Raw genomic sequence first — 144,179 nt, forward strand, 5'->3', positions numbered from 1 at the left:
AACACCATCAGCAGGCACGGGGATCCCCTCCTTTTCCTGGAGCACCTCCGAGCATGCGGTGCTGACTGCAGGGCTGGCAGGCAGCCCCCCAAGTGTCCTACAGCCACTCAGCTCCTTGAGGCCTGGGGCTCTGCCTTTGGTGCAGGTAGAGTAGCAGAAACCCTCAGTGCTGCTTCTCTTGCGTTTGATAAAGTTGGGGGCCAGCCCTGGGGTGTCTCCCCTCAGGCCAGTGGCGTTCCTCAAAGCCATGGCCACTGATCCCGTGCATGACAGCTGAGGTCTGACACAGGGCTTGGCTCCCTAGAACACGGCAGTTGCCCTCACAAGGGGCCTGAGCTGCGCTGAGCCGGCTGCTCTCCATCCCTGGTCACTGCTAGCTGAAGGAGCTTCTCCTTCGGGACCCATTTCCCCACCACAGCTCTGACTGTCCCTCTCCCACTGGGGCAGTGCAGGGTGGGGGAGGCTGCAGAGCTGCTGGCCAAAACGAGAGGTTTCCTGAAAGCCCTGACTCCGGTGCAGGGTATCAGATGGTTCCCACTGGCTGGCTGTTGTCCTCTTTTCAGAACCAGGAGCACAGCCGGGCGCTTCTGCCCGCTTCCCAACACACCGCTCGTGTGGAGCACAAGCCCAGCCCACGGGCGCAGTGCCGACTGTGCTGCTGGCTGCACAGGAGCCCAGCGGGGCCCATCATGGCCTCATGTTCATTGCTCTTGGCCTCTGCTTTCAGCCGGACACATCCCCGGGATACTGCTGGCCGTTCCAAGGCTCTCGGAGTGAGGTGCTAATCCGCTTGCCCACACAAATACAACCAACAGCTGTGGTCATACAACACACCTCAAAGGCAGCCTCTCCACCGGGGACTGTCAGCAGTGCCCCCCGAGATTTCACCGTCTCTGTAAGTCTCTGCCGGGCACTGGGAGCTGGGACTGGGCACGGGGAAAAGCTGTAATGGAGACTTGGTGCTCTCTGCGCGTTAGCCAAGATTGCTGTGCTCCCAAGCTCTGCTGTTCCCTGAGGGGACATTGCAAGGGACACATGGGGCAGTGACCCCCCTAAGATTTGCTCAGCGTGTTTTGGCCCAGCACCTCCAGGACCCTGAGCACGAGACAAGGAGGAGACTCAGCCCCACCGCATCCTGTGCCAGACTGTGCTGGAGCCGCAGGAATGCAGTTCGGATCACGGGCCTGGGTCTGGCACGAGCCTTTTCTCGTGGTTGGGTGGAGTGTGACCTGCTCCCCTGTGCTTTATCTCCAAGGGCTTGGATGAGGAAGGCGAGGAGGAAACTGTGCTGGGGAGGTTCACCTACACTGTGAAGAAAGACCCGCCGCAGACCTTCCCTCTGCAGGTGCAGTGAGCGCGTGTGGGCAAGAGGCCAGGGCAGAAACACTGGTTGGCAGCAAAGTCGCAATGCACAAGGAGTGTGGACGGTCCCTGGTGGGGCAAGGGCCTGACCCCAGGCCAGAGAAGCATTGGCTGGATCTGGAGGGAGAGTGGCATCCAGTAGGGCTGCAAAACCAGAGCAAGGGCCACGTTGGCCCCCCAGCCATCGGGGTCCCCGGAGCTGCCTGGCTGCACCCACCGGGCAGGTGGTGGCAGGGAGGACACCCAGCACCTCACTCCGGCAGCAGGACCTTCCCCAGGAAAGGCCCCAGCACCAGCGAGCCTCAGGTTTCCAGAGCTGCCCACCACGCTCCCTGCGGCCCAGAGTTTGCTCTGCAGGCACAGGGTCCTTTGCCGCCCGCGTGGGAGAAGGGAAGGAGGGAGTTTCACCATCCTTGCATCCTTGCCAGCATGGGTCTATGCTTTGGCGGTTGTGTCCACCAGTGCCTGTCACAAACCCAAGCTAACTTATTTATTCGGGGAATTTCTCCCATCTAATTAACTTGCCTGGGAGGACCCTATTAAATAGCATTCCTCGTATTGAAGGAAAAGCCAATCAAGAAAATTCTTTAGGACAGACAGACCTGTCCCTGTGGGGACATCTCCCCCCACAGCCTGCTCCACTACAGCCATTTTCCTTTCCTCTTTCCACCCAGACATGTCTGCTCCCCACCCTGAGCCCACTCCGCCCCTTTGGAAAGGCGTTTGCTTCAGAGCCACACCACCCCTCCTAATTGGTTCTGTTCTGCACACAGTGGGCAGGGCTGGTCCTGCCTCTTGCCTGGCTGAGTGGAACCGGCTGGGACTGGCTCAGAGCAGTGACAGATGTCTTCTTGCATGGGCTGGTTTTTCAGCAGCTCAGAGCGGTGTGACCCATCAGCTCCGGGCTGGAAGGAGTCTGCCGTGTGCTGCTGGTGGTGTGCCCAGGGATCCTGTGTGCTAGATCATTCCTCCTGCTGACAGCAGGGTCCACACAGCTCCTAGGAAACTTGTGCAAGGGCTTGTTCCTCATTGGGGCGTCAGCTGGCAGGTGGGACACCTGGAGCCTAAAGGCAGGCAGTGGGGACAGTATGGAGAAGCCGGCAAGGGCTGTGGCAGAGCTTGAGAAACCCGCTGTGAGTAGGGAAGAGGCTCAGCTGAAAGCGCCTCTACCCCCAGTGCCAAACCCCACGGTCCTGCTGTGCAGGGTCCCACCAGGAGACTCACAAGCTCCTGCTGTTCTCCAACACAACTGTTCTGGGCAGCTGGAGCAACCACCGTGCGGTGTGTCTGGGCAGCCGCTGGCAGAGCTGTGGGAGAGCTCAGCCTTTGCCCTGCCAGGCCTCCCTGCCAAAGCGCTCCTGCAGCTGGGAAGTCCTGATGGGTCTCTGCTGAGGCAGGGAAGCCTTGAGGGTGTTTTGGAGATGGCTCTGGTCCTCCTGCTGCAGAAGCTCAGGGAAGAGGTGCAGACTTGGGAGGAGGGAGCTGTTTCCCGCTGGCCATATACCGCCAGGCTTCTGAGCGGCCTCCCCAGCGGCATGCTGGTGCCATGGGACTGGGGGGCAGTCAGGGTGAGAAGCGGTTGCGCTGCCCTGCTGTTGCTGCTGCTGCTGCTCTTGTGTCTTTTTCTGTTGCTTCTGCTTCTTCTGCCCTGTCTCACCACAGTAGGGACATCTCCTGGAAGGCTTCCCAAAGCCTGTCTTCTGGCCAGGTTCTTGGCTTATGTGGCACAGAGCTGATGCAGAGATTGGCCCCATCTTTTCCCTTCCATAGGCACATCCCGTCTGAGGAGCACCTGGGCACCAGCTGGAAAGGGCCACCACGCTGCAGTGGGGGAGAAAATGAGCGAGTGGCCACCGAGCCCAGCCCCACATCACTGTGAGCCACTGTCTCCCACCTGGAAGAGACTTGTGGTATCCTGGTGGGTGTTTGCTTGTCGCAGGTGTTTCCTTGGTACCAGATTCAGGGCTCTTGCTGAGTGTGCCCCCCTGGGCAGGCAGCATTCCTGCAGCAGAAAAAACAGGTCATAAGCTTGGAGCAGAGCTTCGTTTCTTCCCAAGATGAAGAGGAGAAAAGCTTCTCCAAGAGCACATGGGCCATTAACAGCCCTCTGAAGAAGGGGAGCTGGCAACAACCTGGCAAGATATGCAGCTGGGCCCACTCAGGTCCTAGAGAGTGTATCTGAGGGTTTGTCCCTCTGCTGGGGACATCAGCTAGTGGGTGAGACACACAAAGCCTAATGTGGGGCTGGGTTTTCAGGATGGGAGGCTGTCAAGGGCTGTAGGCAAAGTAGGAGCTATGAGGCCTGGAAACCTGCCATGAGTGTGGAAGAGTCTTATCTCTGCACGAGTTCTGCCTGAGCTCAGCCAGAGAAAATGAGCATAAGTTCAGTGCTGCCTTTCACCTTATGATTGTACCAAGCCTGCCTGTCTCGGCCCAGACCCGTGGCCGTACAGAACGAGCATCACCCTGCCCCAAGGGAGATGTGGAGCCACTTGTGTGACCACAGGGAGCCAGCTACCATGTCCATGTATTTGTGGGATACTGTAGTAACCATGGGGTATCCTCGTATGGTAGAGTCTGAGAGGCCAAAGCCTCATCCACCCTCTCTCCCCAGCCATGCCATCGGTGCCCTGCCTGCGAGGACATCCTGCCTGACCCTTTGTCCCCCACTCCCAGGGTGCAACCAGCATCCCCACCATACAGGGCATAACCCTGGCCCTGCTCCAGGGAGGAAGGACCAGCAACCATCACCTTTCAGGGATCTCACATATGCTGGACCAGTGTCCTCAAGAAGGGTCCTTGGGCTTTTTCTGGTTTATTTGCCCAGGGCTGGTCTCAGTCTGTCAGTGGCTGTGTTCTCCTTCCAGAAATCCTCAGCCCAGGCATCTCCACTCTGTGAGTACAGCACGTGTCCAGTGCTCACACGGAGGTGACGGGTGCTGGTGGCTCAGGGCAAGCAGGGGGAGGCTGGCAGTGTTCCCATGGGGAGACCCTGAATCCTGCAAAACTGCTGCTCCTAGCTTGTAAGAGAAAACCGTGCATGTGCTCGGCTCTGCCCTTGAGCACTACTAACCCCATGACTCTTTTGGGAAAGAGGTGGTTGCCTTGAAAAAGAAGAGGGTCTTCAGGATCCTCACCTTGGTGAGGCTAGGTGCTCTCCATGAGGACTGGCCCGCTGCCAGCAGAGGCACAGAGTGCAAGCTGGAGTAAGGGGAAGTGTAGGTGGGGGGGCCTTTTTGCCTGCCATGTCTGCAGCTCAGGGAGCTCGCAACATGCTCTCTACATGAAGAGCAAGGAGCGGAAATGGGGTGTAGCTATGAGGCATCAAGTTTTTCCTGAAACCAGGGCTGTACAGAGGCCTGAGGCCCAGGGAGATGGTCCCTGCATGGAACCGCTGCCTCTCTCTGCACCCCTTCCCCATGTCCTCATCCAGCCTCTGGCCAGCATGGTGTAGAAGGAGACTCTGTGACTACAGGAATTGTTAGAAAGCCTGGGTAAAACAACTCTCTTGGAGATGTGAATTGCAGCTGGTGCTTTCTGTGGCACCTTGATGCTGATGTGGAGGCTGTGGACACAGGATGTGCAGTGTGTCAGTGACTGGTGTTGTGGGACAGGGAAGGCCAGCTGAGGAGCACTGCTGGTGATGGGTGGGTGGGTAGATTGTCCCATTCTCTGGCTCCAGGCAGTGACCCACAAAATCAGCACCAGCTTCTGCCATGCCTCCTAGAGCCGCTGGCTCTGGAAAGTCCCGGCAGCTCTGGGACTCAGACGAGGGCCTTTCCCTTTCAGATGCTGCTGAGGCTGCCTGCAGCCGAGCTGAGGTCCCTGCGGTAAGAGCCCTCTCCTCTCTCCTGACCTGCAGCAGCTTTGCTGGGTACCGGCAGATGAGCCCACGCTCTTGCGCTCACCCGCACAGCGCCCAGGGCTCGTGCCTTTCGCTGCTGCCTGGGCCTTTTGCTAAACCTGGAGGGGGAAGGAAGCACTTGCAAACTGGGGAAAGAAGAGGGAGCTGGAGCACCTCTGTCTCTGCTGCTGCCCGACCTGGAGCCTCTGGGCTGGGCCAGGCAGCTCTCTGACAAGATCTGCTTTCCTGCTGACTGCAGGAACACGCTCGTTCTGTGGAGGGAACAAGCCCAAGAGCTGCAAGAACTGAGGGATGAGACGGCACGGCTGGCTGCAGAGATCAGTACTATGATGAAGGTGATCCTGCACTTTGGGCAGGAGGGCTGGGATGAGCAGGGCTCCACACAAGGCCCTTCCTGGGCCAGCGTGTGGTCTTTTCCTGCTCAGCCCACACACCCGTCCCTTGCCAGGGGCTGCTGGTTGAGCTGCTCCACTGTAAAGCCCCTTCTCCTGGCCAGGTCTGACGTGGTCATTTCCCTGTTCCTTTCTGTCTTTCCCAGGCATTTCAGCAAATGAGAGACGCAAAGTCTGCAAACACGGGGATGTCTGACTGGGCTCTGAAAACCCCAGGTGCGGATGGGCGCAGGCAGGCAGGGCTCTCATCACACTGAGCTCGTCGTGCTTAGCGCTCCCAAACGCAGGCTGTGCTGCAGACTCTGCTCTCTGGGGCACACGGAGGTGGCACGAAACCACAGGGGCCAAGAGCACGACTCCCACGTGCTCAGCCCAGCCCTGCCGTCAGAGCGCCCACTGGAGCCCCGGCCATGCCCTGGACAGCATTTCTGCCCTCTGCCTTTGCACTGAGCCTCCCTGGGGAACAAGAGGGAGTGGATGGGTCATTCTTTGCTGTCCACACAGCGAGGCCTTGCCTTGGGTCTGCTGCCCTTCCCGTGGGGCTTGCTGCCTCCCAGCACCCACAGCCCTTCTCACTGTGCTGCTGGGAGAGAAACACCATCAGCAGGCACGGGGATCCCCTCCTTTTCCTGGAGCACCTCCGAGCATGCGGTGCTGACTGCAGGGCTGGCAGGCAGCCCCCCAAGTGTCCTACAGCCACCCAGCTCCTTGAGGCCTGGGGCTCTGCCTTTGGTGCAGGTAGAGTAGCAGAAACCCTCAGTGCTGCTTCTCTTGTGTTTTATAGAGTTGGGGGTCAGCCCTGGAGCATCTCACCTCAGGCCAGTGGCGTTCCTCAAAGCCAATTCCAGTGGTCCCGTGCATGACAGCTGAGGTCTGACACAGGGCTTGGCTCCCTAGAACACGGCAGTTGCCCTCACAAGGGGCCTGAGCTGCGCTGAGCCGGCTGCTCTCCATCCCTGGTCACTGCTGGCTGAAGGAGCTTCTCCTTCGGGACCCATTTCCCCACCACAGCTCTGACTGTCCCTCTCCCACTGGGGCAGTGCAGGGTGGGGGAGGCTGCAGAGCTGCTGGCCAAAACGAGAGGTTTCCTGAAAGCCCTGACTCCGGTGCAGGGTATCAGATGGTTCCCACTGGCTGGCTGTTGTCCTCTTTTCAGAACCAGGAGCACAGCCGGGCGCTTCTGCCCGCTTCCCAACACACCGCTCGTGTGGAGCACAAGCCCAGCCCATGGGCGCGGTGCCGACTGTGCTTCTGGCTGCACAGGAGCCCAGCGGGGCCCATCACGGCCTCATGTTCATTGCTCTTGGCCTCTGCTTTCAGCCGGACACATCCCCGGGATACTGCTGGCCGTTCCAAGGCTCTCGGAGTGAGGTGCTAATCCGCTTGCCCACACAAATACAACCAACAGCTGTGGTCATACAACACACCTCAAAGGCAGCCTCTCCGCCGGGGACTGTCAGCAGTGCCCCCCGAGATTTCACCGTCTCTGTAAGTCTCTGCCGGGCACTGGGAGCTGGGACCGGGCACGGGGAAAAGCTGTAATGGGGACTTGGTGCTCTCTGCGCGTTAGCCAAGATTGCTGTGCTCCCAAGCTCTGCTGTTCCCTGAGGGGACATTGCAAGGGACACATGGGGCAGTGACCCCCCTAAGATTTGCTCAGCGTGTTTTGGCCCAGCACCTCCAGGACCCTGAGCACGAGACAAGGAGGAGACTCAGCCCCACCGCATCCTGTGCCAGACTGTGCTGGAGCCGCAGGAACGGAGTTCAGATCATTGCACAAGGAGTGTGGACGGTTCCTGCCAGGGCAAGGGCCTGACCCCAGGCCAGAGAAGCATTGGCTGGATCGGGAGGGAGAGTGTGATCTGGCAGAGCCGCAAAAGCAAAGCAAGGGCCACGTTGGCCCCACAGCCATCGAGGTCCCCGGAGCTGCCTGGCTGCACCCACCGGGCAGGTGGTGGCAGGGAGGACACCCAGCACCTCGCCCCAGCAGCAGGACTTTCCCCAGGAAAGCCCCCAGCACCAGCGAGCCTCAGGTTTCCAGAGCTGCCCACCACGCTCCCTGCGGCCCAGAGTTTGCTCTGCAGGCACAGGGTCCTTTGCCGCCCGCGTGGGAGAAGGGAAGGAGGAGAAGCTGCCGCCTCAGCCAGGGCGGGAGCTGGTCCTGGAGCAGGGGACGGGCTGGCACAGGCAGACGTGTGGATTCTGCTCTCGCTCGGTACACCCCAGGAGTGACACTGATTTTTGCTGTGGTTTCTTTGCAGAATGGGATCCCCAGAGCCTTTCTGTTTCTGAAACTTGTCATACAGAGCAACTGGGAAAACCAAGATACACCTGCATTTATCGAGTGCAGGTGCATGGGAAGATTGTGGAAGCGAATGACACCAGCCAGACAGAGGCGGAGACCTTGCCCCAATGACGATTAAAAGGCAAATGGAGAAACAGACCAGATGACGTGGCTGTTAGTCTGGTGCACAGCAGTGTTGTATCACAGGCCCTCTCAAAGCTGCCACCTTCTGCCCTTTGCAGGCTGAGGCCTTCCTCCGGCTTTCCGCCTTCCCTCCACCATGGAGATGTTTCCTAGCTGAGCAAAAGGAGACGATGCTCCCGTAGCCTTTCCTTGCCACAGTTCCCTGACAAAATCCTTTGGCACAAGGACTGTTCCCCATCTTGCCCCAAGGGGCAGTTTGAGGAGCCTGGCAGCGTTTGGGGATCATGATCCTCAAGGCACTGGGCTGTTTCATTCAGGGGACACCTTGGCTCTGGGGACTGGGCCCAGTGGGTGCCCTCATGGGGTGCAGCCATGTCTGTGACCCATGAAGAGTGTCTGAGGTGCATGAGGAGGCCTGAGGAGCCCAACAGCTGAGGAGGAGGGATCCTGGCTCAGCTCCCTGTGTCCGCTTGGCAGCCCGCTGCTGACAAAAACTGTTGCTTGGACTCCCCAGGCCATTCCGGTGGCCAGGAGCTCCACTCGGAGCACACAACCAGCCCTGGTGCTCCACCACAGCAGAGCAGCACATGTTTCTGCAGGGGACTCACACTGAGCGCTGTCCCCCTGCAGCTCCTGGGCTGATGCTTCAGCAGCGCTGCCCATGGGCACAGGCCAGGCTCCTGGTCACTGGGACAGCAGCCTGAAGCAGGACCCATCTCAGTTCTTCCCCTCCAGCCAGAGTGCTCTGGGCTCTCCTCTGGCTCTCTGCTGTCAGCCTCTGCAAGAAAACCTGCTGGTTATTGCCAGGGCACCAGGATTCTTGGCTGTTGCACTTCAAGCCCTTATTCCCCTGCTGCTCATCAAGAGAGACAGTGCTCCCCTGCCCAGGAACTCCAACACACAGTCAGCTCCCAGCTGAATGCTGCACACACAAACATCCGTCTGTGTCACAGGGAGATTGGCCCAGTCCAGCTCTGCATCTTCAACAGCTGGTATACAAAGGGTGTGGACCTACCCATTCATCGCAGACTGATGTCAGCTCTGAAGCCCATCACCCCATTACTCTGCTAAGTGTAGCAATAGGTGGCCTGAAGACCAGTGCACTGTCCCTCCCGCTCCAGTAGGTGCAGCTTTGTGGGGAAAGCTGTGGCACCTCTACTCTCCTTCCACCTCACTTTCTTCATTTCCTTTGGAGTGTAATATGGGAATAGGCAAGTTCAGGTGCAGAATTACATTGTCGTCAAGCTAATTCACAGGACAGTGGGGGAGGTTGGTGGGGTGCTGCCCAAGAATTCCACTGCCTCGATGAGATCCAGAGCTTTTAGCATGGCAGTTGATGGCTCTTTAGCACCTTTTTTGCCCCACCTGTGCATGTCCTCACATCTAAGTTGCTGCCGCGTGCCCTGGGGCATGGCGATGCCTCAGGATCGCCTCCTCTTGGCTGGGGGAGCAGGAGGGGAGGGACTCTCTGTCAGTAGACAGAGTCCTCAACAAAGGAGGTGGAAACGGAAGCTAAGAAGCTTCTGAACCATGCTTGTAATGACCACAGCCAGATCTGACCAGGCTATAGCATGGTGGCCCTGCCCAAGACCCCCTTGGAGTTGTCTTCTAGGAGTAGTGGGTCTGTGAGCAGAGCCCTCCCTTTATATTGGGATGCCATCTAAGGAGGCTTCTGGGATTGAGTGCCCTCACCTCTTCTTTGATGAGTGATTTTCTGTCTTGATGTATCTTTGATTAAACCCTTGCCCACCCTGGGGAAACTATTATTTTCTGCTGGGTACCCTTGAGCGAAAGAGGCCTCCAATTCTGGTTTTTGTGCATGAACACATGTTGTGGATCCTTATTATTCATATGTGATCATACAATAATAATAATATCCTCAATTGGTATCCAAAACTGTGTTTTATAATGTTGTTTGAGTGCTAAACTATTTGGATAAACCCTGTTTCTAGGTTTTTTCTTGGCTAAACCGTTCTGGTTAGAATAAAGTCTGTTTGGAGTTTGTTGCCTGCCTAAATTGACTTTTGGGGTGCCTCCAAGACATTTTAATTGGCATAGTCAGCAGGACGTCAGAAATGGAGGAATTGTTATCAGGGTGTGTCTCTAATCCTTCTGCACTTGCCTGCACACGTCAGTTGGGAGAGAGATGGTTCAGTCCTGGAGTGGCCACGGCCATGTCTGCTGTTACTGTTTGTGCTGTTCCGTGCGCCTGCTTAAAGCAAGCACGGGACCACCACAAATGCTATAACCAATTGGTGTGGCATGACTCTGAAAAACAACTGGAAACAGATTGTTTGAAAGTAGACTTAAGGCAAAAGAGCAAGTGGACATGTTCATTAGAACAAAACATTGAGCTCATGTTGACCCAAGTGCAACCTCCCCAATAGCACTGCCCAAATTAGGAAATTGATTGTGGGCACAGACCCTGAGGACTGGGATGGGGGAATCTGGGAGGATTCTGATGAAAACAGTGTTGATGAAGTGGAAGAGGTAGAGCTTTTCAGTCACACTTAAAGGACAAAATAATAGGAGTAAGCTTTAGGCAACGTGCAAATAATCTCCACAGACCTGGAGAGTCCCAAGCGTTGGAACTAAATACCAGTGTCTTATACCAAAGCTTTTCCTTCTGCATTCCATCAGCTGGGCAGGAAAGGCAGGAGCATGCTGATGGGAGACAATAAGCTCTGCAATGCAGGCAGACCCACTAGAAACAGGCATTTCATATAACCCTTACAGTCCACAAGTGAGTTCCTAGGTCATCTCTGACCTTTCATGCCACTCCTTTCATTTCAGAAATCACAGCCTACTTATTTCAGGTTGGGTGAACACTTTTAATACCGGGATTCCCCAAGGAAATGGAATGGAAATAGGATACTAGTCTCTGAGGTTGTACATCATTAAGTGACAGTACAGCATTTTGTTATAAGCATGAGACAAAGCACATTTTTCTTATGTGTATCAAGTTTTTATGAAATTATACTCAAAGACAGACCAGTTGTATAATATAATGAACCTTTTCAAAGAAACAACTCTAAACAAGAACTGGGTTTTCCCAGCCCTCATGCACCGTGTTTTTTATTGGTGTGACATCACACACAGAGCTAAAAAAAACCAAACCACACCAAACCAAACCAAACCAAACCAAACCAAACCACACCACACCAAACCAAACTAAACCAAACCAAGCCAAACCAAACCAAATCAAACCACTCCAAACCACACCAAACCACACCAAACCAAACCAAACCAAACCAAACAATATGTCAGGCCATGAAGTCAAGCCTTCAAAAGCCAGGAAATAACTAAATTGAGGCTGGTAGCATTGGCAGCCATTTCTGGAAAACAGCGATGAAAATTTTGAGGGCAGGTGTTCAGCTGATGCCAGGCTGCTTGTACGCAGCCTCCCACAGTGACGAGTAACTTTGCATTGAGCCAAACAGGCTTCTCATGCCCTCTGATTATCTTTCCCATCATGGTCTGGCCACATGCAGAGTTAAATCATACAGATTTTTTTTAATCATACATGAGAAAATATGGCAGTATTGTAATCTGGAAGGTTGTATATTGCAACATGAAGTGTGGATATTGTGGATAAACAGTTCTGGAGTACAGAATTCATGACTGAGGGCTTTGCTGTTGCACTGATTTTGTGATAGTCAGCACAAAGAGAAGGAATTAGAGTAAACTCTCATGTTCCAGACAGTTTTATACTACAATCACTGATAAAGATGGAACTACAAAGTTATTGATATGAATATCTAAAAGCAGTATTAGTGGTGGTGCTGTGTTGCTATTCTGTTCTGTTCCCTTTCTAAAGGTGGTTCCATCATGTCTTTTTGTAGTACTGATGTGACATTAGGACCAGTTCAGCCACTGAACAGAATGCCACAATGCAGAAAACAAAACCAAACCAAACCTTACATCAGAAGAGTTTTAAGATATAAATCTCAAGCACTCAGAAGTCAGGAAATGCCCTGATTATATCATAGTTACCTGTATGACCTGATTCCCTTCACTGTTGGTGTCCACACTACCAAAAAGCAAAACATCTACACTGTGATTGAAAGCACAAAAATACCGATCCTTTCTCCCATGACTGCACCCTCCTTTAAAACCCCATACACTCCTCCAGGAATGTGGGTGTGGAAGTGGCCAAATATGTTATGCATTTTTCTGTGTGCTGTGTGCAATGATCCACAATGAACAACTTCAACAAATAAGCAAACCTTAACAGTGTCACCTCTCTCTTATTTTTCCATTAGCTTTGTAGATATTCTGAGAGCTGTCACTATAACATATGAACAGTTACTCAATGTATAAAATTACAGTATACCATTGGCTTTATGGCTCCCTGTGAAGATGGCTTTCAGTTTTTGCTGAATTTTGTGGACTCACTGTTTAATTTCCTTCTTTCACACTGGACAGCACACAAACCATCCTAGTGTTAGAAAGTTGAATAGTCTCCAGACCCATGCATACCTTTGGTGCAAAGGTTTGGAAGAATTTTCAGCCCCTCTGTTGTTTCCTGTTCCCAGAACTGACAGTGATGCATGAGAACGCCTTTCCAGTTCTCTTCAGCAATCATAACTCTTCCTATTTTCATATCTGGTTTGCATAACAGTGCAGGAGGGGCTGATTAGCCAAAATGACATTGCAAATGTAGGCTTCATATGAAGACTCTCCATTCGCAGCCATCTCAAAAGAATTGCAATACCATCAAATTTGCTCTTTGCATTGCCAAACTATAATGGAAGGCTACTTTCTAATGCATCTTGTGACAGCAGGAGGTGATGACAAAGCTATATATAATGAGTGGAGTTTGCTTTCAAATAATAATAGTGCTTGATTGTTGTCTACTGCAGAAGAAACTGGGAAGAGCAAAGCAGGATTCCTCACATCTTAATGCCTTCCTAGGTCGGATTCCTCACATCTTAGTGCCTTCCATGTGCAGTGCAGCTAGTCTGGAGGTGTCACAGACCACAGGGCTGACAGGGAGCTCAGAAGGTCACACAGTTCCCTCTCCTGCCCAAAGCCAGGATCTGCAATGCCTAAACCACAGATGCCTATCTTGAAAATCTTGAGAACAGGTTCAAAAATGAGCTATGATAAAGGGATGATCTGCCAGAGGCTCAGTGGTACTAATTTACAAGCTTGGGTGTTTCCTCAAAATATGCAACTAAACCCAAGAGGCTATGGAATAAATGCTGGCTGAGAAGCTACCCTTTTACAATAGACACCTGGATGCTTAACACTGCAAGGAAGGTAACATTACACTTGGAATTAGCACACTTGGAATTCACGTCCCTGCCATGACTGAAGGTATACCTTAATCTTCTCATTCAGCATGTTACTGTAACTTAGACAGCTAAGAAGAGCCAATCACTTACTGAATTTTGCACAGAATAATACAGTCTTTCTTGTCTGCAGATCTGGCAGGGTATGATGAATCAGTGGAATGGGCAGGAGCACTCACTTTTGGAACAATTTCACTGATAGGGGAAGGGAGGAGGCAGACAGACAGACTGCAAGAAGTACAGAATCATAGATCATTGAATCATTTAGGTGGGAAAAGACCTTTAAGATCACCAAGCCCAAGAATGAACCTAACACTGCCAAGCCCACGTCTAAACCATGTACCTAAGAACCTAATCCATGCATCTTTTAAGCACCTCCAGGGATGGTGACTCAACCACTTCCCTGAGCAGCCCATTCCAGTGATTCGCCACCCTTTCAGTGAAGAACTTCTCCTAATGTCCAATCTAACCCCTCCTGCAACTTAAGGCTGTTTCCTCTCATCCTATGACTTGTTACTTGAGAGAAAAGACCAACACCCACCTTGCTAGAACCTTCTTTCAGGTAGTTGTAGACAGCGATAAGGTCTCCCCTCAGCCTCATTTTCTTAAGGCTGAACAGCCCCGGTTCCCTCAGCTGCTCCATGTAAGGCTTATTCTTTAGACCTTTCATCAGCTTCGTTGTTCTTCTTTGGGCATGATTCATCACCTCAATGTCTTTCTTGTAGTGAGAGGCCCAACACTGAACACAGGATTCAAGGTGCAGCCTCACCAGTGCTGAGTACAGTGGCACAATCACTGCCCTGGTCCTGCTGGCCACACTATTTCTGATACAAGCCAGGATGCCGTTGGCCTTTTTGGCCACCTGGGTACACTGCAGGCTCATATTCAGCCAGCTGTTGACCAATACTCCCACCCAACTTGACATCATCCACAAATTACTGAGGGTGCACTCAATCCCCTCATCCAGATCATTGATAAAGAGATTAAACAGAACCGGCCGCAATACTGATCCCTGGGGAACACCACTTGTGACCAGCTGCCAACTGGATTTGACTCCATTCACCACAACTCTTTGAGTCCAGCCATCCAGTCTGTTGTGGGGTTTGGTTGTTTGGGTTTGGTTTTTTTATTGTTTTTTTATCAGAAAGAGAAATATTTTGCCCTTGCCTGCAGTCAAAATAGCTGTGTTGTTTTGTTGTGTTTTCCAAAGTCAGAAACTCTGCCCTTTTTAAATTTGAGTACACAGTCTTAAACTGCTTGTTGGCACAGCAGGCTGAAGGTTTACACTGGGGAAAAATGTGACATTGTAAACCAGCTACACAGTAGAGATCAGAAAAACCATCTGCCTAGGTTCTTGCACTACATTCATCTGAGCTCCCACGCTGCTACAACACCAGTACATTTCAGGGCATGGAGTAACTTGCCTTTGCTAGGTTGATGCAGCACTGAAGCAAACTTGGATGGTTTTGGGGCTTTGTGATGTATCCAGGTGCAGACATTTTACATGACTGTCTGTGTGTCATAGAATCATAGAAAAGTTTGGGTTGGAAAGGACCTTCAAAGGTCATCTAGTCCAACATCCTTGCAATAAGCAGGGACATCTTCAACTAGATCGTGTTGCTCATCCAGCAACATCCAGAGAGCCTTGTTCAGCCTGGTCTTAAGTGTCTCCAGGGATGGGGCATCCACCACCTCTCTGGGCAACCTGGGCCAGTGTTTCACCATGCTCATTGTAAAAAATTTCTTCCTCATGTCTAGCCACTAGGTCTTTAATGTTTTACGGCAGATCTGTACAGAGGTGCATTTGTGACGCTCAGCCCTGCGTCTCACATACTTCTGGTACTCAAGCTCATCTCAATAGACAGCAATGTCTGCTTAGACTCCAGCTTCTGTCCTGCAGCACCCAGCAGCCACTGAACCAGAGAGGCATCTCCTCAGCCTGTGAGCGAGCAGCAGACCACGCTGAGCTGCTGGGACATGGGCCAACCGGAGAGTATGGCACACACAAGGGGTCACAGGTGTCAGGACCCAGGACCCTTAAGTCCAATTCCCTTCAGGCTTCCTATCAAAACAGGGACATTCAGGTTAATGTTGGTTTGAATTGAGACAAAGTATTTGCTTACTTAAAAAAAAAAAAAAAAAAAGAATTCCTTGATCTGTATTTTTGGGGCATAAAATTAACGCTTGGAAACACTTTTACTTTGTAGAAACTGTTATGATAATAAAAGCATTCAGAAGTAAGAACACCGTGAGAGATCTCTTTCCATACCTGAGTTTCTTTTCACTTACAGAGGCATGTTAGACATTGACTTCAGATAAAATCAATAGAGTAATCTTTAAAGGAAAGAAACAGGGCTGGCTCTATAATGTTGTTCTGTGGCTTGAAAAGCTAAAAAGTATTAAAAAAACAAACCACATTTTCAAATATCAGCTAGTTTTGATGGACTTGAACTATCAAAATATCACCTGCCATTGTATTTTTTTTTGCATTTCTGAGCATGCTGGAACTAAATGCTTCTAAGTTGAATGATACTGTTCGGAGAAGCAAAGCTGGAAGCTAGGATACTTCTGTTTTTCTTAAGAATGATAAACACATTCCTAGAAAAAAATTAAATAAAAATCTTGTGACATCAATATCACAAACAGAAATGAAAATAGACTTCAGTGGGACAGAGCTAAATCTGGATGCAAAAATCAACACCATGCTTTATAATCACCTGCAGTCAAAAGAATAATTTGCAGTTCTATTGTGTTTGTTAACTGCCAGGTAATTGACAATATTTTTCTAGATCAAAAAATTTTGGATCTGGGACCTTTATATCTTTTGAGAAATTTACAGGGGTCAGCCCTTCATAGATTCAAAACAAAGAACCAGCAATGTGGTCCTGGAACAAGGAGAAAAGAAACCCCTTTCCTCCCTGCTTCCTCTCCTCTGTGTTCAAGCAGCGCTAAAAAACCTTGAACACTGAATCATTTGGTCAGCTATGTTAACTGCAAAGATTTTCTCCCTTCAAACTGGGTATAACTGGAGAGGCCTAAGTCTGGCCCTACTTACAACATTGTTTAAGCACTGGATGTATTTGCTGCTGCTGAGCATACATATCTCAGAAGTTTAAGCTTATTATGCAAACACTTTTGCATGCTATTCTGCATTGGGGAAGGGTAAGCTTATTATTATCTTGAAAATGTTTCATTATTTTGATCTGGAGTTTATAACTTCTGACATAACTTACATTTCAATGAAGGGTTAAATATTTGTGGAATAGTTTCTTCCTATATGGGTAACTACCTTAAAATAATTAATTAGACTTTGAAGAGTTCTTGGTAGTCTTACATTCACCATGATGGAACTTTATTTAATGGAAACATCAGAAGAATCCGCATAGGATTTCTGAATTGGTTTCCTTCGCAAGTCAGCTAAAATGCTTTCTGTGTGATACTGCGTGAAGCAGTAAACATGCAGACAAGTGTACCCTTGGAAGAGAGGAGACATAAGGGGAAAACTTATTTTCAAAACTTGTAGTTTCCATGCTGAAAATACTCTCAGTCTATGCATTCAATTTGTTCTCAGAACACCTGAGCCAGCAACAGGCAAGAGAATATATTTGTCACTACTGAATTGTGCACTGCTACCCTTTGCTTCTTTTTTCCTTCTGCTGAAGCACAGAGACTTTCAAATGCAGAGCCTCACTGACTAGTCCTGATTCAGCTGGTTTGGTAACAGAAGCCACAAGATGCAGTGCAGGAGGTGGCAGGCAAAGAATATGTACTCAGGTCTGCTTTTCCACAGAAAAGTAAGATGACTTGGCTGTGCATTATTTTCCCTTCCTGCTGTTCCCTCTTCAACATCTTCCTAAAAGACTGAAAACCTTTCCCACACCATAATTTACCATTCGGCTGGGTTAAGGGGATCAGGGATTCCAGCTAGGGAACTTGTACCTCCCTTGTCTCATAGATTAAATTACAGCCTCCAGAAAAAGCAGCATGTTGCATGGTGATACCTCCTTCTAGATGCTCCAGTGCAGAATAAGCCACTCTGAGCCATTATAGATGGCAGGTAACACCCAAACATCCTCAAGGCAGTATCCACTATTTTCCCACAAGAACTACAGTTGATGTTTAAAATCCACCCAAAGGCAGATGAAGGACGCAGAAAGGATGTTGCAGACTCCCCTTTTCTTCCACACTACACACCTACCTCTGGTGTAGAAACAAACAGACTGAAGTTTACCAAGTACTGACCTTTTCTCCTGCTCTCCCATCCATGGAATTTTGATTGGTGCCTATAAATATGAGAAAAGTTTACCTCAAATAAATGCCTCTGTAGTTGCAAAAGCAATATTAATTTATGTCAGCATGAGCCAAAGTCAGCCATGCACACCACTCTCTGGTACAGTGTTTTCTTACTAGATTAAGAATAATTGGTGTAAAGCACTGAGCAGAAGCCACTGCAGAGCCAGGGGGAAAAATGGATGTGCATTGTGTAACCTTCAGAAAATGTCATAGTAAAGTGCAACACATCTGCCTCCAGCTTTCTTTAAGTAGCTTTGGCCCAGTATTGTTTTCTGTCAAATCATCAGCTCTTTAAAAAAGAGCACAACTCTCACCTGCTGTTCCTTGCATTTAAAGCACTTTACAACTAAGCTAATAAGTTCATTCTTGCCACATACTTGTTCCATAAAATATGTTTTTTAAATGCTGTAAAGACATTAAGCAAAATAATAGTGGCCAAAGCTATGTACTGGGGACTGGTAACGCTTGCTAAATTAGCGTGCCTTTTTCCATTCAGCTCACCTGACTTTCAGCTTTTCTAGTTTTATTTAAATTTAATCACTCAAGCTGAAACTACATATAGCAGCTGTCTGTCATGGACTGATAATTTCTCTTAATTTTAATGACAAAATTTTATCAGAAGTATTCAAGAATACATTGCTTTGCTAAAGTTAGAAATGCTGGCAACACATCCATGAGGAACTTCAAAGTCCCCTTTAAACCAGGTAGAAGATATGTTGTGTTAGAAAAGCATCAGAAGAGAGGCCAGATCACAAAATGACTATCAGTCTGTTTCCCAGTCCTGATAGCACACAATGGTGAGGCAAGAACTTCTCACACCTGCTGCTGAAGGGCTTAACCAAGCTGTAGAGACAGCAATTAGACTGGTACTCCAGTGAGGAAAGTAACTGTCCCCACTCCATCCAGTGTCACCAAGGTTCCTCTTCCACCCCGAGAGACAGGTATGTCTCCCTTTCACACCAGGTAGAAGACAGACAACAAAAAGAAAAAGCAATAAATACAACTGATAAAATTAAAGCTTTTCTTAACACTTACCAGTGCTTCCATGATACCTTCTCTGCTTTTTATGAATCATTAATGCAAATTTTAAAAAAGCTGTTGATTTGGAGCAGGCCGGTGCTTCTAATGCAGGTCTGAACGTTTGACTGGAAATGCTGTGCAGAGATAGCATCATGTTATTGTCTGTGCCTTTCCAAGTCTGATTATTTCTTTGAAATCAATGCTCCAATCCTGTGTAAGGAAATATCTGGTGGCATTGTCATTAAAAACTATGTAACAATACATATATATGTAGGAAAGCAAGGAATCAAAGTCCCGTGGAAACTAACTCTGGAACCTACTGGCTTTTGATTATGCAACTCTAATAAAACACTTTTTGGGTTTGATTATAATTGACAATTTTGGAAGTACAGTGTTTTCTATATTTGGAGATACATATATATAAGCTGGTCTATTGTAGCAATTGAATTTGCAGAAACTATGTTTTTTCTTGTTAGTGATAAGTGTGCATACGCACATACCCGTGCTTCCTTCATTAGCCCACTTAAACACTTCAATACCAATAAAATAGATCCCTTATCCCAGGTGCATCCCTGAAATCCATATGCTTTGCGACACCATGGTCTTCCAATTAATTGTAATTCCTGTGCCTTATCTACTCAGCGCCTGAATTCATCCCTGGATAAGCTCATTGAACTATATCTTGTTTGTGAGGAATCCTCTCCACAATAACCAGCTGTTTCCTGGTGTCCTACAACAGGATTTGGATTTGTGGATTTCTGACTGCATCACAATTACATGCTAAACACTGCCTACGATTATGGCTTTTTCTCCATAGCACAAAAATGCGTACAGCTCTGTGAAGTCAATTCCTTACAAGATCATAGTATTCATTAGATGGTTAGATTGTAATTTACTCACAGTTAATTGAGAATTTATATGTTTTGGTGCCTTCTGTCGCATCTGCTTAGCAATATGTTTTGCTATTATTTAGTAACCAATTTACTGTGTCCTTCATATATCTTTATTTAAAAATCCCTCATTCTTTTCCTTTATGAAATTAGACTTTGCTATGATGATGAGTAAAAAAAAGAATAATTATTACTTGTTTCCAGCATGGGCAAAGCAATTTAGAGAAGTGCTAATATAATTGTCAAACAAACAGTTCATTTTCTCCACAACGAGCATTTGATGTAGTCAGAAAATGACATAGATCACAGTTCATTTATACTATTAGAAAGCATGAAGAAAACTCTGTCAAAAGCCTCTTTAATGATTGTTTGCTTCTGTTTCCCTTCCCACCATCTTTACCAAATAACATTGTCCAGATGCTTTAACATCTGTCAATGTGGGTCTGCATTCAATGCCCAAGAGAAAACAGAACACACACAGAATAAAGAGAACTCTCTTAAACATAACCTACCTTTCATTATTGCTCTTTCACACTTGTTTTCAGAGCATCTGTTGGTTTCTCTAAGCAACAAATAGCAAGTCTGTGATAATTTTGAAAAGGAATATAAACAGTTAGTGACAGTGTACTCAGGAATTTATAATACTTTTCTTCTTTTCTACTTGGATCTCAACAAAGAGACATATCAATATAAAAATATAGATGTAGTGTGTTTCAGCTAAGCCACAGAAGGGAGCTGGTGAACAGGCTGACAACAACAATAAAACATCTTTTTCACTGCTTTTGCAAGAATGTGCTTACCTGTGCTGCTTGCACACACACACACAAATCAGCCATCTTTTCAGGGAAATTGCCTAGAATTCCACGGAAATTTGGAGAGCAATGACTGCCTAACTGCTCACAACCTCCAGCTCACTCTGAGCACGTGGATCATGCTCTCTGAGCACACCTTCAGGATCACTCTCTCTGAACAGAACTTCAGGGGAAAATGTAGTATAAGACAGCACAGGATAACTTGCACTTGGTTGGATAATAACCAGCGTAGACTGAACCTGATGTGTTCTCTCTGTGTGGCGGAATGTAGGAAGGAAAACCTCTATGAGAGAAAGAACATAGTTTTTTTTCCCAAGTTTGCACTGTGTATTTCTACAAAGAGATCTATTTCTGAAACGTGCCAACATTCCCATATATGGAAAATAGGGATATAGGTTTCTTATCACAGTATGTTTGGGATGGTATATCCAGGATTGTGCAATGAGCACATTTGAAACACATACAGAAATGACTTTGCAGTTAATGTCAGCCACATTTCAAGGTATCATAAGATTGTTGACAGTTCATATATTTGTTAACAGTAGCATGAGTGACTCGTTAGTCTCAACAGTATTCTCCCTTATTCATCCTTCTCTTTCAAGTCCGGAGCACGTGCAGAGGATACCAGGTGTTCCACCAAAATCAGATGCCAGTTTCAAGTACTTTGTAACTGAACCCACAGATTATCCACAATCAGATTCTCTCTCTTTCCAAAACCACGTGGAACTAAAGTCAATAAAAAGAAGCAAGCATTCTGTGAAAATAAACTCATGTAATTCAATTTCTCTGTAAGGTTCCTACCTTGCCAAATGCAAGCTGCACATATCATCTTAAATAAATTTAGATATGGTTTATAATACAGAGGAATGGAAGACATCCTTCTTGAGTCTCCCTGAATAAAGAATATTGCACTATAAGCAAGGAAGGTTTTTCTAGGCCTTCCAGATAAAATCTCTCAGTCAGGCACATGAGATCAGAATAACACTAGCAGTAGAGCACAATCCAGCTTGCTGAAGTCAGACACTGCAAAGGGTCCGTGGCTAAATTGTAGGATTGCTTTGTCTCAAAGACATTCAGAAGAAAAAATCTCTTTCTTACTTTTTTTTTTTTTAATAGAATGCCTCTGCATTTATTAATTATTGCTTGTGTAAGCTCTGTTGCGATGCAGCGAGGTGAAACAAGTGCTTGATGGTACAAGGACAGTTTCACTGAGCATAAAGAGAGAGTGAGACAGACAAATCCATCATGCTTAGCCTGCAGATCCAAGTGCACAAAGCAGAGCATGCTGAAAACCTACCTCATGCACGCAAATAAAGGCAACAAATGATAGCACAAGGGATATACATGACAGGATAAAATGAGGAAAATACAGCATTGAAGATCATCCTTACTGCTCTCAGGAATGAGTCAAGGTGCAATGATCAGAGGAGTATTTTCAAAGCAAGAAGTGATGTGGAGCATCCAGTTGGAGATACTGAAGCTTAGTTTCCTAAGTGCTGAAGATGAGCAATCAAAGGCAGGCATAGCATGTCAGAAAACAAGCTAATCTATCTACTGCTGAGAACACAAAACCTAAGCAATTTTGAACTATTTCCAGTGCAGTTTCTACTTTCCAACTACTTAAAATCGCAAAGAACTGAATTGTTAGACTCCCACTCAGCAATATGGAATCTATTAACGTAATCAATCAGAGTAATGTAATCAATCAGAAGCAGTCACCTTATTTTAGCATGCCAGCTCCTATAAAAAATAAAACAAATCTTATTCTTGCATAAAAGCATTGGAATTATTTTACTAGTTATGATTATGCTTATCATACTACAATTTCAGCAAAATAAATGATACAAACAAAATAATGCTATGTAGAGAATAAGAAATTAATTAGCATGTGGAAAACAACTATTTAAGGGCTTTTCATATTATTGTTGTCTTTTGTTGTGAAGCGTTAAATTTGAACTAAAAAAAAAAAATAGTGCCTAATATATACACATAGAAGTTTCTCAAGTACAATTCCAGTAATCTCACTGACTGCAATAAGATCAGTTCTGTGATAAAATGTGAAATTAGATGAATAGGACTGGTCCATAAGAACACACAAATAAAATCTAAGAAAACAGAACAAAATAAGATAGAACAAAATATATATTAATATACCTATTGTAATAATACGTTATAAAAATGTGAAGTAATTGATTTCAATAAATGTGCATACATTCAGTGAGTCTGTCCTCTTTCCAAGAAAACAATAAAGGAAAAAACAATATCAGTTTGCCTCCAATGAGGGAGCCAAGGGAAAATATTTTTCTGCCTTCTAGTCTTGTTCAAGCTTTGTATTTCTTTAGTTTTCTCTTCCTTGGAAAATTCCCTATCAGCTTTTACTGCCACCTCATTAGGGACCACACTGCTTTGCTGCAGCCTGTTAGATGCATAAAGGGGTGAATGTGAAAGAGGCATTGAGATCTTGACCCATGCGATGGCAGAATGCCAGCTGAACCCACAGACTAGAGAAACAGGAGGGCTGCCAACTCACAGGCACCATGCTGATAGCTGTACACGGACGTAACTCTGAAATTGGCTTGTCAGTCTGCAGCAGACCTGCAAAGCTCATAAAACATTTACTGATAACGTAGTATGCAGACTTCTCATAATGCCAGCACTGTTTTTATTACCCAGAAGGCCTCTTCAAACAAAAAAAAAAATGTGTTTGATTACACACAACAGCTTCACAAGAAAAACAGTGACCCTGGCATATTTTTAGATTTCAAATTTGCTACACTGGGCCATCCAAAGCATTTGCTCTTTACCCTAGGGAAAATAGTAAATTTCAAATAAGAGAAATGGGAAATTTCTGCAGTGTTAAAATGAGCAGATCTGGAAAAGTTCTCTTCACAGAAGGTCTTCTAGTACTGTTATGTCTATGTCATGATGATTCCCCTTGTGATTCAGGTGTGATTTCCCCAAGAAAATCAGGACCATGTAGTCTAACTTGACTTCATTTGTAATGATGTCAACCCTAGATCATCTACCCTATTTACAGTTATAAGTTATAGCAAGAATTGGTAGGAACTTACCGTTTTATTCTGGCTACAGAGTTTATCATGTCACACCAGAGAAGATTCCATTTCCTATCTTTTTGTTGACTTACTCCCACACAGAACGTTTATCGCACTTTCTACATGTATTAAGGGAATAGCATAGCCTGTCTTATAGCAGAGTTGGGGACAAAAAGGGTTCAGTATAATTGATCAAGCTGCTATGGACTAATCTTCCTGTGTCTTGGATGACACATCCAGACTGTGTGTGCCCAAGTCCAGAATGCCCCTCTGGTTGTTTAATTCACAAGGAATGCCTTAGTTTGCATCAACTCCCTGTGTTTTATGTTCAGGCCCTTCTCTTCCAGAATTCAGAAAAACTGCAATAACAAGCTTCCAGCATCACACTCACAGCTAAAGTAACATATAATAGTAATTGGAAAAATACTTTAAACAGTGAATTGCAGACCTCCTTGCCAAATATGGTCTCTGCTGAATATTTATGTTTTATTTTTCAAACTGAGAAAAAAAATAGTCAATGGGGGTGGGGAAGGCAAGCAGTAGACATTTCATTAAAAGGTCTTCTATTGCAAATTGCCCAATTGCCTAGATAGGATAATTTCCCTAGTAATATTGGCATATGGATCACTTGAATTATTCTTTTAGTCCATTCTGCCAATTTTTTTCTCTCAGCACATACACTCATAAATCCCCTGTTCTGAGATTTTCTGCCTCGTTCTGTCCAGGTTTTGCTGTTTCTTGCAATTTGTGGTCAATTGTATTGCCACTGGATCTCAAAACTAGGTGACCAACCCACCACTGAAATTCATTTTACTGAACAAACATCTCTACATACGTATCAGAATGTTCTCCTTACCTTCCTGTAAAGATGACATTAACAAGCCCATAAGAAGGAATATCAGCCCCAAATTATCCACATATTCATTCACCATGAAGTAAGAAATTGTTAGATGGTTATTTTCAACATACGGCCTCTTCCAAACAAATTTATACACATTTCATTGGCTTGTCCTTGAGGTGGTGTCACAGTAGACCTGATGATAAGCTCTGTTTCAAGATCCTGCCCTCACATTCACAGAATTTGAGACTGAGCAATTTGAGACTACAACAGTCTCTATCCCCGTCATTAAATTGTCATTTGCAAGGCAGACTGTACTTTTATTTTCAAGAAAACAGGTGGTCTCAATCCAAAAATAACAGCATTTAAGGTTAATCAGTTTTACTTTAGACCAATGCAACTGGAACACCTCACAGGCATCTTAAATAAAAAGGAGTACCCCCATATCAGCTGACCTTGTGAGGAATATACAACAACATGAATCCTGTGATACGAGTCCTACTTTGACAAGGAAGATGTTTTACTCCTTCCTGCTGGCCGATTGCATGAGAATATTGCATGACTACTGCCATGGTCATGTCTTTATGTGGTCACAAGATCCAGAAAACCTGGAGAGCTGGAGACACCTCTGTGAAAACTCTGAAGCAAATCCGCAATTGAATCTATTAGCTTGAAAGATAATATTCTGCTACACACCTGAACCCAGGTCCTCTTCCATTCTTTAGCAGGTGAAAAGAGGGCATAAGTAGGGGGACATGCTGGCATGGAGGTCTCCTCACCAGCTGGGCCATGGTGGGGAGAGGCGGACAGAGTTCAACATTCACTGTGGTGTACACACACACATATGTGTATATATGAATTTATATACACAGAAAGGAAAACCTGCAAAGAGCTTCTTGAGTACAGTGTGCTGCTGCCATGGGAAGGGGTTGCCGTCTGCAGCCTTCTGAAGTAGCCACGCTGACACTGAGCGGCACTGGGGGCTCAGTCACTTTCATGCAGTTATTTTGCTAGCACAGGATAAAATAAGCTGCTCACTTGTTAAAATACATTTGTATTTCAGTTAGTTGAAAACCTCACCGTGCGAATTTGTGGTACTGCAGTTAAGTCCTGATGCATGGAGGAAACTCGTGTCCTGTTGGATGACAGAGTTTCCACTGCTACTACTCAAAAACGTTTTGCTTCTCTGAAGGCTATTTTCAGAAAGATTTATTTGTACTCACAGGACATTTCTGTCAGAACTGTGAAAATGTACTGCCATGGATAAACTGTAAAGCTTGCTAAAAGCCTGGGTTGAAGTCCTACTTGCTGCTCGTGACTACAAGTTTCTGGCTGACTGGACAAGTCAGCAGCTTCAAGCCCGTGAGCATTTCCATGACAACATGGTGTTAAAACCTCATATTTTAACACTTAAAATGCATATATATGATTTCTTATGTTTTTCTTTCTATTTCCTACTTTGTAGTTTACTGATCTCTAGCTTAAGGATTTCTTAGAAGCTAATTACCAGGTAGAATAAAGCCCTAAGGCAAAGTCTGAAGACTTCTCCTTTGGTGACTGTTTAGTAATAAACTAGAAATCCTTACCTCCTGTACAGCATTGTTCCCTTACAGTGTTACATGGGCCTTTGGTGAGAAGCAAGCACTATCATCCTCATTTAACAGGCCTCAGAACTGAAGCACTAGAAGGCATAAAGAGGACTGAAATAGTTACAGGGTAGAAAAGAAGACACTAAGAATGACAGTAAGTCCCGTGTGTCCTGTGAGCTACTATCAACAATACCGCTCACGTGATATACTGAAACAATGACCATACCACTGTACAAACTGCTTGCATAATTTGCACTAAAATATAGTCTCTTGTATACTAACAGCTGTGTGTTAGATTTACTTACCACACCGGCAGAGCATTCACCTGGCTCCTCTGCACCACACTGCATTAATTTATCCTCTTTGCTCCTAGCAGGCTTTTTCTGCAGCTAATGCACTGAGACAGATGCTCGGCTGTTAAAGGCTTTCCTACAACCATGAAAATTTGGCCTATGACTTCCAGTGCAGCTGAACCGAAGCCCAATGGACAAACTTCAAGTCTCAAAATAATATTGCCTCCAAACCATGGGAAATTTTCAAATATTAGCTATTTTCTTACAGCTATAGCTGCTGGTGTTCATTTCACTGCCATTCAGGGAGGGCTGTAATTTGTCAGCCGTCCCTTCATCTAAGTTTGTGGAGAAATGCTGGCACATGGTGGTCATCGTGTTCCTCCTGGGGTGATACGTCCTTTGCTGGCTTTTGTCCCCCAGATCTTGAAGAAATTTTGTCATTCTCAGAAGTAGTTTCAAAGCATGGAGAAAGGATACACAGGATGACAGATGTAAGGGTGAGGTTTATCTTTCATCAGCAATCTTTCACAGTTACAGGAGGGTGAATGGAAAGGACCCCCTCTTATGTTTCAGAATTCTTTAGAGGAGGGCAGACATCTTTTTTTTTTTTTTTAAGACAGAAAAGCTGATTTGCTGCTGCTTCTTGTCCACCTCCTCTCTTTTTGACATGCATGGTTCCCTGCCACTTCCAGAGTCACAGTCATATCCTGCAGCCCATGGTATGGATGGAAAGAGTCATACTTGTGAATATCAACCATCAGATAAGGTAGGGTCACAACAATATTTTTAATGAGGAAATGTCAAAGGAAAAATCTGCTTCAGATCTCACAGAATCACAGAATGTTAGGGATTGGAAGGGACCTCGAAAGATCATCTAGTCCAATCCCCTATACATTTGCCCCAGTAACAAAAGGAAATGGCATCTTTGTTTTCTACTAGTCCTATTAGATAGGGACACTGTTTGTAATTCCTATGTTACCCTAACTGCCAGCTAACATTTGAACTTTTGCGCTGTTTAGATACACTTTGTTTCACAGTCTTTCTGAAAATGTAAACATGTTTGACTTAATGGTACAGCTCCAATGCAACATCTTATACTCCACCTAAGTTTATCCTAAATTTAGAAGATCCATACTAACCCCAGCATCAAGCACAATACTGACTATGCTGCAGAAGTTAATTGCCAGAACCTAATTACACAATTTTTCCCAAATCTCCTAATTTTCTGACAGTTGTATATAGACCATTATAGGTACATACTGTCCCAGACAACAAAAGTAACTATGTACACTGAATTGCAACAAGATTTTGCAAGTACAAGCTGGAATCCCAGTACTCCAAATCAATTCATCATCATTTTCCTTCTGCTGGCCTCTATTTTTTTAGCTCCAAATCCACCTTTGAGTTCTGATTTCCTGATCTCTGCCATTAGTCAGTCCTTGTCTATCCCAAGAACACTACAAGTTGCATATTTTCCTCCATACTGCAGCCCAAAGTGCCCATTAGAAAATAATGTTGTCATCACTTTCAAAGACAAATAATATCTGCTAAATAATTTCAGGAATTACGGTTTCTTATCTTCCCGTCCAATTTCATACTCTGAAAATACTGAATAGGTAAGGTATTTAGGGCATAAAGGCCACTGCAAATGGTCTTCCTCTGATTATTAGAGGTTGCTGTTATTACCATATAGGTTCTGAAAGTGCCCCAAGGCTCAGTTGTGGAGCAGGATTTTATTAGGAAAAACAATACTTAAATACGGATTGAAGTGACGTTTCTGTCACAAAGACTCCACAGTCTACAAAATAAGACTGCCAAAAATAATTACAATTCTCCAGATATGCACACAACAGACGGCCAACAAAAAGTGTTAAAAAATGGAGTCATTCCCTAGAAAATGATGAGGCTGGCTTAAACATCATGATATTTTTAAAAATTTGAAACTATGAGTTCTGCTAGCATTTGGAGTGTTTATAGTGCATTACCATTATGTTTTTTGACTTTTTCTTGACACTCTTTTGGGATAGAATTTGAGTTTACAGCTGGATGTTAATATTTGAATGTGCTCAGGCAACTAAAAAATATGAGGCTTAGACACAGCCCACTAATACTCTGAGTCTTGAGATAAATGTCTTCATTAAAATAAGTCTCCAGTGTGTGGGTGAACACAGCTCTCCAATTCCATTTGTGCTATTTGTGAAGAGTGGTAAGGAGCAACTGTCTGCAAGAATCAATAATTTCATAATTACATATGTGTTAGAGTAGCTACATCTATTTTATATATATATATATATGATATATCACATAATGAGTCATTCTGCAAAATTGCTGGGGCAGCAGTAGAATATTATCCAAAACTTTTCCCACTATTATCCTAAACTTTGTTCACTGTCACCATATATTAATGCATATGCACTTTGCACACTATGGAGATAAAACAATGTTACTTCAACGTGGCAAGGCTACATCATCATCTACACTTGAGCAACAATTTTATTCTACTAAAAGATGGTATTTGTTTAACATACTTTAACCTCTCAGTTTTTCAAGACAAGAGCTGATTGCCAGTACAGTGAGGATCCAGCCTTATCACACAGTCCTGGAAGTCTGAGGCCAGTGCTACTGTGAAATAACTCTTGCTCTGAGGTGGAAGTGCCTTGTAGGTATTGGTGTGTCAAAGAGCATATTAAATACCCTTCTTCCTTTGCAACAGCCACTAACAAGTCACATCTGCAAGTAATGATGCCTGATCTGCAGCCCCAAAATCTTGGAAACCTATATCAGGTCCAGTTCAAATTCCTGTGACTCGTTTGCCTTAAGCAGTGTGCATTTCTGAGTCAGCAGGTGGCTAGCTATTGCAGAAATCAGAAGGTCAGCCTCCACTCCAGACTGCAGATGTATTGGTCTTCTCTATCTCATCCTGTCTTACTCACACGTGGGCCTAGCCCCCAGTTGAGGACAGCACCCTTATGAATTTATATGAATGCTTAAAAATCATAGAATCATAGAATCATTTTGGTTGGAAGGGACCCTCAAGATCATCAAGTCCAAACATAACCTAAATTCTAGCACCAAACCATCTCCCTAAGAACCTCATCTATGTGTCTTTTAAACACCTCCAGGGATGGTGACTCCACCACTTTCCTGGGCAGCCTGTTCCGATGCCTGACAGCCCTTTCTGGGAAGAAGTTTCTCCTAATATCCAATCTGAACCCTCCCTGGTGCAACCTGAAGCCATTTCCTCTCATCCTATCACTTGCTACTGGGGAGAAGAGACCAACACCCTCCATGCTACAACCTCCTTTCTGGTAGTTGTAGGCAGGGATTAGTTACTGAATACAAGTTTGCCCATGAAGAGATCATCTTTCCACACAAACCTCATCCCTGCCATTCTGATATTATCTGCCAGGCCTTTTTAAACACTTTACAGAAACTTGGAAATTTTGAATGATTATCCAAAATTAATTCATTTATTATTACTACTAGAACTCCTTCACACATGTGGCTAAAGAAGAATCTTCATCCTTGACATTGTGTGTAGTTAGGAAGTAAAACTGTTTGCAGTCATGTTGGTCTAGCTATTTTCATGGACATCTAATTGGCTGAATAATTAGGAGAAAGGAAGGAGCATTTTTAAAACTGTTACCACAATATGCACCTGGATTTACACCGCTGCTGGCACACGATCGCTCCACAGCTATGTCATCAGACTTTCTAGGCAAATGAGAACTGCTGGACTTCATAAAACGTACCTTCCCTTGATGACTTTTAGAAAATGGCTTTCCTTCAACCCTCTGTAAATAGCACATAGGTACCATTTAGATCTCCATTTGTGAAACACATTTTCATGCTGTCTTCCCAGTCTGCTTTACAGCCTTCTGACAACATAAGAAGTCTGCAGCCAGAAAAACCTACAAGCATTGTAAGAAATGTTTACACAACTGAAAACACGAAAGAAAAAAAAAATTCAAAGCATTTCTTACTGATAGGAATTCCTTTAACTATCACATGGGCATGGTCTCTTCCAGCTTTTATAAAAATGTGTAACAATATTCACAATATTCTTATTGGGACCAGGAACACAACTTAGGAAAAAACAGAAGTGATTTAGAACACAGTGCTCCAGATCCAAGGTTTTAAAAGTATAGCAGGGCACAACTATCAAGGAATTCTAGTATGTTTTCATCATTACTCTTTTATGTTAATTGGACAAGAGTTCTTCTGATCTCACAGTGAAAAATTGCTGATAAAACACTAGTGTTTAGTTGAGAGGGAATAAAACTGGGTTTTGGTAGAAAAAAGATAGCATTAGAAAGCTATAAACTAGCACAAAAACCCCATCTTCAGCTGTCTTCCTCCCAGCTGTGATCCCATTGGCTTCAACAAAGTTAAAAAAATCCCATTGATCTGGCACAGGATTTCATTTAATGAAAAAAAACCAAAAAACAAAAAACAAAGCAAAAAAGCCAACCAACTACACACAAAAACCCACCCCCTCAAACATCAAACAAACAAACAACAAAATGAAACAAAGAAAAACCCAAACCAAACACAACAACAACAAAAAAACCTCACTCTTATCTCTTTGTTGATTTAAGGCCAAATCCTGACCATTTAACCTACAAGGAATATATTTTGACTGATAACACAACAATTCTGAAAAATAAACTGCTGATGAAAATACAGAGAAGAATGACTAATTTGATAAGGTCTACAGTGTCATTGGTAAGACTGAAAAAAATACTATGCAAACAGAAGATAAGGCAGCTACTGGCAATCTTACTGGAAGTTGTAAGTAGGGAGCAAGGATCACTCTATGTATTTGGAACCAGCTACTGGAATAGAAATAGATATGCGTTTAAAACTAGAAGAGTGGGTTGGATTAGTTAAATACACCATAAGTGGTCTGGCAGTTTAAATTTAACCTATATTGGATTAAACTGCATCTTTGTGTGCAAAGACATTACTGTCATGAAACCAATAACCCCGTAAAAAATAAAACCCAGCACCCATCAGCTCTGTCCAAGGGGACAGTCAGAGCATGTCAAAGAGGTCTTGTTTATTTATTTTTCAGGCTGACTCAGCACCAGATTTTTTTTGTTGTTTGGTTTTGGTTTGTTTTGTTTATCCAGCAGTATTACATAATGTATATGGCAGTTAAAGTTGGAGGTCAGATGTCAGGAGACACAGGTAAGGAAAAATCCTGCAGTTTTGGGGTGTTTAGTTACAGTAAAGTATTCTTATAAGCATAAGACATAGCTTTGTGCATTTCCTTGAGTTTCATTTGGCTCTTCACTGAACTGCATCCAGAATCACACTTTTCATTTCCGTCTGTAATTTTAGCCTTCATATTTGGCTAGAAAGCTGAAGAGTGGAACCAAAGCAAGGCGACTTTGCTAACAGCCTAATTCTGGAATTCAGAGATAAAAGCATTGTGCTTGATGGTTCATGCTTGGTTAACAGCAAAAAGATTTTACTCTTCAACTTACTGTATTCCAAAGACAAAATAATTTCAGTCACTTTAATAATAAAAGAAGCCAGTGCAGCAACACGGTCTAGTGCCAAAGGATGACAACTGGAAATGTTCGCAGTACTTAGAAATACTAGACTTTTTATTGGATTATTTTCTCATTAAGATGAGATATATCAGACAGGAATTGATTGTGTTTTGAAATTTCATATGTGCTCCCTGGCTTTATGGTCTGAAAAAATAATTGCAAACTTCCTATCTGATGGGCTGGCTTCTAATAAAAAAAGCAAACTCAGTTATTCTAACTGCATTCTAGGTAGATTATTAGCACCTGTTTTTTGAAATCTTTGCTAAATACTGTTGTTTTACCAAAGCATTTTTTTAAAATGTAATACAATTTCAGCAATTCCCTTTGATGCAAATTCTAACCTATGGTCACCATAAACTATGAGGAAAAGGAACTTCATTAGTTTTCTATGGATCAAATTAACAGCCACCGAATCTTTAACAAATTATAATAATAGGCTGAACTAGGTAGAAAACATTGAAGGACATTGAAGAAATAAGTAAAACTCAGTTGCTTTTTTCCCCCCTCTCAGCTACGATCTCTGAAAATAATTTTAAGGTAATATGAAGTGGAAAGCTTCCACCTGCTACACTGTGCACTACCCTGTACTGCACATGTTCCTGTAGGACCTCTCCCAGCACTGAAACACTTGGATGCCTGAAAGAGTTGAAAATCTTCCCAGTCTGTGAAATTACATCCAAGTAATTAGCTTAAAATGTCATTTAGACGGTTTTACAGATTGGAAATGAATGTTGATACACAGGGCTACATGCATACCAAGTTACCATGTAGTAATAACTTGTAAATGTAATAGTTATTTATGTGTTTATGTATGGTCCTAAGTCTACAACAAAGTGAACTAGGTTAGCTTAGCCTTGAAGAGAAAAATCATACATGTAAATGCATGGCACTTTTTCCCAGACAAACACTGAGATTTTCAAGACTGCTTCCTCTGTATGTTTCATCAACACTCAAAAAAAATTTAAAAATAAAAACATATTGCCATGCATGCAGTCTTACCCATGAGCTACTCTGAGAACTTTGTAAGCAATATAGCTAAAGAATGTATTCCTATCATCTGTACACATGAAGTGTATTGACATTTTTTCACACGTGCATCTTATTCATTTCATAGTTATCTCAGGATGTCTTGAAATGATGCAAAGCTAAAACCAGTTTAAATAGAATTTAGATTTTTGTTTGCTCAGCAGCTGTGCTTGGTATCTGCGCAGGCAGTTAGTTTCCCAAAGTAGTAGTTCTTCTGGTCTTTTACCATAGCTAAGTTAATTTTTAAAATAACTTCAACATTTCAAAAATTATCCATGGGCTTGGGCTACCTTTACTTCTTTTCCATTTAATTGGGACACTTCTATTAAGTTGTTGTTTTGGTTTGGTTTGGTTTTTTTAATATATATAGCTCCCCATACAGAAACTGCCAGCTTGATTCTATATCTAGGATCAAAGCCAATGTCTGTCATTCTATAAGAAGATCAAATTAAAACCAGCTTGCTCATCAGGATGTATAAAACATCTCTATTTCACCTGCCTAAGTATTTTTAAAATGCTTCTTCAAGTTTCTATGGATGCCATGAATTATCAACTTATTTTTTCAAGGTCATGTCCATGGAATTACAATTAGTTAAGTGGAAAAAAAAAAAAAAAAGACATAATGTTCCGAAAAAAAGACCATCATTTTGGCATGCTTTTTTTCTTAAATATTTCAGGGTATGAAACACTAGCAGAAAAGAATAGAAACGTTGTACTTTGACAGAAAACAAGAAGCATGTAAAGGTCTTCAATACAATTCAATAGATATTGTTCTACTGTTGCAGAACATGGAAATAAGATATGTCTCTAGCCTTCATCAGTTATATAGCGTAATTGTATTATGTTTTTTCTAAGGTTACACAACTCCTTCCAGATATTGCAAGCTCCAGAAGGACATATATAATCTACAACCACATTGCTTTATACTAGTAGGAGGGCATTTTTTGTGCTAGGAGTAATGCAGACAATTGTAGCTCTCCCCAAAAGGTACTATGAAATACTTAGTGTGAAAAAGGATACTTAAAGCATTAGGAGAAACACACAAACCATGGAAACTCCTGTGGATGAAGAAGTAAACTCTATTTTAGCTGTTTTTCAGTAATGTTGTATTTCAGTTATTTCCTCTAGCTCACCAAAACAGCTTGAAAGAAAAGCAGAGTATGTTGTAAGAAGGGATACATGAGAAAATGAATAGACAGAAAGTTAAAGGAAGGCTTAAACTCTGAATTTGTCTTGCAACTAGTTTTGTTGCTACTGTCCAGAGGGGCACCACGTCCTTGCCTCCTGGGACAAATCTGACCTTCTACTTACTGAAAGCAATATCTGAGGTTCCCAGTATATGTGTGAGGAAATAAAAAATTAAAATTACTCTCCGTGGCAGTGAGAACCAAGGCCAGAGAACCAACGCTTCTGCACAAGATAAGCCTGATCCTGCCCACCTTGAAGACTCATGTGCCTTTTTCTTCCTATACCTCTTCAATGCCACTGATATTTTGCCACCTTTCTGTACCAAAGCCTGCAATGATCATGGTGTTTCTTAATGTTTCTTTGCATTAGTTATTTTTGGTTTGCTTTTTCTGTGGCTTTGTAACATGGTAGTATGCCAGCTTTCTTTTTAAGTGGCCTAGAACCTTTTCTGATTTAATTAAATTAATGTGATACTTACTCATCTCCTTCCTTTCTACCACAAGGCTTACTTTTATTTTTTAATTAAATTTTCCTGATGATGACAGATGCAGACAAATTACTGCAGTTGCTCAACACATTTGAAAAATAAGGCCACTTTTTTAGGAGTCTCTACCTAAATTTATGCAGCTGGCTCCAGGTTTTAGCATTTGGAACAGATGACAGCTCCTGCATCTCATCCAGGGGGGTTTCAGTGCTCTTCGCTGCCTCAGCGAGGTATTTGTCACTGTCACCTAGAACAGTCACATCCATGTGAAAAGGAAATGTCACAAGCTATCAATTGCAGTTTTTGTTGATCTACCCCGGCCTTCATTACCTGGTCATCACAGACAGAAATAATGCAAACTTCACTAGGGTATGTTTTGGAATAGATAAATGGATAAATTAAACTTTCATTCTGCACTCACCTTCATGTCATTCAGCAAGACAACAGCACTTTTTATTCTGCTTACATTTACTAATCGATCTCCAAGTTTGAAAATCGTAATCAACAAGTTGATAAACAGCTATTGAAAATCCTACCATAATTCCACACAGAATTAGGCCCCAACATTACACAGACTTTAATTATGCATATGGACAGGCAACGGGAAGGAGACCATGGTCAAGCAGTTGCACGGAAAAATAAATGCTTCTTCACAATTTTGGTATTTGAACATACCATGATAGAAACCCAGTGGGAAATCCTATAAGACGTTGCTGTACTCCATACCCCAAATTTTCCAACTAGGAGCACAGGGCAGAATATTTCTCCTTAATATTTAACCTGACATCACCCCCAGCGCAACCACTGGTGGCTTTCCAGGGGTGACACACACCCAGGGCCACCTCACCTGCCTGGGGCCCTGGGCCTCCCACACCGCCCTGCAGAGCATGGAGGTTGCTGGCGGGCAGTTTGGCGGCACAGGCCTCGCTGTGAGACAACCTCCCCTCGGCCACAGAATCACAGAATGTCAGGGACTGGAAGGGACCCCAAAAGCTCATCCAGTCCAATCCCCCTGCCGGAGCAGGGACACCCAGATGAGGTTACACAGGAAGGTGTCCAGGCGTGTTTTGAATGTCTCCAGAGGAGGAGACTCCACAGCCTCCAGTGTCTGTCACCCTCACTAAGAAGTTTCTTCTGATATTCAAGTGGAACCTCCTGTGTTCCAGCTTGTACCTATTGCCCCTTGTCCTACCATTGGTTGTCACCGAGAAGAGCCTGGCTCCATCCTCGTGACACTCACCCTTCACATATTTATAAACATTAATGAGGCCACGGGGGCTGTCAGGCATGGTGGGGGCTGGCTCACATGTCTCTGGCACAAAACCCATCAGCTCAAACCAGACCGGGACATAAAGCCTGAGGGAGCAGGGATGCAGGCCAGGGCAGCGCGTTTCGGGCACGGCACCTCCCCGCAGTGCTGCAGGCTGCCAGCCTTCGGCAGGGCCCACCGGCCACCTTCGCTCCTTCTCGCCCTCGCCTTGTCCTGCGGCCCGGGGCTGCTGGCGGCCGAGAGGTGAAGCGCTCCGGGCAGCGGTCCTGGGGGAAGGCGGGTCTGGGAGGGGGAAGGCGGGTCCGGGAGGGTGCTGCCCTCTCCCCTGCCCGGGCCGCGCCCCGGGAGGACGCGGTGAGAGCCCGACGAGCAGCGAGCGGACCGGCAGCCGGGGCTCACCCCGCGGGCCGGCTGCGGGCACAGCGGGGCAGGGGAGGTGGGAACGTTCCGCGGCGTGGGCAGCGGGGCGGGCAGGCCGAGGGGCGGGCGGAGGCGGGGCTCTCCCGTTGCCAGGTGAGGTGCAACGTCTCCGCTTCCCCGCTGTAAGCGCGCAGCAGCGCGGAGCGCACGCACGGAGGCAGGCGGCTCGGCTCGGCTCGGCTCGGCTCGGCTCGGCTCTGCACGGCGTGGAGCGCCCCAGGCCCATCGCCCCCCGCTATGGCGAAGGCGGGCAGGAAGGGATGCAGCTGCCCGGGCTTCCTGAGGAAGAACTGTCTCCTGCTCAGCACGGTGGCCGCCGTGCTGCTGGGTGAGCGAGGGGGCGAAGGCCGCTGCAGGGAGGGAGCGCCGCGCCGCCGCCCCTCGCCCGGCACGTTACGGCCCTGCCCGTCGCAAGGCTGGCGCGGCGCCAGACGCGGGCCCGCGGCGGAGCGCCGGGCAGCGCCAGCGAGGGGCGCTCCGCGGCTGCGGGACCGGGCCGGGCGCTGCGGGGCGATCTGCCGGCACCCCCGGCCCGATCCCGGCGCTGGCACGCAGAGCTGACGGCGGCAGCGCTGGCCGAGGGGCCGGCTGCGGTCCCCCGGCGGCGCGCAGGCAGGCTCGGGAGCTCCGCGGCGTCGCGTCGCCGTTGCCGCGGGGAGCAGGTCCGCAGTGACACTGGGGTGCCGCGGCGGCCGATCCAAAACGGGGGGTTCGCGCACGTAACCGCAGTTCCCCTCACGCCAGCGAGCCGGCCGGCGGCAGGGTGCCGAACCGCGGCGTGCCCGCAGCCCTGTGGGCCGGGCCTCCCTGGCACGCATTCCTTAAGCCCCCGTGACAAAGGTCGGGTAATTAGTCCAGTAAAACCGTGTTTTGCAAAACCCGCAAGTGCCCCGGGCGGATGGGTGTCAGTGAGCCCGCCGTGCAGGGGCCCTGCGGGCGTCCTGGCCGCCCCACGGGCGGCTGTGCATTCGCACACCTCGGGGCAGCACGGCTCCGTCTGCCAGGGCTGAGCGGCCAGGGGGACGCGGGGTGCCCTGGCTCAGTCTGCAGGTTGGAGCCCCCCGGAGGTGGCGGCTGGAGAGCATTAGCAGTGGCAATGGCGTGCTTCTGATGGCCTGAGCAAGCAGCACAACTGGGAAAGTCTGGCAATGCCACCCTGCTTTCAGCGCTGTTTTCAGGGGTGTCATTGTGAAGATAGGAGGATTTCTCCTCTCTTTGAAGTTTCTGAAGGAGATGAGAGTTGGATGCCATCTTCTTAAGAACAGGTGGGAAAGAAGGCCAAGAGAAGCTGCCAAATGACTTGGCCAAAGAGACTTTTCCATGGAGTTTTTGTCCAAGTCACGCACCTTTTTTATTTTCTCTTGGTGATTATTGTGATGCTAAGCAAGGAGAGATTCTTTCACATTATTGCTCCTGTAGAGGAGTGCTGCTTTAGGTATTTCATTAACAGCACCTGCTGTTTGATGAGTCTCTTTCAGATGACTTTTTTGGTGGTTTGAATTTTGGCTGGAACATACCTATTTCTGTACATGTTTGTTCAGGAGAGAGTTATTATTTTATAATTCCACCTAGCTATGTAGAAGTTATGATCAGAGATGTTCTTACCTACATGTATGTTGTCTTCCACACATTCAGTATTTGAAAGTTCTTGGTTCTTTTTCACCACTTTAGAAAGTGGAAAGTTTTTTGTAAGTTCTGTATACTTAGTGCTAAGGGCTTTCCTTGAAAATCTGGCTGTACAACTGGAGGAGTGTGTGTATGTGCCTGTGTTTGTTTGTGTGCAATTGCTTTTTTGTGTATTCCTGTCAAGTATACTGTCGGTTGACGTACTTACTTCCCAGTTACAGAAGTGGTTAAGAAATATTCCTCTCTCATTATCTTCAGTGAATGTAGGTAGAACTGAAGTGTGTGATGTGATTCTGCAAGCTGATCATCCTGAAAGGAGATTTCCCTGAGAGCCACAGAGCCTGGCATTGTAGGAGCTGTGGGGACAAACCGACCCTAATGTCCATAATACCTAATGGGAACTCACAGTAAGAGAGTGACAGGTGCCCAGATACCTCCTGTGTTTTTGAACTTCTCTACCTGTGAGAGTCTTCATAAAAATCCCTTGAGCTTTGGACCAAATTACATTTTGCGAATAGCTGTGTGTCTGCTGCATTTTCAGTATTTCTTGGAGGTGCAATAAGATACATAAGGAGAACAGTGAAATCCTGGTAAGGATAGCTCAGTTGAATTGTGTGTTATCTTTTTATTACAGCTTGAGGAATGTTTGTAATATACCTGGAGTCCACAAGTCCTTCATCATTAAATTTATGTATTTATTCTTTTTTTTAATATACACTGGGAAATTGCTCTGAGGTTTATTAATCTGCTTGGTTTGGAGGACCAATTTAGCATTCACGAACAGAAGAGTATCACTTATTTTGAAGGCAGAAAATATGGTCAGACTTTTCAGAAAAGTATGCATGAGTGAGGAGTGGAAATATCAAATGCAGCAAGCTGTGGAAATGTACTGTGAAAGCTGTCCAGCTGTGCTGCAAAGTGTCTGATAGTCCAGCATTATAATATGGAATAATGATTTTTTGCTCATCATTATCAGAGCTGTGTTCAGCATCTTAGTGAGATAGGCATATCATTCCCTAAATTGAAAAGTGTTCCTGATTACTTACGTGCATCTGTGACAAGAGGAGACAGACAGAAACCCCTCAGAATTCCAAACACTTCTTCCTTCAAAGGTAATTATTTTGTGTGATGTATTTGAAGAATTCAATCATTTGCCTGTTATTTACATTTAAAAAAAAAAACAAAAAAATGTTTATTTTATAGCACCTGCGGGGAAGTTATTTAATATCTGTGCACAAAATATCTTAAGAATGTCATATCTATTTGGTCAAAACACCTGTATATATTATTCAAAGAAAACAAAACTTGGCACTCAAGAGATTATTTTTCTTTCCTTAGTAGAGATTCTGCATCAGACCATCAAACTGTTGGGGAGAGATCTATGAGCTCAGATTCAGTCAATTTCAGACTCAGGGCTAATTGATAGGCTTCTGGTTTGCACAATTTCAAGTGATGGATTTGCCTGAACTCAAGGCCTGAGAATGAAGTTCATTGAACAATGAAGTTCATTGTTCTTAGCGCATACTTGGAGTGTGCAGTGGGTCCTCTGTGCTGGCCAGTGACTCAGGTGAGTTTTGGGCTCATCTGTGCCTCTCCTGTCTCCCTGCCCTTCTCTAGGAGGCAGAGGGGCAGGAGAGCAGCAGCCTCACACAGGTAGCTGCAAAAGGAGGACTATCTTGCATCTCTTTGCTCCGCTGACCTTACTGAGCCCAAAGCAGCTGAGCTAACAAAGGCATTTTAAAAGTCTACTTGCTTCAAATGCTTCTTCAGCCTTTAATAAAGTAAGTTATATTGCCTTCAGTTTGTACAATCAAGTCAAAATAAAACAGAAATATCACTGAAATTTACTCACCCTGAAACAGGTTTCTAAAGGACAATTGCGAAGGTGAAAGTTTAAGTCACACTTCATAGGATTCTCATAGAGCATCTATTTTTTGTCATCACTTTGTCTGCAGGAGGTCACCACTGCATACAACCAAACCAGTCATGAAGGTGAAAAGACTGATGACATATAAATACTTATTCATTAGTCTGCAGGTCATAGCCTAATAGCTTGTAGTCTTGTGTAGTTCTTCAGCAGAACAGCCTTTTTTTTTTCCTTAGAGCAGAAGTCAAAGTGTAAGTCATTTGAGTACAAGTGATCTCAGGCATGAGTCGCAGTGGTACACTATAATAAAGCAGAGATTTTTTACATATTCAGGGGTCTACGCAAGTAGGTTGCAATTTTTTTTTAATACTTACATTTTCCACATCTGTGAGACCAGTATATTTTTTGTAATAGTTCTGTGGCTGGAGAACATGATTATGAGGGATTCAGTTTGCATGAATTTGCAGGTTACACATACTCTTTTTTGTTGCTTAATGGGGCATCTGTTTGTCACTTCCTAAACAAATTCAGAACTTCAGACACCTGTAAGCCCGCATGTGATTTGAAGGATTTTTTTAAACAGCGTATGTGTGGGACACTGGAATTGTTTAGATATTCATCAGGAAGATAAGAGAAATTCAATATTTAGATTGATACAGCCACCAATCACAAGAGATTGTGAATGGCAGGTATCCGTCCTTCAGACAGCCATGTATCATGTTTGTCAAAGGTGCATAGATGCAGTGAAGGACCCTTCTGTGCCCTGACATTAACTTCCTCCATCATCCTTCTCTTCACATACATACATGACTCTCTGCGCTCATACCGGACATCTCAGATCTTAAGAGAATAGAGGCTCTGTGTCCTCTCAGCGCAGGGCAGGGGGAGCAGGAGCTGTCCGAGGTGACAGTGGGAACAGCCTGGGGACAGCTGGGGGATAGGGGGCTGGAGAGCAGGCGAATGCGGAGCTGCGGTGCTGGGCAGGGGTGGTGGAGCGGCTGAGAGCGGAGACAAGCAGGCAAACATCTCCAGCATGGTGGGACACCCGATGCTTGTACCTCCAAGGTGGCGTTCATTCGGTCTCTGCAGGATCAGACACCTTGCTTGCGCAGTTCCCTTGCTGGAAGCTTGAGGCTGGCATCAGACTTCCTTTTCTCTCTGCATTGGGAAGAGAGATTAAAATATACACTGTTCATATCTGAAACACCAGCATTGCAGAAACTTTCAGTGGTGTGACTATAGCTGTTTTCTAGGATTTGATGAGTGCAGCAGGCACTGGAGCTTCTGTTTAGTGTACTTTATGGTATCACCCCAGCAGTCCATATGCCAAAAATGTATTATTTTCAATTTTAATGAAAATTATTATTTTATATTACAGTGTTAAGTAGTAATATCTTCCTATAACAATATTTCTTGTTCACAGATCTGTGTTTAAAAAAAAAAGTCAGGTGCATTCACACCTGCTGACTGCAGCTAGAAGAGCTAGGCTTCCTGTGCAATCAGCTCATTTTAAAAGCACTAGCTCCTATTGAAATTCATCCATGTCAGAGCAGTGTCAGCACATGCTAGCATTACGGGAAGCCCACCAGTGCATTCTTAGAAGAATGAATGTCTGGCAGGGTGTTGACAATAACAGAACAATTACTAGCATACCACTCTGTTGAAGGCCCCTCACCACGCAGAAGGCCACCCTGAATCCGGGGAGCTCGCCCTGCTCCCCGAGGGTGGGGAGTTTCTTTCGCAAATGTAGCTTGCAGCCTCTAAACCCCATAAAGCTGTAAATTCTTTCAGTATCTACCAGTAAGTTCTTTCAGTCTCTGACAGGTGCAATATAAAAATAAAAAGCCCATTCTGGATATGGAGTAAACAGCTTCAATGTTTTTAATAACCACTTCCTCATAACTTTACCAAAAAGTGACCTATTAGCTTAGTTTAGGCTTTCTTCTGTACCATTTCTCTTTGCTTGCACAATGCATTGTGAAGGCTACAAGCAATGAAGCAGATTAATTATCTCTTCAAATACACTAGCAAAAACAGAGCTCTTTCCTTGACAGGAGGAAAAAAAATAAGGGGAGTGTGCTAAAGCAAGGGAATTCTTACCCTGTCAGTTCCTGACAAGTATAGTTGTAATGCAAACATCTGATTCCTTAAATTAATTCTGAAGCATAACATTTAATTAATTTGGAATTTATAACAAGTGAAGACCAGACCTCTTGAATCAACTGTAGTAGGATGGCAACTTAGCAGAAGTCTCTGGTGTGATTTAGAGCAGCACAGATGATACTTGTGACTTTTTATGCCTCTTTAGACAGTTGTGATGGCTGTCTGTCTGTTCTTCTCTGTCACACTGCATACAATTCCATACAGGATGGGATCTGTTCAGTAATGTTTGAATCCCAGCCATTCTGAATGGATGTCTGAATCTAATTTTAAAGACACAAGGTAAAATGCAGAATGGCCAACAGTTTTGTCTGAGAGTTTCACATACTACTGAGAATCAAAAATCCAGAAACACAGCCAACAAAAGAAACCAAATATAATTAAATTAAGCCTTGTTCCTCTTTTGCTCTTGAGCTGTTTTGAAGCAAAGAAAACCTAACTTTTTTTTTGTTTTTCTTGCAAGCAAAGTGTTTTCCTGTTGTCCATGTATTTCGTCCCTTGCTTTAACATAAAGTGAAGTGAAACTATTGCTAGAGCTCAACTTGTAAATAAAGGGAGCTTTGGAAGGAGTGAGCCTAACATCACCTTACACTCTACAAAGTCCCAAAGCTACAAAAGGCTATGAAATATTTATTTCCATTTGAAACAATAACACTAATACTAATACCAGCAAAATATTTACTGTTTCTTATTTCCTAATTTTGTTTAAGGAAAAAATAGCACAATGTCATTATGATTTTTTTTTTCTATTTGCATATTAACAAAGCTAAAGACAGTTCTTATAAATTCCAACAAATAGATAAATTTCAGGTTGAGACTGCTCACAAACAATACTTTCACTGTTTGCAGATATACATTTTTTTTCTATATTACTAAAGCCTTACAGAATTTGTGGAAGGCATTCTTACTTATGGCAAGTCCAATTCTAAACCATGTCCCTAACTGCCACATCTGTGTGTCTTTTGAACAACTCCAGGGGTGGTGACTCAACCACTTCCCTGGACAGCCTGTTCCAATGCCTGACAACCATTTTTGTGAAGAAATATTTCCTAATATTCAATCTGAACCATCCTTGGTGCAACTTGAGGCCATTTCCTCTCATCCTATCACTTGTTACTTGGCAGAAGAGACCAACACCCTTCATGCTACAAGCTCCTTTCTGATAGTTTTAGAGAGCAATAAGGTCTCCCCTCAGCCTCCTCTTCTTAAGGCTGAACAGCCCTAGTTCCCTCAGCCGCTCCACACCAGACTTCTGCTCCAGACCCCTCACCAGCTTCGTTGCCCTTCTCTGAACTCCCTCTAGCACCTCAGTGTGTTACTTGTGGTGAGGGGCCCAACACTGAACATGGTATTCAAGATGCAGCCTCACCAGTGCTGAGTACAGTGGCACAATCACTGCCCTGGTCCTGCTGGCCACACTATTCCTGATACAAGCCAGGATGCTGTTGGCCTTTTGGCCACCTGGGCACACTACTGGCTCATGTTCATCTGGCTGTTGACCAACACCCCCAGACCCTTCTCCACTAGGCAGCTTTCTAGACACTATTCCCCAAGCCTGTAGCACTGCCTGGGGTTGTTGTGACCCAAGTGCAGGACCCGGCACTTGGCCTTGTTGAAGCAATTGAGGCTCCTGGCCTCGGCCCATCAATCTAGCCTGCCCAGATCCCTTTGTAGAGTGTTCCTACTCTCAGGCAGATTGACACTCCCACCCAATTTGGTGTCTTCTGCAAACTTATTGAAAGTTCTCCTGAGTCCTCCTTTTGTTGCTGATATATTTATAGAAGTACTTTTGTTCCCTTTTACTGTAGTAGCAAGGCTCAGCTCTAGTTGGTCTTTGGCCCTTCTAATTTTCTTCCTGTATAACTTCGCGGCATCCTGGTAATCTTGAGTAGCCCGTCCCTTCTTCCAAAGTCATATATTCTCCTTTTATTCCCAAGTTCCAGCCAAAGCTGTCTCTTTAGCCAGGCTGGACTTCTTACCCACTGGCTCATCTTTCGGCACACAGGGACAGCCTGCTCCTGAGCCTCTTAAGATTTCCTTCTTGAAGAGCGACCAGCCTTCCTGGACTTCTTTGTCCTTTGGGACTGCCTCCCAAGGGACTCTGCCAACCAGCCTCACAAACAGGTCAAAGTCTGCCCTTCGGAAGTCCAAGGTAGCAGTTCTGCTGACAATCCTCCTTACTTTTCCAAGAACAGAAAACGATCAGAAAACTGGGTGACTTCATAATCGCTGTGCTCAAGGCCACCTCCATCCAACACATTATCTGTGAGTCCTTCTCTGTTCACAAACAACAGGTCCAGTGGGGCACCTTCCCTAGCTGTCTCACCAAACAGCTGTGTCAGGAAGTTGTCTTCCATGCAATCCAGGAGCCTCCTAGACTGCTGTGTTGTATTTTCAGCAGACACCTGGTAGGCTGAAGTCCCCCATGAGAACAAGGGCTATCGACTGGGAGAACTCCCTCAGCTACTTGCAGAATATTTTGTCTGCCTCTTCATCGTGGTAGGGTGGTCTGTAACAGATGCACACCAGGATTATCTGATGTGTTGGCCTTCCCCCTGATTCTTACCCACAAACACTAGTCAAGCTATCATTTCCCTTGTCGAGCTCCAGACAATCAAAACACTCCCTAATATATAGGGCTACCCCACCTCTTCTCCTTCCTCGCCTGTCCCTTCTGAAGAGTTTATAGCCATCCAATGCAGCACTCCAGTTATGGGATTCATGCCACCATGTTTCCAGCATGTCAACTATATAATAGCTTTTCTACTGCACAGGGGCTTCCATATGTTGCATTTGTATAGCTGCACATCAGCTGGGGTGTTGATCCTGACACCTTTTTGCAGTGAGAAGATCTAATTCCTTTGTGACCATGGTTTCTATCCTGTGTCTTTGCTACTATACAGCGTTCCAGCCCCTACCACTGCTGAGGTGCCAGACTGAAGGATGTTGCTGGTATCGTGACCCCAAACACTGTCATGCTGCCCCGGGCTTATCTCTAATTATGCTGAAGATCACAGTTACATTGGACTTTATGTTCCAGATTCATTTTTCTATCTACCATTGTTCCATGTATTACACATTCCATGAGAATCTGGTAGCATGCCAGAAGATTAAATGTGTCGTGATAACCATTTCTGTGGATTATATATATTCTAAGTGTTTTCCCATGTTGCAAAACAGCTATTTCTTGGTCCTGTCATGCTTTTGGAACCACAAGCAACCTGGCCTTGCTTAATATGAACTGATTTTTTAGGTCATATCTGATTTCTCAACCCTTTGATGTCTTCATTAGTTTCAGAATAATGATGTTTCTGCATGTCACTATCTGTCTCTCTTTAGTTTCCACTAAATTGCCTTTCCAACTGCTTATCTCAATTTATTACAGTCAGAATCATTCCACTGCCTCTCCAGCAAGGGGATAGCTAGAACAGTATGTCCTGTTTACTGTCCTTCCTTTCATCACAGTTTAAAACAGAAGCTGTAGCAAGGTTCAGAATCTGCCAGATATTCCCAATTACTAGCCTTTCACCTTTCTTATACCATTGCCACCCATTTAGTTTCTTATGTGTTTCAAGGGTCTTAAATGAAGCTGTATTTTTCCTGATGTGCTCCATTGAGCTAATATCTCTTGGGCTATACAGGCTGTACAAAGGTGCTTATACAGCTTTGCAATAGCAATCAAATCTTGTGAGAAGAACAGAAGATCAGTAAGCTTTTGCAAGGAAGGGTGAAATGCCCTAATTTTTGGTGGCATTGTAATGCTGCCATTTGTGTCATAATATGTTAGGCCAGGTAGGCAAAATATTAGACAATAGGAACAACAAAACTGGGGACGTGACAGTATCTGAAATGAGTGACGAAAAGGGTCGAAATGAAAGCACTGTCATATAAAATTGCATGGATTTGGAGACATGGAGGAAACCGCAACACCTATACATGTCTGGATGACTGCAGAGGAGGTAGGTCATATTTAAAGAAGCCTCCAGCTGCGGATGGGTGGGGTGAAGGAGAATGGCAGTGGGTTTAGAAGTGACAGCTAGCAGGGTTCATGGGGAAGGTCTGCAAAAGAAGAAGGGCAAGTTACCATCATCACATTATATTTCAGTTTTACTGTAAAACACAAGAACGTGAGATAGAAAGATACCTCCTGGGTTATCACATCCAGTCCACTGCTGCTTCAGGTTACACCATTTTATATAAACTTCAGTAACATATGATGCTCTGTCTTAAAGCTAGGTAGGCTCCTTGGTGCTGCACATCCTCCTAGGAAGCTATATTAATCAGTCTGATTGTTGAAAGGCTTACAATTTCCAGTCCAAATGTATTCTGGTTCAATATGCATCCATTTGTTGAAACATTGCTCTTTCTCTGCACTTCAACCATTTTCTGAATTTCTAGCTCACTCATCCATGTTGGACAAATGAAGGTCTTAAATCTCCTTTCAGAAGGTAGGGTACTCATTCTTTTCATCACACTATAGTCCTTCTTTTCCCTGTGTTTTAGTTTGAGATAATTTTTCCTGAAGCCTTGATGAGTTTCACACACTATTCCCCAACAGAAGAGGTGCTTTCACCAGGACACATCCCAGTTAATGAGGAAATGTGTGTTGTATAGCTGATGGGAAGGAACTGTCAGTTTCCCCAGATTACTTAATTTATGACACAATCTTTATAATGTGGTGATTATTATGTTAATGTTTTAAGTACTGCACTACACAAATCGGATGAGTCACCAAGTTTGTTGAAAGGCTGTGAAAGAGGCAAATTTTATCTCTGATACAAATTAATTTATCTTAATAGAGTTAAGGACTAACCAAGGATTGAATTCTTCACAACACCTCTGTATTTTTTCTGTATGTTAATGGACTGTTCCTATACGTAAGTTCTGTACAGCAGTTCTCACCAGTGTACTGAAATACACATAGAGATGCAGCACAATTGTAAAGGTTTTTTTCTTTACTTCAGCTGTATTCTTTTACCTTTACTTTCTTAGGTAGAAGTTACATCTGCATACTGAAAATACTTGGAAGATACGTACACATTAAATTCATCTACACCATATTTAGATAACTGAGAGGAAATGAAGAGTCCAACAGGAGAGACTGTTAAATTATCGAACTGCTTAGCCATCTGCACATTGCCAGTCTGGGAGAACATTGGTCCACTGTTCAGATTCACAGGAAAATTGCCATTATTTCCTTTCCTTGGCTGGACAAAAATAATTGCCCTTGGTTTGACTAAGGGTGGGGTGGGTCTTGTGCAGGGCTGCATTGCAGAGATGTTGCTCTGTGTTATCAGAGACTGCTACAGGCTGCTCTGTATTATCAGCCCTGCTACAGGCGTCTGCAGCACAGAAAGCACCAGGAGTTACACAGCTTTGTCAGTTGCTGTGGCCTTCACACCTGTGTCAGAGGAGTACCCCACACTGGAGGGGCTGGTTTTTCCCCCTCTGGCCAGTGCTCCACTTTGCTTTAATTCCTGAAGGTCCATCACAGGGAACCACTGTCCACCCAAATTTGCCTTGTACTGCAATCAAATAATGTGACAGCCAGCGATAGGACAAGAGGCAGTGGGTTCAAACTGGAACACAGGAGGTTCCACTTAAATTTGAGAAGAAACTTCTTCACAGTGAGGGTGACAGACACTGGAACAGGCTGCCCAGGGGGGTTGTGGAGTCTCCTTCTCTGGAGACATTCAAACCCGCCTGGACACCTTCCTGTGTAACCTCATCTGGGTGTTCTTGCTCCAGCAAGGGGATTGGACTGGATGAGCTTTTGAGGTCCCTTCCAATCTCTAACAATCTGTGATTCTATGATTCTGTGACTCTGTCATTTGTGCAAAGGAATTTACAGCCACTGCACCCTCAACAGGTTAATCAGAGAGAGGACACGGGGTCTCACCATGGTGGAGGAATGAACACACCTTCCTCCAGTACATTCCTACTAAATATTTTTCAGTAGACCAAGATATGACTTGGGAGCTTTCTTCTTCTGGAAGATTTCTGAAAGGACTTTTCTTCAGGTATCACTGTAAGCAAGCTGGTAGTCTGGGCAACACCAGGATCCAGAGAGTTAAGATCAGTTGCCATGCAATTACACTCCAGAGACTCTAAATCCTACCTCTGTAGTTGCCTGCACTTTTCTAAACGTTTTATTATTTTCATTCAACACCAGTATGTTTATTGGAAGGAATAGTAATTGTCAAGTGGAGCGGAAAACAGTAAAATGTGTAACATTAGAAAATATTAAAAATAATCCAAAGAGAGCTGAATTAGTAAGGTGAAATAATGTTAAATAATTTCCTCTACACACTCTATTTTAGTGTTCTATATTTGGCACTGTGTATTTCTTTGTAGTTAAGAGAGAGCCAGTAATATTAAATATACTCTAGAGAAAGCAAAAGCAAAATGGATTTTATAAAGTATTACTAAAGGACTCAGACTGCAAGTCTTGCCTACCTGTGCTATAATTTGACATGTTTATATTGAACGTTTAGTATTGTGTTTCAAATCAAGTCACGGAACTTTTTTTGCCAACCTTTTCAATCTCATGAATCATCTGCTGTAAAGATAATCCGTTTAAGACTTACCAGTATGACAGAAGTAATTGTATTTTAGTCTGTCTTCTGAACAGCATATAATGTGAAATTATGAAGAGCTTAATCACTTTGTTAATAGAACAATTCATGTTGCTACGGTACAATTAAACAATCTCAGGTTTGAACCATGAGATGAGCCCATATTTTTTCTTCTTTCAATGTCATAACAAAGCAGAATTCCTATAACTCCCCCAGTGTCCATCAGTATTAGCCAGAATCACTAACTCTGCTCCAGGAAATGGAGTTTCTGCATGCTGGACTTATATAAAACCAGGAAGAATAAATCCCACATTTTTTCAAAGAGGAACATGGTATAATTTAGAACAGATCATTTTACAAAAGAAATGTTTGTTCTCCAGAAATATATACTGGGTTTATTTTCTTATTGTCTTTATTCCTAAGGATTATTCCCATAATAAAGTCAGTGGGAGCTGAAGCTGATGTGCAGTTTCTGCAGTGTAATGCACAGTGGTGGAGTGAGAACTCCTCGCCAGTTAACACTCTGCATCCCATGTTGTCATCCATGAGTAAAACAACATATTAGGGAATTCTGCCTGGTAGATAACAATTTTACCTGGTTCGTATTCTCTTTCAGTGAGAAGTAGAACTAGGCATGTCTATGTGTGGACTTCAGTTATTTGTTTCTAAATCGTGAGTTGTTTTACCTGTAAGTGAGCATGAAGAATGTAAGAGTGCATAGTGTCTTGCTATGTTGTTATCAAAAATGTAATCAGCTTCTGAAGAGCATCTAGCCCACAACAGTGACAACGTAAAGCAAGTAGCTGCAGTCGCTTCATACTGCCTGTCCTAAACAGATTCAGCTATTCAGGGGTTCTGAGTTTTCAAATTCAAGATCTGAATTGTGTTGACCCCACATAATTCTGCATAAAAGGCTTCAGGATTCAGCCATTACTCCTGAAAAACTGTGAACAGTCTCCACGTTTGGTTGCTCAGGTGGCTGCTGAGAGGACACCACATTTTTATGAGTTTACAATAGCTGTAGGACGATCTGTGACACTCCCCATTGTGCTTGTATGGATGACTCCAGAGATTATGGAATTTGTTTGAACAAGGTATGTGGGTTTTTTTTCTTACTCATCTCCAAGTCTGTGTCATGAACTGCAGTACAGTACCTGAAGAAGAATGTACTAGTCCTATAGTTGTTCCCAGGCAAATAATTTGCCTTTTCTCTTAGACAACACTACCGAAACAACATCAATATGCAAAAAAGACATACTTTAGATGTAGTGCAGATTGTGATAAATGAGTGTTCACCAGATACCCAAATGTCACAGAGTTAACTTTGCAGATATGCAAAACCTACAGCATAATGGTCTCCCAAGACACATTTTACCTAATTTCTGTGGTTCACTCACTGCTCACAGGTGCACAGACCAGACCAGACCAGACTGGTTCTGCCTCCTTGTTACACACAGCCATCTTCTGGGCCATGGAGAGCCTCAGGCTTTGCAAATGTGATGGATCGAGTGCTGCACGCAGTGCAGTCAGTTGCAGGTTCTGTCCCCTGCAGCACCTCCTGCTCCCCTTTCCCTGGGTAACACAACAAAAAAATGGGTCATCCCTTACAGATGAAGCATGTGTTCCCTCTGGCTTTATATGCTGGGCCTCCCGGGGCTGCCTGAAAGATGGGTGCAAACAGATCTCTCATTTTCAATGAGTTTCTTTCACTCTGTTTTTCTTCTCCTTACCCTCACCCTTCACTTCTCTTAGTCTTCACTTATGGCCTTTCTTTGGAGGATTTTCTGTTGGTTATCAAGCTTGTAAAAGGACTGTTTGCTACCTGGGGGAGTAGTGCCAATGAGTCGAGACATGAGCTGTTTCAGATGAGCTCAGACAAGAGAAGTGTCCTGTAGCCTCTTTATGCATTCCAGTCCCAGGGACCCAGACTACACCTTCTGCATCGGTGTCAATGGCTGCTGGGAGGGAAAACATAGACACCATGCTGTACAGCATGTGCTGTACTGTGCACAATGCAAGGAGATATTTCCCTTAGAAAATTAAAGACATAGGTTTGTACTGTTTTTTCCGCCTTCATTCTTCCCTTTTGCCCAGTATTGCAGAAATCTGGGCTTCAGGCAGCACATGCCATTGGGCTGTAAGCAGAGGATTGCTCTTGTGGTGAAAATTGTAACCTAACTCAGCCACGTGGGCAAGAAGGAAAAGCAAAGAGAGAAGATGGAAAAGAAAGAAAAACAATTTAGCAGGGACAAGAAGGTGAAGTGGTGGAAACTGAGGAAAGAAAAAGACAACAAGCAGGAAAAGAGATGTATTTCTCTTTTGAAAAAGCAGAAATAATTTATTCCATAAATGAAAAAAGAGAAATGAAAGGAAAAATTCTAATACTATAGAATAGATAGAAAATCATAGAATAGTTTGGGTTGGAATGCACTTTCAAAGCTCATCTAGTCCAACCCCCATGACATGGGCAGGGACACCTTCTGCTAGACCAGGTTGCTCAGAGTCCCATCCAGCCTGGCCTTGAATGTCTCCAGGGATGGGGCATCAACCATTTCTCTGGGCAACCTGTTCCAGTGCCTCGCCACTCTGATAGTGAAAAATTTATTCCTTATATCTAAACTAAATCTACCCACTTTCAGTTTATAACCACTACCCCTTGTCCTGTCACTACAGGCCCTGCTAAAAAGTCTGTCCCCATCTTTCTTATAGGCCCCTTTTAAGTACTGAAAGGCCACAATAAGGTCTCCCTGGAGCCTTCTCTTCTCCATGCTGAACACCCCAACTCTCTCATCCTGTCCTCACAGCAGAGCTGTTCCAGCCTCAGATCATTTCTGTGGCTCCTCTGGCCCCTCTCCAACAGGTCCATGTCTGTCCTGTACTGAGGGCTCCAGAGCTGGACTCAGGACTCCAGGTGGGGTCTCACCAGAGCGGAGCAGAGGGGCAGAATCACCCCCCTCCACCTGCTGGACACGCTGCTTTTGATGCAGCCCAAGATACGATTTGCTTTCTGGGCAGTGAGTGCACATTGCGGCTCATGTTCAATCCTTTATCGACCAGTACCACCAAGTCCTTCTCCACAGGGCTCCTCCAAATAATATAATATACTGTAGAGGCATTGCCTCCTATAGGGTGTTTTTGGTTGTTAGAAGTAATCACATGTGTAAGAATTAGTTTCAGAAATGGCAGAGTCTCAGTAGCGTTCACACAGAGAAATTAACATTTTAGAAGATGTTCATCTATACTTGCTGAACGCTGCTGTAATCAGTGTTAGCACTGGTGACCATATGAAATATGTTTATGCTGGGCCACACTTTTTTTTATACGTTATAATTCCCAAGAAGAAAATTCCAGTTGAATTTGGTTATTGAAATGATGATCAAAATGTTTTATTGATGTCCATTTCATAAGCAAATTTATTCTGCTTTCTCACCTTCTCTTGTTACTGTTAAAAAATAAATTCCTATATTCCCTTGCTAAATTCAAGCAGCATATGGTTACTAGTTCAAATAAAAAGGTAGGTGCATCTTACTGTATTGTAGCATAGTATACAAGTTAATATGGATATAAATGCTCTGTCTGATGAAGGAATAGCATGGACAAAGAAACGAGAGCAATAATGTAATGTCAAGAGATTGATGGAATGAGGAAAACCTATTTTCAGTTACCGCCACTAGATAAATAATATCCTTACCTAAAAAAAAATAAGCAAATATAAATATGTAAGTTTAAAAGGTTAAGGAAATCCTGCTAAAATTTTGAGAGCACGTGGAAAATTTTTGTAGTGAAATCCAAGATAAGTGGAAAAGAGAACTCTGAAGAATGAAAATGAGGGTCTTTCTACCTGCTAGTAATCCTGCTAAAAGTACAACGATCAGACTTTCCTGCTGGTCAGACATGATGGTCACCGTCTGGAATGAAAGGCGCATGGTTAGAATGTGTCCTCGTCACAGCTGCTTGAAGTAAAGTGGCATTATGCAACTTCTAATAAAAATACAGTCTAGTCTTGCTGCAGTTTAAGCATGCGCCTACTCTTAAATTGTGTGAATAGTCTGAAGACATGGAGATTACCTGTATGCTTAGATTCAGCTATTTATACTGACGTTTTCAGGATCAAAGCCATAGCAGGTTACTTCAATACATGCAGCCATTTTACAAACAGAGTTTTACCTTTCTTGGCCTTATCTTAAAGTGCAGACTAATAATTTTTGACACATTTAGTTCAGTCACTAGATTAGAAATAGACGTCATTGTGTCTTATCATTCACTGGTCAAGGGCATTTACATAATATTGCAAGTCTCTTCAAAGCTATTAAGATTCAAGATTGTTGCAAGGAATTTAAACTGTGTTCGCTGCCACAGGTGACACCTAAATCAGAAATCTTAATGGTTGCTTAGAGCAACCTATTTGCCTTCATTTTTCTTCTCCTTATTAACAGTAAAGACTGAGTTAATTATCTGCTTCTGTTTTCTTTTAGCTTGTTTTACTATGTGGAGATAGAGCACACAAAAGATAGTTTGTTATCTTTTTGTGCTCCCAGAGGCAAATTCTGTGAAGATAACTCATAGTTTACATTTCTGCATCAAGCAACATCCAGATAGCTTATGAGCGATCAGAAACCACAACCATGGTGAATCTTTAGGGAGGATTTTTGCAAAAATCCTCACTTTTTGGAAGAGAATGTTAACGAGTTTCTTCTTTAGTAGATCATTGAATATGGGATCCTTGTCTGTTTCCTTCAATATCAACAATATGGGTTGATTGTCTGTTGATTGCCTAAATCTGTTTTTGAACCTGCTGGTATTGTCTGCCTCCACAACTTTATTAAAATAAGGAATGTACCCTATAAGCCTGTGTACTCAAACTTTACACCAGCTTCTTGAGCAATATAAAACCGTGGCAGTTTACATGAGCCACTGAGGCTGGTCAAGGTAGACTGGAACACATTCTTGTGCTGTTGGAACAAATCTGAAAAATACACTCCACTGGTGTCACTAAAATACCAAGGGGTGTAAATAATTCCATTAACTTCAGTGAAGCTATTCATATGGATTAGACCTTTCAGCACTCAGTAATGAAGGGTTCTGAGTTGCTGTGTCTCTCACAGAATCCAGTTAGAAATTGGATCTCTTGATGCTCAGTTTAGCCGGGACTGAAGCATTACAAAGTTTGTACATGAAAAAACACTTGTAACGGCTTCTAAACACTGACAAACACGTATCATTTGATAGCCATGTTAAAATGAAAAATAATGGTATTGCCAGTCAAGCTGAAGTAATTACTCTTTTAGTCTATGATTTATTTTCTTTTGGTCAAAGTCTTACCTGTGATTTTTCTCAGAAGCTAGAACTATCCAATAATTTATATAATCCAAAGATAAGAGGAAGTAAAAAGGTACCTTGTGCAATGGCTCAAACATGGATCATGTTTACAGTCTGGTATTTTGTATGTTGGTCATGTAGTGGAATGAGTGTGAAATATGATGAGTGTATTTTTGTTGAAAAATTCCCTGGTAATCACAGTCTTTTCTAATTATGTAGTGCAGCAATGAGAGAAAGTATTGCTACTGGGTAGACATATTTTTGCCAGTACAAATTATCTAAAATATTTATATCAATCATATAACTTTCTTTAAACTTTGGTAGTGTTTATATATTACATTAATTTCTTTAATGCCAGTTATGAGTCTTCCAGAGCTAGTTAAAACAGGTGAAAAGTCACTGCTGAACTGGACTGATAATAAGAGGGCATAATCAAGATTATTCCAAAGACATATCTAAAGACATCCTCCAAGTTCAGAACTGTATGTGCTATTACTGCTCCCATCATCAGTATATAGAACAGGAGAGGAAACATCTTTTTTCTGATTGCTTTAGAAGTTCCACCATGGCCGTAAAAATGTGCCTCTTTCTTGCTCTTTTGGTATTACTGTTTTTCTCCTATTTTTCCTTCTTTTCCCCCATGTCTCTACTATAAATTACTGCTAATTTCTGTCACTTTTTTTATGTGCCTTTAGGTATTGGAGTCGGCGTGCTGGTACGGGAATATGGCAAGCTGTCTAACCTGGATAAATTCTACTTTTCCTTTCCTGGTGAAGTGCTGATGAGAATGCTCAAACTCATCATTCTGCCATTAATCATTTCAAGTATGATCACAGGTATGACTGGAAATGTACTATTAGCTGATGGGATTATCATTGTGGTTTAGTTTCCTTTCTAAAAGAAATAACCTTTAAAAACAATTTGATAAAGCTCTATAATGAAAAGTAGAGATTGCATATGTTTAGATTAAGCTTTTCTATATATAATGAGAATAGGTTTGGAGGGATTAGCACCCTTATCTGGTAATTAAGTTATAAAGAGCTGTCGGATAACTTAGATGTTTATAGATTCTTCTATCTCTTTCTCACTGTTTTCAGGAGTGGGTCAATCTGTTGCAAATTGCAAGCCTAAAGCTGTAACTGCATATTTTCATGTACTGAGTTAACCATTGTAGGTAGTCTCATGCTGCCATTTCACAAGAAAAGGATAGCTGATCTCATAGTTTACTGTAATAAAAAGAGGAGATTCCTCACCTACACTTCCCTGGTCCCAACAGACTCCCATGAGGCACCTTGCATGAGCTCTGGCATTTGCTGAATTCTTCTGTGAGTCCATTCAATTCACTGACGTGACAGAAAACTATAAATTGGGGAAAACTAAACAAATAGGTCAGTTTGGTATGCTAGGTTCAAAGGAGTTTTGGGGAAGTGCAAGAGAGTGTGGAGACAGTGTGGCCATGAGGGGTTTGTGGAGAGAAGAGCAAAGCTCCCCTCTTTTGGAAGAAACAAGAAAGCTGTTGGCTGGAACCCTGCCATGGCATACCAGATTTGCTAACAGCTCACCCAGTAGGGAAGATTTGAAAGATTTACCAGAGAGAGCACATAGCAAAGAGACAGAACTGGATGTCAAATGGCTTCTCTGGAAAAAAGCCAAAAAAAACCCCAAAAAATCCCCAAACCAAACAAACTTGTCTTTATTCTTTAAGCCTTTACTGGGCAAACAGGGGTTGTGACTATCCTATTTTTGCTTCCTACAATGAATCAGGACACGTTTGTCACTATGCTGTCCCCTTTTGTCTTCATAAACCTCTATTTTGGGAATGTATTAATGTCCAGGTGTTTGTTATTTGGTTGGATGGTCATGGGAATACATCAGACATTTGACTGCAGCAAAGGAGAGCATGTTGTGATCAGAAAATGAAAGGGGAATTTTGATCGTGCTACAGAAGTGCTTTCAAGGATAGGGTAGTGAATACAAACTCCCAAGCTCCTCAAAGTTAACAGCCAAAAATATTACTAATTTCAGCAGTGCACCCCAAAGTGGGTCTCTGACAGGAAGAGCCTAGGGGAAGCTGCCAAGGCCTTTGGGGCATATCTGTAATGCAGGGTGAAAGGAACCCACTGTTAGAGTTGAAATGGAGAATGTAAAGAGCTGCAAGATGGAGACATCCAGAAAGGAAAGCTACAAAGAGGCAGATTGAGAAATGGCACCAGAAAATAATTGAGGGCTCTGTCCAAAGGAATGGAGATGAAACCATTCTTAATACATAAAGGAGAGAAGAATAAGGAGAGGAATAAAAAAAGGGCTTGGTGTTTTAATAAATAGACAAAATACCAGCATTTTTATGTAGACTGTGTCACTCCCAGGTTCCCTTGCAAAACAAGTGTGAGGCTCTGCAAGTGGAACCAAACAATATTGAGGAAGGCGGTTCAGCAAAGTTGGAGATGTTGCAGAGGTTGAGTTGATCTGCACCATTAATCAAAATTGCTGCTATAGAGAAAAAAAGGTGGGTTGTTGTCATAGGAGACTCCATTCTAAAGGTAACAGAAGGCTCTTTGTGCAGACTGGACCCACTTCTTAGGGCAGTCTGCTGCCTCCCTAGGGCCAGAGTTAAAGGTGTGAAGAGAAAACTTCTTGCCCTAAGGACTTCAGATTATTATCCTCTACTAATGTTTCAGGTAGGCAGCAATGAGACTGCAGTAGGAAACCCAAAGGCAATCAAAAGGGACTTCAGGGCCTTGGGATGACTGGCTAAGGGATCAGGAGCACAAGCAGTGTCAGGATGACCATGAGCCAGCACTCTGTCCTTGTGGCCAGGAAGGCCAATGGCATCCTGGGATGTATTAGAAGGGGGGTGGTTAGTAGTTCGAGAGAGATTCTCCTTCCCCTCTACTCCGCCCTGGTGAGACCACATCTGGAATATTGTGACCAGTTCTGGGCCCTCAGTTCCAGAAGGACAGGGAACTGCTGGAGAGAGTCCAGTGCAGGGCAAGGAAGATGATTAAGGGAGTGGAGCATCTCCCGTGTAAGGAAAGGCTGAGGGAGCTGGGGCTCTTTATCCTGGAGAAGAGGAGACTGAGGGGTGACCTTATTAATGTTTATAAATATGTCAAGGGTGAGTGTCACGAGGATGGAGCCAGGCTCTTCTGGGTGAAAACCAATGGTAGGACAAGGGCTAATGGGTTCAAAATGGAACACAAGAGGAACACATTCCTGTGTAGCCTCATCTAAGCGTTCCTGCTCCGGCAGGGGAATTGGACTGCGTGATCTTTTGAGGTCCCTTCCAGTCCCTAACATTCTGTGATTCTGTGATTCTCCTCAGTCCCTCCAGTTTCAGAGTACAATGAGATCAACACCCGGCTGCAGAACCGGTGTCAGTGGTAGAATTTTGGGTTTTTTGATCATGGGTTGGTTTACATGACATGTGGCCTGCTGACGACAAATGGGATGCACCTTTGTCAATGGGGTAAAAGTACCTTGGACAGGAGTTAATAGGGCTCATTGAAAGAACTTTAAACTAGATTTGATGGGGGAAGGGGAGAAAACCAGGCACAGCAGAGACAAACTCAAGGGACATAGCAACATTTGGGGGATGGGGTGCTACCAAGGACCTTCAGTCTGCCGTCCCAGTGGAAGTGGGGGAACTGTGTGATAGCAAAACCACAAGGGTTATAGATGTGTTAGAAACCATGGAAGCACCTGAGAATAGTCAAAAAGGAATTAGGGCTTGTCACTGCAAAAAGGTGGTGGGATTAACAACCCAACTAAAGTGCATCTCCACCAATGCACACAGCATGGGCAACAAATGGGAGAAGCTGGAAGCCATTGCGCAGCAGAAAAACTATGATGTAGTTGCCATCAGCAGATGATTCCCACAGCTGGAGTGCTGCATTGGATCGCCGTAAACTCCTCAGAAGGGATAGGTGAGGACGGAGAGTAGGCGAGGCAGGCCTGTATGTTAGGTAGTGTTCTCATTGCCTGGAGCTTGACAAAGGAAATGGTAGCTTGATGAGTGTTTGTGGATATGAATCAGATGGAAGGCCAACACATCAGATAATCCTGGTGGGCGTTTGTTACAGACCACCATACCAGGATGAAGAGGCAGACAAAATATTCTGCAGACAGTTGATGAATTATTTTGCAGGCAACTAGGAGAAGTGTCATGATGGTTAGCTCTTGTTCTCGAGGGGGACTTCAACTTAGCACATGTCTGCTGAAAATATAATACAGCAGAGAGGAAGCAGTCTAGGAGACTCCTGGAGTGCATGGAAGACAACTTCCTGACACAGCTGGTTAGTGAGACAGCTAGGGAAGGTGCCCCACTGGACCTGTTGTTTGTGAACAGAGAAGGACTCACAGGTGATGTGTTGGATGGAGGTGGCCTTGAGCACAGCGATTATGAAGTTACTCAGTTTTCTGTTCTTGGAAAAGTAAGGAGGATTGTCAGCAGAACTGCTACCTTGGACTTCCGAAGGGCAGACTTTGACCTGTTTGTGAGGCTGGTTGGCAGAGTCCCTTGGGAGGCAGTCCCACAGGACAAAGAAGTCCAGGAAGGCTGGTCGCTCTTCAAGAAGGAAATCTTAGAGGCTCAGGAGCAGGCTGTCCCTGTGTGCCGAAAGATGAGCCGGTGGGTAAGAAGCCCAGCCTGGCTGAAGAGAGAGCTTTGGCTGGAACTTGGGAATAAAAGGAGAATATATGACTTTGGAAGAAGGGACAGGCTACTCAAGAAGATTACAAGGATGGCGTGAAGTTATGCAGGAAGAAAATTAGAAGGGCCAAAGGCCAACTAGACTTGAGCCTAGCTACTACAGTAAAAGGGAACAAAAGTACTTCTATAAATACATCAGCAACAAAAGGAGGGTTCAGGAGAATCTTCGCCCGCTGGTGGATGCAGGGGGTGACATAGTGACAGAAGATGAGGGAAAGGCTGAGGTACTAAATGCCTTTGTTGCCTCAATCTTTAGTAGTCAGAAGAGTTGTGCTCCAGGTACCCGGCTTCCTGAGATGGAAGACAGGGATAGGGAGCAGAATGAAGCCCAAATAATCCATGGGGAAATGGTTAGTGACCTGCTGCACCACTTAGATACACACGAGTCCATGGGGCCAGATGGGATCCACCCAGGGGTGCTGAGGGAGCTGGTGGAGGTGCTCACCAAGCCACTTCTCATCATTTCTCAGCAGCCCTGGGTAACTGGGGAGATCCCAGTTGACTGGAGGTTCACAAATGTGACGTCCATCTACAAGAAGGGATGGAAGGAGGATCCAGGGAATTACAGGCCTGTCAGTCTGACCTCGTTGCCGACAAAGGTCATGGAGCAGATCATGCTGAGTGCCATCACACGGCACATACAAGACAACCAAGAATCAGGTCAAGTCAGTACAGGTTTATGAAAGGCACGTCCTGCTTGACCAACCTGATCTCCTTCTATGACAGGGTGACCCACTTAGTGAATGAGGGAACGGCTGTGGATGTACTTAGTACTTAGACCTTAGTAAAGCCTTTGACTCTGTTTCCCACAGCATTCTCCTGGAGAAACTGGCTGCTCATGGCTTGGATGAGTGTAGTCTTCACTGGGTAAAGAACTGGCCAGATGGCCCAAAGAGTTGTGGTGAATGAAGCCAGATCCAGTTTGCAGCTGGTCATGAGTGATGTTCCCTAGGAATCAGTATTGGGGCCAGTTCTGCTTAATGTCTTTATCAGTGATCTGGATGAGGGGATTGACTGCACCCTCAGTAAGTCTGCAGATGACACCAAATTGGATGGAAGTGTTGATCTGCTGGAGGGAAGGAAGGCTATAAAAAGGGATCTGGACCAGCTCCCTCATTGGGCTGAGGCCAGGAGCCTCAATTGCTTCAACAAGGCCAAGTGCCGGGTCCTGCACTTGGGTCACAACAACTCCAGACAGTGCTACAGGCTTGGGGAATAGTGTCTGGAAAGCTGCCTGGTGGAGAAGGGTCTGGGGGTGTTGGTCAACAGCTGGCTGAACATGAGCCAGCAGTGTGCCCAGATGGCCAAGAAGACCAACAGCATCCTGGCTTGTATCAGGAATAGTGTGGCCAGCAGGACCAGGGCAGTGATTGTGCCACTGTACTCAGCACTGGTGAGGCTGCACCTTGAATCCTGTGTTCAGTTTTGGGCCCGTCACCACAAGAAAGACATTGAGGTGCTAGAGGGAGTTCAGAGAAGGGCAGCAAAACTGGTGAGGGCTCTAGAGCAGAAGTCTAGTGTAGAGCGGCTGAGGGAACTGGGGCTGTTCAGCCTTAAGAAAAGGAGGCTGAGGGGAGACTTTATTGCCTAAAACTATCAGAAAGAAGGCTGTAGCATGGAGGGTGTTGGTCTCTTCTCAGAAGTAGCAAGTGATAGGATGAGAAGAAATGACCTCAGGTTGTACCAGAGAAGGTTCAGATTGTATATTAGAAGCAATTTCTTCACGGAAAGTGTTGTCAGGCATTGGAACAGGCTGCCCAGGAAACTGGTGGAATCACTATCCCTGGAGGTGTTTGTAAGACTTGTAGATGAGGTTCTTAGAGACATGGTTTAGTGTCAGAGTTTGTTTATGGTTGGATTCAATGATCTTGAGGGTCTCTTCCAACCTAAATGATTCTTCCATTCTATGAATGAGACAGAAGCAAAGGAAAACTGAACTCTACTTTTATCATGTTGAACTTGATTCTGTGACAGGAGATTCAGGAAGAGCTGCCAAGATCAGACTAATATATTTTCTTGCTTTCAAACAAGCTTTTATTTGTGAGTGAAGCTGGGCCTGTGTCTCAGAAATAAATGATATAATTAGCATAACCATGAAATGAATTATTTATTAAATGTATTCCTGTCCAGCGTTTGCAAGGGCAAGCAAGAATCCTGCTGTTAAAAATATGATGCTGCTATTTAATGTTTAACATTCCAGTATGAGTAAACTGCACTTTGTAACTACTAACATGAGCTTGGATTTTAAAGGTTGCAGATTGCAGGAGTGAAATCCGTATACAGAGATGAAAACAAGATGCTCTGATTCTGACTTTGGCATATCCAATTTACATAGAAAAGAAGGACTTGTTTTTTCTACACTTCTATGTTAGGTTTTAGGCAGGAAAAATAAATGATAAAAAGCCAGAAGCTACTTCAATAGAATATGTAGAGTTCTGCTGCTCTTGAAGACAAAAGCACTAGCTGCCTCTGTGCAAATAATGCTGAAATGTGTGGCAAGCAAATGGACCAGGCATGTCTGTGCATGCTGATTTTCACTGTTCACCTGCATTCTTCTTTAGGATGTTGATAAGATAATTTGCGTCTTGTAAAAGAAATATGGTAACCTTCTAAACATCAGAAAGACACATCCCAATTAAATAAGTAGGCCTGTGTATAATCCTAAAGCACACTAGTATTTTTTCCTCTTTCACACAGTCATATAGAATGGTTGAGGTTGGAAGGGACCTCTTGAGACCTTCTAGTACAACCCACCTGCTCAAGCAGAGTCAGCTAGAGCAGGTTGTGGTGGACCATGTCCAGTCAGGTTTTGAGTATCTTCAAGCATGGAGACTCCACAGCCTTTTACTGCAATGTGTTGGACCATCCTCACAGTAGAACAGTGTTTTCCTGTTCAGGAAAAAATTTAATATTTTTTAAATTTTGCCTGTTGCCTCTTGTGTCCAGGCACCACTGAGAAGAACCTGGCTCTTTCTTCTTCTTTCCCCCATTATGTATTTATACACATGAATAAGATCCCCCCAAGCCTTCTCTTCTCCAGGCAGAGCAGTCCCAGCTCTCTCAGACTCTTGTCACATGAGAGATGCTCCAATCCCTTAATCATCTCTAGGGCTTTTCACTGGGCTTGCTTCAGCAGAATGAAGCCCATCTGGGAACCCACATCTGGGCACAGTACTCCAGGTGTGGCCTCACTGGTGTTGTGTTTGGGGAAAAGATCACCTCCCTCTACACGCTGGCAGTGCTCCTCATAATGCATCCCAGGAAGCTTTTGGCTGCCTTTGCTATAAGTTGTTGCTGTCTTATGATCAGTTTGTTGTTCATCAGGACCCTCAGGTTCTTCTCTGCCGAGCTGGTCTCCAGCCAGTCACCCTCCAGCACATGCTGGTGCCTTGTATTATTCCTCCTTAGCTGTAGAGCTTTGCATTTATCTTCGTTGATCTTCATGATACAGCCACTCCTCTCAGTTTTGTACCATCTTCGAACATGCTGAAGTAGTGCTGTGCTCCATCATCTGGGTCATTGATGAAGATGTTAAACAGTATTGATCCCAGTAGTGACCTCTGGGCTATATCAGTAGTGACTTGCCTCCAACCATACTTGTGCTGGTGATCACAAACTTCTGGGCCTGGCAATTCAGCCAGTTTTCAGTTCACCTCACTGTACAGTTATCTAACCTGTTCTTCTGTCAGTTTTTCTGTGAGGATGTTATGGGAGTCAGTGTCAAAAACCTTACTAAACTCAAGGTAGACAACATGACCTCTTTCCAATTCTAAATTTTAGCAGTGAAGCAAAAGTCACGCTTTCAAAAAATACTGTTAGGAATAGGACGAGGAGGGGAATGAAAAATTTTTGGGGGATCCAGGATGTGTCTTCAACTATGTCTGTAAAGAAGGAAATACCTCACTATTAGTGGCAAGGGCACATCTCTGCATTTGGCTGTGAACCTTCCCTGGAATGAGACACAGAAGTATTATCGTCAAAAGTAACCTCAACCTCAGCACCACAACCTGCTTGCTGGCTATTTTTGGTGAGATCAGATGTGTTCTGAGTATGCCTGTCTCCTCAGCATTTGCATATTGTGCAGACCCATATAGGGCTTTTATCCAGTGATCACACCTGTCAGACCTGTGTACATGTTCACATGCTCAGCAGCAGACATTTAGGGCCGTGATACATATGAAATTACTGCAGTGAAACTAATGACACCACGTCAGCTGGGCCTGAATGACTCTCGTCTTAGTTCACAAGCTAAGGGGATGCTCATTAGCTCACCATGAGAGACAGTTAAACATTAAGTCATGTTATTGTGCTTTTGCTGCAGGCTAGGAGTGTGCATAGAGACAATTGCAATGCCTCATTTAGTGTAACTGTAACCAGACCATAGTGCTGGGTCCAAAGGGATCTAGGAAGTTTTGATGCCTACAGGAGGCTATGTTGTGAATGTATGTCATGTCAAAACACTGGATTTTGGTGACTGGTAACATTTTTGCACAAGAATCACCAAGACCTCAGTCTCGCCTCTATGCCCAGCAAGATCATGGAGCAGATACTCCTGGAAATTGTGCTGAGGCGTATGGAAAATAAGGTGGTGATTTGTGACAGCCAACATGGCTTCATTAAGGGCAAATTGTGCTTGACAAATCCAGTAGCCTTCTACAACAGAATTATAGTGTTGGTGGATAAGGGAAGAGCAACTGACTTCATCTACCTGGACTTGTGCAAAGCATTTGACACTGTCCCACACAACATCCTTCTCTCTAGATTGGATAGACAGGGATTTGGCAGATGGACCACTGGGTTGGTAAGGAATTGGCTGGATGGTCACACTCAAAGAGTTGCAGTCAACGGCCCAGTGTGGAGACCCTGATGAGTGGCATTCCTCAGGGGTTGGTATTGGGACCAGTGGTCTTTAAGTCTTCTAGGATTAGAATGCCTTAAAAGATAATGCTGCGGCCTGAAAACCATCAACTTATACATATGCTTTGGAGACAGTGAGCTATGCACAAATATATGTCCCATGACCCAAATCCCTGTCCACTTGAACATGATGTTATAAATCCAGCCCACACCATCACTTCATGGGATTCCAGGAGTTTCTACAAAATTTAAACTATTATTAATTTCAACTTGTTGGGGGAAATCCTGTTGTGCAAAAACTCTCATTGACTTCTTCATTTACAACAGGAACACCCTTAGTCTATTTCAAATTGAAAAGCCAAAATTCTCCCTCCTTGGTTAAATGGAGGGTTATGTAGAATGTGGTTTTCCTTCTCAAACCTAGTTCCCCAGAGTGGAAGGCATTTTTTACATACTTATTTTATATAGCATATGACTTGCACTTTCTGGAATTTTTCCACTGACCTGCCTGAAGGCTGAACTGTAACCTAGTATGAAAAACTAATGTCAGCACTAAGCATTAATTTGTTTGGAAAACTTTTAAAAGGATGGTTAGTAGGTCCTTGCTTAGGGAACAGAAGAGTCTGAGTAGTGCCATGCTCTTTTAAATTATTCTTAGTCTACCTAAGACCTGAATTTTAATTGTTCTCATCTCATAATAATATTAATGGGTGGCAGATATAAGTTTAATTTACTCTGACCCATAAGCCCACCACTGATAATTCAGTTCTTTTGTCTCTCCATGAGATTTCTGTCCCTCAAAATAGCTAATAGTACACTAATGCATCATTCATGTGAAGGAATTATTAGTATTTTCTGTTTCCTGCCAGAGTGGTACGGGAAAACTGAAAATGAAAATCAAAAAACCTAGAGTGTTAGTCAAGACAATTGCTATGACATCCGGAACTACAGCTGTACTGAGTAATACTTCATGCTCCAAATCCACTTCTGTGAAATAATGGTCTAAAAGAAGAAATTATTAGGCTAAGACCAAAAATATATTATTTTTAGGTGCCCTGTAGAGAGAAAGAATTGAGTGGCATCTCTTGTATAATTTCTGGGAGTTTTGAGGCTTAAATATCATCATTCTGGGCATACCTAAAAGCCTATAAAATGTCTTCGAAACCTTCAAAATTCACCATTCTAATTTCATTCAGAGACTGAAAATTCTCTAGAATTTTGCAGTATATTTCATTGCATGCCTGCATACTGAGCAGACTAGTCCCCTGTAATCACGATTAGCCTTCTTTTTAATGGACTGAGATTCACAGGGTATGTAATGGCAGTAAATGTTTGCAAATCTGTTTTCTGTCTGGATCACAACAGGACATAGGCTGGAGACGACTCTTTTCCTGGACAGTTGTTCTCCTGTGGTTGGGTATGAGCTGCATGCCCAGCCTGCAGGTCACTAATGAACACCAAGTATCTGGCCGCCTTTCCTGCACCTGGGTCCCACGTTAGTCACTAGTGTCAGGAGGTCTGGATCTCACCCAACACTCCCTGCCCTCTAGACACTACCAAGCACCATGGTTCTGCTTCTCATCTTGCTTCAGTTAGTCCTTGTAAACTGGGCTTATTTCAGACTACCTGTCTCATTGATTTTCAAACCACAGGCCATGGACCATGATATGGTCTTTCTTTGAGGCTACAATGTTTTCTGTAAAAAAAAATCCCCTAAAAGGTGGCATCTTGTATCTGATGAATGACTCTGATAATGTTGTGAGGGTTACCCATAAATGCCAGAAATCTTAGCTGTGTAGCAGCAGTCATGTCTGTTGTGTTTTCTGCATCATGCTTCTGGTTAAAAGATGTGACACATAACACAGCAGGTCCATGTCTCAGCTCTCAAAATTGATGACATGATTTTATCAGCTCTTCAACATCTGTTTTAAGTTCTACAATAACCTCTCCCTCATTTCTTATCTTTTCTCCCTGGTGAAACATTAATAAAGCTTTTCCATATTTTTCTGACCTTCCCTGTACTTCCAGTCTTCACAGACATCTCCAAAGAGGCTAGAACAGATGCATGGGAGCTTCCTGGCTCTTGGATTTGTGCAGGGTCATCTATGAGGAACACCAGAATTCCTTAAAGCAATTGATGAGGTGTTTATAGGTTGCACACTGCATACTTCAGGAACAGTGAAATAAAGACAATATCAGTTGCTTCTCTAATAGCAGCTGTCTGTGAGCTGTAAATACAATATCTGCCTTGCTGTGGGTCTGCTGATGCTCCAGCTGCTACATTTCCCTGTCTGTAGAAATAAACTCTTCCTTCACTCCTTTGATTACTGCTTCGGCACTGTCCAAAGCATACTGCCAGTTCCACCTTTCCCAGTACCAACAGCAGAGTCTTTTATTTGCACTTCTTGTTCATAGTACAAGGATAATGATTCTACAACAAATCTGGTTTATTTCAGCTGACAATGGCCTGTTACAACTGTGTGAGGCAGAAAAAACATCCCACTAAAGTACTTTGGCCATGTGACTTTTCCAATTTGCAGAGACGATTAGGTTCTCTGTGGAAAAAGTGTGTTGAATCACGGCTGCTGGATAGGTATGTTGAATAGGCTATTTGTTTTTTTCCATTGTTCAAAATTGAAGTGTCAGTTTCCTACCTTGGATCTATGTTTGGGAAGTTACTAGTTTGCTTTATCACAATGCCACTGAGTTTGGTGAATGGAGACTAGAAGTACAAAATGGAATACAAAAGGCTGGAATGCAGTGAGAAAAAAAAATCTAAGTAGAGTATTAATCCGATTGTTCTGATTTCTCATGTTTATCTTTGAAATTCAGAACAGTTCAAACTTAAACAACCCCCCCCCCCTTTTTTTTTTGTCCACCATTAGTAATTTAAGTTAAAACACACTGAGGCTGTGCCTTTGCTCAGGAATGGACCTGCCGGTTCCATTAGAGGTAAAACATCCAGAGATTTGAAGTACTGTAAAAGAGCACAGATAAGGAAATGGCAAGAGAACAAACCTATTTTATTTCCTAAAATGCAGGGATTCCAACTCAGTTTTCCTTTGGTATCACCATTCCTGGGTGGTAACTCACCTTGCCTCTTAGTGTTGCGTACTTTGTGCAAAGAACAGAAAATGTTAAATTACTGTTAATGAGTTTTGCTGTCAGTTGTACAGAGGAATGCTGGAGGTCCTGTCCCTGCTGTCCATGTGCAGTCATTGGGGCAGGGAGGACTGCAGAGTAATGGGCTATTAATGGACAAGGCTTTGTGCCCATCCTCTTCAGATTACTTCTGTCACAGTCACCTACTCCTTTCCCATCAATATCAGTTGACCTTATGCAACTGAGACAGCCCCTACATTATTTAAGGTTTTAAATTATAGTAATAAAATTTTGAAGTGTACTTCTGGTTCATGGAGCATGATTACCACCAGCTCTCAAGGGCAAAGAGCCCCAACACAACAGCCGCTCTGCAGCATCGGCAGTCACTGCCTCCAGTCCCAGCTGTGTCACCGGGGCTGCTGGTGGCACCACTGTTGATGGGGCTGAAGCAAGCTAGTGTCTTCCACTCTTCTGTTCTGGAGCTCAGGACGTAAACAACAACTGCACTATATAAACCAGATGGCATTCACTCCTTAATCCATTTCTCTGTGTGTGGACATCATGATCGATTAAAAAATGTAGTGACAGGTTAAAGTTTTCTTTTTAAGAGTCCAGAAGCTAAACCTTGTCCACCTGTATGTTTTACCACCAGTAATTTTCTGGTAATTCAAGTACCTTCAGTACTCCAGGTTTTCTGTATTCATACGTATTTCACCTGCAGCAGTGCAGAGGTTGTATTTGTGCTGCATCATGAACTGAATCTGATTTCTGTTATGAATCTTGTTGGCCTGTCCATCTTGGCAGATTGATGTATCTTCTTCCCTCCTCATAAGCTCTTATTATATTCCACCCAAGGAACATCATATTGCCTGAAAAGGCATTAACTTGAGATTGTATCACCTCTAAGAGCTTTCTAGAGGAAAATTAAAATTTTCCTACAGGTAATACTGTTTGCAAATAAGAGGAGTGAAAGGCAGTACTAATGCTTGCTTTCTGCGCATGTAGACCAATGAGCTGTCTAGGGAAAGATAATACTATGCTGCAATGCTGATTGTGCCAACTGCCTGCAGGGCAGCACAGCAGTCCTGTAGCAAACTCATATCCAGGGTCAGAAATTTTTCTTTAAATCTTACCTGAATTTCCTTCAATTTTGTAAGTATTTTGTCCCTTTCATTGCCGTAAACTATTCACTTCCCATTTATTCCTCCCTTTCTATCTGGTATTTAGAAAGGTGCATAACAACTGCTTTTTCAACACTATCCTAAATCATCCAGGATATCTCTTTTCAGTATTCTCTCCCCCCTCACCCCTGTTTGCTAGGTTTTTTCAGTTCATTTTTAAGACATTCTTCTGCTGCATTTATACAACAGTACTAGTGGAATAGCAATCATTTGCTCCAAATAAGAGAGATTAATAAAATTTCTATCAAGTCTCTTGGAAAGTTATTTGCTACAAGCTGTCATTGATATCCCTTTCCTTTACAGTAAGTAACAGTGAAATTTGAATAAACAGGAAAGCTGCTAGTATAGAGGGACTGACAGAACAGGAGTGGGAGACTTCTCATAACAAACACCAAAGATAGAGGTAGTGGGTCACCAAAAATCTCATTTGAGAGACTGCATATCACAGTGTCTTTGGGACTTCCATTTGCCATAGCTGCTTCATTACCTGATCTTCTCAGCCAACATCTGACTCAGAACTGTCCTCTTAATGACAGTTGGCTATATATGTCTTTCAGTTACCTAGTGGAAGACTAGATAGAAAAGATAATTTAGAGCCCCATGACACAGGAAATGAGGAAAAAATAAAATTATTTGAGGTGCATCTCAAGTGAAAAATGATTGAGAATGATCTACAAGTAATAACAGCAGCGTCTGAGTCCCGTGTCTCTGATGAATAGTGAAGTCATGCACAGAATTGTGTTATCTGAAGTCCTGAATGTGGGTGGTATTTCAGTAGATAGTTATGAATTAGTTGTTTGGTCCCGACAGTCTTGTTCATATGCAAGGAATGCAGTATTGCATTTCCTAGAGAATTCCACAGAGCAAAGGGAAAAGGAGCAAAAGATTGACTGTTCAGCCCTTGGAAGGAAACACCAGTAATTCCTGTTGAACATAATTCGTACACTTAGATTTCGGGAGAGTATGAAGAAAGTGAGCTTTCAGGAGATTAATTGCAGTCAGGGTATACTTGTACTGCAAGTTCATTGAAACTAAAAGGGCAGAATAGGACAGAAAAGAGTGAACCTGAAATGGGAACCGTGAAATCACAGATGAGTCAAAGATGGCTTCCATAAAGTATAGGCTCTGAATTCACCAGTGTTATGGTGATTCCCCCTGTAGCAGTTGTGGTCTGAAGTGTATACAGCATGGTTTTCCCTTCAAAAAGCGAGTATAGGCCAAAGACAAAAGGAAATACTGGACCAAGGACAAAAGGACAGAGAACAGCTGGTTTTGGTACTCTTCCTTATTTTTCAGAAGCCCTGAGAGGAGCTTTCTTCACACAGGGCATAAAGAAGTAGAGGTAGGATTGCCTTGCAAAAGCAGACATCCAAAGTGGATATAGCCGGATCACCAAGAGACTGGATGGGTGAAAAAAACTTCAGATTAGTTGGTGAATTTAACATTTAATCTATTCATACCCTGAGTCTTAGGGAGTATGACTCCAACATGAGTCCGTGTTTAGAAAGAATCGCTGTGGACTGATGAGTCACAAGGGAGATTGCATAGTTGATGCCAGAAACTTTGAGCACAAAGATCTCTCCAAACCTGACATCATGTTTATGAACAATCTTGAATTCATGGGGCAGCAGAGAGGACCTTCCTCTGCCGTGAAAAGGAAACTTTCCCACTTGTATCTGTCACCCAGCCATCAAACAATGACAAAATTTACATGGAAATTGGATTAAATATAATCTTACATGTTGAGATTCTTTCCTTTCCTGGCAGTAGCTGATGAGAGCTGGCAGTAGCCCATGAAACAAGAATGCAGATTTAGATTCTCTTAGACACAAAGGAATAAGAAAATAATCTATAAGCTTGCAACACAATTCAGCACAAGCTAGAATTTGGTGTTAAGTTATTCAAGCAAAAATCATGTGCCACTTCTGAAGACACAGGCCAAATACTGTCTTAGTGTTGGTAGTGTTTCCCATTGCGAGTAGAATGGAAGTATGGTAACTAATTCAAAATTGTCACTTGCCACTAAGAATGATTGCTGTTAGGGCTTGGCTACCAGCTCTGTGATGCTCAGAGGATTAAATGAGAATGGTCAATATGAGGTGACATTCCAAAAAACAAATTAGATTGCAGAAGTCATACCACACAGTCAGATGCAGTTGACATTTTGATACTGCTCATGTCTTAAATTAGAAACACTCCTGGCTCTGTCTTTTAAAGCCAAGGAACTTCATGCATTTTGGGCAGGTATTCATTTATCAAGGGCAATGTGTCTGCCCTGCTTCATTGTTTTTTTTCCCCTAGTATTTTTAGAAGAGTAAATCGTATATTTTTGCAACTACGCATAACGTGTGCACCCCGGCAATAAAACACCACTACTATTTTTATATAAAACATTGTGGTCCCCTGAGAAGAACTGCTTACTGAAATTCTCCATATGCATTTTAAGATTCTCCTGTGTTTTCCTATTTTCACATGTCTGTTGCAACATTCTGTAAAAATATTTTAAATTGACCTGAGTATCCTAGATGTCCATTGTATCATTTCTGTGACCTAGTGACTGCACATTGCAGCTGGAAGAGCCAAAATGGAAAGGAAGAATTAATATATGTGAACCTGGGAGAAGTTGAGTGTTTCCTCTAGCATCTGCAGAAATTCCTCAATTAAAGCAATAAGGCTGATGACAGTTTGGAGCCATTTTAGAACTGCATTTTGTCCTTGAACCAACACCTTAGTCATATATAAGAAGGTGTAAAAGCCTTCTACTCCATTCTACTCTTCGTAAACTTTTGTTGCTAGATTTTTGTTGTAGTAGTGAATTAGATATCAGAACCTTGAGAGAACTGTGTATAGTTGATGTGTGGCATACTTCAGTTATTGCTCCTCAGAAATGTGATGAGCTCATAAACCCAGTCGAGGAAGCTACAGTGTGGCTTGCAGTTGGGTGGACATGGAAGGCCCTGGAGTCAGACTCTTCCATCTGGCTCTGAGTCACAGAGAAGAACTTGCCACTGGTGCTAGGAGCTGGATAAGTGGCATTGATTTTTGTATATAGAAAACTCACATCTTGATCATCAAGTGTAGCAATGTTGGCAAAGGGAGGTAAACAGCCCAGCCTTTTGCTGATTGTACTTAATGATCCATTTGTCATGTAGATGAAGGGAGATGGTGGAAGAAGCAAATCCTGTCAGCTTCCACTGATCTTCAGAAGCTCTGAGAACAGATAAAAAGTACTGCAGAAGATGCATTGGTGATGGCACTGAAATTTGTAGAGCCACAAAAAACAGTCAGTCACAGCACCAAATTGTAGATGTTGTCTCTCACAATGTATTGAAAAAGAATACCTGGCGGCATAAATCCTTGTGCTCAGTTGGGACACCTCTTTGGAACAGTATGACAAACTCTGAGGTTGTAGGTGTTTTGCGTTGGAGAACCCGAAAGATGATAATCACTGGAAGTCAGAAGAGCCCTGCGATTGTTTCCAGTCCTTAATGCAACCCTTTTCACTCTCAGATCTTACATGACCACAGGACTAATGAAGCACGGTGAACAACTCTAGAATTACGGTGTTTTACCTCATGCCAGTGCCATTACATGCGCATTTACACAGGCTTCTGAAGTGAACACTGATACAAACCACACGACAACACAGTGCCATATCATCTTGTACAGAGAGCATTTTTTTACTTGACTTTTAATCATGTTGGATACTGATTTGCCTGTTTTGGTTTATTTTTCCCACCTGTACACATCTCAGATAAAAGAAAAATAAATCTGTAATTCATGGATCACACAGTTTCAGTTTTCGATGACAGGGTTGCTGCCTGTGAAGCAGAGCAAGTGTTCTACCCTGGACAGTACATCTCTAAAGTGTTGGTAATTTTTCTGTGACGACAGCAGCTGCAGTCAGTCAATTGGTTATCCACTCCATGCTGTATAAAAATATAGTTCTATAACAGATTTTATTATGATGAGGTTCCTAAATGTTGACATCAGCATAACATTTCTATTTTATATGGGAAATGTAGGTCGTTCCAATAGGCAGGAACAAAAATAGGAGGAGGAGCTAATGGGGTAATAACCTTTCAACATCTTTGAAGGTTTTATGAATGCATTGTAAGTGGTTTCTTCTCCTGCACTCCATTAAATAAAATTAAATTAGTAATAGTAATGAGTACTTGATTTTTTTACCTGACTTTATAGGTTGCTCCTGAGGAACTGCCATCAGTTCTTAGATGTGTTAATGGCCAGCTTCAGATAAAGATAGAAAAAGATTTATAATATTTAGATACCGAATAATTTCACATCAAAGACATTTCAGTCTAATCTAGTAGTTTGATATTGCTATAAACTGTTTTTTTATCTTTCATGTTATGTTGACTGCTGTGATTTGGGGTATTTCTACAACCTTCCTGCAGGTTCAATACCTCTGTCTCAGCAATACTCAAGATAACAGTCTGCAATCTAATTAGATATGTGATGGAAGATATTTCCTTACAACTAGTCTGAAATTGCTACGTGGCAGTGTAGCTAGTTGGTGGCACTTTCCAGTGGTCCTGTGTCAGCAGAGGAAGAGAATGAGAACTCCCTATTTTCTGAATAAATGTCTCAGACATAGTTAATGTGAAGCACATTGCTCAAGGATTTATTAGAGAGTCCGCAGTACTTTACCCAATGCAGAGATAATGACACTGCTCCAGAGCAGCTTCACTGGCACACTAGTGCAGGGTTTGAAAGATCTTACCTGGATTTTTGTTCAACAAAAACCTGTGGGTATTTCAAAGTTCGGGAGCCATTTGGGCACGGCGGTGACAGTGGTTTGTGACTATGAATGTGCCTGAATTATTTATCTGTCTCTAATACCTGCAGAGTTTGTTTGGTTTTTTTTTTAGTAGCTACTTGGTTGATTTTACCTGGCACATTATGCATTATTTGTATTCCCAAAGATCTGAGTAACTGTTTCTGAAAACGAAAAGCCAAGTGCAGAAATCATTGAGAACCCTATTACATCTCCTTGGAAACAATAAGAAAGCTGTAGACCAACCTGGAGGCAGGGAAAAGAGGGTGACTCAGTTGGCAATGGAGCAAAGACACTCCTGTATTTAATGGGAGTAGAGTTGTCATTAGAGGCAGAAGAGAGAACAAAGAAAGAAAATCCAAGGACTGGTTTGTGTTCAGGGTGTTCCAAAACAACCTTTCTAAGCAGCAAGGCACAGAAAGACAAGTGTTTATCACAAAACGTTTAGAAAATCAGTTTCCTGGGTTTGCATGAAACTCCAGCAGCATTGGTAGCACTGAAACACGTATTTCAATGATTTGTCAAAACTTCATTGTAACTTTTCCAGTACTTTCAGAATTATAGCTTTGTTTAGGAACATTATCTTTCCCCCTGTGACACCAAAACAAACAAACAAACAAACAAACAAAAAGTGAACACTTTTTCAGAGAGAAAATAGATAAGTTAATACTGGTCTTTCAGGAAGTTGCAACCTTGTGTTATACTAAAGTGTATTTTTTTTAAGTCTGTGAGAAACTGAAAGAATGGTTCATGCTTCCATCAGTGGCTACTAAAAAATTCTGCAACACAGTGTTTGATCTTTTGGCTCAGTTTTGTTTAAATCATACTATTTGGTTAGGTAAAGTAGCTTTCAACAGTAGCATTTCAGGGAAGCAGCTCTAAAAGTGTACAACAAAACAAGATTACGAATGAAATGTCAGAGGGACTTCAAAAGTTGCAGATGACTGGTGCTGCTGTCATCCAGTCTTAACAGGACTCTTTCTTTGATGCCTTTAACAGGCAGTCATGTGTTCTAAAGTAAGAGTCGGAGAAGCTTTGTTCCACATGCAAAAGTCAGTAGTTGAACACAACACAGGATTAAACTGGTCAGTTGTTATCATTCCATGTTTCCACTTCCGATTTTCTGCAAGTTTCACAATATTGTCCTCCTTTGTGGTTATTTTTTAAAGAGGAAAGTTGTGGGAATACTCTAGCAATAGAGCAAAAACAACAGCTATAAAAAGAAAAGAAAATAGAGTTGGTGGGTTTCCTGGCAATACCACAAAAAAATCAAGTAAAAAAAAGACCATATACAGAATAAAAAAAAAAAAGTTATTGCAATGTGATGAACAGATGAATTAGGATTTTCCATTTTTTTCCTCCAGCACTTAAAATGGGATATCTGTATATCTTACCCAAAAGTATGTGCCTCTTCTGTTCTGCTGAGGGTCCTGTACCATCCTCATCCCTGTTGTACTTTATGCCTCCTAATACTCTGACAAACAAAATTACTAACATCTGTCTTGTTATTTATCCTCCCATCCTTTATTCACAGAAGGTGCATATACGGTGCACATTTCATATGTTGCAAATGAGAGAAAATTGGGCAAAAAGAGAAAAACAGTACAAAGAGCTTTGACTTGGCAACTGTAGCACAGAAAACATGGGAGCTGGATTGCAGAAGACTAGGCAATTGATTCCCAAATATGGCTCCAGGTATTAAAGCCTAAACCCTGTTCTGCTAAAATAATATGGGCAGAAGGGTAGATAGATTAACAGATTTTAACACCAGTTGGTGTCTTTCATTATCATCTCCCTCAAGTCTTGTGTGTCACAGCTGCAGAATTGCATTCCATGCTTTGGTGGCTGTAGCTGAATTAGAGCATCATTTGTAGGAAAATTTAACTAATCTGAAAAAAAAAATACAGTTTTAAAATTCCCAGGGATGGAGGAATACAGTAGGCTACATTTGCAGCTTATCTGCTCAAAGGCTGAGGGAGGGGAAGAGCAGATAAAATAGCTGTAAAAGTTTAGTGATAACCCACAGTAAATACCCAAGTTTAATTACCCTGTTTTTGTGATCTTATCTTATAACACTGCAGGCTTTCCATTTTGAGTAGCATGTGTGCCATCCTGGTTTGAGAAATAAGTTTTCTTATGAACTGAAATCACTGTTAGATGTATGCTTTGTTTAATGTATCTTCCGTTAACTATTTCAACTATGTCCAAAGAAATTACGAAGGCATGAGATTAGTTCAAGGGAAACCCGCCTGGACACATTCCTGTGTAATCTCATCTATGTGTTCCTACTCCGGTGGGGGAATTGGACTGGATGATCTTTTGAGGTCCCTTCCAATCCCTGAAATTCTGTGATTCTGTGAAATTTAATTTTCAGTTGGCTTGAAAAGAAGGCCATACTTATCAATTGTAACGTAGTATCAATTGCTCACTAATGACAGTAGGATATATTTGGGGGGAAATCTGGTTTTACATATTATGTTTTCCTATGTGCAACAAACTACCTTGAAGAAAAGGAGCTCAGCAGTTTAAAGCAACCAGTGCAAACCTGTGTCTGTGGCACTTGTAGCGAACGCTACTCGGTCCTCTAAATAGAAGCATAGTCTTGAATGTCGGGTTTTTTTCAGAGTACTGCAGTTTTCAATAAACAGAAGCCATACCCGTCATCCTCAGAGCATACTCGTACTTATTCAGTCACAGCTGCCTGGCTGATTCGTGTGTTTTTCAGCTACTAGCAAAGCAGCACCGACGTGTCGGTGGAAGCACAAGCTGTATTCCAGCACAGCTCACTCACTAACAGCACCATTATCCAGTTTAAAAAGGCAGGGGCAAAGTTTTCTCTTAATTATAGCTCTGTAGCTCCAGTGGGCATAACAGCGTGCAAAGGGATTTCATTTGGAGGCAGAAGAATGGCTGTAACAGGAACTAATTGTGGAACCTTTATAACTGAGTACTCCAGGGAAATAACCTTGCTTGATTGTTGGGCTCTTGGCTGAGTCAGCAAGACTGCCAGGCAAAAGCAATATTAAGGCAAGATTTGTGAAGCCCTCCATCCCATTATAAGATTATTATCTTACTTCCACTGTCTGTCTTATTGCTATTTACAGTTGATACAAGCTTTAGAATAAAATTCCATGATTTCTAGGTTTTATTAGCTTTTCATTAGAAGATATGGAACTGTAGCAATACCAGTTTGCTCTCTTTTAAAAACATGATGTAAGGTCTTCTAAGTTAATGTACCAGGTGCGAAAGTTTCAACATTGACAGCCTTTGAAACCAGCTTCTCTATTGTCCATAGAACCCATTATTTATTACTATCCATTCTCAAGAGTTCTCACAGACGAATTTTCACAGCTGATCCCACAGCAATGCAAAAGTCCTCCTCTCTACCTGTTTTTTCCCAGTCCCCAATGTGAGAGATTAAAATGGTGGCACACATTGTGTGTCAAATCTCGTGTTTGTGTCTCAAACAATATCCTTAGTGCTGACAGCCTCCTGTAATAGCTGTAGCATTGCTTTTTTTCTGTGCGTTGGTCTGTGTCCTTTTTCTACACAAATAGTTCTTCTGTTATCCTTCTTTCCTGTGCAAGTGAGATGGTGTTTACATCGTTATTTCTGCATGTGTATGTAGTTCTTCTGTAGTCAGTCTGATGATATACTGTCTCATGGAGGACACCAAATAAATCAAATAGATGATGAAATAACCTTCATTCTCCCCTCCCAGTACTGTTTGCGTTTTGAATAACAATTAACAGAACAAGTAAGGCATTATATGAATGCATTAGGCACAAGTTGTTAACTGCTGTTGATAAACCTTCTGAAAAAGGCTACACAAGGTTAAAGTATGCTTGCTAAGATACTTTTTGAGCTCAAAGATCAATAAGTTACATTCCCATCCGAAAGATGTTTTGTTTTCTCTTCCTCGGTTTTTGAAATCTTTTCCATACAAAATCATGCTTCTCTGAAGTTAAACATCCTAATGGTATTTTTTTCCTTCCTATACACTTGAATCTGGCCAGTGTTTTATAATTTGACTTTATAAACTATATAAACTTTATACACTTTATAAAATATAAATGTATCACAAATGTGTAATAATAGCAGTGAATTATTAACTAGTGCAGTAACAAGACAGTCAAGTTTTACAGTCACAATGCTCATTTTACCCTGGTCACTGAATTGTATGTGAACAGTTATAACTGTAAATCTTTTAAACAATTATAAAATACTTGGTGAGCAGTTTATTATAATATTCTTGCCGGAAGTTAACTTGACCTCACAGTAACACCCGCCTCAGCATTTTCCCCACCTTCTTTAACAAAAACTGCCCTCCATTCCTGACAATGACAGATGGAAGCAGAGGAGCGGGAACAGCTCAGACTTCAGAAGAGCTTTAGTGACAAAAACCAAAACCAAAACCAAAAACTTGTCTGTATGTGCCTTTGAGCAACCTGAGGCAACCGCCCTCAGCAGCTCCCTTCTTGTGGTTTTACAGCCTTCTTGTGGTTTGACAGCCAAAATGTTACAGAGGTCAAGAACGTGAAGCTATTCTTTAAGTGAATATGGAAATCAATTGTAACTTGCTGTCGTAAACCTAAGAAGTCTAATTCAACACAAACATCAGGGAATCAGAAAAGCTCAATTATGTTTTTTTCTAGAAAAATCCAGGGAAATCAGACTTTTGCAAAGAAGCAGAAGCAAATATGTTGGTCTACTACAGACGTTTTTCAGAAGTGCAACTGTCAATTAGGTATCTAGAAATATCTTGAATAAGGAAAAGTTTCCCACACAGAAATAAGAGACAATAAATAGTTGCATTAACAAAAACAACACATTTATTTTAAGACTGTTTTTTTAGTGTTTTGTTTTTGTGTTTCTTTTTACAGGTGTTGCTGCTTTGGATTCCAGCGTTTCTGGGAAGATCGGTTTGCGAGCAGTGGTGTATTATTTCTGCACCACAGTCATTGCTGTGATACTAGGTACTCTGCGATACTGTAACTTAAGGTCCTCAGCATCACATAATTAAACGTGTACAGTACTGTGACACAGGGTGGGGAGAAGACAGGAGTCATACTGAGCATCTTGACATACTTGTGGCCAGATACAGGGAGAAGCTGGCCCAGCTGTTCATGTTGGGCTGTGTTCATGTCCAATATGAACCCACAGGAAATTTGGGTTCAATTTCAAAAATCGCCACACATTTCAGTTCAGGGAAGATTAGGAGCTCTGCATGTAGTTTAACAGTCATCAGCAGCGGGAAAGCTGAATGAACATCAAAGCCCAGCCTTAACTACAAAGTGGATTTTCTCAGTAGCAAAATTATAGATTGTTGCTTATTCTCAGATGTGAGAACGTGTAATGTGTCTCACTTGAAAGAGTGACAGAATGTACTACTTTCCTTCATCTCATTTCCTTCCTAAAAGGTTTGTCCCCTCTGTCACTGCCAGGCTCCACTCCTGCCTCTCTGAAGTCTACATCTCCACTTGCAGGAAGTTCATTCCCTACAAACAACCTTGAAATCTTCCGTATTTGCTTAAACAAACATCTTCAGCTGACTTCTTAAATAAGAAGTAAAATTAAACCTTCTTCTGTCAGCTGGCATGTAGTTTGCAGCTTCTCTTTGTATTTTGTTGAGCCTGAGTGAATACTGTGCCAAGATACCACACACTGAAAAGAAAACTGGTACTTATTGGAAGAACAAAATGTATATCGCATGTGGCCTACTTGTAAAACAAAGCAGTATTTAGCAATAGAAGAAGAATCACGTACAGACATAGAAGGCCAGAATAATTTCTAGAGGTTGCAATACTGAGAGTAATATATCGCTGTGGTTATACTGTTTAGGCTGTCCCATCTGTATGGGAATTTTCTGTGAATATGTAGTGAGGAAACTTAAAAAAGGCTAACATGGATATGTATATAACATTGAAATTGTCCCTACACTGAGAGAAGGGTTAAACCAGACAATCTCCAGAGGTCCCTGCTGTTCTAAGTTATTCTATGATACTGTGATATTACTTGTTTCATTATGCTGGGTTATACAAATTCAGTTCTGCTTTTGTTCACAAATGTCATTTAAAAGCCTCGTTCCTGGCTGGTTGAAGGGTCATCCAAATGCCTCTTTCTCCCTACACTGAGATTTGGTAGCTTAATTTGCTTTAGGTTTGTTTGGATTTGGGGGAGGGAAAAAAAAACGTATATTTGGAAAGGCCTAGTATTTCATATAATAGTAAAAATGCCTAAAAGGAAGCCATTAATGAAGAATTTCTTGCCCATAATTTTTTATTACAGTCTGTTTCTCAAGCCCTTCTCTTATGTAACTTTATTCCTAATGAATTTCACCACAACATCCTGTTGTACTTTGAGGTCACAGGGCAGTGAACTTGTGTCGATATCTGAAAGCTAGTAACAGAAAGAGCTGCATAAGGCAACAAGTAAATGGCAATTCCAAATATCACCATGCAAAAGTATCAGAAATAATTTTCTTTCTTGGTAAGCAGTACTGATTTAGTACCATACGTGGGACAGCAAAGCTAGAGTGCCCAAGTCCAGTGGCAAGGCCACAAGTAGCTCATGTGTCCAGGGAACCGCACATTTAAGGACACGACCCTGAACAGCCCCAAATGAGCATCCAGGGGAAGCATTTGTTGAGTTTAGCTCACGAAGAATTTAGCTACACGGGGTGCACTGAGGCAGGACGCACCAGTGCCTCTGCTTGTACTGAGAGCTCTTCTTCTGGTTCTTCTTCTGCAGGGATTGTCTTAGTTGTGACCATTAAACCCGGAGTGACTCAAAGAGCCAATGACATTGATAGAGTGGGCAGCACCCCAGATGTCAGTACTGTTGATGCCTTGCTGGATCTGATCAGGTGAGGTTTTCTATTTTAGTTTCCATACACTTGTTGCAGAAATCCAAGCAAATATAAATACATTTGTGATGTATAATACAATAAAAATGCTTTCTAATGTTGTTTGGATAAGGAGAGAATAACTTGTATTCCAAGAGATTAAATGTCTTAGAGTGAATTCAAAGCAGTTTGTTAAAAAAAAATTCTCCTTATACTGTAGGCTTTGGTTAATAAAACAAAGACAACAAGAATTCCATCCTTTGCAGAAATTGGTTTGAAAGGATTACCTGTTATGAAGAAAATATCCAGGAAGGCTTGAATGGTTGGCAGGTTACTGTCTGGCAGCTTCTGTGTCATCCAGCATAAACAGCCACCTGAAATCGCAGTGTTACGTTTCCGATCCTCATGGGGAACAGACCCAGTATGCAAACGTTTCTTAGGTTTGCACAGTCAACAAGTTTGTCACATCACCAGCATCTAAGGCAACCTTACAATGAGTCTTTCCTCATCAGCATCCTAGAAAATGATGGATATTTTAAGTGGTTAGAAGAAGGAAACCTCTAGAAAAATCTTCAGAAGACCTCAGCAAACATGTTTAAAGAATTGGAAAAAGTTCATGAAAAATTATTGCACTTCCAGTAGTGGCTAAGCAGTTCCTTCAAAACAATTTCTGTTGATTATTCTTTTCCTCCAACTGCAGTTAGTCTCTGTTTTGTATCACTGTTCCTGCTCACTATTTTCTTTTTGTAGAATTTTTACTTAATCTGTCATGTCGGATGTGGAACAGGCTACCCGTTCTACTCTATGATCTTGAGGGTCTTTCCCAACCACAATGATTTTATGATCCTGTGTAAGAATCAACTCAGACGTATCTAAAATCGGCTTTCTCAGCATTTTTATTTCAGGAAATGTGACTGGCACTTGCGGATGCAACTCCAGATATACAGTTCTTTGACATCTCTAAAATATACACAGAGACACACATATATATGTATATATCTTGTAAAAAATCACTGACCTATTTAATGCCAGGTATCTGCTGTCATCTGGGGCATCTCTGCCCCAGCACAGATGGAGTTAGATCTCTTGGAGAATAACTCAATTTCTCTGACATTTGTGTGTGATGTAGTTAACAGTCCTCAACCCCTCAGCCCCGTATTCAATTCTTTACAGCTCTTCCCAGCCTCTGTCCTCTCCTGCATGTGCATAACTGCAGTGACAGCTCCTGGGATGGCTCATCTCATTCCTCATGGTCACTTGCCCAGCAATCAATGATAGGAGCTGTGCAGTCAGCCACATTATAAAATCTACCAGTAACTTCCATGTGAACATTTCCACACATATTCACAAGGCTGATGTAGTTCCATGCACAAAAAGTCTTCCTATTATAAAAAGAGGTATTGTCACAGATGGTGCACTTCACTCACAAAAGAGGAGCAACAGTATATTTGATTGATATTAAACAGCTAACAGAATTGAATTGTAAATGCGACAGTGGTTTAAAAATATTTGATGTCAAGGTAAACTTGATTATTTACATCACAGAGGACAGGCTAAGTCAGACACGTTGAGGAGACCCTCGTGTTGGTCAGACGGTTCAGAGAGGATCCCCTTGCTTTCTGAATTCCTACTCAGCGGAGTTAAGGTGTGGCTGGATCCAGTCCTAGTCCCAGACTTGGTCAACAGGTTGTATCCGGAGGATTATATGTACATAACCAAAAGATAAAATCTCAACAAAGCTTACAGAGTTTAACAAGTTATTAGCTACTTGCCAGGGATGTGTTGTGGCAAGGAATCTCTCCGGTGTCGAGGAGTAAAGGATCTGTGCAGCAGGTGTAACTGAGCAGTGTCCCTGCTGAGGGGAGCTCGGGTCGTGCAGCCTGCTGCCATGCAAGAGAGCTCAACAAGCTCTGGGCTGTCCCCTGTTTGTGGAGTAAGGCGATTGGTATTTGCACGCCAGCAAGATGTCTGGGTCACTGCACCCGACAGCCCTTGGCTGCTGTGTCTCCATCCCTCTCCCCAAAGTCCATCTTCAGCCAATGCAGCCGTCACAGCTGCCACTGCCCTTTAAGCTGGGGTTTGGGGTAGCACACTGCCACAGGTCTGAATTGTAGTTCAGAGTGTTCTGGGGTTTTACTACAGTTTATAGCTCACTTCTTATAGACAAATTTAAGACTGAAAATTAGGAGTTTAGCATCTGAAATCCTCTTTTAAAAGAATTACAGTTGCTTTTCCTACTTACTTATATTCATCAGATTTAAGATCCAAATCCAGACAGTCTTGAAAAGATTAAAGAAAATCCCAGGCTTGTACAAACTACTCTTGCCTCTGAAGAAATTTTGCTTTAAAAACTTGAAAAATATAGGCAGGAGTTTGTGAAAGATCTAGAAAGGAGATAAAGAGTTTAGCTTCAATATATAAACTGACTTTCTGCACTGGACTGGGTATTCAATAAATACTTAATTAATGCTTTTTTCTGTAATCATTTGAATCTGAAGTTGTCAGTTGGAAAGGTGGCACACAACTGGGTTGCACTACTTCTGACCTAATTTTCTAATTTCTCAGTGTGAGAAAATGGTTCTTGACCCTGGAATAACACATGGGAATCTTCCATCAGTCAAGATTAATTTCTAATATCAATACTAAAGCAGGGTGTGCCCAATATCTGATTCTTCCAGCACAAGGTTCATAAGAGGTATTTTTTTTCTGCCTATGTTTGACAAATCCCATAAAAATAGTATGTCCTGTGTTCCTCATGCAAATGATGGAATGATGCAGCAGGGAAACAAACAAACGAACCCCACCACCACAGTGGGTTTAGCGCCTTACCAACAGAAATGTCATGTACTGAAAAATAAGCCAGAAAATTCAACGGCAGGTAAACAGTCAAGTGATTGTTTTGAGTCCTGAATCTTTCATTTCTTTGGATTTTATACACTGCTTTTTGGAACACAACTTGATCTGACTTTACAAGCAGGAGATTTTATAATTTTGTTTATATCAACAACTTGTTCTTGGTATGCTGTAATGTTGAAATTGCTTTACTTTTTGATAGGAATATGTTCCCAGAAAACCTTGTCCAGGCCTGTTTTCAACAGGTAAGTTAGAACATTCCTCTTTGCTACTGTAGTTGTTATTGCTAACTACAAATTGTTGTTCTTTTATGTCCCCAAAAACTGTGTCAGATAAGAATTACTTCTGAGAGGTTCAGGAGTATCTCAATCTCCCATAAAAAGACTTTTGTTTTTATTTCCATAATGATAAACACAATGTTGCCACCTATTAAGCCCTTGATGATCCCATTTAAAAAGGGATCCTTTTTTAGTAACTGGGTGCAGAAACCAAGCAGTGTGTAAGACAGGGTTTTTCCTTTTGGGACAGAGTTAGAAGAGCCATGTCATCACGATCGTTTTCCTTGTTCTTAAAACCCCTCAATGTCTGATGAAATCTGTGTACCTTCGCCTCACCCTGATGGATCTGACATAATGTACATTGCCAGACCTGATAATCCATTTTGTGGAAAGCGCAGCGAATTGCTAGAATCTATTTGAGACATCTTTCAGAAAAAGTGTGATTTGCAAGATGGAGGGAACTGCTGTCTATGTAGCAGATTTACTTCAGATTGAGTCATCTTTATCTGTATATATATCAACTGATTTTTGTGATGCTCTCTGCTTCACTTCATCTTCCCCCAGGAGCTGCTAACCAGTTTATCTGAGGTCTGTATGTGAGGTAGTTAACCTTTCCCAGGAAATCATGTTAACTGTCCTGCTGTGCACACACTGAATATCTTTCCAGTTTATAAAGTTCTTTTTGTAGTTTTTCTCATGTTAGTTACTGTCACCTGGAACTAAGGGGACACACAGAGATTCCTTTAGGGATCCTTGATAGTATGACAACAGCACTAAGTCGTAGTTACAGATAAAACTTTATTTTCTGAACAGGATATTATGATAAGTATAGCACAGAATCAGAATAGCACAGGATTTCCATAAGCAGAATCAGTGTAGTACAATTTTATAATAGCACCACTTAGCTTATGGTCTCTAGTCACCTGGACCCTCTGCTGGTTGGTCGAATCTTAATACGTGGTTTGCTGTATCAACATAACAATCAGAATCTATACTCAAAAATCATATAAAAGAAGACAAGTGACTCCCTCAATCCTTGGAGGGAGCAGATGATGGTGGGAGCATCCCTGGCCATCGAGGGTTCCCACTCTCACTGTCCGGCAGCTGTTCTGGTCCCAGTTCTCCCGTAGGACTTGTGACTGCTGGTTTTACAGACAGTGCTCTGGGCAAAAAGTCCCCTTTCCATTGTCAGGAGCTGTATCTCATCCCCAAAAAGACTGCACCAGGTCCTCAGGGCACCCGAGGGCCTGAGGAATGGAATTCACAGCCTGTTATCTGCGAATCACTTGCTTGGTCTACAGCATCTGAAGTACAGAACTGTGATGGCTCCTATGAATTGGGAAATAATGTATTTGTCTGTTCTTCCTTTATATTTCTAAGTAAGTTCTTCTATTTTTTAAAATAACTTTTACAGTATAAAACTAAACGTGAAAAAGTTGAAGCTGCGACCAGCGTGGATAAAAATACCTCCACATTCGCTGAAGAACCTGTTACAACTGCTACGACATTTAAGGCTGCAGAGGTGTGACCTTTATTGTTGCATTCCTTCATAATATATGAAGTGAGGAGAAAGAACATGGAATAGATTTGGTTTAGTTGAGGTGGTTAGTGATTGAGGAAAGGAAGGAAATCATACATAGATTTTAGCAAGGGCACAGAACTTCAGTAAATGCTAGAGGTGATTATGAGGATCTTCAGGTAGGTTTAAGAACTCCAGAGGACTCCACTGGTTATAAAGCAGTCTGAAGATAATAGATGATGTGAGAAAATAATCTATTAATATACTTCTTTAAATGTATATACTAATGAATTGTTAATTTGCAGAGAAATTAAAGCAAACAGTCTAAAGCAAAAGGCTAGATTTATGTTGGCACTAGGTGTTTGAGCAGCAATGAGGTAACTGTAAGCACTGCAGAAAGAAAGGAATGGAAAATTACAATAATAATTTTTTTAATGGAAAGCAAAACAGTGGAAGGCAGTTATTAATTAATAGCTCATAACTATGAAAAAAACCATAAAGGAACAAAAGTGAAGATGAGTTTTAACAAGCATCTGATTAGAGGTTTGGAAGGGATATTGGTATTGGTGGTTTTTAAAGCTTGGAATTACTCTGGAGAAGGAGAAAGGAATTCAATAGCATATGAACACAGAACTATGAACTGTACCAAATCAATATGCATTTTCTTTGCTGCTTGCAATTTTCATTTCATAGTAATGAGAGCATGGAAACGGGAGCTATATGAAAAGACATGAATTAAATTCTGAAGCAGGATGTAGTGAAGAATTGCGCCCTTTCCCTCATATGTTCATACTGCACACAGAGAAATGTGTGAATACCTACATATTTTGTAGGATTTTTATGTTATGTGTATCCCATTCCACTATAAATTATGCAATTTCACTGATTTCAGCTGAATGGTAGATTTTAAACTTTGAGCAAAATTGGACACCATTGACTCAGTTCTTATGCAACAGATTTGTTATCTGAAATCCAGACACAAACTCTTGAGTTGCTCAGAAATAACCACAAGGATGCTACATCAGCTGTGTTTTGTTCTCCACTGTAGGGAGTTAGTATTGAACATATTGAAGGCATGACTGTGGATACCTAGACCTTGCCATACTATGTGTCAGGAGTCTGTAGAAAAGGCAACATAAATTAAGGGGTGCTTCATTCCCTGATAGGGTTTTGTAAGATCCTTTCATAGCTTTAAAATACGAAGCATTCGAAAACAATTTAGTTTTACCTTAATTCCAGAAGTTGACCACTTTGCTCAGGCAGAAAAGGAATAACGTGACTGGGGAATAGCTCCATGTCTGTTCAAGGAAATATCTAAATATGTTTTCATTTTATAACTCTTTTAAAGTAAATCCAGTGTTTTCAGTTAGTAACTTTTTTTGTCTTGAATCTTATCTATAGAACAAAACCCAAGAATACAAAGTTGTGGGCTCGTATTCCAACGGCATCAATGTGCTGGGGTTGATCGTCTTTTGTCTTGTTTTTGGAATGGTTATTGGGAAAATGGGAGAGAAAGGACAAGTGCTGGTGGATTTTTTCAATGCACTGAATGAAGCTACAATGAGAATAGTTCACATAATAATGTGGTAAGTCCAAGGACATGCTGGCATTTTCTAGCACCTTCTTTAAGTGGGTTTTGTCATTGGAGTGGTAGGAGGAGACTCACACCTCATGTTTGCTTTTGTGTAGTACTTTACAGCAAACAACTTTAGAACAAAGGCTGGTAAAAAGTTTTCTTTCTACAGAATTTGATCCTTTTGAGGAAACTGTAGGCAGGGGTTCCACTTACTGTGTACTAAAGAAGTAGTTCTATTGGTACACAAGAAACCAGAGTTTTTCAGACATTCTTGGTGGAGGTTTATATCAAACCAGTACAACTGCCCTGGTGATTTGGAAACTGTGGAAGCACTGCCACACACATGCCCTTCCGTCTTGAACACTATTCCCTGGTAGCCAATATGTTCACAGCATAGCTGTCCTTGGAGTGAAGTTCTTTTAGAAATATAAATTAATATACAAGCCACAGCACAGAGCAAATCCAAAATGCTATGCAAAATACAACTTAGCATCATTTACCTTCTGCTAATAAGTTTGTGAGACAACATTCTTACAATTTTCTTACTAATATCCTCAGGCAGGTAATGCAATTTAAAATTGTAGCAACTCATCTGATATTGTTTGATTGGACTTCACAGTTATTCACAGAGCTTTTGGCCATGCAGATCACAATTACAGAATCAGGACTATAAGCACACACAATCCGTTCCAGAATTTGATCCTACGTGTGAAATGCCTTGTGCCATTTACTACAATACTCTGCTCATATCCATGTTCCACACAAACAGCTTATCAGATCTGGTCCTTCCACGGGCTATTCTTTCATCCCAGCACACTTGCTTGTAAAACAGCCAACGTCTCCAGGGTTTAGTTGACACTTCTTGCTGCCTTTAAATAAAGGTCAATCAGTTTCTGCAACTTGTCTTGTGCTGGGCAGCTGGTTCAGTCCCCCACTGAGTTACAGCCACATGAAATAGTCTGCCTCACTCTGGAGCAAATTACCACTAACGAGACCCAAGAGTTAGCATATGCCACAAATACAGGATTTTATGCATAATCTGACTGTCTGTAGAAACACAGGCTCCTTGTTTTTCTCCTGATGTGAGAGCTGTTGTCTTGAAGTTTGATGTTGTTAGTGTGAGGAACTAGTTCTGCTTTCACCAAGTTCAGGCCTCAGAAGGAACTAGGAGACCCTGCTTTGCACAGAGACAAGGTACTATCTTATTTGTGAGATTGCACACAGACATCTAATAAATTTAAAATTCATATTTTAAAGTGGACTACATTTTATATATTCACAAATATATAACTTAGTTTATACTACTCAAAGCTCTGAAGTGGCACGTTGTCTCCATGACAGCCTGCCTTCTGGTACCAAAAGGACCAGTGGAGCTGGTGCTAACATAATTCCTTGAATTTTCTGTAGGCACTAGGCCCTGCAGCTATTCATTTCTGTAAAGCATGGCCTTGCCTAAGTTTACTGGGGGAGGAGGGCCCCTTCATCAAGCAACACACTGATGACTGTACTACCCCAACATACTAAAGTGATGCTTATTCTGTGCAGGTGACCCACACATAGCGCCCAGCGCTGCAGGGCAGCTGCTGTAAGCACAGGAGACCTTTCCCATCTGTGTGAAATTGCAGAATGCACAGATATTGGTCTCAGCCCTGCAGACTTCTGCCTCCAAGTAAGCTTATGGTTATGCACAAACATTTGCTGCAATAGGGAAGGCCCTCTCTCCTTCACTACTTCTGTATATTCTGTGACACCAGGTCACAGAGCACTTGTTAGACTATACATAGTGGTACATTTACTCTGATTTCCTAATTTTTCATTATCTCCATTGTAGTCTTGCTGCAGGTGAATAAAGTCAATTGTATAATAGAACATTAAAAAATATTCAGTTGTGTAACACAATATTAAAAAGATTTTTCATGTATTGTAAGAAGTTATACTGTACAAGAAATTATTCCATGGTGAGAATGCAGTATTTCTGAGAAGGCATTTTTAATTGCTTTGTTTTTCTTTCTAGGTATATGCCAATTGGTATTGTGTTTTTAATTGCTGGGAAAATAATAGAAGTGGAGGACTGGGAAATATTTCGTAAACTGGGTCTTTATATGGCTACAGTAATAAGTGGGTATGTAATTTCTTAAATATGAAATTAAATATATGCAGGATGTAGAACTCAGTTGATAACAACTCATTTATCCACAACACCCAGCCTTTTCTAGGTCAGAGACAAAAATTCTTGTCAGTTGAAATTCTGTGAGAATGTGTGAGGACGTTTTGAATGCACAGTTTGCTGAACATACGTTTTGTTTTAAAAAGTTCCTGCCTTGCATTCTAAAAAAACTAAAGCAAAAGCTGTTCTTGTATTCATTGTTTCATCCTGTCGACTTTGTGCTGCAGCAGATATCATTACATTTTTGAGACTGGTAGTGCTTCTGTTAGATACTAGAAGCTGGAAAACGGTGAGGTTGTGAATTATGGGGGTTGGCAGCCTGCTGAAAATACATGAATATCTGGATTAAGTTGGGAACGTCCCTGAGACGTGTGTGTCCAGGTGTACCCAGGTGTGTCCAGCTCCATTGCCAAAGAGGAAACTGATCCCTTCCCACTTCTGTGCAGAGCAGGCGTTGAGAGAAGCCCTGGGGGTTGCACTGTTTGTTAATTACTCCTTCAATCCAAAGGTACCCGGTGAAGCTGTAAGAGCAGCAGTTGCTATCTGAATAACATAGCTAAGCATCAAAACATTTTTTCTACTCTTTGTCTAGACCCTTGGCTGTGTAGAACATTCTAGAGTAGAGGAGGTTACACCTGCACAGTACAAAACCTTGCAGTTATGGAGTCTTAGAAGGGGCAACCTAGCTGCTTCAAGTGATACAGGTTATAATGCTAGACCATCATGTATCTCTGAAGACTGTCCAACAAAGAACCCTTTTGATAGATAAATGGATATTACAGTCCCGATAAGTTAAATGCATTTAAATTTCTATTTCCAATTCAGTGAAGCATAACTTCTAGGCTATCTTGGTTCATTGCCTTAGCATCCACTTGTATAATTCATTCAGTATACTAAGGATTTATTAATGTTTTGTCTAGAGGCTAGATCCAAAGTTGTTCAAGAGCTTCTTTCCCCTTGCTTTCTACATATGCATGCAATACTTCAAACATCATTCACACGCTTTCTGACAGCCAAGCAGAGAGAAAGGTAATATACCACTCTTAAATGCAAATTTCTCTATAAATAGTCAAGAAGTGTCTCCTTTTTTTGCATTAATCTTTGCTAGATAATCATATTTATTTCAAAGTTGGTGTTTTGTTTTATGCATAAGCCAGCATGTTTGGACTAGCTGTTCAAAAATCATTTGAGATATAATGACTTTCTAAGTAAATATTGCAGCTCCAGAAATAGCACTGAATCATGACTTTTCCCAAATGTTACAGTGATGAGTGCAAGTTATGTTTGTCTATGCATAATGCATTTTTATGAGTTCTATTTAAACTGGGAAAAGAAATCAAATTTATAAAGGATGCAAAAGTTGATGTTTACCAAGAGACTATAAAGCAAGAGACTAATATTTTCTATGTAACTTATAAATGAGACCGTGACCACGAGTTAGGTAGGAATCATTTACGGAATGACACTGCATCACTTCTGCAGGTTTTCTTGTGTTATTAGCTCAGAGGAGGAATATGTTGGATAGATTATTACTGCCCTTTGACTTCCGTTTTAGATCAGATAGCAAGTTTTACAGTTTTAGAACTGATAGCACTTTTTATGACTGTCTACCTATTAGTAGTTACTATTTGTACTACAACAGGGCATGTCTTCCTTAAGATGTGTGTGAAGACACAGTGTCTTCTCCAGACTACTTCAATTGCAAAGTAAACTACCACCACGTATAGTCTTCTGTTTAGCTGGTAATCATGGGCTTGACAGGCACAACAATTTTAAGTAGGTTCCCATGTGCTGTCAAAAAGATTGTAAATAGTAAGGCTTCCCACTTTTACGTCCTTGGAGAGAAAGAGTCTCTGTTCCGCTGAACTGGAACACAGGAGGTTCCACTTAAATTTGAGAAGACACTTCTTCACAGTGAGGGTGACGGACACTGGAACAGGCTGCCCAGGGGGGTTGTGGAATCTCCTTCTCTGGAGACATTCAAACCCGCCTGGACATGTTCCTGTGTAACCTCATCTGGGTGTTCCTGCTCCAGCAGGGGGATTGGACTGGATGGTCTTTCAAGGTAGGGAATTCCAATCCCTGACATTCTGTGACTCTGTGAACTCCTTTGCACATGCTGTGATTTTCCCGGATGGGGTCAGGGTGGGTCTCTGCAGCGTTTCTCTTGCGGGATGGCCTGCAGTGGGCGATGCTTGAGGTGCTGTGGAGAGGGGACAACAGCAGCACGTTGGCTGCAAAGCTGACCTCAGGGTGGGCATATTGTCATCAGATCACAAGAGCAAAACTGACATTGTACACGAAAGGCTATAGGCTGCAGGGAAAAGGTGCTTGTTGTTCTTTTTCTTTGTGTTTCTTAAGCACTGCTCTTCCCACCATCTTTTTTGTTTTCATCATTATTTACCTGACCTTGTCTGTTTGCAATATGTACTGTTCATCAGCATCTTTTGTAGTGGTTTATCATCCTCCCTTTAAGCCCCATCCTGAGAGTTACAGGTTACCTTAAACATATTTCTTGTATTCCCTATCAAGAAAAATGTGCAAGAGCGTGAGGGCTGGTGTGTCTTACCCTCCTCTTTCTTTCCTTTAACTTCCCTCTCCAGCTGATCTTCTATCTCACCTTCCCAGCTTTATTATTCATGACCTTCCACATCCTCAGCCCTTGCAGCTCTCACCCACCATTGTCTGCAGCACATCTTAGTCATGAGGGGACAGACTTCCCCCAGTGTCTCTGCTCCATTGGCCACTAAATATCTTCAGCCTCTCGCTTTTAATGGTTGCAGTGTCAGGATGAGGACATGTTAGCAGTCACAGAGGAGGAAAATCAAAGTAAGAGGCATAATCAAGGGCCAGAGGACTCACAGCCTGAGGTGGGGGAAGAACAGAGAAAAAGCTGCAGCAAGCAGACTGTGTCTTTCTTGTGCCTTTGTCTCTTCTGAAAGCAGCAAGGCAGCTGCATCTCTGGACGCTATAAGGAGTGCCAGTGTGGGATTCTAAGGGACAAGAATCTTCCTGTGTTATAATTGGACACTATTAGAAATTTTGTTTTCAGTTCCTGCTGATGATTTTTATTTTAAAATTTTCTGCTACTTGCTGTGAGTTGCATTTCCTTCTTGAAAATAAATATTGCTTCTAATTTGTTTCATGAAAATCAGTAGTAGCCAAGCAGATATGCACAGGTACTTTGTTTTATATAATGCCATGTCCGTGCTGCCACTAAAAAAGTGCAGATGGAATTCTTTAAAAATAGCCATTTGGAAGTCAGTATGCCTCTAACGTAGATCTCCTTGAAATGTTTGCTCTCATTGGCATTTTGTTAAGATGCTCAATGACACCCATACCACTTGATATGTTTTCCTATATGTTCTGCAGAATTCAATTTGTTCTCAGGCAACATTGTGTAAATTGTTAGGTTTCTTTCTAGAGGTCTTTACAAAATGTTATCAATACTTTCTGTATTTACATTTGACTAAATAAATCATTCTTCACATTGAGAGTGAAAACTTTAATGTCTGTTGCTTTTAAAAAGATAGTTTTTCCAAGGAAACAAATAGTTAGGTTCTGTGGGTGATTTTTGGTGCTGTTGTGGATTTCTGTATTGTGGCTACTGCTCTCTTAATTGCCTGGCAGAACAAATGGTGCCATGGTTTATCACTATATTTATCAGCTGCTCTGAAATCATAAAGCACTATTACAACATAGTATCATTCTGAAGAACATCTTGTGAGGACAAGATAAAAATCCCAAGGTCATACATGACAGCAATTCTGGGCTTTATGTTTGCAGGCTGTGGCAATTTCTTGTGACAAGACGCTAACGTTGCTACAATTGTTTACGACCTTGGACCATAGGAAATATTTCACAGACCCTTCACATATATTTCATTTCAGATATACTCACAGCAGGCTGTTTACTGCTAATCTTAATGCCCACAAAGCTCTGAATTCGTATGCATTCAGGATTAATGCACAATGTTCAAAATTAACACACAAGTTGAAGGATGAATTTGTCCCTGTGACTTACCCAAATATCCAGGCAAATACAGCTGATCAGCTGAAGTCAGGAGGACAATTTGATGTTCTGCATGTCAACATGCTTAATTGTAAAAAGTAATAGTTTCAAAATACAGTATTTCAGCATCTTGCAACATTAAATATGGTGAGACTATGTATATCTCATTTGAACAGTCTGAAATGCCTCTTTACATTTTAATTGTACTTCTAAGCTTACATAGTTTTCCACAAAGTAAGCGTGGACTTTTTATTGGATCATGTTTGAATTTCTGCAGAACGATGTGAATTACATCTGTCCCTGACTGGGAACCATATTTACCTTTAATTCCAAAACATGTTCTATAATAAAGGCAGATAAACTTGCTTTGGTTTTCTGATTTGTCTCTAGTCTGCAGTGTCAGCAGTTGGCAGTACAGTGCAGTGTTGTAGCATTATTTTAAATCACTCTGTATAATTTTAAATATTATTTATTACTTGAGTTTTCTCATTTTCCATCAGTTTAAAATTATTTCCAACATATTAAGTAATTCTTGTTCTAGTTTGGAAGGAGACAACAATCTCTCTCCTTTCCAAAAGAAAGTGTAGAACAGTCTGCATTTTTTTTAAGATGGTACACTCTCTGTATTTTGAACATAGGTGTCACTGAAGTCACCTTTAGTGTTTCAGAAGTGTGCTTGAGGACAGAACTAGATACCTATTATGATCGTCCTATTAGAACATAGCAATGAGATGGATCCATTTGTTTAACTAGTTCGTTTTATTTTGCAGACTTGCAATCCATTCCATTATAATTCTGCCACTGATCTACTTAACAATAGTAAGGAAGAATCCTTTTCGGTTTGCCATGGGGATGGCTCAGGCACTTCTGACAGCCCTCATGATCTCTTCCAGGTAGACAAAAGAAACATTCATTTTCTGTAATGTTCTTAGTAGTAATTGCATTGTTTGTGCTCTGATTTTATTGCTACTTTGTTAAATACACTGATTTCACCTGGACAATTCTCAGTCCCCTGGAGATTGAAATATTACATTCACCATTATTTCTGTGGTACCCAAAGGGTCACTATGGATGGTGCTGGCCTCGCACCAAACACGAGTCTGCCTCTCCTGGGAGGACACAGTTCTTCGCCATGCAGTTCATTAGCCACAGACTTGCTGGAGCTCAAGCTCTTGCACTGTTTCTGTGACTACACACATCATGATAATTTTACCATGTATTTTTTAGGATAACTAAGACTTTGTTATGTCTTCCCACAATTAGAAGAGATAACAAAAGTTACTTTGCTTTTTCATGGTGCAGCCTTCCTGCCTGCCTTAGATCTCAGTTTGAGTCTTAGAGCAGATCAGGCTCTGAGGAGAAGGAAGGGTAAGGGCAATGTTAGGCTGTTGCCTGTGCTTACTTTGTGTGTTTATCTGTGTTCCAGTTCAGCAACTCTGCCTGTCACCTTCCGTTGTGCAGAGGAAAAGAACTTGATCGACAAACGAATTACAAGATTCGTTCTCCCAGTTGGAGCTACCATCAACATGGACGGCACAGCTCTTTACGAAGCAGTAGCAGCTGTATTTATTGCACAGCTGAATGACTTACAACTGGATATTGGGAAAATAGTTACTATTAGGTAAGACTAAAGACATCGTATACATTTTGTTGAAGGTATTTTTTTTCAATGAATGATACATTAACTTTGGATACCTCACAGCAAAGTTGGAACTGTCATTCACAGCACGGCAAGTAACAGAGACTTCTCATTTTGTGGTCCAAGGCCTTGCTGGTGTGACCTGATGAGGAGATGAGATGGGCCAGCACATGCAGCTGATACACAGCATTGTTCTAGAATTTGCCTTTATTCTCCCACTGCAAATATTTGCAAACCAAACTCGGCCGCTACCTCTGATCTGTCCAGTTTGCTTCTTAAGAAGTCATGCGTTGTCTGTTATTCCGTAGAGTAACCATAATAGTATCTATACATGACTTGTCCCATAAACTTGTTAGCAGACTTTGAGTAGACACTATTCAAGAGGAAAACTGGAGTGTTTGGGCTTCTTTCTTGCAGTGAAATAAGACTATTCATGTCAGAAAGCAGAGTTTCTGTGAGAAACATTTATTCTGAAGGCCTTTTCTGGGTTTTGTTTGGGATTTAGTGTCACAGCTACAGCAGCCAGCATTGGGGCTGCAGGTGTCCCCCAAGCCGGACTTGTCACCATGGTGATTGTTCTCACTGCCGTCGGCCTGCCCGCCGAAGATGTCACTCTGATCATTGCAGTTGACTGGCTTCTGTAAGTTTAAAGCACTTGATATTTAATTATTTTTCCTTTTTCTTAATGTTTACCTAAGTTGTGTGGGAACGTGTGAGTCAGAGAAAGAAAGCAACAAAATAATTTAGGATTTTTGCAGGAATTGGACAAAGATTCTTCTCATGGCCAGGCTTGTTCAATAGAGTTGCATGCAGTAGTGGCTTTATTCTGAGAGAAGTCCTACTGCATGGGATGGCATTGAATAACCTCACATCCAGAGGTTCTATCAACTTTCAAACAGTGGCCACTGCATTAATAAATCATTATCATAATACTTGGGAAAGATAAATTTGAGAGCAGCGAGGCGTGCCTTGAGTGTCAGCTGCCACCATGTTATGCTAAATTCATACACCATTCGTAAAAATCAAATGCAGCCACAAGTAGAACATCTCAGCTGATTTCCACAAAGCACATAAAATCCATACACTGGTGAAGAGGGAGTGGAGCACAACATGAGCTAAGCAAAGCTGGTCCTGGATGCCACATGCACACCCTGACAGGCTGTATGTGTGTCCGTGGTGCCAGCATTACTGCACTAGGGCTGCTCTTCACTGGGAGCTTTTAGAGACCCTACCCCTGATCAACAAGCACACACAGGCAAACTCAGAAAGTATTCCTTGTGCCTAATCCCAACCTCACCTCAGAGGGCATCAAAACTCCCCAGTCCCATTAAGCATCTCTTCCTGGAGAGAAGCATTTTCACCAGCAATTTTTTTTGTTCAGCTTACACCGAATTGTTCCTCTGCTACTTTTGCAAAAGCCCCAAGAATCACAGAGTGTATTCAGGAGTTCATCAGCATTCAGTTTTGACCCGTGATTCACTGGGAAAGAGTAAAAGGATTCACAAGTGAAAGAATATCACTTCAGTTTGTAATACAGTTTTTTGCTTACTAAACTGTTTAAGCTTTAGCGCTCAGGTCAAGCTCTTGTTCATCTGCAGTAACTCAACATGGATGACAGTTTATTGGTATCAGTGCAGAGATCTTAGTGATTTCTTAGTCTCTGCGTGTCCTCTTCTTAGGCTCATATTCACACTCAAGGTAAATGCATTCCTGTTCCTACCCCGCCCTTTCCAATCATCGTCTTGAAGGGTTTCTGGCCGTAACTCATGCATTTCACAGGTATAAATCATTTATTTGATTATATAAGTCAGTTTTGCAAGCTGTAGAGAGAAATGCCAGTCTCCAGAAAAACAGGGCTGTTTAGCGGATCCAAGAATCAGCTTAATTTCTGTATAAGCATAATTGCTTCAAACGAAACAGCTCCAGCCATGAGTACATTCTCATCATCAACTGTCTGCAAAAGGATACAATAGGTTTGTGTGCTCCGCAATCTTTTCATTTTCTCAAGCTCTCTTCTTCTCCCGGTGGGCATTTAGTTTTGTTAAGGATGGTGAAGATCAGTACGAACCGCTGGCTCAGAGCAGGTATCTCAAAAAGAGTGTAAGGACAGAACAAACGTATATTGGTTCTTTTCCCAGTATTCTCCTGGCCTCCTGCAAACTGCAGCTCACAGAGTTACTGAGCTAGAGGTGGCTTTTGTTTTAACTGTTCTCAATAGATATCTTCATGGTTTCCATGAATGCCTCATTGCTTTGGAGGCCCACATGAACTTCTAGATTTTCACAAGTCTTGTGGAGGGGAATTCCACAGCTTGATAGTATGTTACACAGGGACGTATTTAATTTTGTTTCTTTTAATCTACATCCCACTTCTTAGGCACAATACAAATACATGGCAGCGACCTGTTCCACCATGAAACAGACAAAGAATTAAAGCTGTTTCTGATTCTAATTGACGCATTTTTCAGATTAAAGTGTCTTGCTGAGCAAAGCATATTAAAAATTAATTTAATGTACCAGGGATCATTGCCAGTGCGTTTTGTACCTCAGCAGATGGAATGCACATCGTGATGCCATGTAGATTATTAACACTTCCACATTTTGTATTTATTGCCTAAAATGTATTCTTTTGCAACCTGCTAGTAGTGGCTCATTAACAATCCTCTAGTTAACTTTATTATGTAAATTTGAGGAGTACTTCCATGTTTTTAATGAAGAAGAGAAAAATTTTGATAAGTATTATCAAGTATGAGTTTCCAATGCTGTTGATTTCCTCACTTGTCACGCTGGTCCTAGCAGAATTTTACTTTACCTCTCTCTCTTCCTTTCCCTACCATATATTTCCTTTCCAAATGGAGAACACATATGCACTGTTTATCACCGGAGTTCACCAGTTGTAACAGAAGAATGTGTATATGAGACACACGGATTCGCTTCACTGTTGTTTTTGTGAATATATCCACCTCAACCCCTCTGCGCAGACAGAGCAATTTGTTCTGCCACAAAGCCCTTGTAGTGCTGTGTAGCTGAAAAGAAACACAGGGAATCATGGCCTTCCACTGTCCCTACCTTACTTGCGTGCCAATTTACACACTTCGCTATATTGCGTGGTTTTGTTGCTCCTCTGCCAAGTAGTGGCAGATTTTTAAGGCCTGCAAGTCACATTTCTGTTGGGAGAAAAATCAATACTACAGAAGTATCCTATACCTTAAATGACTTGTTTAATACAACTCACCTCCAACAGAAGCAATTCTGTCACAAGGAGAACCAGCTGTGTAGCAGCTTGAGGGCCTGAGAAGTGATACTTACAATATTTTGTAAGGCTGTGCAAAGCAGCCTGATTATTGTAATAACAGACTGGTGACATGGCTTGCAGTTTTGCACACCCTGTACAAAGCAATTTGTCATGAAAGTGACTCCAGGTTTCTTCAAATACATACATGGAAAATTCTGTTTCTAGTTCTACAAGAATTTTTTTCTTTTAATAGCAAAATTACTCCAAATCTACACTGGAGGGAAAAAACCAAACCAACCAAACAAAAAACAAACAACCAAACCAAACAAAAACAAACACACACAAAAAACCACACACACACAAAAGAGACAGTTCTGCATTTGCTAGAGTAGCTTATTTTTACAAAAAGTATTTTCTAAGCAACCTACAGAATTCTTTGTCTGACGACATTTTTATTCCATAGGGATCGATTCAGAACAATGGTGAATGTCTTGGGAGATGCCTTTGGTACAGGGATAGTGGAGAAGCTCTCTAAAAAGGAGCTGGAGCAGATGGATGTCAACTCTGAAGTCAATATAGTCAATCCTTTTGCCTTGGAAACAACAGTACTCGAGAATGATGAAGCCGAGACCAAGAAATCTTACATCAATGGAGGTTTTGCTGTAGATAAGTCTGACACCATATCCTTCACTCAGACATCTCAGTTCTAATGCCAGTAGCTTTCGTGTAAAACGGCAGCACTAAAGGACATGGCCATATGCAATATCTCAGAAAGCTTAAAGGTTAGTTGAGAATAAATTGCATCTCACATGCATTTGTTTTACTACACAGACTCTGATTCTCCTTACCAGTTCTTTCTCATCACCTCTCCCAATAATTTTAACTCACCACTTTTAGTCCTTGCTGATAGGTTGAAGAGAAAGACAGCTGTAAAATACCTTCTTTTTTTTCTTTTTTTTGGCAAGAATATACACTATTGCTGGGGCTATGAAATGCCTCTTTGGAATCAGCATGCTTATAAATGGGGATCTTAGCTGCGACAGCTAAACATGTTTTACTCAGGAGTAGCACAGAATTCCACATCTTACCCACATTACAAAGCACCTGTATAAAGTCCCTTCTAACATCCTTGCCTTCTAATCAAGTTGCACTGTACTTGACAACTACTGTAATTCTATCACGTGCCAAAATACTAATTTCTGCAGCTGAGAGGATACCACTTGGGTGATTCAGGAAGGAACAGACCAGAAAGGCCTTGTTATAAGTATTTTATTGTGAACAGGGTTTCGTTTTTCTTTAATCATGAAATAATTTGGCATGGAAGAATTTCCACTGTTTATGTGGCAGTTTCCCCATGCCTTTCATGTGAATGCCAGCTGCCGAGATTGGCCTTCAGATGTGAAATAAATTGCTGTGGGTTTGCTCTTCTGGCATTTGAAGACTTTTTGTAAAGTGATACTTCACCAATTTAGGTCCACTTTGATAGCCTCCTAGTACATTTTCTTCAGAAGCAGAAATAACTGTTTGTTGTGACTCAAATATTTATTAGCCCCAAAGTAGGCAGAGGTCACGAAGATGAAAACGAACTGCATAGCAATGCATAGTGCAAATTCTAAATCTTCTCTCCTTGCAATAAAAACGGCTGTAATATCAAGAATATAGGAGGCATCCCTTTTTCTAGAAAGAAGCCACTGTCACTAAACTTTTTACACAGATTGGTTAGTTCCTTGCTCCTTGGTTTAGTTTGCCAGTTGAACATGTGAGTTTGTAGCTGCAACATTACTACAGTGCCAGCATGTCAGCTAAACTGTATCTTGTGAAGCATTTCTGGACCCAGAAATCAATGTGTTCAGGTGGCTTGCTATAGAGTAAGAAGCACCAAGAACTTCCTCGTAAGAAATCTCCATTTTCTAAAACATTTTATACAAGATTTCCATGGTGCAAATATCATTCTCTTAAGGGAGAAGTTGCTGTAACAAATTTTTTTGCCTTGCACATTGAAGTTGTTAGACATTTTATATGTAAAGGAAACTGAAATTCATATACAGTTCTTTGTTTGGAAATCAGCTTGTGGTAAACCTAAAATTGCACTCACATGCTAACAACAAAAAAGCTTCAAGTTCCTGCAGTGCTATATACTCAATTCAACCCTACACTTTGTATTTAAATAAAACAGAAACGTGCCAAAGAGAACTGATTAAGAAAATAAGAAAATATTTACTGTAGGTTTTGATAAATTGCACCTTAAATCAACAAGTCAATGAGACATAATACTATATTTAAATTAAACATTGTAAACTATATGGAAGTGTTAATCTAAGCATCTGTATGTTTTTACAAAATAAAGAAAATGTACAGATTGAGTAAATCCATCTTTTACCTGTGCAGAAATAGTATGAGACAGTCTTTATTTGTACAGCTTTGCTTATGGGAAGAGAAAACCCACGAGTTTCCACAACTAGACTGTTGTCTACGCTTTGTCTTTGCCTTTTTAAGTCTCCCTTTTATGATCACGCCATTATGTAGTCACCTTGTTATGATGTACTGTGAACAGTGTTCCTAACTAACATGTTCTAAATAAATAACGTCTCTCTTTACTCTGGTCTTAAGCCTGCCATCCTCTTCTTATTGTATTGAGTTCCTTTAAGCTATTGCAAGATAAACAAAACCAGTTGAATTTAGGATTTATCTTCACTAGTGACTCAGCTGTGGCTTTGGCAAGAATTACTTCCTTCAAATAAAATAAATACTTGAGAGCACAGTGGTGAGATTGCAAGGAAGCCCTCTCTATATGTGACCTGGGTTGGGAGTATACTATTAAATAAATGCAAAGCAGGGGATTCTTTATTTGTTATTTATTTATGTGGATCAGATTCAGCTAAGCAGGGGTTGATGATGCTGTTTTGCCATCTATTCACCATCAAAAGGCCAAAACATATACTGAAGATACTGTTAAGTCCAAGGATGTTTTTCCTGACACAATATTCTGAGTATGTATCTTCTATATATGTGGCAACTTCCCGGGTGGGCAATGTGTCCTCTTCGCTGTAGCCTCCTGGTCTAGAAGCTTTGGAGGGTGGTGGAGAGTCTCCCTTCAGAAAATCACCGGTGAGTTTTCGCCATTTACACTATGTTGTTATGTTCCCATACAGTCTTTGAGGCTTCACAATGTATCACAGAATTGGACCCTGCGTTTTGTGTAGCCTGTGAGTCTTTAAATCGTAGAAGGTGGTGTAACCCACTCGCACATTCCCCCTGAAATACTCAGAGACTTGTACTGGACTCTTAATGCTGGAACAAGAAAGCACCTGGACATAAACACACATGGGTCTGTCAACATGCACAGCTAGATCAGCTCCACAAGAGTCTGAACTGCGTAAAAACAGTCTTGACACGTACAGTTCACTTGTTGCTTTCCCTGATAAGAACAGAAACTGCCCAGTTTGAGATCCTGAGAGACACAACCAACCGCTCCCACAAGCCCTTGATCAGGTTCCTCCCGTAAGTTTCAGTTTTCAGGCACTTGACTGTGTACAATGTACTTTGGAGCATCTCCTGTCACTCAGTGAGATGTCGAACAGAGGAACATGCACAGCTGCTACAGACAGGCAATTTTCCTGTTTTTCTGTGTTTTCTGCTTGCAGCTTATCCTTGCTCAAGCACTTGGCAGCACTTGGTGAACTGCAGACCACAAGGAAGGTGGTAGGGTTGCCAGGCAAGGAACAGCAACCAAGTCACAGCACCTTGACCATGACACCAGTATTGAATGTTGAAATTGTGGAAAGTGTAATGGGGAGAGGCTGTGATCTGTTCATAAATACTCTTTCTGGAATCCATTGACTCCAATCTCCATTGACTATTGGCAAACGCAAAAAAGTCTTGAGTAGACAAGATTTTTTTTTCTGACCTACTGCTTCTCATAGGGTTTATCAAATGTTGCACTGGTCTTCACAGTCTCAATTGGCCCCAAAAAACCTACATCATCACACCATTCAGAAAAATGTGTGAGGAGAAAGGGGCAGCACAGAGAAGCTGTTATAGACCGACCCTAATCCCCATTCCCCATCCCTGTGCTCTGCTCAGGGTGGGATGGAGGAAGAGGAGTCAGCAATGAAGTTGAACCTGGGAAGAAGGAGTTTGGGTGGGAATGTGATTTAGATTTTGTTTGTCACCATCTAACTCTATTTTTAGTTAGCAATAAATCAGTTTTCTCCAAGTTGTTTTCCCTGTGACAGAAATTGGTCTGTGATCTTCCTGTCCTTACCTCAACTGATGTTCTTTCCTGTCTTATTTTTCCCCACTGCGCTGTTGAGGAGGCGTGAGAGAGTGGGCAGCTGGTGGTTGGCCAAGGCTAACCCTTCACAATGATGTATACAATATATACACATATAGAATTATGAATTAGTGTATAAATGTTTATAAATGTATATTTTATTTATTTATACAAAGATACATTATACACTGTGCTACATGATACAGGTACTACTACCATACACAATATAATAGATAATACACATGCATTTATCAAGATACAGAAAGATATGTAGCCCTAACAGCAAAGGTATAAAATGGGTTGAACATTCTTTAATAAGAGCTGATGGAATGAGTAGGCCAGGTCAGGTCCTGCACTTTACCAGGCTGCAGAACAGGGACTGTGTGTCCAATGGGGGAACTTGGAAAGGCCAGAGGGGCACCAAAAGGGTGGTGGGCACAGACATGTTCCCGAGGGCTATGGACCCTCCCAGGAGGCCATCAAGAAGCCCCTGGTGCAAATCCTGTCACGTGCAGAGACTGATCCTGTGAGCTGGACCAAAAAGGAAAAGACTTAAAGGGAATCCTCCAAACAACCATGTGAACCAGAAGAATCAGCCAATGGGCTTGTGAACCACAAACTGGATTTGGAGGTAAGTGGCACACATGGGGTGAATGGCTAGGGGAGTTCCCTTTGCCCATGGTTGTGAGGGATCTTCTAACTGCCTGTAAGACCACTATGGGGGCACCTTACCAAAGTGAAGCAAAGTGTGAGATCAGCAAGAGGTTCTCTTAAATGCCATGTGAAACGAGGTAGTTCTAATTTGCTGCTGGTAATAATAGAGCGGGGCTGTTGATATTACCACCTATCTCAAACAAATCTTTGTCAAACTCTAGGCAGGCTTGTGCTGTTTTTTCTGTTCAGATGAGCTGTTCACAAAAGAAAACACTGTTTGGGATGGGCAGGTGGCAATACCTGGCTAGAGGGGGCAGAATGTGAACACAGGTGGGAGTTCCAGGCAGTGATTTCCTCCTTGTGAAACAGCGAACGGACCTGAATTAAATCAGTCTTTCAGTAATTTCAGGAGACGGGGATCCCGATGTCTTTCTTCTTCATTGGCTCAGGTTGGATGTCTTACTCCAATAGTTTGTTTTTTCAGTGAGGACCTCTGAAGGTTCTCATCCAGAGTCCATTCCCATGGATAGAAATCCTTGGGGAGCTGGGGGCGGGGGGAAGCCAAATCCGTATGTCAGTATGACGTGATACCAATTTTCATGTGCCATCTGTTCTGCCCCTTTTCCTATGCAAACTATTCATAATCCAATCAGCATATTGTGAAATGACAAAGAAGTCATGCAGTCCAGGAAGACCTGTGCACTTCTCTTTCGAGAAATGGCTCGTTAAAAATCAGTCCTTCATGTTCATGCATATTTCCCTGGAGTTCCTAGAAATGAAAGAGGCATTATCTAATGGAGGCAATGTCACTGGCATAGTTTCTCCAGATGGAAGGACCGTAACATGGCTACATAACATAACTGAGCTTACAAAGAGCGATTCCTGTAAGCAACGTTTTGTGTGGTATCTTTTTGACTGTAGTGCTAATGTATTGAAAGTGAAAGTACCAATGTAAGATTAATTGCCAATAATAGTCACTGAAATACCTCTTTTTTTTTTTTTCCCAGCTTCATCTGAGAAGCACCAAGTACCTGAGTTAAGTTATTAATTAATGAAAAGGGTGTCTCTTCTGTTATAATGCATTCTAGTGGAACAGTTCCACAAGAAGGGCTGATGGTTCAGAAGACAGGGATGGGGTTTCTCTGCCATGGATAAAATGCGAGGGACATGATGGTTTGGCATAGGGAAGATGAAAGATGAAGATGAAAAAAATTTATCATAGACTATACTGAAGTTTCCCTGCCTAACTTTACAACTGTATACAACTTTAGAGGCTACATTTTAATAAAAAGTGTGGAGAAGTCTAGCTTCCAAGCAGCCTACAGCTAGGCCATAATGGAAGAGACCAAACAGCTCTTTGCTGATGCCTGCCTTTCATTTGGAGGTGTAGTAAATAGAAACACCAGCCCTAGCCTGACTGCTTGATTGTTAGCAGCAGCAAAACCAACGTAACATAATCTTGAATGGGAATTTCTTGTGCAATCGCACCCTTTGGTCTGGGAGGCCTTGCACAGTCGCTGGACAAACTCACTGCTAGCACATTCAAAGACCTGAACTGACTTGAGACCAGGTCACCAGTTCGTCAAATGCTTTCTTCATACAGATATATAGAAAATCAATGGTTCACCTTGCCAGTCTCCTTCAGTGGCCTGGACCAGACCCTGCAGAGGGAGGTGTGAGAACCCATGTAGAGTACAACTGTGTGAAAAAATACCCTGGAGAAAGTTTTTGTCACCCCTATCAATTGGATGTTGTCTTTGTGCTCTGAAAGGTGGGATTTATGCTCCATGCAAATTTTTTATGTGTCTTTATGATACACTTTCTTTATCATGAAATAATTTTCTGCAGTTCCCAGGAGAGTTCTGCTGCCGAATGGTGCCTTGGGTAGATAAACACAGTGGATGTGTTCCATTCCACTGGTTTCACATTTGTTGCTTCGGAATTTCACAGTATGTTCTCATGATACTTATCTGGAGAGGAACTGAGATTCAGTTGCCCTCCTCTCTAGCCTGTGTCCTTCTGTTGGAACTACGTGACCCTCCACTGCAGATTGTTTAGGAAGAACCTCATGCGCTCCGCTCCTGAATGCTCATCTAGGTCAGGAATGATTTGTGGGAGAAGCACATAGGGTGACGATTGGTTTCTGGGGAGCAGGAGCAACCATTCTGGATGTTTAGAGGGCCATTCCCTAGTTTTGGGATGTACAGCCTGCAGCATCTATCCTGTGCTCTCAAGCCAGAGTTGCTCTGAGCACTGAAATCCCAGACACGATTGGCCTTCAGCTGTGGGGAGGAAAAGTGGGTAGATTCCCGCTTCTACACAGAATTGCTTCCTTCTGATACAAGTAGGGCAACTCTGTTCTGGTTTTTCCTTGCAGAACCTTTGGAGATCGATGTGCAGCCGTGTGCTGTGGACTGCCGGTTCGCACCAGTTTCTCTGAGCAAAGTTCAGGTCAGGTGTCCATCCTGCACCCAAGTTGCTGAGTGAGAGAGTTTTTCACTGTGGCAGGTCTTGCTGGGTAGGCAGACAGGTAGAATGACGTTGTTGACTTTCAGCAACCATATTCTCTCCCCTCCTGTTCAGCATTTGCCATCTACCCTCAGCACGACTCTGAGGACGTGGATCTGACCTAAAATTGCTTTCTCCGCAAGACAAGGAAACGATGACTGTGCAGACGGTTCAACTTCTAGCAGGCCACATAGAGAAGCCCCAAATGCAGTCTGACCCAGGAGGATACAGATTGAGAAGTGCTGTGGAAGCTGCACCTGCACAGGTTTTTCCTTGTCTTTAAGGTACCATTTTGTTTCTCTTTGTGCAGAAAGAACACTGGGGATGTGTATTTCCTTCCACACCTATCATCCATCTGTGTGGAAACACTTATACAGGCATACCAGGAGAGAGTATTTTTCTATCAAGCAAAGCTTTTTTTTATCAGTAATCCCTGAGACATCAGTCCAGCACTGAAACACAGGTAATCTCAATTTCACTGTGGTGCAATAACAAGATGACTCATGGGAGAAGTCACAAGAAGTGCTTTCCTGGAGGAGTCCCTTGCTCAGGAATGATTTCTTGCTGATCAATCTGTACCTGGCTGGGTCCCAATTTCCACATCCTATGTAGAGTCCGGGGAATATGAGAACTGATCAGGAATTTAGGAAAATAATGGCTAGACTAGACTTGGCTGGGATGCCTTTGGCAACTTAGGGCAATTCTCTCTCCGATGGAGGAGGTCCAAGAATACAGTGTTACTGTTCAGCCTTGTGAATGGCCTCTTCAGGCCAATTTTACAGACATTGAGAACAGATCTCTATTAATCCATAACTTGCAAGAACAAATGCAGAGGAGTACTAAGAATTGTGTTCTGTTTTGTTTTGCTTGGCTTGATTTTCTTTTATTTAAGTGAAGGGGCCTTCTTTTGTAAATGTGATGCCTTTTATTCAAAAATATGAGCACTCCTGCCACGTGTCAGTATTTTACCTGTGTGAATTTTATCCGACCACCTGCTCTCTCATACCTTTGAGCAAATGAGCTACTCAGCCTTTTCACAAGTGGACTTTGGCAGAATCACAGAATGGCTGAGGTTGGGGGGAGGCTCTGGAGATCACCTGGTACAGCACCAGTCGTTTGTATTTTTTCTGTGAGGTGTTTAAGAGCGGCATGATGTTAAACTTAAAAAGAAATTGCTGAACCAGAGGCAGTTACTTTAGGAGGAAACCCATTGAGGGCTTCAGGTCCTAAGCACAGGAGCTTGATGGCGTTTGGGATGCCCTGGGTTATCCTGCGTGGGCTGGTGCTGCTGCCTGAGAAGAACATGAGCCCCTCTCAGTCTTCCCTCAGGTCTCTCTGCTTTGCATGGGATTTTGGGTGCTCTTTTGTGTCAAAAATGCTGGAAAACCTGCCTGTGTTTGGGCTCTGGAATCTTAACCTCCCCGCAGGTACTGCAGCTGAGTCATACCGTGTGTCTTCATTTCTTTCCTATTTTTACAATGGTATTGGTTTCCATGGTGTTGAAAGCCTTACACAGCTTATGTGCTGGGACTGCATGGAGATTATGGCAGTAGCATTAACTTTGCTTTTAGGTGCCTGGCAGACGTATCTGTCTGGTGTCTTTCCCAGGGTCTAGACCCTGCAGTTTGTGCGGGAGGATGGTGGGGTGCCCGCACGGCCTTTGCCTCCTGAACCTTTGCCTTGGGCAGGGGTGGGTACCAGCAGAAAAGAGGAGGGGAGGAGAAAAGAGTGTGGAAGGAGAAAGAGGAAACAAAGGCAGAGCCTTGGGGAAAGAGACTTCACGGGGTGCAGGGAGAAGCAGAGAGGGCTGTAGGAAAGCATGAGGTAGGGAAGCATGGGTGTACAGGGAAGAGAGTGTTGAATGCAGTGGAAAACAGAACAAGTCTGGAGGGCAGTAATGCAACAGGAGCTGGGGATGAAGGAGAGGGTGCAAGAGCTGCCCTGGGAGTATAAAACCTAAAGACAATGGCAGGAAGAAATAAGTAGCCTGAAGGCAAAGAGGGAGAAAAGAGGAATTCCTGGTGTGTGTCCCTGTTTGGAGATTTGATGTTGGGGGATGAAGGGATCATCATGATTTTATACGATGGTGTTTGTAGGATGTGAGGAATGAGCCCTGAGAAATAACACACCCAGGGGGGTCAAACAATGTCACTAGAGAGTGGAACTGAGATGTGACTGCTGCATCTCTTTCAACAGGTGAAATGCCAGTGTGGATCTCAGCTGGGAGAAAATGGACGAGAGGGTGTGAAATCCCCTCACCTCAGCATGGACCAAGCAGCGCTTTGCTTCTGGGAGTGTTAACATCACAGGTCGAGGGCCACTGCTGTTGACCTGACGGCGTGTCCTGGTTCCCTGCCTTGCGGGCATGTCAGGATTTTTGACCATTTCACTGCCATCCTACCCTCGATCCATACATACACTCGTGTAGCTGTTGGTTGCCACTTACCTCCCTGACAAGGCTGGCCAAGTGCAGGGATGCTCTGTTGCTATGGAGTGCAGCAGAACAGAGGCGAGAAGGGATGTTTTGGATTTCCATTTGTGAATGAGCACAGCAGTGATGTCCGTAGCATCAGAAGAAAACATATAGATGTAAATAGCACTGCGTACCTCAGAAACAAAGGACTACACAGCTGCGTCCATATGCACCCGCTGTCATTGACAAGAGAACTGGTGAATCACTCTATTTGTTTTCTTTTTCTGGTTACAGTAATAACAGTTATTTCAATAGGACATCACTTTTCCCTGCAGTCCACCCGTCTCTTTCCCTCCTGTCGTCCAGAAAGGCTACTGCAACCTTCTGCTGTTCAGCATTGGCTTACAAAAGGCTATTTCAATCTGTCACTGGTTCTTATCACAATGACAAATCCAAGCCTGAGTTATTTATTTCACAGTCAAGGGAGGGGCTATAAATCCAAGTCATGGATGCTTCCTCCCACCTCTGGACAGGCTGTGAGTGGGAATTGCCCACCTCAGAAGGCAGAAGTGACAGAATTTCTGCTCTTACTCTAAGGTTTTGGATTGAAGCACAGCCCAAACAAGAAGACTGTGATGATTAATAACCTCGTAGGAGTTCAGTGGTAAGAGATCTTGCATGACTCAGGCTTTCAGGACGAGGCCCTCCATTTCACTGCAGCAATTTCCCTTTTGTTTTGCTAACTGGTCGCATCTGTATGTAGTTTGGAGTTACAACAACATTACAAGTCTCTGTGAGTCTTGCATTTGCCTGAGGGAACCACTATAAGGAAAGAAGGGGAATGTATGAACAAGGATGAATGAATTAGTGTTGCTCTGTGCAAGAGGCAGAAATCAAATTAACATTTCCTTTTGCTTTCTGGTTCTAGCGACTGTGTTATTTCACAAATTGGGCAGATGCTGTAAGGAGGCATGTGGCTCACAGCTCCCTAATTAGTTTCAAGTTTAAAAATGTTTTCAGGGATAGGGAAATAGGGACCTGGGGGTCCTTCTGGGCAGCAGGATGACCATGAGCCAGCACTGTGCCCTTGTGGCCAGGAAGGCCAATGGTACCTGGGGTGTATTAGAAGGAGGGGAGGTTAGTAGCTGAGAGAGGTCCTCCTTCCCCTCTACTCCGCCCTGGTGAGACCACATCTGGAATATTGTGTCTAGTTCTGGGCCTCTCAGTTCCAGAAGGACAGGGAACTGCTGGAGAGAGTCCAGCACAGGGCAACAAAGATGATTAAGGGAGTGGAGCATCTCCCTTATGAGGAAAGGCTGAGGGACCTGGGGCTCTTTAGCTTGAAGAAGAGGAGACTGAGTGGTGACCTCATGTATGTTCATAAATATGTCAAGGCTGAGTGTCACGACTATGTAGCCAGGCTCTTCTGGGTCACAACCAATGATAGGACAAGGGGCAATGGGTACAAACTGGAACACAGGAGGTTCCATGTAAATATGAGAAACTTCCTCACAGTGAGGGTGACAGACACTGGAACAGGCTGCCCAAGGGGGTTGTGGAGTCTCCTTCTCTGCAGACATTCAAACCCGCCTGGACACATTCCTGTGTAACCTCATCTGGGCATTCCTGCTCCAGCAGGGGGATTGGACTGGATGAGCTTTTGAGGTCCCTTCCAATCCCTGACATTCTCCAGTTCTGTGATAGGGTTAGATGCTTCAGCTGGAGAAATTCATATCACTAAACTCCGAGCCTTTGAATGATATTTCCCACTAATTTATCTGTATTTAGCTGAAATTTCCACTAAATTTGCCTGTAGTATGAATGTTCACTTTATATCTCAGCATCTGGAATAGCATTTGCTAATCTGTTTATACTTACAATGTCACAGTGGGAAAATTCAATATCCAGTCATATACTTGTTTAGCAGGAATTTGGGGCTGGGAAGAAGTGGAAAACTACAAAACAGATACCTTGGGCACAGCATCATGAAGGCATTTTCTGCAATACACAGTGATTACTGCAAGAGATACTTAATTGCCACCCTCAACTGACCTCAAACACTGAAGAACAAAATTCTTTATAAAATTAATCAGTGGGGTTTGTTTAGTTTTTTTTGTTTGTTTGCTGTTGTTTTGTTTTTTGGGTTTGTTTTGGGTTTTGTTTTCTTTTTCTCACCAGCACTGATGTTTTCTAACAAGGAAGCCCATTTTTTGCAGTCAACCTAAGTAGATGAATACTCTGTGTAGTTAATGGGTTTGTTGGTGGAGTTTTTGCAGGAGTGGATTTGTGATTGAAAATCGACCCTGCAGTATATGAGAAACACGCTGGATTGGGTTCATTGGTTGTCGGCTCTCTTCTGACTCTCAGCATCCCTTTGGAATGTTGACTGCGATTTACCTAAGTACAGAAAACACTTTCCTGATTATAAAATATTTGTAATCCCAAAGAATCAGGTTATATTCACTTAAGATGTTCCACCAGTCAGAGATTGTTTCTGTCACAACCTTTACAGGGCAACAGGGGTCCAGTGCATTTCTTTGGACATTTCTTTGGCCCCATCTTGTTAGAATAAGGTTCCATAATGGGGCATCCAACTCTGGAGAAGGCTCCAAGGGACAGAGAACAGTGTCTGTTGCCCTGAACTAGTGCAAACCTTTTGGAAACAAGTGAGAGGTTTCCTTTGGACCAGATACTTTTATCAGTTCTCTTGAAGATGAGCAATGAATGGACTCGAGGTGTTTTTGCCGGAGAGCTTCTAAGAATGGAATTTGTGACATGCTTGAATGAAGGTCTGTCTATCTGAGCTGTTCCCTGTAGGACACCTCACAGGAGTAAAGTAGTTGTTAACAGAAAGGTAAAGCACTCTGAGCCTCAGCCTGTTGATAGTCTGAATTGATTCCAGATCCAGAAAGTTTATAAACGCACTACAGTATCAGCAAGAGGAACTGCAGTGACAATAGTGTAAGCAACCCTGTTTCCTCATTCTGGAACTGCAGGTGATTGTGGCCACTACCTCTTTCATCCAGTCACTATAGCTCAGTCTCCAAGCCCAGGGTTCTAAAAAGGACGTATGAAATTCACCAGTTTCTCTCTCTATCAGTGTTGTCTTTGTGCCTGAAAACAATTTTAAAAGCTGGCGAATAACTTGTTTTCCATAAAAAACAGAGGTTGGGTGTCTCCCTCATTTGTGTATATTTGCCAGCAGGAAAGATAGCTTCTGCATTGGAATTATGTGCAGCATTTCTGATTAGATTTTCAAAGAGGTTGTCTATTAAACTTCAGTGTGCCATGATGGAATTGGAGCACCTTGCTCTCTGGGACTTTCTCAGAAGTTGTGATCCTTCTCAGCTCTTCTTCAGCTCTGTTCTATCAATGGAGTGAGTAAAACTGGTAGAATACAGTAAAAACAACAGGTGTCCGTGTTGGTGGCAGTACAACTGATGAGCCCATGATTAACACTTGATGAAGAGTAAGATGCCATATGTGCAGTGTCCCTTTTCTCTCCAGGGCCACATTTCCAAACCATTTGCTTTGCTTGCATCCCAGTCCTGAGGCATTTCAGTTGCATGCAGCCATCAAATCAAAGGGCAGATGCTCTCATCCTGCAATTTAATGGAACTCTCATGGAGCAGTCTCCGTAAATTAGGCGCAGTTGACAATGGCAGAATTGGTGGGCATATTCTAACTTTGCACCAGCACACTCCATTAAGATCTTAAAGGCCAAGCACAGTGACTAAAGACATCTTCCTCAAATGCCAGCAGATTCATACTAAGGGCTTTGAATCAGTTTTTTCTTAATCATGCTTGATTTTGAACTTCTTGTTGATGTTTAACTTTTGTGAGTAACAAATGACCAAATGCCACCCCCGTGCAGTGATTTTCCCTATAGGTGAGCTGTCTGCAGGCAACTGAAAGTGGTCTGGAGCATTTCCTTACACAATCACTTACACTGTGTCCTGAACAGCGTGATGGTTTGTGTAGCATGCCTGTTGTGTGGCCCATTCCTCACATGGCTTCCCTGGGAACGAAAGAGTTTGGATCGTCCCCTCATCCCTGGGACCCTTTCTGCCTGGCCGGGTTGCGATGGCTGACACAGAGTCAGTCTGAAGGACCAAGGGCCACGTCCTGGAGTCCTCACTCACGCAAGACTTACATAAAGTTCAGTGACTTCTGTTTCACTGCAGGCACAGGATCGGTTCCTTTATCTTGGTGAGGCCCACTCTGATAACTCTGAAAAAGCACATCATAATGGCCCGTGCTTGAGTCCGAAACATTTTATGGAAAATCTGTTTCTCAAAGCTTTTTCTTAAGCTGAGATTTCTCAGCGATGGTTGTGTAGAAGTATTTGCATGAAGCATTCTTGCAGATACTCCCTGGTTCTTGTGCAGTAAAGCTATTTATGTTTTTGCAGGTGTGTCACGTCCCCCCATAGGTATGGGTTGCAGAGAGGTGACTCATGTTCATGGGTCCCTTTGGGTAGGATATATTATACACAATACTTGTGGTCATAGAATCACAGAACCACAGAATGTTAGAGATTGGAAGGGATCTTGAAAGATCATCATGTCAATCCTGCTGACAGAGCAGGAACACCCGGAGGAGGTTACACAGGAATGTGTCCAGGTGAGTTTTGAATGTCTCCAGAGGAGACTCCACAACCCCCCTGGGCAGCCTGTTCCAGTGTCTGTTACCCTCACTGTGAAGAAGTTTCTTCTCAAATTTAAGTGGAACCTTTTGTGTTCTTGTTTGAACGCATTGCCCCTTGTTCCACCATTGGTTGTCACTGAGAAGAGCCTGGCTCCATCCTCCTGACACTCACCCTTTTATATAAACATTAATAAGGTCACCCCTCAGTCTCCTCTTCTTCAAGCTAAAGAGCCCCAGCTCCCTCAGCCTTTCCTCATACGGGAGATGCTCCACTCCAGCATCTTCATTGCCCAGCACTGGACTCTCTCCAGCAGTTCCTGTCCTTCTGGAACTGAGGGGCCCAGAAATTGACACAATATTCCAGGTGTGGTCTCACCAGGGCAGAGCAGATGGGGAGGAGAAACTCTCTCAATCTACTAACCACCCCCCTTCTAATACACCCCAGGATGCCATTGGCCTTCCTGGCCACAAGGGCACAGTGCAGGCTCATGGTCATCCTGCTGTCCACCAGGACCCTCAGGTCCCTTTCCTCTACACTGCTCTCCAACAGGTCATTCCCCAACATATACTGGAACCTGGGGTTGTTCCTGCCCAGATGTAAGACTCTACACTTGCCCTTGTTATATTTCATTAATTTTTTCCCTGGCCAGCTCTCTAGCCTGTCCAGGTCTCTGGATGGCAGCACAGCCTTCTGGTGAGTCAGACACTCCTCACAGGTCCATAGACAAAAGGATTTTATTCTTGCAGCTTGACACAATCGGCAAATGACTTGGTGGCAGAAGGAATTACAATGTTTAGGCTCAATTGGTAAACATATAGAGTTTGCAGCACGTGTGGGTCTGACAGTCTTATGTTACTATATAACTTAAGAAAAGGAAAGCAAACAAAGTATAGGGAAGAAAGAAAGGAAGAAATGAGAGAGATTTCAGCATCCCTGTGGCTCATCTATGTGTGTGATGGGGTTTGTAGGCACTTCACACCTGCTCTGCCCTCGCTGTGGGTGTGCGTCTGCATCAGGGTTTCCTGGGGAGGTGGCACCACCCACATGGCCCTGGGGCTGTGGGGACCCATGGCCGTGCCCCCCAGCAGGCAGGTGCCAGCCACGGTTGGCGCGGGGACAGGGAAAGGCCCCAGGAGAAGGGGGAGAAAGCAGCATCCAGAGACTGTGTCAAGGAAGCAGAAGTTTATTTGCTTTTGCTTCCACTAAGGGAAGCTGGAACCCCGCTAGTGCCTCCGGCGCGGCGGCCTCTTGCGGGGCTGGGGAGAGTCCTGGGGGCCGGGGTTCCTCCTCTTTGGGGGGCGCCGGGGCCCCCCGGGCGAGCGGTCCGTGCCCCGGCCGGCAGCGGAGGGGCTGCGGCTGCAGCCCTGGGCAGAGGGACCTGCCAGCGCCACCTGCCCCGGCTCCTGCTGGGGCTGCTCCTGCTGCGCAGGCCCGGGCGCAGATGGAAGGCAGCTGGGAGCCCTGCGCAGGGCGGCCTCCGACGGGCTGGCTTCATCCTCCACGTCGGAGCCCGCAGGGCTGGTGGGGGCCAGCCTGGGGTCGGGAGTCCCCACACGGGAGCTGCTGGGGCTGGGGCTGGTTGCACGGCCGTAGTCCTCATCCTCAGCTCCATAGGAGCACAGCAGCCTCCAGGCGTCCTCGCTGCAGCGCTCCACGATGGCCTGGATGAGGCCCCACACCAGCGGTGCTGCATTTTCCTGGAGCTGGGGCTCCATGTGCTAGACCAGGGCCTCCTCGTCCAGCCCGTGGCAGCACAGGGCGTACAGGATCATCCTCTGTGTTGCCAGCGCCAGCCACCACTGCTCCTCATAGATGGCGTCCAGCTGCAGGCTGAGCCAGGGCAGCACGGGCTCCAGGAGGTGCTGGTGTTGCCGGAAAAGCCCTGCCCAGACGTGGGGCAGGAGCCCGTCCACGGCCGCCGTGTCCTCCGTCTGCACAGCCCCCTGCTCTTCCAGGAACGGCGTCCCCATCACAAAGAACAGAGGGGACCCCACGGGGCCAGAGCGGCTGCTGCTGACCGGGCGGCTGGGAGCTGCGCTTGCCTGGGTGCTGGCCAGGGCTGGCTGTGCTGGGGACATGCTGACACACAGGCAGTCATCTCCCTGCACAGAGATCTTGATCTCCTCCATCTGGCCTCTGCAGAGTGGGCAAGTCGATGTCCTCTTAGCCCAGCGCAGGATGCAGCCCATGCAGAACTGGTGCCGGCAGGGCTGCACGAAGGCCACGGCCTTCCGAGCTTCCCGGCAGACAGGGCAGCTCCACGCTGTCTCGCTGGCCATGGTTGTGCTGTGCAGCGCGTTGGGGAGAGCTGAGGAGGAACAGCTGCTTCCCCTGGCTGGTCCCGGTGCTGCCAAAGAGCTTGAGCACTGCAAAAGGTGCAAAAGGCCACGGTCCTTGGCTGTCCCGTGGAGGGGAGGAAAAGGGAGCGAGGAATGCCCGGGCAAGTGGAGCAGGACACCCTGCCGGCTCCACAAGCCCCATCGGCCACCCCACAGCCAGCCCGGGGACGTTTCCCGCACAGCTCACCTGCGCTGCTGCAAGTGTGTGCCGCGGTGCCCGGCTGCCTGAAGCAGGCAGGGCTGGGCAAACACGGGGGATGGCTCTGGGATGGGAGCAAGAGCTGCCACCAGCAGCCCCCAAAGCACCACCCAGCACCAGGAGAAGCCTCGCTCTGACGTCCACGCCTCGCAGGCTGCTCGGCAGGAGTCCAGGCACGAGCCAGGCTGAGCCAGGCTCTGCCGGCGCCCGCAGATAAGCAGCGAGGCTGCGAGGTCACAGTCCGTGGCTTGGCGATGTCACAGTCCCTGGCTCGCTGACGTCATCCTCCACCGCTTGGCGATGTCCCAGCCGGGCTGCAACCCTGCATGTGCACGACGGCAGGAGAAAAAAGAGCATCTTGTCTATTGGGTTTGCTTCTACGTTTCCCTGCTGCCCAAGCTTGGTCACCTCTAACACGTGTCTGTGACTGTGGCTTGTCCTCACTCCTGACACCGTGCACAGGTCTCCTGCGGGGAGGAGCGTGGTGGGACCAGTCAGCATGGAGTGCCCATGGCCGCATGTCACCTCCCGCAGCTGGGAGCTGCCTTTCCCCATGCGACGGCGGGGGTTGCAGGGAGGAGCTTTGAGGAGCTCAGGGTCCGTCACCACATGGGCTGTGCTGCCTCATCAGCTGTTCCTACCCCTGACTTTTATAACTATTTCCCCTCTTTAGGCCATGTTCTTATTTTCCTTCTGGCTTATCATTATCTATTATTTCCAACATTGACTGAGTGAGAGTCAAGGGTGGTAAAGTCAGCCACCTGGCTCTCCCCATTAACATCTTGTTGGGTGACAGCCCATACTTGCCATTCACAATTCTTCTTGCCTACATCAATGAGATAGGCAACACCTGTAGACATTTCAGGCAGTCTCTGGACTATTTTTTTGCTCATTTAGTTTTAAACACAGAGTTTTTCTTCTCTACAGCCTCACCGCATTGGTGGTGACAGCCACAACAGCACTGTGGTTCTAGTTGTAGGGCTGCACAATTGTTCTGCATTCTCACGAAGAAGCAGAATGGGTTGCCTTGGTGCTCTCTGGCTGGAGGGGAACACTAAACCAGGAACCTGTTCCCTCTGCAGGCTTTTTTGGCAACTGTGGTTCCATCTGTGTGTGTACAAGGACCGGCTTCCATCCAGAGAACGTCTCTAAAATAACACAGCAGCATCTAGGTCATCTGAAGAAAGTCCAATTGCAAATTTACAATTGGTCCCCACAGGGCTGGGTTTGAAGCTGTGCTTGTCTTCTCCTTCTGCCTTACACTGTTCGGTTGAAAAGCTGTCCTAACCGCGTGAGGACTTCAGAATTGGAAGAGTAGTGTGCTCACAAGCTTCAACCACTGATGCCTTCATCGCTGACAACATGCAAGTACTTTCCTGATCCTTCCAGCTACAGAAGAGTTTGAATCAATAAAAATGTGTATGAACTCTGTGTATGACTTCTGTTTCACTGCTGACAGAGGATCAGTTCCTTTATCTTGGTGACACCCACTCTGGTAACTCTAAAAAAGCACATCATAATGGCCCGTGCTTGAGTCTGAAACATTTAATGGAAAATTTGTTTCTCAAAGCTTTTCTTAAGCCGAGTTTCCTCAGAGATTGTTGTTTAGACGTGTTTTGGATAAAACACTTTTGCAGATACTCTGGTTCTTGTGCAGTAAAGTTATTTATGTTTCTGCAGGTGAAACAGTGTGGTGACTGCAGGATGCTTACCTGAAGAACTTGCTGTGACCTATGCCCATATTCCAGCTGTGTGCTGGTTCATATCACTCTTGACATACGGCATTTCAGTCCTTCCAAAGTTAGATAAACCCATTGTTTGAAATAAACTGAAGGCTACAGGATAGTAGCTGAACACTGTGAACTACTGTCCTGGTTTTGTTAAAAACAAGATCTGTTCTGTTTTAGTGATTTTTCTTCCAGCTAAGTTCTTCTAGGTGTCTGTACTTTTCTGAGTTTTAGCCTGTGCATTTTTCCTTGGATGCTGTACTCGGTGCTGATAAGACCACCAACGGAATGCTGAAGAAGCTCATGTTTAGATTTATTACTATGGTAGCCAAGAAAGACTGATAAGTTTTCCCACGTTCCGTTATGAGACGGGCTTGTTTGTGGAGGGGTGGATGGAACAGGTGACTAGAACTGATAAACTGAGGATCAACTGAGTATTCCATCTCATAATCGTCATACCCCCTATATAAGAGGGTGATCACGAGGGTCACTCTCTTCAACCATGGCCGGCACCTAGAGAGCACCCTGTCTGTCTGTCTGCCTGTGATCTATGGGCCTCAGGCCCTGCATCCTGCAACCAAGTTCCGGTTTGCTGTGCAGTCCCGCTTATGACTTCTGGGGTCTTGAGCTGCACCTGCTGGAGCCGCCAGCTCCACACACCCAGCTCCGCTGCTGAGTGACGCCAACTGCACATTGAGCATTCAAGATTGGTTTTGTATATTTTGTATATATTCTCTATTTATTAGTAGCATTAGTAAAACCCCTTAAAACTCTCCAACTTGAAGTCTAAGTCTCTTTTCCTTCCTCCTTATCTTTCCTATCAGCTTTCCAATCTAGAGGAAGGTGGTGATAGGAGGTGAGGGGGTAACAGGGAATATCTGCCATGGTTTATTGCCGCCTTGCCTTAAACCTTGACAGCTACTGAAGTGGAAATAAAAGGCTCTGCCATTACTTTTCATTTCTATAAATAGTTTTACCCAAGGTGTGGTATGTGGATAATAATTTAAAATAGCACTTCTGAATGACAGTTACTTAGGTATCTTCAAGCTGCTTAGATGTAACTTTTACAAAAGAAAATATTACAATATTCTAAGGTGATTGCAAAAATTCTAAAAGGCCAGAGCCAGGGTTAAACTGATTCTGTCACTTAAATTAGTTCTGCCTCTTCCCTGTACGAAGTATTACACCAGCAATTAATTATGCAAACCTTACTATCTGCCATCAAGGTGTGCTCCTCTTTATTTTCTGATAGCCCTGTTAGATTTGAAAGAATAGGCACAATACAACAAGAAAAACAAGGTGTTCGTACATAAGGCTGCCACACTGTTAATGGTCCCTTCAAAGGGGATCAAAAGACAGAGTTTCAGACTCAAATAACAAATAGAGGATTGTTAACACTATGTAAGTTGGAAGTAAATTCAACAAAGGCAATAAAATTCACCCCAAGTTTATTACCCCAATTTTATTATTACCTCAAGTTTATTCACCCCGATTATATTACAGTGAAGATTCAGCAAAGTCCTATATGTGGTATCAAAAAATTACACAATGGTTACGTAGATGTTACCTACTTTATATTAGTAAGTGTTTCACTCTCTCCTACAACGCTGGAGAAAACATTCAATGCTTTTTATTTGAATGTACATCTCTTGCGATGGATGAAACTCACTTGGACTCACTGAGAATGCAAGACCCTTGCCTGCAGGGGAGGTAATGTTCCAGATTTTTTTCAGGCAGGATTCTATCAAACTAACACAGCAAAAATGAAGTTTTTTTCCTGTTTTTTTCAGCCTAAGTCTTCCTTGGACAGGGATAATCAAGGGCCTGGAAATTCAAAAAAACTACATAAGATTGGTGCAAAGATCAATGAATGGGTTGTTTCCAAAATGAAGGAGGTGATAAATAGACATGCTACATCTCAAGAGTAAAACAAATGAAAATCAGTCTGCCAAATGCAGTCTAAAATTCGTGAAAAGCTTTTAGCTGTTGAAGTGAAACTCTGAGATTAAACTACATGTATCTTCTACCTCTGCAATTCAAAGATGGGTATTTTTTCTTCTGTGTATAGGATTTTCATTCACTGTTGTTTGTATAACAGGTGCTGGACGCCCTAGACCAGGAAAACTCTTCCCACAGAGCAGACAGTGCTCTAGAATGACCAAAGGAGTCCTAGAGCCTACTTCAGCCACCACTGGTTGATGCCTGAACCACCATGTGGAGGTTCATAAGTAGATACAACAACTTTCAGAAGTGTCCATCTCTTCTCTTTACTCACTCCTCCACACCTTTTAAGAACAAACTAGTATTCTCAGCCAGAAGAGAACTTAGGATCATTCAGGAGAAGAGCAGAGTTCCAATTCCTTTTTCAGTGCTAGTCCTTGACAAGAATTATATTATGGTTGGGTTATAACTTTTAATCCAAATGACAGTCTTTTGTTCATTTCTACACTAACATGTAAAGTGTAAATTTTGCAAAGCAAAGACATAAATAATCAAAGAGCAAGAGAGTTTCAAGTTAGTTTTGCTGGCTCTCAAACACAGAAGATGAAGAAGTGGAAGAGGAAGCCTTTAAGTGGAAGGCTTTAAGTGGAAGCCTTTAAAGCTTGTTTCTATGGAGAGAAATAAAAATTCTCTCTGGAGAGAAGAAAAACAAAATCTAAGTGGTATGACTTCTCTTTATAGTGGTGCTTATGCAAGATCCTCACTTTACAAGACATGTGGAAGCAATATGCTAACTCCTCCAAATTGAACTAATAACAAATTAAGTGCCTGTATCCCCCTGAAAAAAGTGAAAATGCAGAAAACCTGATTGATCATTTTGAGTTTCACCATCATTAAAATCTTTCTGAGGAGTAAGTGGCTGCCTATTACCTTCAGGCATCTGCTGAACCAGCAGACCAAGCAATCTGGGACAATGGAAAACTCCAGTGTCCAAAGCATGGATCAGCTGTAGCTGACAGCCTGTTTAAAACATTGTGCAGTAGCACAGCACTTACTATACTTACTATATTTTCCATTTAAGTGCTGTTTTGAAGGCAAGCTCTCATCCCTTTCAGACAGTCATGAACAGAGTATCTCTGCTGTGCTACGTTAGGCAGTCTTTTAAATATGGCAGACGTCAGTTTAAGTATTCTCCCTGTTGCTGTCATTGGTCCAAGTTAATGTAATCCTGTTAAACACAGAGAAGTTCTTAAAAATTGAGATACAAATACAGATATGTATCTTGATATCTGTAGCAACCTATGCTAAACCATGTCGACAAGGAAAGTTTTAATTGAAGACACAAAACACATATTTACATATGATACCACTTGTATTGTAAGAAATCTCTGTACAATAGTCTGAATAAATACTAACCTATTCCCCTAATGCAGTTAGAAAAAAAAGCACTATACAAATAGGTAAGTGATAAGTTTTAATTTCTGTTTTTCTGCTAAATTGCTGTCACTGAAACTTCTCAGTCCATCAGAGTTCTTCAAGCTCTGTCAGACAAATAGAGGACTGATCTCTGGGGCAGAGAACATTTCTTACTTATTTAGGTGAACAACACTTAGCAAAGGGATTCATTCCTTTACTGTTTTTCCCCTGCACTGCTTTAATATAACCAGTAAAGACAGCATGTGCCTCAGTGGACTGCTCCATGTTCTAATAAATATATCATTTCCTTTATTTAGACTACATGACCTTTCCTCTCATGGAAATAGAATGCGAGTATTTTCTCACTGTATCATATGTAGTTACAGAACTGCAACGAGAAAATAAACAATTTACAATAAAAAGTTCACACGAGGATTCTCTTCTTTAGTGATCATTGCAGTGCACAAATAGATGAAAAACACTCTACCTCCACTCAGTAGCCTGTACAGTGACATTTCAAACCGACCTCAAGTATATGTTGGCACAAATGTTTTCCTGTGTAGTTTTATAGGTGTGCTGGTTTGGCTGAACTGAGGTAATTTTCCAGGAGGTTAGTCACTTTTCTTATTGCTAGTCAGCACGGTCCAGCTGTTGCTCTCTGCACCTTTACTGAACTCGCTGTGCTCACAGTGTCCACCTGCTGCGAGCACACATTCTAGTGCCCGAGTATTTGGTCTGTATTGTTTTTATTTTGCTACTATTTTATTAAATCTGTTTCTATTTCAACCCACGAGTGTTTCATTCTCTTTCCCTTCCTTCCCTCCAGGGGACAGGTGACTGAGCAATTATTTTGTTATCTAGCTGCCAGCCCAGTGCTAATGGCAACTGTTAATTTGGCACCAAACATGTTAATTTTGGCACCTAAACATGAATGTCTCAGTGTGAATTTGGAGTTAATTTGGTGCCTAAACATGAATAGCTCACCTGCGAGAGTTTCAGACTTTTCAGTGTGAAGGAATTTGTATAGTTCTGTTGATAGAGAGCTAGACTCACAGTCTGAGAGTTTTTGGTTTGAGTCTGGCAGCAGATTTTTAAACAGAAAGTTGGATTTTATTGGATTTGTCACAAGCATTCATTATTTCAGTTCGAGTGGTATGGTTGTTGCACAGAATGCTATGGAATTTGTTTTTACAGCTGTGTTCAGAACTATACTGTGTATGACCTTATTTGCCATACAAATTACCTTACTTGCCATATACACCATACATTGTTGGTTTTGGTTTTAACTTATGGGTGGTGGGTTAAAGGTATCACTGTGCTGTGTTGTTTAGTATTAGGCTATAATACCGTAAAACTCATTCGAGCGGGACCGATGGCCTTTTTATATCTGTTATATTCAATGGTAGTGGGCGAAGCGCCCAGTGAAACAGGCACGGTGGCTCCAGCTGCCTCCTCCGGGCGCCCTGCAGTGGACTTTGTGCATCATTACACCTTTTGTTTTACATCGAGCCCCTGAGCTATTCGCAGAATCACAGAACCATGGAATGTTAGGGATTGGAAGGGATCTCAAAAGATCATCTAGTCCAGTCCCACTGCTGTAGCAGGAACACCCAGATGAGGTTACACAGGAATGTGTCCAGGCAGGTTTTGAATGTCTCCAGAGAAGGAGACTCCACAACCTCCCTGGGCAGCCTGTTCCAGTGTCTGTCACCCTCACTGTGAAGAAGTTTCTCCTCAAATTTAAATGGAACCTCCTGTGTTCCAGTTTGTACCCATTGCCCCTTGTCCTATCATTGGCTGTCACCGAGAAGAGCCTGGCTCCATCCTTCTGATACTCACCCTTGACATATTTATAAATATTAATAAGGTAACCTCTCAGTCTCCTCCAAGCTAAAGAGACCCCTCTATGGGGAATAAATCTCCTTATAGCTTCTCCTTCCCCTCCAGGGTAATTCCCAGTTTCTGAGGATTTTAAATACCCGTGGGATGTTTAAACCATCATGTTCACATTGTTAGGCTTCCTGAATGTGTTCCAAATCCTGGTCTTGCTGAGGGCAGAATGTCAGTGCAGCTCAGGCACTGCAGCTGCTGCAGCCATCCCGACCCCACTGCGGCCCCATTACAAGTACTGGAGCTACCCCAGTCCCTGTGATGGGCACCACAGCTGCTTCAAGCTCCATGAGAGGAATTGTGGCTATGCAAAACTCTGGAGTGGATACCGCAACTATTCAAACCCAGGCAACACCTACTGTGATTACTCAAACCTCAGCAACGTGCACCATAGACACAGTATTCCCCAAGACAGACACTACAGCCACTTCCCCATGACAACAGGCACTGAAGCTCGTGCTGATGATTTGTGTTGGTAGCCCCTGCAAAGAAGAAGAAATAAACAAAAGAAGAGCAGGTCAATTGGGAGCACCTCAGGATGAAGAACAAGAGGTAACCACCCAGTCTCTGTCTCTAAGTGAGACATATGTAACGATTACAGCCATTAGGAAGGCAAGCAACTTGTTACTGGGCTACTCTGCTGTTGGGATAATGGGGCTGATGGTTTGGACTTCAAGGTCAAGAAGACAAGCAGTTGTGTGTGGGAGATTTGAGGGATTTTCTTGAAGTTAATGGACATAGTATAGAACTGAACTGAACAGGCCTCTCAGGCCTGTGTATCCAGCAAGAGAGCATGAGAGCAAGAGTCGAGCAGCCTACGTGTCTTACGGGACTTTGTACAACCTTGAGTAAAACAAAAGAAAGACTGCCTAGTGAAGAAAAGAGTCGGCAAGTGAGCTATAATATAGATACATTTTGTTTAATATTAGAGCTTGTGCAGAAATGTATAATCCAATCACCTATTAGTGTGCGGCACGTGAACAGCAGCTATTGACCAACTACAAGCAGCCTTCTGATGCGTGGACAGCGCGTGGACAGGTCAAAAGATACTTAAGGAGAGTTGTAACAAGCAATAAACAGCTTCGCTTAAATTCACATTGGATTGTGTGGAGTCCATGATTTTTCGCCCTCGCAGTTGAGAAAATCAGATATCCCTTTAGGGACGATGTCATATATCACCCAGGTAAATGGACAGCTACTGAGAGAGGTGTTAAGAATTCAAGAGAAATAGCTGTGCAGGAGCTGATTTTTACTGACCCGAATGACCCGAACACACCACTAGATCCAGATGCACCCAGAGTTACCAGACCCATGTGGCATGAGTGGGTTCTGAGCGCACCACCGCTGTCTGCCAGTACATTATCCAAGAGGACAGATGATGTACCAACAACAAGTGACACAGATGATCACATGCAGCAATACACAGTCTCTCTTTCTCTCCCTGGGCTGGTATCTCAGATGTGGAAAAACCTGGTTCCAGAACCTCCCCTGTGCCCGGTTGTTGCTCTCTGCACCTTTACCGAACTCGCCGTGCTCACAGTGTTCACCTGCTGGTGTTCATTGCTGGGAGCAGGCATTTGAGTGGATAAGTACTTGCTTTGTACCATTTTTCTTTTACTGTTGTTTTATTGAATTGGTTTCTATTTCAACCCATGAGTCTTTCCTCCTCTTTCCCTTCCTTCCCTCCAGGGAAGAGAAGGTGAGTGAGCAACTGTTTTGCCACTTAGCTGCCAGCCCAGTGCTAAACAGTAATAATAAACTACCAGCTCCAAAGCTAAATCATTAATGAAGCTTTTTAGAAACAGATACAATAACATGCAGCCTGAAATCTTGATATCTGTTATGTACAAATTTTTTTTGAGACTTGAGGTAGATATACCTGAGCTGTCTTCATGTTTACAGTTCTATAGAAGTAGCTATGATGGCCAAGCTACAGATGAAGGAAATAAAGCCCCAATAAGACCAGAAGCTGCTAGGGAGTTAACTCAGAACAGCACCTGCATGATGCGCAATCACTTCTTGGAAAAAAAGAAAAGAGCTACCAACTGCTCCATTGCAGGATCAATCCAGGGAACTTGCACACCCATCAGAAAGTATCTACCTAGGGCTGAAGTATTCAAAAGCTTGAAAAGGCTGAAGAGCTTATTTTTCAGATGTCATTTTTGCCCCTTGCAAGTGGATCTTCGTGGTCCTAATTATCTCACCGTCTCCATCTCCAAAACTAGAAAGAAAGAACAATAAACCTATCTGACAGGCTAATTGAAGAAGGAAGTCAAGCGATCATTGTTATTTACCTATGGCACAGCAGAACAGGCTGAAATCATGCAAAGCCGGCCTTCTTCATCTTTAGAAGAAAAATCTTTGGTCTGTTATTATTTTTTACTACCGAGCTGTTCAGTTCATTGGCACCTGATTTAAAATACCTATTTTAGTTTAGCATAAAGCAAACACCTGGGTTGTTTCTGTTCTTTCTCCACAATTCCTTAGTGACTTCTAAGGTGTCATCTTCCGCACAAGACATGTGCCAATACAGGTTGTGAGACTTGTTCAGTGCACTCTAAGGTTTAGCAGTAACAGTCAGTGGTGAACTCACTCAAAAAGATTTCAAGAAATAAAACTTAATTCTTAGAAACAGAACTCAGTGTTCTTTTTTCTGTCTCTTTTCACTTTTTATATGTATATCACTAAGGATATCCAGAGCATACCTCATTGAGATGGCAATAAACTAGATATTTCTAACTTAATACCTTACAAAACTACCTCAAAACAAGATGACCATTCTAATCAAAAACATTTAATTCTTGTATCCTGTTATATTTCACATATCAGAGCCTCTGGGCCACGAAGAATTCAAAAAAAGAATTCAAAATCCCCCAAGTGACCCGCTTCCTTAAATGCATCCTTTAAAGCGATTTTGTATAAACACTGTTAAAAGAATCCCAAATTGAACAGGTTGCTCATTTAATCTGCCCAGAGATGATCATATTGCCCTGCTCACTGCTCCTCTCAATGTTGTCTGTGACCAACTGGTCAAGCTTCATGAGCACACGTTATTTACCTGGGATAGCTGCCTGGAGAGGCTTGTGTATCATTCAGAATATCTTGTGCTCCATTATATGTCTGTGGACAGACTGCTTGCAGAGAGATAAGAGAGCCTCCCCTTTCCTGCTGTGGATGTCCAGGACAAGTCCTCACTTGCTGGCTTGATTTTAGTCAACTGAATGGCTGCACTGCAGTGATCTCTGGGGCACAGGAAGTTTTCTACCACTATAGAATCACAGAATGTCAGGGACTGGAAGGGACCTTGAAAGACCATAGAGTCCAATCCCCCTGCGGAGCAGGAACACCCAGATGAGGTTACACAGGAATGTGTCCAGGTGGCTGTTGAATGGTTGCAGAGTAGGAGACTCCACAACCTCCCTGGGCAGCCCGTTTCAGTGTCTGTCACCCTCACGGAGAAGAAGTTTCTTCTCAAATTCAAGTGGAACCTCTTGTGTTCCAGTTTGAAGCCACTCTCCCTTGTCCCACCACTGGTTGTCACTGAGAAGAGCCTAGCTCTGTCCTAGTGGCACTCACCCTTTATATATTTATAAACATTAATAAGGTCACCCCTCAGTCTCCTCTTCTCCAAGCTAAAGAGCGCCAGCTCTCTCAGCCTTTCCTCATAAGGGAGATGCTCCACTCCTTTCATAATCTCTGTTGCCCTGCACTGGACCCTCTCCAGCAGTTCCCTGTCCTTCTGGAACTGAGGAGCCCAGAACTGGACACAATATTCCAGATGTGGTCTCAGCAGGGCAGAGTAGAGGGGTAGGAGAACCTCTCTCAACCTACTAACCACCCCCCTTCTAATACACCCCAGGTACCATTGGCCTTCCTGGCCACAAGGGCACAGTGCTGGCTCATGGTCATCCTGCTGTCCACCAGGACCCCCAGGTCCCTTTCCCCTACACTGCTCTCTAATAGGTTGTTCCCTAACTTATACTGGAACCTGGGGCTGTTCCTGGCCGGATGCAAAACTTGACACTTGCCCTTCTTATATTTCATTAAATTTCATTTTCCTTGCCCAGCTCTCCAGCCTGCCCAGGTCTCTGGATGGCAGCACAGCCTCTGGCGTGTCAGCCACTCCTCCCTGCTTGGTGTCATCAGCAAACTTGCTAGATACAGCAAACTCCACTAGATACAGACCTCCGAATAGACTCCGCACCATTGACCGTGACTCTCTGGCTTCTTTCCTTCAGCCAGTTCGCAGTCCACCTCACTACCTGTCTGTCCATCTGCTTTCTGCCTCCTTGTGCTGTAGACTCCCAGCTCCTTGCTGTGATGCTGTCCCTTCTCTTCGAAGGAAAATAGCCAAGAAGAATGTCTACATGAAGCCACATGTGCAACTCCCTCTAAAAACCTCCATCCTAAACTAATACAGCACCATGCTGAAAGAGATTTGAGCTGAGGTCTGAGACCACTGTACATGCACCAGTGCGATGCCATGCTCGTCAGCCAGTTGGCACAGGAGCGCCCTGAGCGTGGCTCCGCTGTCCTGCTGAATCTCCAGGTCAGCATGGACACAGATCTGCCAGGGCACGTCATTACGTCCAAAACAACTGCTAATACTCATTGGAGGAGGCTGGCCTTTGTTAGACCAGGAGCCTGCAGAGCCAGTGCTGCTCACTGTAGTTTCGGCACTCATTCCACCCCAAAGTGTAAGGGATCATTTCCACTGTCTGTATGTGGCATGTGGTTGCGGTTTGTGTCTGGAGGCTTTTTGGAAGTCCCCATTGCTCTGCAAAATCATTCTTACCTAAAGGCATAACTGTGCTTGCCCAGAAAATTTAACATGTAGTTCAGTGGAAAACTACAATATTTCATTAAATGATTTAAAATAAAATCCTGTAAATTTCTTAATTATTCAAAGTATTTTTTAGAAGTGGTGTTCCATGAATGTCTGTTAAATATACATTTCAACAAGCTTTATACAAGAAGGAGAGACCATAGATAACACAGTTACTAAGCAGGCAAAAGGTCTTTACTCTTTATATGAATGGGTAAAGCTTTCAAATAACCAGCTCCAGTGCTGTACAATTTTAAGAAGTAATTTGAAGTGCCTAACCTGGAGAAAATGCAGACAAGAGTAAGGACTCAAAGACCTCCATTTGCAGCATTAATAAGCTGGGAAGTTCAAAGTTTTTTGTAAATTCTAGTTGAGACCACGGTGTAACCATTTAATTAGCCACTCTTACCCAGCATCAGATAGCAGAAAAAGAAATCTTAGAAACAGAAAAATTAAATTTAAGTTGTGAGATCTAAGGATTTTATCTTTGAGTAAGAGATATGATACAGTATAATACCAAAAGATACCTCCACTCAGCTGGAATAGAGGCATCAGGCTCAGAATATCCTTCAGATCAGAATCCAGCAGTCACTGGGCTGTTCCACCTTGTCAGAGACTGGAAGGATAACATCTCAAACATCCTGTGAAACACAATTCTGCAACCTCCAGCCACAGGAGATGGGGCAAGGAACAGATGGGATAATTGGTGATAAGGCGAATTGTGATTTACATATCAATGACAAGCTCAGGAGCCCCAGAAAAAGCCAGCTGGCTGATACAGGAGTTGGGGGACGTGTTGAAGGCCACGTAGCCCCGTGTCCTGGTAGGCTCAGTATGGCACTACGGGAGAAGTCCCCAGACTGCCCAAACCCTTCAAGGTGGCCTGAGACCCTTCAGGACTTTTCCATCTATCACAATGACCACCCAGCGATGCCCGTGCAAAAGACCAAAGATTACACAAGCAGGTGATCCAGAGGACAACAAGAAGCCCACGAGCACACAGTCCAGTGCACCCACCATCCTGAGGACCACTCCACCCACCAGGCTCACCACAGGAACCAAACAAGACACCAGAGGACACTGCACGTCACTGGATCCGAGACTACAAACCCCATCACACACAAAGCAGAACTATAGGGATACTGAAATCTCTCTCTCTCTCCTTTTTTACAGAAGACTCTAATGAAGTCACTGAGCTAAAGACTATGCATAATGAAGTTGGTGTACCTGATGATACAACTGATAGTGTGTGAGGGCGAAGAATCATGGACTCCACACAATCCAATATGAATTTAAGCGAAGCCATTTATTACCTGTTATAACTCTCCTTAAATATCTTTTTGACCTGTCCATGCGCTGTCCACGCATCAGAAGGCTGCTTGTAATTGGTCAATAGCTGCTGTTCACGCGCTGCATCTAATAGGTGATTGGATTATACAATTCTTACATAAGCTCTAATATTAAAAAAAATATATCTATATTATAGCTGACTTGCTGACTCTTTTCTTCACTAGACAGTCTTTCTTTTGTTTTACCCAAGGTTGTACAGAGTCACGTAAGACACGTATGCTGCTTGACTCTTGCTCTGTTGCTGAATACATAGGCCTCAGAGGCCTGTTCAGTTCAATTCCATGCAGTGTCCACTTCAAGAAAACCACTCAAATGTCACACAATAGTGGACAAGGAAACCAAATGGACTTCAAATAGGATTTCTTTGGCTTTTCAAACAGTCCAAACAAACATAGCATTTCTAGAGTGCATAGACATTTTTATTAATTCAAACCATTCTGTAGCTGGAAAGATCAGGAAATTACTTGTATGTGGCCAGAGATGAAGGCATAAATGCTTGAAGCTTGCGAGCACAGTAATCTTCCAATTCTGAAGTCTTCATACAGTTAGGACAGCTTTTCAACTGAGCAGTGTAAGGCAGAAGGAGGAGACAAGCATAGCTTCAAACCCAGCCCTGTGTGGACCATTTGTAAATTTGCTTTTCAACTTTGCTCAAATGACCTAGATGCTGGTGTCTTGCACAGAACCTTGTTATTTTAGAGACGTTCTCTGGATGGAAGCTGGTCCTTATACACACACAGATGGAACCACGGTTGCCAAAAAAAGCCTGCAGAGAGAACACGTTCCTGGTTTAGTGTTCCCCTCCAGCCAGAGAGCACCAAGGCAACCCATTCCGCTTCTTCGTGAGAATGCAGAACAATTGTGCAGCCCTACAACTAGAACCACAGTGCTGTTGTGCCTATCACCACCGATACGGTGAGGCTGTAGAGAAGAAAAATTCCGTGGTTAGAAACTAAAGGAGCAAGTCAAAGACACATGTTGCAGGTGACCAAGCTTGGGCAGCAGGGAAACGTAGAAGCAAAACCAATAGACAGGATGCTCTTTTTTTCTCCTGCTGTCGTGCACATGCAGGGTTGCAGCCCGGCTGGGACATCGCCAAGCGGTGGAGGGTGACGTCAGCGAGCCAGGGACTGTGACATCGCCGAGCCACGGACTGTGACCTCGCAGCCTCGCTGCTTATCTGCGGGCGCCGGCAGAGCCTGGCTCAGCCTGGCTCGTGCCTGGACTCCTGCCGAGCAGCCTGCGAGGCGTGGACGTCAGAGCGAGGCTTCTCCTGGTGCTGGGTGGTGCTTTGGGGGCTGCTGGTGGCAGCTCTCGCTCCCATCCCAGAGCCATCCCCCGTGTTTGCCCAGCCCTGCCTGCTTCAGGCAGCCGGGCACCGCGGCACACACTTGCAGCAGCGCAGGTGAGCTGTGCGGGAAACGTCCCCGGGCTGGCTGTGGGGTGGCCGATGGGGCTTGCGGAGCCGGCAGGGTGTCCTGCTCCACTTGTCCGGGCATTCCTTGCTCCCTTTTCCTCCCCTCCACGGGACAGACAAGGACCGTGGCCTCTCTCCTTTTGCAGTGCTCAAGCCCTTTGGCAGCACCGGGACCAGCCAGGGGAAGCAGCTGTTCCTCCTCAGCTCTCCCCAACGTGCTGCACAGCACAACCATGGCCAGCGAGACAGCGTGGAGCTGCCCCGTCTGCCGGGAAGCTCGGAAGGCCGTGGCCTTCGTGCAGCCCTGCCGGCACCAGTTCTGCCTGGGCTGCATCCTGCGCTGGGCTAAGAGGACATCGACTTGCCCACTCTGCAGAGGCCAGATGGAGGAGATCAAGATCTCTGTGCAGGGAGATGACTGCCCGTGTGTCAGCATGTCCCCAGCACAGCCAGCCCTGGCCAGCACCCAGGCAAGCGCAGCTCCCAGCCGCCCGGTCAGCAGCAGCCGCTCTGGCCCCGCGGGGTCCCCTCTGTTCTTTGTGATGGGGACGCCGTTCCCGGAAGAGCAGGGGGCTGTGCAGACGGAGGACACGGCGGCCGTGGACGGGCTCCTGCCCCACGTCTGGGCAGGGCTTTTCCGGCAACACCAGCACCTCCTGGAGCCCGTGCTGCCCTGGCTCAGCCTGCAGCTGGACGTCATCTATGAGGAGCAGTGGTGGCTGGCGCTGGCAACACAGAGGATGATCCTGTACGCCCTGTGCTGCCACGGGCTGGACGAGGAGGCCCTGGTCCAGCATATGGAGCCCCAGCTCCAGGAAAATGCAGCACCGCTGGTGCAGGGCCTCATCCAGGCCATCGTGGAGCACTGCAGCGAGGACGCCTGGAGGCTGCTGTGCTCCTATGGGGCTGAGGATGAGGACTACGGCCGTGCAACCAGCCCCAGCCCCAGCAGCTCCCGCGTGGGGACTCCCGACCCCAGGCTGGCCCCCACCAGCCCTGCGGGCTCCGACGTGGAGGATGAAGCCAGCCCGTCGGAGGCCGCCCTGCGCAGGGCTCCCAGCTGCCTTCCATCTGCGCCCGGGCCTGCGCAGCAGGAGCAGCCCCAGCAGGAGCCGGGGCAGGTGGCGCTGGCAGGTCCCTCTGCCCAGGGCTGCAGCCGCAGCCCCTCCGCTGCCGGCCGGGGCACGCACCGCTCGCCCGGGGGGCCCCGGCGCCCCCCAAAGAGGAGGAACCCCGGCCCCCAGGACTCTCCCCAGCCCCGCAAGAGGCCGCCGCGCCGGAGGCACTAGCGGGGTTCCAGCTTCCCTTAGTGGAAGCAAAAGCAAATAAACTTCTGCTTCCTTGACACAGTCTCTGGGTGCTGCTTTCTCCCCCTTCTCCTGGGGCCTTTCCCTGTCCCCGCGCAAACCCTGGCTGGCACCTGCCTGCTGGGGGGCACGGCCATGGGTCCCCACAGCCCCAGGGCCATGTGGGTGGTGCCACCTCCCCAGGAAACCCTGATGCAGACGCACACCCACAGCGAGGGCAGAGCAGGTGTGAAGTGCCTACAAACCCCGTCACACACATAGAGGAGCCACAGGGATGGTGAAATCTCTCTCTCTCTTGTCTCTTTCTTTCTTTCCTTCTTTCTTTACTTCCTTCCTTCCTTCTTTTTTTCTTCCTTTCTTCCTCTCTTTCATTTCTTTCCTTCCTTCTTCCTTTCATTCTTCATTTCTTCCTTTCATTTATTTCCTTCTTTCATCTTTCTTTCTTTTTTCCTTTCTTCCTTTATTCTGTCTTTTCTTTCTTCCTTTCTCTCTTCCTTTTATCCTCTCTTCCTCCCTTTACTTCCTTCCTTCCTTCCTTGCTTCCTTCCCTCCTTCCCTCCTTCCTTCTTTCTCTTTCTCACTTTCTTTCTCTCTCTCTTTCTTTCTTTTTCATTTACCAATTAGGCAAAGTGCAAAATAAATGCCTTTTTTTAATGGATCCTAACTATTGTGTGTACTCTTCCACCCAAGGGGACCGAAGAACCTGAGTCACCTCTGCCCCCACACATACCTCTGTGCAGGACTTGACTCTCCACCAAAAAGTTCATCTCAGAATCACAGAATCAACTGGGTTGGAAAAGACCTCAGAGATCATCGAGTCCAATCCTTGGTCCAACTCTAGTCCGTTTACTAGATCATGGCACTAAGTGCCATGTCCAATCTCAGTTTAAAAACCTCCAGGGACGGCGAGTCCACCACCTCCCTGGGCAGCCGTTCCAATGCCTGACCACTCTCTCAGTAAAGAATTTCTTTCTAATATCCAGCCTACATTTCCCCTGGCAGAGTTTAAGCCCATGCCCCCTTGTCCCATTGCTGACTGCCTGGGAGAAGAGACCAATCCCCACCTGGCTAGAACTTCCCTTCAGGTAATTATAGAGAGTGCTGAGCTCACCTCTAAGCCTCCTCTTCTCCAGACTAAACGACCCCAGCTCCATCAGCCTCTCCCCATAGGTCTTATATTCAAGTCCCTTCACCAGTCTTGTTGCTCTTCTCTGGACTCGCTCCAGCACTTCAATGTCTTTCCTGAACTGAGGGGCCCAGAACTGAACACAGTACTCCAGGTGTGGCCTCACCAATGCAGAGTACAGGGGAAGGATCACTGCCCTTGTCCTGCTAACCACACTATTTTTGATACAGGACAGGATACCGTTGGCCTTCTTGGCCACCTGGGCACACTGATGGCTCATGTTGAGCTTCCTGTCAATTAGTACCACCAGGTCCCTTTCTGTCTGACTGCTCTCCAGCCACTCTGCACCCAGCCTGGAGAGCTGCAGGAGGTTGTAGTGACCAAAGTGCAGCACCCGGCACTTGGCCTTATTGAACTTCATCCCATTGGAATCAGCCCATTTTTCCAGTCTATCCAGATCCCTCTGCAGAGCCCTCCTGCCTTCCAGCAGGTCGACATTCCCTCCCAACTTGGTATTATCAGCAAATTTGCTGATGACGGTCTCAATCCCCTCATCTAAATCGTCAATAAAGATGTTAAACAGGACTGGACCCAACACTGACCCTTGGGGAACACCACTAGTCACTGGCCGCCAGCTAGATGCAGCCCCATTCACCAGCACTCTCTGGGCCCGGCCCTCCAGCCAGTTCTTAACCCAGCGTAGAGTGCACTTGTCCAAGCCACGGGCTACCAGCTTTTGCAGGAGTATATTATGGGAGACAGTGTCGAAGGCCTTGCTGAAGTCCAGATAGACCACATCCACGGCTTTCCCCTCATCCACCAGGTGAGTCACCTGATCATAAAAGGCGATCAATTTAAAAATTCACATGCTGCGAAGTGATGTCACAGAAGCAGCATACGTTTCTCCTTGTTCATGGTATGGAGCTCAGCAGAAAGGAAACCATAAAGCTGTTTCCTGGGGCTGCCATAGTTTGGCTCTGGATAAGAGACAGCAAGAGAAAACATCAGCAATTCTTTCCCTGTGAAAAGCTGATTTGCCACGCTGGAACTAGAGAGAAAGTCTGGATGCAAATCTCTGCCCCAGGCTTTGAATCTCTCTGTTTTCAGTGGTCAGCTCTGAGTTGTTTTCAGAGGCTCATCCAGGGCTGAAACAGACCCATGGCAGGTACCTGCTCCAGACAAATTTCCTGCCACCTGGCACTGGCTGTTCTGATGCCCTTTGATGGAAAGCTCACAGCTGCCACCTCTTTGGACCAACTCAGGATTCTCTGGGTGCTGTCTTCTGACACAGAGGAGTCAATATCTCTTGTACACCTTGTAGGCTCGTGATAGGGAAATGAAGTACAGAAATGGAAAACAGCGTATGGAGTACACCTCCCGCGTGCCATGGGAGCTGTAGAGCTCTTGGAGCCATCGCTTTGTGTCGTAGCTGTGCTTTCCTGGTGGTTGCCCACCAGCTCCTACACATTTCTCCAAAATGTGTTTCCATAAACCAGCAGCCTATCAATATGTTAAATGAAAGTCTGAAAGCATGAATGCCTGAGGAAATTGTGTTAGGAAATGCTGGAGAAGATGAAGGCAGCATGTGCACGGCCCGCCTGCCAGCAGCATGGCTGGTACACAGAAACCCTGTGGCCAAAGGCTATCCAAGGCGCCTTTGGTAAAAGTGAAATCCTTTGCTCTGCTCAGTGGTGACAGGATCTTCGGTCCTCGTTCAGATCACAGAAGGAAATGTTGCTGATGTCACACAACTCCCCTTGACTCGCAACCCCACTTGGTTTCTTTCTCAGCGCTGGATTAACGCTCCTGAAACTGGTGATCACTTGCATACGTATCACCACAGTCCTCAGAAAGTTGTGAGGGCGAAGAATCATGGACTCCACACAATCCAATATGAATTCAAGCGAAGCCGTTTATTACCTGTTATAACTCTCCTTAAATATCTTTTTGACCTGTCCACACGCTGTCCACGCATCAGAAGGGTGCTTGTAATTGCTCAATAGCTGCTGTTCACGCGCCGCAAACTAATAGGCGATTGGATTATACAATTCTTACGTAAGCTCTAATATTAAACAAAATGTATCTATATTATAGCTGACTTGCTGACTCTTTTCTTCACTAGACAGTCTTTCTTTTGTTTTACCCAAGGTTGTATAAAGTCACGTAAGAAAGGTAGGCTGCTCGACTTTTGCTCTCCTGCTGAATACATAGGCCTCAGAGGCCTGTTCAGTTCAGTTCCATACAATGTCCATTAACTTCAAGAAAATCACTCAAATGTCCCACAATTCCCCCTTTTTGTTTCTGAGCCAACCATAGACCTTTCACGGATTTTTCTACTGTACGTTGTACACATTGTAAGATACAAGGAATAAGCATTAACATTACTAAAATAACTATCAATGTGATTAGACCATTTTTCAATCGATCCTTAATCCATCCTGTAATACGCCAACCATTCAACCACTTGTCTAAACCCCAATCCTCATAGGTTAACTTCTTGGTCATGTCATCTAACCTTCTAATTGCTTTGTGAATTGATTCAGAATGATCAGACAAATTCATGCAACACATCCCATCAAAGTCTTCACAACCATGTCCTTGCGCTAACAACAAAAAATCTATGGCAGCACGATTTTGAAGTGTAGCATGTCTAATTGAATCTGTGTCTGCTAAAAGTCCAGATAATGCTAAAGAAGTAGCGTTAGTCTGTTTTGCTAACCAGCATCCTGATTTGTTAAGTGTAGTCAAAGCTTGTGCTGCTGCAACTCCAGGTGCAAAAATAGAAGACGCTATAGTTTTATCTTTTCCCCAAAATTGTATATTATCTTTACAATCTTTATTATAGGCATGAATGCTTCTTTTTCCTCTCTTATGCATTAAAATGCTTGATGTATTTGGAGTCAATAGAGTCAATCTCCCTAAAGAACATGGTCTTCCTTTATGTAGGAAGGAATTCCTTGCCAAGCTCTATCTCCACAAATTAGAAAAATTTCTGGGGGTAATTTCAAAGGAATATTGGTAGCCCTAAATACATTTGGACTGGTGTAATTACACCAAAAAGTCTGATTGTGATATACAGATGATGAAGCATTTACCACTTGCACAAGAGAGATGTTTTTCCCTGAATAATTGAAATACCGACAAAAATCCATTTTTACTGATCCTAGTAACTCAATTTCTTGAGATTCCAAACCTCCTTGTGGTAGTTCTTCAACCCAGATGTCCCAATTATCTGTCACATTTTTACCATCAATCAATTGTTTCTTATTTCCAGGAATAGGCCAAGTATCTAGTGGAACTCCAACTAAACATGTAGAAAAAGGATTGCTCGGAGATGCAGTAGCTAAACAAATTGAATCTTGACCTGTCATGTTGGCTAAAGTTATCCAAATGTTAGTCTTTGGCTGAGAAGGAAGCCAAAAAGCATCACTTATGTTTAGCGCTATTAGAGTAATGCCTACTATGCATTGCAAAATCCATAACATCATTGAACTCTGTATGAATAAATGAAGCAATTATATTATCCCAACAGGTTAAAACCAGTCAGTCTTAATTTTCCCCCTCTATGTTAATTGTATGCTAGGTATCTAAGCAGTTTCACCACTAGATGACGCTGCTTCTGCTTCTTGAGTCTTGTTGCTGTTTCTGACTTCTGTGCTCTGAGCAGTGATTTCTAGCCAGGGTTTGATCCACTTTGCCGGAACCCAGCGCGATCCTGATCCTGTAACGACACAGGCATATCCCCGTCCCCATGTTATCAAGTTCTATGGACCTTCCCATTGTCCTGTAACTCCATTTTTTACCCAAACTTTTGCTTGTCCCTTTTTGACTTGTTCTAAACCTCCTGTTAAACCTGCACCGTGAGTTACCATAGGAGGAACCTTTTCTCCCTTGGGTAACCTAAGGTAGTTCACAACATATATAGCTTTTTGTAAGCGCTCTTGAGGTGCTAGGTTAACCTCCCCCTTTTTTTGTTTTTGCAACAGCTCTTTTAAGGTGTGATGTGTATGTTCCACAATAGCTTGCCCTGCTGGTTGATGCGGTGTCCCTGTCGTATGGGTAACGCCCCATAAGGATAAAAATTGAGTGGTAGCCCGAGCAATATAGCCAGGACCATTATCTGTTTTAATTTCTTTTGGAATACCAAGAGCAGCAAAAGCTACCCTTAAATGTTTTTGAACATATTTGCTAGACTCTCCTCCCTGAGCAGTAGCCCATATAACATGAGAAAAAGCATCAACCGAAACGTGAACATACTTGAGACGTCCAAATTCTGCAAAGTGTGTGACATCCATTTGCCAAACCTCTAAAGGTCCAAGACCTTGTGGATTAACACCTCCTGAAATCCCATCAGAGCAATTTTGACAATCAGCACAGGACAAAACAATGTTTCGTGCATCAATCTCAGGAATATGAAACTGTTTCTGTAAAACGCTAGCTGACTGATGGAAAAAATCATGTCAGCGACGAGCTTGAGCAAATCTGTCTATAGAAGGACCCGTCCAAGCAGGTGCAACTAATCTATCTGCGCGCTGACTACCTTCAGCTAAGCTACTAGCAATGCCTGTATGACTTCTGATATGAGTGATAAAGTAACGATGTGTTCGCTGATTCAGTAAATCCCATAAATTTTTAAATAATCTGTACTGTAGTAAAGTGCCAATATTCTTCAAAACTGCTCTTTCTAATCGCAGTACAACTCCTACAACATAAAGTGAATCACATACTACGTTCACAGGTTGTTTGTCCCACATCTTAAAGACTTGAATTACTGCTTGTAGTTCTAAGAGTTGAACTGAACCCTCTAAATCAGTTAGCACAAAATCTTTCCATTCTCCCTCTTCCTGCCATGTTATTGCAGCTTTTTGTGAAGGACCTCCTGCATCTGTAAAAACAGTGACACCTCTTACTGGATTCAGAGATAGAAGAGGCATTCATTCTATTTGAAATGTTGGCAACCACCCCATAAGCTTATGTGGGGGGTAATGCACTCTAATTGGTCCTGAGTAATCTAATACCGCAGACTGTAAAGCTATAGAATTCTGTAATGCCCATTGTAAATATTCAGCTGAAAAAGGTATGACTACATAATCTGGTTCTTTCCCGCTTATTTCTACTATACGAGATCGACCTTTTATTATCAGTTGTGCAAATGCTTCTATTCTGGCAACTACTGATCGTTTGGGTTGAATTGAAAGAAACAACCACTCCAAAATTCTGAGTGGATCAGATTCTTTTGCCCACTGCATAATCAAAGCAAAAGGATCTGCCGAGTTATAAATAATCATTAATCCTAATTCTTGTTCTGGATCCCGTCTGTATGTATAATGATTGGAATTTTTTTGCATAATGTTAACTAATGCTTGTTGTACCTCAGCATTTGCTGAACGTGGAGCATCAACCCCACCTCCTCCCTGTAATAATTTAGCAATTGGCAGTAAATCATCATTTGTGATACCACAACAGGTACGAATCCAATTCAAATCACCCGTAATTTTTTGAACATCATTTAAAGTCTGAATGTTAGTCCTGATAGTCAATTTTTGCGGATGAACTGTAGCCTTAGTAATTGCCCAGCCTAAATATTTCCAAGGCTGTGTTTGTTGAATTTTTTCTGGTGCAATTTTTAAACCTCTGGTTCCTAACTCTTATTCTAGTTCTGTAACTATCAATTCAATTTGAAGTGATTTTCCAGGAATCAAAATATCATCCATGTAATGATATATGATCAATTCTCTGTGTTTGTCACGTAGAGGTGCCAATGCCCAAGTAACATATAACTGACACATAGTAGGTGAATTTTTCATGCCCTGAGGTAAAACAACCCAATGATATCTTTTCATAGGCTCTTGCTTATTAACTGATGGAACTGAGAAAGCAGATTTTTCATAATTGTCTTCATGTAACGGAATGGTAAAAAACAGTCTTTCAGATCTATTACTAACACATCCCATTCTTGTGGAATCATGTTAGGAGATGGTAAGCCAGGCTGTAGTGCTTTTAATGCTTCTCTAGCTAAGTTCATTGACTGATGTAATAATATTGGTGCAAGCAATCTAGCTTGTCTTTGTACATCAGCAAATTCTCCCTGACCTAAGAGCATATCTATTGTTGCTGCTTGTAATGGATCTCCATCCCCCCTTTCTAGATTTTGTAGTACTGCTTGCTGTACCAAATCATACCAACGCGTTCGCCACAGTAACTGCTGAATTGGTATTAGTATCATTTGCATCAACGTACACGAATCTGAAGGAGTCATAAGATTAGTAGTAAAAATATTGTCAATAAATGCTTGAGTAGAAGGTGACTGTAGCCCATGTTCTTTTACCGATTTCCTAGCCTCCTTAATTATTTCCCAAGGAGAAGAAGCCCAATAGTTAGGTTTCTGTTTTCCATCATTCCCTGTACCCCCCAATATCACTGGATACGCGGACGCTAAAACTTCCCCTTCAAGCAATGCATTTTTTATAACACCCTGCCACCTCATGGTAGGATTACCACCCACAGCATCCTTTGCAGCTCCTGCACCTCCCCCAATTTCCATACCTCCCGTACTTCCCACCGCCCCCCCAGAATGCTTATCAGAAATTTTCTGTTCTAGTCTATGTATTATCATGTCTTCTCTGTTCAGTTGATCTTCTAAATAGGCTTGTTGAATCTGTTTTTGTTTCTCCAAACCTTCCAGTTTCCAAATAAGCTCTTGGGCCCATTTAGGCTTATCAGGAAACCCAGAATGAATTGGAGGTTCAGGAGTAGGCAGTGTAGACGGCGGCAAAGGAGGATAAAACAGTTTCTTCTTTGTCGAGTCAGTCGGTGTATTTTTATCATTTCCATGTCCTCAATATGTTGACTCTATTTTTTCTATGATTCTTCTTCCAGGGGAGGTGCAGACGGTTCCTCTGCCAGCACTTCCTCTGGGAGTGAATATTGTGTTGGATCACGAGCAAAATCTTGCAACTTAATCGGCATTTGAGCTGGAAATGCCTGTTTTGAGTCACTGAGGCTCATAACAGTCTTTTCTTCTTTTATGGGACTTAATGCAGCAAATGCGCCTTGTGTAACAGTCTTTTCAGCTTTTAACTGTTTCAGTGTAGTAATTATCAGTTGCCAGGCGGTTACAAGGCCAAGAATATCTTTTTCTCCACTACTAACCGCCTCCCACAAAACAATTCCCACTTTTTCCCAAGTTTCTATCTGAAAAGCTCCTGACGGATCAGCAGGAAACTCATTGTCCCTACACCAAATTAATAGTCTTTTGAGGTTACTCTCCTCATACTTCACCCCTCTCCTAGAGAGGATATGCGAGAGGAGACGCAGTATTGCTTCTTCTTCATTTGATATATTCTGTCCCATCTCCTCTCGCCCCCGGCTGCTCACCTCTTTGGGTGTCCGTTGCGCAACGATATCGGATCCTCTATTCCTCCTCCGTCGCTTCTGCAGTGATCATTCAGGAGGTACGCAGCCCACAGACCGCGTCCCGGCACGGTCCAGCCACGTCGACTCCAGCCAGGGCTCGCTCCTCACAGCAGTCGTCCCCTCAACGTAAATTCTCCTTTCGGATCACGTCGGGGTCACCACTTGCGAGGGCGAAGAATCATGGACTCCACACAATCCAATATGAATTTAAGCGAAGCCGTTTATTACTTGTTATAACTCTCCTTAAATATCTTTTTGACCTGTCCACGCATCAGAAGGCTGCTTGTAATTGGTCAATAGCTGCTCTTCAGGCACTGCAAACTAATAGGTGTTTGGATTATACAATTCTTACATAAGCTCTAATATTAAACAAAATGTATCTGTATTATAGCTGACTTACTGACTCTTTTCTTGACTAGACAGTCTTTCTTTTGTTTTACCCAAGGTTGTATAAAGTCACGTAAGACACGTAGGCTGCTCGACACTTGCTCTCTTGCTCTCTTGCTGAATACATAGGTCTCAGAGGCCTGTTCAGTTCAATTTCATACAATGTCCAGTAACTTCAAGAAAATCACTCAAATGTCCCACAGAAAGTAAGGAATCTTTCTCCAAGGCAGAATTCTTTTTGCAACAGATACATGAGAAAAGACAATGACCACGCTGTCCACAAGGAACGCTCTTCTTCCCAGCTGGTTTTCTCCAGAAAAGAGCTCAAAAAACACTGTGAAAAATGGCACCAAACTAGAAAGTGAGGAACAACAGAAAAAAAAGATAGAGGAGGAGAGAGAGCGAGCGAGCACTTGGAATTGCAAGTGGAAGCCCTCTTCGACTTTGTGTCGTAAGGATAACTCCTTCATTTTGCTTGGTGAGCTTGTCATTTATCTCATGGCACTGGCTTCAACGGATCTCACCTCGATTTGTACCCACACCGGCAAAGAGATCACAAATGCCCTGGACCCATCCTCCGTTATGATGAATGGCAACTGCATCATCTAGCAGTAGCAGCACCTAATTTTTAGGATTCTGCATGCATCTTGAGGCAAGCCCAACATTCCCCAGATGACCCGCCTGACCCTTTTACTTGATGTCTTTAATGACACCTCTGAGAAACCTTCTCCATAAAAGCAAGGAGCTGCTGAGGTGAAGAGGATGAGAGGTTTGGTTTGGTATGAGTGCAGGTGGCTGGGCATCCCTGCTCCCATGGAGCCTTTGATCCGCAGTACCTTTCTGAATTTGCCGTTGTTCAACAGGCCAGAGAACCACGCTTCTCCTGAACTAAAAACTTTTCAGGGGTCCTTGGCCTGAAATTCTGCTTCTCTGCATCTCTTTCTGTTATCTGTCCATCCTCAAAATTGTCTTGGAAGGGCATGAGAGCAACAGACAACTCTAATGAAGTTACTGAATTAAGGATTATGTCATTAAAAAGTTGGTATTCCTAAAGATGCAGCTAAGAGTGGACAAGGAAACTTAAAGGACTTCAAATAGGATTTCTTTGGCTTTTCAAATAGTCCAAACAAATGCAGGATTTGGAGCGTTCATACACGTTTTTATTAATTCAACCATTCTGTGCCTTTCCTTTCAGGAAAGGACGTGCATGTTGTCAGAGATGAAGGCGTCAGTGGTTTAGGCTTGCTTAGCACAGTACTCTTCCAATTCTGAAGTCTTCACGCAGTTAGGACAGTTTTTCAACTGAGCAGTGTAAGGCAGAAGGAGAAGACAAGCACAGCTTCAAACCCAGCCCTGTGGGGACCAATTGTAAATTTGCAATTGGAATTTCTTCAGATGACCTAGATGCTTCTTTGTTATTTTAGAGTCGTTCTCTGGATGGAGGCTGGTCCTTGTACACATGCACATGGAACCACGGATGCCAAAAAAAGCCTGCAGAGAGAACAGGTTCCTGGTTTAGTGTTCCCCTCCAGCCAGAGAGCACCAAGGCAACCCATTCCGCTTCTTCGTGAGAATGCAGAACAATTGTGCAGCCCTACAACTAGAACCACAGTGCTGTTGTGCCTATCACCACCAATCCGGTGAGGCTGTAGAGAAGAAAAATTCCGTGGTTAGAAACTAAAGGAGCAAGTCAAAGACACATGTTGCAGGTGACCAAGCTTGGGCAGCAGGGAAACGTAGAAGCAAAACCAATAGACAAGATGCTCTTTTTTTCTCCTGCCGTCGTGCACACGCAGGGTTGCAGGCTGGCTGGGACATCACCAAGTGGTGGAGGGTGACGTCAGCGAGCCGGGGACTGTGACATCGCCGAGCCACGGACTGTGACCTCGCAGCCTCGCTGCTTATCTGCGGGCGCCGGCAGAGCCTGGCTCAGCCTGGCTCGTGCCTGGACTCCTGCCGAGCAGCCTGCGAGGCGTGGACGTCAGAGCGAGGCTTCTCCTGGTGCTGGGTGGTGCTTTGGGGGCTGCTGGTGGCAGCTCTCGCTCCCATCCCAGAGCCATCCCCCGTATTTGCCCAGCCCTGCCTGCTTCAGGCAGCCGGGCACCGCGGCACACACTTGCAGCAGCGCAGGTGAGCTGTGCGGGAAACGTCCCCGGGCTGGCTGTGGGGTGGCCGATGGGGCTTGCGGAGCCGGCAGGGTGTCCTGCTCCACTTGCCCGGGCATTCCTCGCTCCCTTTTCCTCCCCTCCACGGGACAGACAAGGACCGTGGCCTCTCTCCTTTTGCAGTGCTCAAGCCCTTTGGCAGCACCAGGACCAGCCAGGGGAAGCAGCTGTTCCTCCTCAGCTCTCCCCAAGCCGCTGCACAGCACAACCATGGCCAGCGAGACAGCGTGGAGCTGCCCCGTCTGCCGGGAAGCTCGGAAGGCCGTGGCCTTCGTGCAGCCCTGCCGGCACCAGTTCTGCCTGGGCTGCATCCTGCGCTGGGCTAAGAGGACATCAACTTGCCCACTCTGCAGAGGCCAGATGGAGGAGATCAAGATCTCTGTGCAGGGAGATGACTGCCTGTGTGTCAGCATGTCCCCAGCACAGCCAGCCCTGGCCAGCACCCAGGCAAGCGCAGCTCCCAGCCGCCTGGTCAGCAGCAGCCGCTCTGGCCCCGCGGGGTCCCCTCTGTTCTTTGTGATGGGGACGCCGTTCCCGGAAGAGCAGGGGGCTGTGCAGAGGGACGACACGGCGGCCGTGGACGGGCTCCTGCCCCACGTCTGGGCAGGGCTTTTCCGGCAACACCAGCACCTCCTGGAGCCCGTGCTGCCCTGGCTCAGCCTGCAGCTGGACGCCATCTATGAGGAGCAGTGGTGGCTGGCAGTGGCAACACAGAGGATGATCCTGTACGCCCTGTGCTGCCACGGGCTGGACGAGGAGGCCCTGGTCCAGCGCATGGAGCCCCAGCTCCAGGAAAATGCAGCACCGCTGGTGCGGGGCCTCATCCAGGCCATCGTGGAGCGCTGCAGCGAGGACGCCTGGAGGCTGCTGTGCTCCTATGGGGCTGAGGATGAGGACTACGGCCACGCAACCAGCCCCAGCCCCAGCAGCTCCCGCGTGGGGACTCCCGACCCCAGGCTGGCTCCCACCAGCCCTGCGGGCTCCGACGTGGAGGATGAAGCCAGCCCGTCGGAGGCCGCCCTGCGCAGGGCTCCCAGCTGCCTTCCATCTGCGCCCGGGCCTGCGCAGCAGGAGCAGCCCCAGCAGGAGCCGGGGCAGGTGGCGCTGGCAGGTCCCTCTGCCCAGGGCTGCAGCCGCAGCCCCTCCGCTGCCGGCCGGGGCACGGACCGCTCGCCCGGGGGGCCCCGGCGCCCCCCAAAGAGGAGGAACCCCGGCCCCCAGGACTCTCCCCAGCCCCGCAAGAGGCCGCCGCGCCGGAGGCACTAGCGGGGTTCCAGCTTCCCTTAGTGGAAGCAAAAGCAAATAAACTTCTGTTTCCTTGACACAGTCTCTGGGTGCTGCTTTCTCCCCCTTCTCCTGGGGCCTTTCCCTGTCCCCGCGCCAACCGTGGCTGGCACCTGCCTGCTGGGGGGCACGGCCATGGGTCCCCACAGCCCCCGGGCCATGTGGGTGGTGCCACCTCCCCAGGAAACCCTGATGCAGACGCACACCCGCAGCGAGGGCAGAGCAGGTGTGAAGTGCCTACAAACCCCATCACACACATAGAGGAGCCACAGGGATGCTGAAATCTCTCTCATTTCTTCCTTTCTTTCTTCCCTATACTTTGTTTGCTTTCCTTTTCTTAAGTTATATAGTAACGTAAGACTGTCAGACCCACACGTGCTGCAAACTCTATATGTTTACCAATTGAGCCTAAACATTGTAATTCCTTCTGCCACCAAGTCATTTGCCGATTGTGTCAAGCTGCAAGAATAAAATCCTTTTGTCTATGGACCTGTGAGGAGTGTCTGACTCACCAGAAGGCTGTGCTGCCATCCAGAGACCTGGACAGGCTGGAGAGCTGGCCAAGGAAAAAATTAATGAAATATAACAAGGGCAAGTGTAGAGTCTTACATTTGGGTAGGAAAAATCCCAGGTTCCAGTATATGTTGGGGAATGACCTGTTGGAGAGCAGTGTAGAGGAAAGGGACCTGGGGGTCCTGGTGGACAGCAGGATGACCATGAGCCAGCACTGTGCCCTTGTGGCCAGGAAGGCCAATGGCATCCTGGGGTGTATTAGAAGGGGGGTGGTTAGTAGGTTGAGAGAGTTTCTCTTCCCCATCTGCTCTGCCCTGGTGAGACCACACCTGGAATATTGTGTCAATTTCTGGGCCCCTCAGTTCCAGAAGGACAGGAACTGCTGGAGAGAGTCCAGTGCTGGGCAATGAAGATGCTGGAGTGGAGCATCTCCCGTATGAGGAAAGGCTGAGGGAGCTGGGGCTCTTTAGCTTGGAGAAGAGGAGACTGAGGGGTGGTGCCATGTGGGTGGTGCCACCTCCACAGACGCACACCCACAGCGAGGGCAGAGCAGGTGTGAAGTGCCTACAAACCCCATCACACACATAGAGGAGCCACAGGGATGCTGAAAACTCTCTATCTCTCTCTTTTCTCTTTCTTTCTCTCCTTCTTTCTTTACTTCTTTCTTTCTTCCTTTCTTTCTTCCGTTCTTCTTTTCTTTCTTCCTTTCTTCCTCTCATTTCTTTCCTTCTTTTTTCTTTTCTTCCTTTCTTTCTTTCTTCCTTTCTTTCTTTTTTTCCTTCCTTCCTCCCTTCCTCCTCTCCTCTCCTCTCCTCTCCTCTCCTCTCCTCTCCTCTCCTCTCCTCTCCTCTCCTCTCCTCTCCTCTCCTCTCCTCTCCTCTCCTCTCCTCTCCTCTCCTCTCCTCTCCTCTCCTTTCTTCCTTTCTTCTGTCTTTTCTCTCTTCCTTTTATCCTGTCTTCCTCCCTTTGCTTGCTTGCTTGTTTGCTTGCTTCCTTCCTTCCTTCCCTCTCTTTCTCTTCCTCTTTCTTTCTCTCTCTCTTTCTTCATTTTCATTTGCCAGTTAGGCAAACTGCAAAATAAATGCCTTTTTTTAATGGATCCTAACTATTGTGTGTACTCTTTTCCAAACAAGGGGACTGAAGAACTTGACTCACCTCTGCGCCCACCCATACCTCTGCGCAGGACTTGACTCTGCACCAAAAAGTTCATCTCAGAATCACAGAATCAACTGGGTTGGAAAAGACCTCAGAGACCATCGAGTCCAACCCTTGGTTCAACTCTAGTCCGTTTACTAGATCATGGCACTGAGTGCCATGTCCAATCTCAGTTTAAAAACCTCCAGGGACGGCAAGTCCACCACCTCCCTCGGCAGCCATTCCAATGCCTGACCACTCTCACTGTGAAGAATTTCTTTCTAATATCCAGCCTAAATTTCCCCTGGCAGAGTTTAAGCACATGCCCCCTTGTCCCATTGCTGACTGCCTGGGAGAAGAGACCAATCCCCACCTGGCTAGAACTTCCCTTCAGGTAGTTATAGAGAGTGATGAGCTCACCTCTAAGCCTCCTCTTCTCCAGACTAAACAAGCCCAGCTCCATCAGCCTCTTCCCATAGGTTTTGTGCTCAAGTCCCTTCACCAGTCGTGTTGCTCTTCTCTGGACCCGCTCCAGCACTTCAATGTCTTTCCTGAACTGAGGGGCCCAGAACTGAACACAGTACTCCAGGTGTGGCCTCACCAATGCAGAGCACAGGGGAAGGATCACTGCCCTTGTCCTGCTAACCACGCTATTTTTGATACAGGACAGGATACCGTTGGCCCTCTTGGCCACCTGGGCACACTGATGGCTCATGTTGAGCTTCCTGTCAATTAGTACCTCCAGGTCCCTTTCTGTCTGACTGCTCTCCAGCCACTCTGCGCCCAGCCTGGAGAGCTGCAGGGGGTTGTTGTGACCGAAGTGCAGCACCAGGCACTTGGCCTTATTGAACTTCATCCCAT

At 44.0% G+C, this 144,179-nt stretch overlaps 1 protein-coding gene and 1 long non-coding RNA gene across 2 annotated transcripts; one reads left to right on the top strand and one right to left on the bottom strand.

The window, feature by feature from the left end:
* Positions 1-15,326: 15,326 nt before the first annotated feature.
* On the bottom strand, positions 15,327-18,690 carry LOC308052042. Its single transcript, XR_013923544.1, has 3 exons — positions 18,670-18,690; positions 17,584-17,624; positions 15,327-15,939 (listed from the first exon to the last, which is right to left on the bottom strand). It is a non-coding gene; the product is annotated as an uncharacterized lncRNA (long non-coding RNA).
* Positions 18,691-36,253: 17,563 nt separating this feature from the next.
* SLC1A1 (solute carrier family 1 member 1) lies at positions 36,254-98,911 on the top strand. Its single transcript, XM_080362441.1, has 12 exons — positions 36,254-36,403; positions 54,318-54,458; positions 77,149-77,241; positions 79,016-79,130; positions 82,165-82,207; positions 83,655-83,762; positions 85,161-85,345; positions 87,350-87,457; positions 92,284-92,406; positions 92,940-93,134; positions 93,658-93,792; positions 96,850-98,911. Exons 1-12 carry the CDS (start codon positions 36,313-36,315, stop codon positions 97,094-97,096), a joined length of 1,584 nt encoding a protein of 527 aa, XP_080218567.1. The 5' UTR covers positions 36,254-36,312; the 3' UTR covers positions 97,097-98,911.
* Positions 98,912-144,179: the final 45,268 nt, after the last annotated feature.

Source organism: Nesoenas mayeri (genome assembly GCF_963082525.1).
Source record: "Nesoenas mayeri genome assembly, chromosome: Z".
In the NCBI taxonomy this organism is placed as follows: domain Eukaryota; kingdom Metazoa; phylum Chordata; class Aves; order Columbiformes; family Columbidae; genus Nesoenas; species Nesoenas mayeri.

Excerpts from the sequence above, each read along its gene's own strand:
- SLC1A1 (XM_080362441.1), top strand. The coding sequence starts at position 36,313 with ATGGCGAAGGCGGGCAGGAAGGGATGCAGCTGCCCGGGCTTCCTGAGG. Across the intron at positions 54,459-77,148 it reads CATTTCAAGTATGATCACAG|GTGTTGCTGCTTTGGATTCC; the intron begins GTATGACTGGAA and ends TTCTTTTTACAG. Across the intron at positions 82,208-83,654 it reads TCCAGGCCTGTTTTCAACAG|TATAAAACTAAACGTGAAAA; the intron begins GTAAGTTAGAAC and ends TAACTTTTACAG.